The sequence below is a fragment of the Harpia harpyja genome, chromosome 3, assembly GCF_026419915.1.
Source record: "Harpia harpyja isolate bHarHar1 chromosome 3, bHarHar1 primary haplotype, whole genome shotgun sequence".
NCBI classification, from domain to species: Eukaryota; Metazoa; Chordata; class Aves; order Accipitriformes; family Accipitridae; genus Harpia; species Harpia harpyja.
The window spans coordinates 70942214-71077727 of NC_068942.1; the positions used below are offsets into that span (position 1 = coordinate 70942214).

The window sequence follows — 135514 nt, forward strand, 5'->3', positions numbered from 1 at the left end:
GCGAACCCGCCTCTCCCCGGCTCCGCTCCGGCGCAGCCCTCGGAGGAGAGGTATCGCTGGGCGGAGAGATCGCGGAGCCCTCACACGTACGGCCCGGCGATACGCCTCCACCTAACCCAGCAAACGGAAGCGCCGGGCCGCCACGATGGACGGGAAGCGCCGTCCAATGGGCAGGCGGGCTAGCCTCCCAAAATGTAGGTTTAGCCAATGGAAAGGAGCAGGAGCGGGGAGAGGCGGGGCCGGTCGCAGGCAGCAGCGCAGGTTGAACGGAGTCCCAGCGCAGGGCTGGGATGAGCCTCAAAGTTCGGGGCGATCGTGGTGGGGGATGTAGCAGTGCCGCTGCCGCCGCGCACCGGCCCGGCCCGCCCCGGCTCCCGCCTCCCCCGGCCCCCCCCCCGCAGTTTTTAAACTCTGATTCTCCCCCTCCCCTTCTTCTCCACTCCCCCCTCCCCCCCCCCCTTCCCCCCCTTTCCTCCCCTAAATGCCAGCCATGATCGAGAAGGGCCCGGAGGTCTCGGGGAAACGGCGGGGCAGGAACCACAACGCCGCCGGCGCGAATAATAACAACAACGGCGGTAGCAAAAGTTTATCCGCCGCCCCCAACGGCAACAGCAGCGGCAACTCCTGGGAGGAGGGTAGCTCGGGGTCCTCCAGCGATGAGGAGCACGGTGAGAAGCGGGGGGGTGGCGGTGTGTGGTGACTGGAGGGAGGGGGGTGTCAGGGGCCGGGCGGGCCCACGCGGGTAACGCTTCTCCCTCTGCCTTCCTCAGCTGGCGGCGGTATGAGGGTCGGGCCGCAGTACCAGGCGGTGGTCCCTGATTTCGACCCCGGTAAGTCTTTATTATTTTTTAGGGGGGGCGACTACCTCCCCCCCCCCCCATCCGTTGCTTTGGCCCCCCGATGAGCGGAGCCTGCGGGGGTACTCCCTCAGCGGGGGGGGGGTTCCAAAAATAATCCCCCCTAATTCCAGTCCCAAACATCCAGAGCAGGAACAAGGACCCCCCCCTTCCCCCCCCCACCCCCCCCCCGTTTGATAAAAGAAGTCTCGATGCTTTCCAGAGGGCGCTTTGCAGGCAGGGAGGAACAGGGAAGCTGGCAGGGCTAGAGGAGGCAGGAGATGGCAGTTGGGTGTTTTTTTTTTTTTTTCTTTCTTTCTTTCTTTCTTTTTTTTTAATCCCCACCTGGACGCATGTGTCTGTGGGCTCGGTGGTAGGGATGGAACTAAAAGACATCAAGTTGTAAATATAATTTTTTTGAAGGTATTTAGAAGCGACTTGGGTCTGTATTTTAATTTTCTCTCTTCCTAAGAAGCTGCTCGCCTCCCCCCCTCCAAAAAAAAAAATGTTTCACATTCCAGCTATTCTGCTGCGGTTCTTTGTAAGCTAATTTAAAGTGGCATGGAAGCAAATTTTGAGCAAACAAAGGAATTGGGGCTGTGCTGAAAGGCAGGTGCTGGAAGCACGTTAGTACTGATGTATCTCCGTGTATAGAAAGACAGGCTGTTGACCTCCTTAGTTTGAAATCTAAGCAATTTTTTTTTTTTTTGTATTGTTCCTTTGTAACTGGAGGCTGAAGCTAGCGAAAACCCCTCCTCCTGTCTGGAGATACTAGCGTTTGGAGTTGTCCCTTTGCCCAGCCCAAACTTAATTGAATCCTCCGCACCTCTTGCCTTAAAACAAAAAGAATGGTGTGGAAAGCCACCGTGTCTCCTTATCAAATAATCTTGAGAGTTACTATTGTGAGGATTCAGGAAAAAGGTTTCTCGTGGATCGTCCTCAGACTGTGCACTAATGTGTTGGATACCTGTTTTATTATTAAATATATATGTTTGTTCTTAACTGTTAAGGTCTTGGCATGGGGGAAGGGAGGGCAAAGAGGATTTTTTTCTTGAGTTCAATATTACTTGTCTTTATTTACAGAATCATTTTTTGCTACTCCTTCCCCCTTCATTTTCTTGACAAAATAAGATACAAGGTCTTGGCACATGGGAACCCCATTTCTTGGTTGACCAGGAGGAGGAAGGGGTGGGGGGGGGGAGGAGGAGAAAAAGGGGGGGGGAGAAGGGGGGAGCTGTTAGTTAGGCAGCAGTTGACACTGTTTTTCAATCTGTAGGTCAAATACAACATTTCTGTAACACACAACGTGCATCACGCTGGCTGTTAGCCAGGTATCACAACAATACTTGGGCTTTTTGGTCACCCCTGTGAATTACACTCTTTTGTGCAATTCATTTCTCTAATATAATAGACGGAGGGGAAAAAAATACTATGTGCCCCTTACTCACTATTATGTGCTTAGTTATACATTGTTCTGGTTTTAACTTATAGATGTACAGTGACCTATACAAAGGTTATTGCTTTCTGTGCTGTGTGGAGTGGAAGGGAGGGGGAAGTGTGTGATGTGGAGAAACAAATTTTTTTTCTGAGTAATATATACACTAACACAGCATCAGCAGGCGCTCTTTTTGAGTACACAGTATAATATAGCAAGCTCTTAGTAGATTCACCTGAAGCAAATGATCAGTCTTCTCATGACCTGAATGGGCATCGGATCCTCCTTTACTGGTCTTTCTATTTTTTCTTTTTTTTTTTTTTTTTCTTAAAAGGATACTTTTTAGTTAAGTTTGAGGTGAACTTTTGTCTGCTTGTCTGTTGAAGAGTTGGTTTCCTGGCCTGTGGAATTACCCAGGAATAATTTTGCAATGCAACATTGTTCCCTGATTTTGTGATCCCTTCTTGGTCCTAAAGGCTAAATAGCCACATTGTGTTTATTTGTTATGCCTCTTTTGTTTCCCTGTTTAAGAAAGAAAACTGTAAATAAGCCTAACAAACTGCACTAAGACCTTTTGACTGAAACTGTTAAATTGTCCTGTTTCACTGGTAATTTCAAAGTTAAATCAATGGAATAGTGTTATCAGAGCGCACAGCTGCTGTGTCTGTTTCTCACTAGAAATTTTAGGGACTGGTTGACCAAAGGATCCTAAGGCTTGAAGGTGGTTTGGTGTTGAGTTGCACTGGCTTTCACCTTCAGATTAGCTGGCTGGTAAAATGCGGAGGTCTCATGCTGCTCTAGCTGTGTCTGAGGGGAAAATGGCACAGATGAGGCCTTCTGTGTGTGTGTTTTGTTTTTTTGTTTTTTTTTTTTTTTAACTTGATATTCAATTATACCTCGGGTTTGGCTGAGGTATATCTGTAACTGCTGATTCTTACATCAGCATTCTGACGTGGGTGTTCCTCTGTCCCCATGCATAGGGGCAGAAAAAGTGTTTAATTTTGTTTCACTTCTCAGCCTCATGCAAGCTGTAGTGAAGAGCAATAAAATCAGGAAAGCTTTTCTGAAATTTTTTTCTGTGAGACTACGGGAGAAAAGAGAGGTAGAGCAAGGCAGTGGTGGGATGTTGGTCTGGGTTTCATGAATCAAATAGCCAGAGAAGAGCACAAATAGTACCATATGGTATGGCCTGAAAGTGAAGAGGGTGTCTCCTCAATGATTGCCTAGGTTTAGGGAGGGAAGGGACCTCAGCACCTTTCAGGTAGCATGGAGGAGGATGGAGAGTGCTTGTCTCCCTTCTTTGAGCAGAGTGTGAGGAAAATGGTTAACGGTTGTGCTTCTCTGTTTTTGCTTCATCCTTAGAACCAGAAAATAACAAGTTCTCATTCTGGATTAAAATATCTTGGTGCAAGTTTTTAATACTCCTTGTGGCTAAAACTTGCTGTGGCAGTGGCCAAGGAAGGGCCTGATGCAATTCTTTGATTGTAAAAATGCTTGTGGCTAGAATCCTCTGTAGGAGGTGGTCCTTACTCGCAGCTCCTTTAGTAAATCTCTTTACAGTGGCAAGGCCTATTCCATGTGCTGGCAGAGCCTACAGGTTCTTTGCCAAAGTTAATGTTGCTATCTTTCTTTTCTTTTCTTTCTTACCTATCCCAATCTCCCCTTGCTTTGAGAAAGTAAGCTCTCACTGCGTTGATCCCACTTCTTGTATTGTCTCAAAAACTTACACCTCTATTATTATTCGTATAGTACTTACACCTCTATTATTATTTGTGTAATAAGAATAATTGCACAGTAAAGGCAAGGCTTTTGCAGAGGCAACGTGTTTATTGAACAAGCTGATTCAACTAGGGAGAAGAACAGGCAAAACTTTTTGGGCTGAAAATCACATGCCAGAGCTCACTAGAATCAGTAAAACTTGCAGTTCAGCTGTGTTTTGCTGTTTGGCTTTGATTTCACAGATGTGATGTGAAAAATTGCTATTGTCTCTCCTATTTCTTCTCTTACTAGAGCTCAGAGCCAGCTGAAAGTTCTGTGCGTTAAACAAAGGCTGGTATCGGTAGGTCAGCACTTCTTGCGAGTTCTCAGCCTGAGACATTGAAGGTTTTGAAGAGGGAAAACTATTATGGTTCTTTTAATCCGTACAAATGAAACCCACATGTCCTGTTAATGGAAAAATTCGGTGGAAGGAAACATTGCCTATCCTAAAGCTAAATAAAAATGTTTTGTGTGGGGAAGCACTGATATTGTATTTGACCATTTGACTTGTTGCTTATTAATTTCTGCTATTGGAACATTGAAAATAGGTGGAAGAAAACATTAGTGAGCACTTTAACACAGCCAGTGAATTTAAAGATTAAAGCTTCCATAATTTTGAGGAGTGTTAACTTCCTGAAGAGAATGGTCTCTGCTGTATTTTGACATGTATCGAAGGCAGATGAACTTTTCTTTCTCCTTTGTAGCACTACAACTTTAGATTCCCTCATTTGTTGCGATGGCAGTAAAAAACCAAGCCACATCTTATACCTTTGGACATCAGCTGTGTTGGTCACCTTTGGAAAGCAGCTTCTGGAGCCATATCCAGTGGAAACAGATGAGCAAAAGCTGGTTTGACTCAATAGTGTCTTGTTGTAGAGATCCAAAGTTGAAATGCATGTCAGTTGGGAGACTTCAGTCCCTTGTTTGCAACACTGCTCTCTTCCCAGTTTTCTCTTGTTGTACTGCAACAGGTAAAAGTAAAAATGGTGGAAGGAAATACTCTGTAGTGCTTTCACCTCTAGATGCAGAAGAGCCTACTGGAAGGTGCTCACTGCTGGAACGTCACTAATCCTTGAGAAGCTAATTCTCTGGTCCACACTGTTAGCTGTGCTCTGCGTGCTCCTGCACAAACACTTGATATTCTGTGGCTTTCCTTCATGGCCCAGACTGTGTTGTTTCAGTGTTACCAAAAGATGAACGGGGAGGGTGGGGGGGGAGGGAAACCTCAAAAAGAAACCAACAACCCTTTTCAATGTAGTCAGAAACTCTTGTCAGTGTAGTTGTGTCCAAGAAGGGTAAAAAAACCTGAACAATATAGTCTCTGCTGTCTCTGATCTGGAATGCCTGATAGGGAAGCGGTGGCCTGGCAGTGTCGTAGGGGAGGAAGGTGGTGCATCCATCCATCCAATTCTGGCTTTTAAAATGCGCCCACCCTCTGTCTATTTAGGATCAAAGGTGAAAGTATAATAATGGGACAGCCCCTGGGTGGCTGATTCCCCTAGAATAGCTGTATTTCTCTGATGGTTGTAAAGGCCAGATTTCATTAGGTTGTATCTTCAGCTACTTCACGGGATTCTTGGCAGAAGCATCTATTGGCCTATGCAATAGGGACTGTAACCCTTTAACAAGAGGTTGTTAAAAGCCCCCTTATGATGTGCACTTGGCAAGTCCAACTCCCAGCCAGCTTGTTCTGTTTCTTTGTTTGCAAATAGTTCCGCTCCCAACAGTCCTAATAGTTTGCAAATAGTCTGAGTACCCAATGACTGTAAGAGAAAATGGTGTTTAGGTGAATGGACTCATCGGAAAGGGGGTGGGGAAAAAAGTGTGCTCTTCAAGTGAGACTTTGGGATCTCCATCTAAGCAAGTGGAAAAGTCAAAACCAAGCTCCTGAAACTGGAAATACTGGTATCCTGGAAAGCTATCTCATCTCCTCAAATAACTTTGCCTTAAATGCAACAGGCAGGAGCTCCTGTAGTGCAACAGTCTCTTTGGAAAAGAAGGGAGAGTTATGAGGATGTTTGATCTAATTGGAAATACCAAACCATAACATACTAATGCCCAATGTGTTTGGGCAGACAGAGGCTCCCTAGTATCCAGATAAAGCAGGCATGCCTCGATCCTTTCACTGTTGGCTGAGGAGACTGTGCATCATCCCCAACAAGAGCGTGTCTTCCCAATTAGGTAGTCGAAAATTTAGATACTGTGGGTTTTCTCCTAAACTTTCTGGTGGGAGAAGAGGAGCTTTTCCACCTAGTTGTAGTCTGCTCAGCCCCTTACTCCCTCCTGGGCTGTATTTGTCTTGCCTTCCATCTTCCACAAGTCACAGCCTCTCTGTATGTGCTGTGCTGCGGAGCAGATGAGAAGGTCCTCAACAGGCGCTCCACAAAAAGCTGCTGCTGAAACCTTGTTTTTTCGGCTGTCTCAACCACATGGGCATTTAGGTACAGTCAAAGGGAGTTCTCAAGGCCAGACTGGTCCCTGGCAGCCCTGGGGAAGGGGGAGATGACTCCTGCCGCCTCCTTACTGTGCTGGCAACTCTGCTGGTGCATGGGTGAGTCTCAGTCTCATCTTGTTCCATCACCGGTACGTACTCCTGGTCCACTCACCGTGGCAGGAGAGGTTGCAGTCCCACTACTCCTACATTAGGAGAATGAAGCAGACTTTTAGATGCTGACACTTTAGCTTATACTCTGTTTTTTAAGTCCACCCTGGAGAAAAAGAGGAAGAGTAGTGCTCAAGTTGGAGACTTTATTATCCATATCTGGCACCTCAGCAGGAGTACAGCTGTTGATTTGGTGCATACCTTTCTTACCTCTGGGCTGCTCGCCCGAGGGAGACCATTTTTAAACTTGTGTGGCTCAGTAGTTAGCTTTCACCCAGTCTCTTCACTCATCCTGTGAAGGGGTGCATAGGCTACTGGTGGTGAGCAGACCTCCTGCTCCGCCTTATTCCAAGGCATGGCTTTGGAGCTTTCTTGTTATTCAAATAGTACTGAGAACATCCTTCTCAAACCTTAATGCTGTAGTAAACAAACAAGTCTCAGTGCAGCCAAAGCCTGTGGCTTCCTTCCCTGCCTGGCACATGCAGTGTTTGTATGTGGAGGTAATAGCTGTCTCATGTACTGACAAATGTATTAATGGCTGGACTGGAATTAATACTAGGTAGAGTGACTGCTTTGTTCTTCATAGCTGGTTCCTGCTGCTTAATGAGTTGCTCTTAAAACTCTTGTTTTCAGCCCTAGTTAGGTCTGTGACTTGGCCAAGTGAAGGCTTAGAGCTCCCTGTGATTAGTCATTATAATTAGCTCGGAAATCTTTGCCTCTGTGATCAAGGCGCACTGTATAATGCGGCTTATAGTGGGCTCTAGTCCTGTTGCATACCTTCAGAGTAGTATAAACGACAGTGCTTTGTTGCACATATGTATGTATTTTTTTAACTGTGTTGTAACTTTAATATACAATTTTTTAATATGTGCCAGGCAGGTAAATCTGAAGTAACTGGCTCCTCAGAAACTTGTGGTTAGTGCTAGTCCCTGCTTCCCTCAGATACAACAATTTCTGGTTGTGGCCAAGGCTTGCCTTACCCGTTCCAAGTGTAAGGTAAGATTGAGACATAGTGACTAGTGGCTGATTGAGTTTAGAGACCAAATCAAAAAGAAAGAACATGCTCCCTTCCTAGGAAGTCTGTACCTCTTTCTGCACTGGGTGACCTTGTCTTTTGAGGCTTTGACTTGATGGTATAACAAGATGAGCAATCCCATGTTCTTAAGTGTTTAAACTTGAAAGAACAGTTCAAAATTCAGTTCTTGAAAACACAAAGTTGATTTGTAAACTAAACTAGGCCTTAAAAAATGCTTTTGTAGGGAATGTTAGATTAGGTATCTCTTTCTTTGAATGTGACAAGATTTTAATTTATAGTTCCATATGAAAGTTTTGACTTTGTGCTTTTCGAAAGTGCAAGAGGATGTGCTCAGCCTTAGTGAAGGCAGTGAAAGTTTCTCCAGCATATTCTAGAATTGGGCTGCTTTTATGCTCCTCTCTGTTTGTTTTGAAATGCAACAGATTGTGATGGGACTGCCTTTAAGTTTTGTAGGTCAAACTTGATAAATGTGCTTCACTTCTCATGTAAGGTTTTGAGAAGAAACAACTGAGTTTAATCTACCTTTCCAAGTACCTTCAAAAATTGAGCTCTATGCAGCAGCTTGCTCTTTGAACTTCATAAAGGAAGTATTGGTAAATGTTGCCTCTCTGGGGGGAGGAGGCTGCAGCAGTGTGATAAAATTGCAAAAATCCCCTCTTGGGAGGAAATTCTAGTCTATGCTTCCCCCTTCAGCCCTGTCCTTCTATTGTGCAGGTACCTCTAGGGGACATCAGCAGGGTCTCGTATGTACTCTGTGTGTGTGTAACTAGGTGTATCTCTAGAAAAATATTCCCCTGCCCCATTAGGGGCAGGAGAATAAGGTTGTGAGTTTTTGTCCTTAAAGTTATTTCATCTTCCTTGCCCACCTCCCTTATCTCTGTGCTCTTCACCTGGATGGATTTCACAAATAATAATCTGAAAGAGCCAATGGCTTGTTTTTGTAGTGTAGTTGTCTAATTAGAGGAGTTTAACCACGTGGCTGTCTATTGCAGCTTTTCAGTTCTGCTGTCTGTAGGTATCTGTGATAACCTGTCATGATAGCATGTGGATGTACTTTTAGATGACCAGATGTCTTATCAGGTTGGGGTTTACTTCATATAGAGACTTTGATTTGAGAGTTGGGTATTGAAAGTAATTCTTAGTGTACGTGACCTTGAATTGGTGTCCTTCTAGACTTTATAACCATAGTATGAAAGCACAGTGTAACAAATGTGTAATCATAGCTGTGGCTTCTGGGTTCAGAAACCCCGAGGAATAGGTATAAACAAAGCTTGCGTGCAGGGGCATGATGCCTGCCCTCCCCTCTTAACTGGTCCCTGGAGAGGGTACAGAGAGATTCTAGTTCCACAGAGGGATTGGGGATGGATAAAGGCTAAGAAAAACCTCTCCTGAGTAGGAAATGGCCTCCCCTCTTGAACTGGAGCGGCAGGACTGGGAAAGTCTGGTTTACATAACAGCATTGCTTTTGAAGCAACTCTTTACTTGCAGCTTGCATTGAAATGTAGATTTTTTTTTTTTTCTCTTCCCTCTGACTTCCTACCTTCTTTGGGGGGAATGCTCATACCTCTGTTCTCACATCAACATCAGTTTGAATTTTGGCCACGTGTGAATTGGGATAGGGGGAGGATTTTTCACCGCCTCCCCCACCCTGTGTTGAGAGCTAGCTGCCCCACATAGCAGGCACTGTTGGCTGGAGTTGTATGTAGTTCTGTGTTTAGGTTGCTAACAGCTGTGTGAGAAGCTATAAGTGCTGCATCTGTAATTCAAGCTTTTTTTGTGCTAAACAGTGCAAATGATCTGTAGATACCAGTATGCATGTCTATTCCCCTGGCTGACATCTCTCCATCCCCAGGAGGGGGCTGCTCTGGGTGCTTTCAGGGGGAGTAAAGGGCTGTAAAGGCAGGCAGGTGTACCAGGTGTAGCGTTTGTACTTTCTCCGTATTGTTTTCTGTCTGGGAATCTTAAAGATGTCCCTCCTGGGACCCTTGTGCTGATTTGTGCAGCTGCCACTGCACTGTTCATGACAGTAGCCATGGGAACACAAGTAGGATGATACAAGTTTAAAACTCCAACTTGTTGCTAGGCAGACCCAGCTCAATGTGTGGATTAAGTAGTCTTAACACATCACCCCCCCACCCCCCCACCCCCCTTTTCTGATATTCTACCTCTTTTGTGGGGGAGGACAACTCAGCTTGCCCCAAATTCTGGGTCTTTGTGTTTAGGCTGGCAGAATGAAACCAGCCCCGAAAGGGTCCCCTGACACCAGCCAACTGTGGGGGAAACCCCTCTTGTACATCTGAATAATGAGTATGTGGTGGCTGGGTGAGTGGGATTTTCAGCAGGTAGGTTTTGACACAACCTTTTCTTAAAGTGCTGCGAAGCAAAGTGATGTGCCATCCAATGCAAAACTGTTGTGCTGCTCATATAGTCTAAAAGTTGTAGCCTGCGTTAAAATAGATACTGCTAAAAGTGACATACTCTAAACAAAGGTCACGGGCTTAAAATATCACAAGATCACTTCTAAACTCTGGCTGTAAAAACTTAAAATTATGACTAAGGCAAGGTAAACACCTTCAAAACTTACACTGCTTTTGCACACTGTTAGCGTAGATGCTGGTATGTGCTGGATGAGCTGGCGTAGACCTTTTAGCTTGGGCAATCTCTTGTTGCTAAGTTGCTTTGTCGCAAGCTTGTGTTTTGGCACTTCTTGTTCAAGAAATAAGGGCAGCCCATTCCCTCATGTTATTTTTGTCGTCAGTGCCTGACAAAGGATGTATGGCAAATTACAGGGGCCTGAAGGGAACTGGCGACCCAAACTCTAAGGGAGCGATGGGGCCCGTGTGCTTCTTGAGGGCTGAGCTCCAGCATGCCTTTGTCTCTGCAGCTGTTGGCTTCCTGTATCACAGCAGTAATTGGTTATACTCTGGCCACTGGTTTAAATGGATCTTTTTTTATTTTATAAACATTTGCTGTGCAGTAACTGTCATTCCTGTTGGAGTAAGGCCATTTATAGAGATGCTCCCAATTACCACCTGCTCTTTTTCTTTCTTAGGAAAGTATGCTCTTACCTAATTTAACCTCCCAGAGCAACTGCTTTGAAGTTATTTTCTCTTTGCACCTTGGCTCACTGCTATCCCTTTCCCCTCTGACCACCTTAACAAACTGCAGTTGTCCCTGCTTGTCCTTCCAGAAATTACCTAGTTCTGTGGGGAAAAACTTCTTGCTTGGTTTGCCCCAAATGTTTTTGTAGTCAACTCTTGTAAGAAAAGATTGCTTTCCTTTAATATGCCTCAGCCCTTTTTTTCATTTCCTAAGTTGCTCTTTGCGGTTCTCCTGCTTTCATTATAATTTGTGTACAGCTTCTAGATCCTATCTGTCCACCCTCTTACTAACCCATCCCTGCTCAGATTTCTGTGCTTTTCTTTATGCTCCTGAGCCCTTTTTCCCTGTACTTCGTCCCTCCAGGAGAGACACCTTCTCTGTGCCTGAACTACATTGTAGTTGTTCTTGCCAGTTACCCCTCAGGCTGGAAGAAAGTGGTTGTGATTTTTACTTTGTTACAATTTTGCTCTGAAAGAGGGGAAGATCTAGCAGAACTCTGCCCCTTAACCTATTTTACAACTTGCACACCTCTGGATATGGCGTCTGCCTGCTTTTCAAGCATTTAAATAGCAGTGATGTTTTTGCCTTTTCAGGCTCTTTTCTCAAGGCTTTCTTGCATCGCTGAAGAATTTCTTCCTCAGCTTCTCCTGTGGAAGCCTCAAGGCGCTGCTTGCTTTTGTAGGAGCTTCCCCCCACTTCAGCCTGGTAGAGCATCTGTCTCTTTGGCCAGTAGTGTCACTCTTCTCCTGAACTGCTGCTGCTGTAAGCAAACAGGTGTGTGAGAAAGGTGAGAGAGTTGATCTCTCCTGTAGCCAGGGCTGCCCTGGGGACAGGCTGAGCGCTTGGCTGGAGCTTCCAGCTGGCCCCTGCCTGCTGGGCACTGAGGCTGAGTTGCCGTGAGTAGCTCTGAAGCCTATCCTACAAATTTGGAGAGGAGGGAGGGGAGGTCTCCTTGCCTGTTTTGTGAATAAAGCAAACCTTGGGGTTGCTGGCTGACTCAAATCTGCACGCAGTGAGTTGTGATGCAATGAGGATGGGCAAGTGCTCCAAAGAGCTTTTCCTCTTTTTGCTGTAGGCTCAGCCTTGGGCTCATCATTGGGTGTGCTGAGTTCGGTGGTGCTGAGGGGAGCTGCGAAGAGAGTACAGATGGATCTCATCTGAAGTTCTCATTGCCTCTCTTCTGTTAGGCTTTGTACAAGTATTGAAGAACTTGGGGGAGAGGCTTGCTGGTGGGAACTTGGTGGCAGAGGGAAGACTTTTCAGAGCTGTCCTCTGGCTTTCAGCCCAAGATCTGAGTTGCTTTGCAAATTGTTTCCTCCTGTGCATACTGGCTCTGAGAAGTGAGTCTGCTCTCTGGGAAACTGCTGCATTGTGCTCTAGCTCCTTCTGTATTTTGGGTGGGTTTTTAGTCCCCTTGATTTGGTTCTTAAGATGGTTCTCCCCCCACCTAGATTTGCTTGGGAGTGTGAGTGCATGGGATCAGTTTCTTTTGTTTATTTTCTTTGGCAATTTCAGGTGAAACAACAAGCTGTCCTCCACATGCAGGTCAGATGCTGTCCTTGTGGTACAAACAGGGCAGGTACAAATCCAGCCATCCCACCAACAGTCTGAAAATTGGCAAGGGTCTAGGTATATTTGTGGATTTGGGTGAAAAATGACTTTTTCTATTGGAGCAGAACCAAAGGTGGTGGACCTGGGAGGCGTTGCTCTGGTGCAGCTAGTGACTGAGTGACAACCATGTGCTGGTCCAGGAGCAGAGATGGGCAGCACTTGTTTTGCCTGACAATCCAAGACCAGCTGCTGCTGGTTTGAAAGGATGGATGTATATGGACAGGACCTTTATAAATGTTTAAGCTGTTCAAAGTGTGTGTGAGAGTAGTTACGTTAGGCAAATTATGTCTTTTATTGTACCCATCTTGCTGAAGTTATTTTGGAGGATGGGGAAGAAATAAAGACAGAACTTCTTAAACCCCTAATAAGAATATTTTTAGAGGTCATAAAAACAAATAAATGAGGTGTTGGGGGAATTAGGCTTGGAAGTAGTCCTTATGGCTCTGAAACTTGCTGGGAAGGGGACTGTTTTCATGTCCTCTTACCTGAGCCCTTGCAAAGAGGCTCTGGGAGCAGACACTCGTCTCCTCTTGAAATCAACTGTCTCCAGCTCAGTTCGGTGGAATGCTGCCCTGTCTGGTTATCACTCACTCAGCGGTGGCTGCTACGTTGCCCAGAGCATTACCTCCCCAGCAGCAGTGTGTCCTTTTGCTTCAGCTCAAGAGAAGGAAACAACTGGATGCAGTAGTATTGCTTGCAAAATGATGTCAATGTCTGCTGAGGGAGGGGGTGGAAGGAGATGTGATGGGGTCTCTAAAAGACATGGGTAGGAGAAACCTTTCCAGTGACTACATAGTGCCTATATGAATAAAGGCAGTTGATTTAATTCATGGTGCCAGAGCTGGGACAAAGCTTGGAGCAGGTGCACACCCAGAGCTTGCCTAAGTTGGATAAATGCTTGCTGAAATGTTTATCAAACGTAAGAATAAAAGGAAAAGGGTTGTATTTAACCTTTTTTTTTTTTTTTTGATGATGATGCATTTTAAAAATAACTTACACTTCTAAAGTGAGCAGCAGTTACAACCAGGGTTTGAAAAATTGACTTGGTACTTGCAAGCCACAGTGGGAAACACCTGTGCTGCAATATGCCCTGCAGCAGGAAGGGATAAAATGGTTGGGTGCTGCTCACTTACTGTGGTGTTTGTTGGCTGTTGCAGCGGGATTCTCCTTGTGTGCTAGGGTTGCCTTTGCACTCTTATTGCTACTTGGTTCTTGCTCTTTCATCAGTAGACATAATTTGGCTTGGTATCTGTATTTCACTGCTGTTCAAGTGATTCTGAGCCTCTGGAGTAGGAAAGAATGAATCTAGTTAGTCTTAGCTGTGGCATGCCGTTGAGGCACTGAAGCTGTCTTCAGACTAAGGAAGACACTACTGCACTAATGTGCTAATTTTATACTCTCACTTGGCAGGTTGCCTTTGTAATCAAAGGGCTGGAAATTTTTCAGTGTGAACAAAATGTTCTAAGTAGCTGTTCTCTAGGTGGAAATGGATTTGATACATGGGATGCTGCCTTCAAAAGAAATCCATCTTTCCATATCTTTCTGGGCATAATCATTCTAACTAAAATTCTCTTTTCTGACTAAGTGAAGCTATAGTCAAGACCTGGGTAAGGCTTACCTGTGAAGTTTCCTTAGTAGTGGTGTTATCTCATCAATCTCTATGCATCTGATGAGAATGGAGAGGGGGGATGTTTTCAGAAAGTACCTGGGAGTTTTAGGAATGACAGTTGTAATGAATTTTAACAGAACCATTCTATTATGTGTCATTTTCTCTTGGTTTGGTTAATAACTATTGTACAGGCTTGGTAGAGAGCATGGTCAGAATACAAAAGCTTGTTTTAAGCAAGTTTGGAAGAGAATATCCTGGTGAGTTGTACGGTACCTGGCACATGGGGATTATGCAGGAGGGAGTAAGTATCTGCTTCTCATCAGTAGTGTAAAAGTAATTAGAAACATCTTTTAATGCCCTTGGGTTTTTTGCCCATTGTTTTAGGGAATCAGTGAGCACTGACTAGAGAACATACATATGCTGACTTTACTTTTTCCAATGAAAATGTCCATGGGAGCAGAACAATCACAGAGCAATCATATATTTTTAAAGTGGTTTGAAATGAAATGTTAACTCAAAGGCCATGCTATGTTACTAGAAAGCTTAAAACAAATGGCAGAATTGCTGTGAAACTCATGTCTTTGTTGCCTTTGATTTTTATTTTTTTAAAGTAACTTCCAGTGTTCTTGAATCTATATAGAATTTTAAATACACTATTTTTTAATAAGCCTAAAATTTCAACTTCTGTAATACTGTAATGAGAGCTGCCTGCTTAACTTTGTTGCTTTGAGTTTAAGATGAAACAAAACTCTGTGTGCCATATGTTAAAAGGACAAGCTGACCAGACAACAAGAATGTGTTTTATCTTCTGCATTTTGGCAAGACTCTGTAGTCTTGGAGGGCAACTGTAAGGAGAGAGAAATCAGTGAAGATGCAAGAATGATGTGAGAAGGACTTGCGAGGTCAGCAGAGCTGGAAGCTAACTGTCTTAGATGGGAGGGGGGAATAGGAAGAGAACCAACCAAGAAGGGCTGAAAAGTGGCAGTGGGGAAAATATTAATTAAAAAAAAAATAAAATCTCATGCTCTTAGTGTCCTCTTCTAAAGATATTTGGCCATTCTTTCTGTTGTTTTATCATTTGATAGATTAAACAGTTGCCAGTTCAAGTGAGTGCAAATCTACCCTTCCTACACTTTGGAGAATATGATCTTGAATTGAATTCCTGAGATCAGGAGATAACCAGGCTGGTGGGGTGGTGGTAGAAGGGAAGCTACAGTATCTTACTAGCCAAAGGCTGCTGCATCTGAAGGCCTGACACATCCACATTGAGCTGAGCTACTGCTTCTGCTTACAGCAGCTGTTCTTGTCAGTGTTAGGGGCTTATGTACATGGCTGAGTACTGCTCTGGCAACCTGGGCAAATATGCAGCTTGCCTGGTGATGGGAGAGCCAGAGCAGGCCTGTCCTTCCTTTCTCTCCTCCCAGGGAAGGAGAACTGTGGCTTTCTCTGTTCATGTGCCCTCTGCCAGCCCCACAGCTGCTCAGGCCATTCAGCTGAAACTCTTTGCTGTGACTTTGTTCTGCCTTACCCAAAAGCAGTTTGCTCAGAAGTTGAGGACTTACATAGTGGGGATGCAAGTTGGTTTTGGCACCTGCTCTTGTTGCTCTGTCACTTGTGATTTCCTGTGACCATCAGCAAAGTGTGATGTCCCCACAGCATACTGTTTACTTGGCCCTGCTGCGCTGGGCTTGGTGAAGCATGGTCACCATGGAGCTAATGGCTTGCCATAAGCTGCAATAAAGGTGTAGGGGGGATTGCAAGTAAGCATTTCAGCCAACCTGTCAGTATATTTTACTTTCCTCTCCTCCTCGTTGTCCTGCCTGTCCCCTGAAGCCAGGCATCATCCCTTTGTACTGCCGTTGGAGCATGGGGACCTCATGTGTGATTACCTTCTGCTGGACTGTAGGAGGCCACTGGAAGTGCAAGTGAGCCAATTGAACTGCTGGCTCTAGGGAGTGTGCCCGAGCCAGATGCAGGAAGAGCCGAACACTGTAAGTCACCATGCAGGCTGGCTCTTGGCACAATATTCAGCTGAATAAAATTGCAAGATGTGCTTTGCAGGGTCTAGAGTCTGAATTCACCTCTGAGTGGATCTTCTCAAGTCTTGTTACTTCTGTTTAGGCTCGAATTTTACAGCACCGGGTCTCATTCCTCCATCTGTGTTTTACTCCTTGTAAGTTCTTAGCCAAATATTTGTTTGGGTTAAGGGGCCCTTATGGCTTTCTCTCTGCCTCTAACCTCCCTTCTTTCCAGACTCCTTGTTTCATCCCTGAGCTGCACAAAGCACCATATCTCTTTCAGAGTTGGAAATACTGTTCCTGTCTGCATTCCTTAGACCTCTCTGAGGCTGGGACAGGCCTTGCCTAACTCAGAACTCCTGGGTCATGCCGATTCCTGTTCCTTGTGTCATGCAACAGCTCAACCTCCCCCCTCTGAAAAAAAAGCAATATTGCGGTCACTTGTGTGCTGTTCCTGTGCTGGGCATTCAGAGCAGGACCCTCCTCTGCCATTGCGGTGTCCTTGCTGCAGCAGGTGGTTACTCTGGTGCTGAATTTGGCCAGGCGTGCCCAGGACCCTGTTCAGTAAGAGCAGGCACTTTGTGCTGGTGCTGTTCTTAGGCAGGTGTGAGATCCCTGTCATACTTAGATCACAGTACAGTTACACCCTGTTGTTTCACAGATGTGTCTGTCACACAACTATAGGGCAACAAAGATGTTCTTGTCAAAGCAGATGTTTAAGTGGCTATTTAACTTGCATCGTAGTGAACTATCTCAGTGCAACTACAGTTGAATGGAGTAGGAGTATGGGCTAGCATTGAGGGAGGTGGTAGGAACACTGCCTCCAAATAGCCATAAACAAATAGTCTTTGGTTGCGGCCAAGCACAGCTAGAGTGTTAGTGAAGTGAGCAAGGGGATGAAGTAATGATTGTGGACAGACCCTGGAATGAATTGGGTGGGGGGGAAGCTGGCAGCACACCAAAAATGGCCCTTCTGTGTAGATGTCTGCCTAATTGGCAGCGATGGGGGAAAGAGCACATAGGACGCTGGGATTTGACACTAGCCTCTGAAGGGCTCTCTGGGGCATATCTGACCACTGGAAGTGGCTTGTGAAGGTGGCTGATAGGTTCCTTCCAGGTTTAGATGTGTAGTAACAAGCGAAGGTGGGCAGTGGCAGAGGAAGAAAAATAACTTTTTCCCCTCCTTCAGTCATTTGCACTGTAAGAGTATAAGCTTGTTCTGGGATTGGGGAAAATGAATGCTATCAGCTGCAGCGTTCATGGCTCTTGGTACTTACTTCCCTCCACATAGAGGAGCTTGGGACATTTGTGTGCCACAGGCGAAGTAGCCACTGTTCCTGTTTAGGGCAAAACTGCACTGTTAATCCAGGTACTAAGATGAGTAGTTGGCACCTCTGCTCTGCATATGTGTTCTCCATAGCTAAGCCTTCATCAAGTTCTTGTGTTTAACTCTGTTAGCCTCCAGCTGGGTCACCTCTCTTTGCACAATGGAGGCTGGACTTCAATGAATGAGAAACTGAGGTGAGCCAGCTTGGTATGCAGACAATGTGGTGATATTTCTTCCCCTTCCTCCCCCTTTTGGCCCAGTGGCTTAAAACCTTGTTCTGAAGAGCATCCTCCAGTTGATTTTTGAAGTGGGGAAACAGGCAAGGCTTATTCTAATAAGGGAAGGTAAGCTTGATTTAGGTTACTGTGCCCTGCAGCAAAGAACACTGACATTTGAAAGTAAGAGGTGGTGGTGGGGAGAAGACTCTAAAAAGAGCTTGGTTTCATTAAGCAAAGTCACCTAAAATCTTGACATGTGAGAATCATTTCCACTTGGCAGAGACTGTGACAGGTGTTTCACCATAGGATGCTCATTGCTTGACTTCCAGTGTGACCTTCGGCAGAAAGCTGAACCTTTTAGCTTTCTCTATTTTACATTAAAGCTACCTGTGTTGTTCAGTATGGGGATGAGAATGGAGTGGACAAGCACATGTGTAGCAACATGAGAGAAGAAACCAGCAGCCTGAGCAGAGCTAGTGCTTTATGAGGCAGGGCTGGAATCCCCCCCATCTAATTGGGTGACAAGTAAGATGGGGAGAGGAGGTGTCAGTGTTTGTGGTCTGTCTTACTAACAGAATTGATGCATCTGAAGTCTGGTCTGACCACAGCAAACTAATTCATGTTCTGAAGGTAAAACAGGAAGAAATTTTCCTTTGTAATCTCTCTTCCAAAAGTCAAAAGTGTTTCTGGCTGCAGGCTAACTAGGATGCATTAACTATTCCACTGTGAATTCCTCATGGAGACAGTGTGCTTGCTCTAGCTTTACTGCAAAGTAAAGCAGGTGCAGCCAGTGCTTGGCTTGCCTGGCCATCTCAGGGAGGAGTCTGCATTTGTGCATTGGTGCGGGGAGGGAGATGTTTCTAGCAGGGAAGGCAGAAGCTAAATTTACACATTTCCCTTTCAGGCTGCTGGGAAGGAAGAGAAATATATAGCAAATAACTGTGTGTTGGGGTTAGACTCCGATGTGCCAGACCTGTGCTGTGCCTTATGAGCAGTGTTGATGTGTCTCAAAGTTTAATTCCTTCCCTCTGTGTATAATGGAGTGATGAGGGACTGGAAGGTTTCCTGGACTGTCCAGTGCTGCTCATGTAAGGGCATACTTCTCTGGGTTACCTTAACTTCTAGTTCATGATGCTGCCTCTCTTGCTTGCTCATGCAAGAAAAACTGCTCCCAAGGACCACTGGAGTTGGGGAGTCCTCCGCTCTGATTGCTTTGGCGTTGTCCCTGTTTCTGGAACGTCACTTCTGTGGGTGATGCCTGGCATGGTGGAGCAGCCACAGCCCTGGAGCAGGGGAATTTCACTGGCTCAGGAGAAACCCACTTCCACCTTAAACAAAGGGTTTGGAGGGTGTTTCTTGGCAGTTTCTTCCATGCTTTTTTCTGTGACTATTTCACCAGAGAGCTTCTGAGAATCTGGAGACCTGTCCCCTGAATATCTGGGAGGGGAATACAAGATACTGGAGAAGGTAGGGAAACTCTTGAGGCAGTGTGTTCTGGCATGCTGGATTCAGGCAAGTGCCTGAAGCCCAGAATTTCCCACACTCAAAGGCCTCATCTACTGCAAAAGCTGGAGAAGTGAATGCCAAGGGATGCTAATAGAAGCATGTTCAGTTCTCCCGGACTCCTCTCTAGCTGCCTGCCTAAATAAACACCCTCTGCATCAGTCACACTGTTGTCTCATGCCTCTGAGCTAAGCTAATTTTCCTCATGATGGTGTAAAAGAGGAAATGAATTCCAAATCTTTATTAAATGACAACTCCAGCGCTATGCCTTGCTAAGTGATGAGAGGACAGCTGGTCTATGGAGACACCACAGCATTTGTCACTCGGCCACGTGCAAGGTAGCCAGAGGGTGCTGAGTGCCTGCTGCATCCATCAGAAGTCCTTGGTAGTGGAACTCAGGTTTGTTTGAGTCCACCCTGTGCAAGGTGCGTCTGTACAATATGTGAGTCCTGGTTGTTTGGAAGTCTTAACAGAACTTGTGTTCAGTTGGCTCTTGGAAGGGAGAGATTAAAAGCGGGTCCTAAATGTGTCTTCTGTGCTCCATGAAAACCATGGTCTATTGGATGGTGAAATTATCTTCCTAGGCTCCATTATAATGGAGCCTTAGGGGCACCCTGAGGGGAATAGAATCTTGTTACTCTGATGTGGAGACATAATTTAAGGAGGCCCCTTGCAGGGTTCAAGGCCTCCTAGTGACCTGCTTTCCTGTGAAGAGATGCTAGGCTATGACCAAGTATGCCTGGCTGTAGTTTGACGTGTGTGTTATGACAGATAAGTATGCAGGTGAGCTGAGAAGAGAGTAGGAGGTCAGAGTAGCTAGAAGAGCTTCCCCTGGATCTAGGAGCCAAACAGCCATTGTCTTAATCAGTATGTTGTGGGAATGGCTTGCAGAGAGAAGAATGAAACAAACACTGGCTCAGCAACCTGCTTGCTAGCGTGCATCCAAGTGTCTTGAAAATGTATTTCTTTAAAGTGTATTACCAGCTATGCAGAGCCTTTCGTGTCTCAGACAAATTGATCTGTAGCTGTACCTTGGTTATCATAAGACTTTTTGCAGGGTATGTCTATCATGCTAAACAAATCATCTATCCATCTAGTGACAAAAATCCCTGCTACTTATTCCTGGAAACCTGTGTTTGAATTGCCGGTGTGAACACTCTGGTGGGCTAAGCAGTAAGTCTGAAGTGCGTCATGCTGTCTTGATCCCTGCTTGGTGCAATATGTGCAAGGGAGCCCAAACAGAGCTCCCGGGTTCAGGAGCAGTTGCTGGAAGCCATGCTGCCTGCTGCTTGTGTCTTCTCAGTTCTGTGAAGTTTTATGCTTTTAAGTGAATGATCTTTCTCAGTAATTGGTCCAGGGGCTTGGAGAAAAGAGGTGTGCAGCACCATGTTCTGCTGTAGAGCTGCTTGTAGGGGAGCAGAGTGTGATGTTGCTGGAATTTTGAGAGCGGTCCTTGAGGCCCATCATTAAGTACCCTGTGACTGGCTCTGATCGAAGGCTTGCAGGGTGGCTCTGTTGCTAGTTTGGTCCTTGAGGCCCATCATTAAGTACCCTGTGACTGGCTCTGATCGAAGGCTTGCAGGGTGGCTCTGTTGCTAGTTTGCGAAGCTCTTTCCTTGTGGCTTTATCAATTACAGCTTTAAAAGTAAACTTGGAATTATTGGCTGTGTGCAGGCTTGTGATGGTGGGATACACTGTTAGTTCATCTTTGAGAGGTGTGGGTCAGCTGCTGGCAGGCAGAAATCTGTAATATAAGTGCTGTGTGGCCAGCAAGCCCCACCTTTCTACCAGCAGAACTTGCTGGGAGGCAGTTGGGTATAGCTCCACAAAGCACAGCTCTGCCAGTATAGCAGGATACATACTGGGAACACTCGGGGGATGGTTTTGTACTTAACTGCTATGGAGTGAATCCATGAACTTACGAGCATAAATGCCATGAACCAGAGCCTAGATAGGTCAGCGGAACAAGTCCCTTTGGGTCGGAGGGCTGTACGCTGGGCCTTGTATTGCCATTTTTCCTCTCTTTCCCAATTTATGATGTGAAAGAATTGTGGTTTTTTTTCCCTCTCCTCTCCCTTTTATATTTATGTAGCTGGTTTCAGTCCACAGTATTGTCTTATCCTATCATCCGTGATTCTCCAAAATTGTAAATTGGCAAGAGACTAGGTTAAAGCTTAGCAATATGTTAAAATCTTTTTTAGTTTTCTAGGAGCTTTTATGATAAGAACAACCAGATTCCTAGAACCTAAATGTCTTGTCCTTGTTTGTTTAGCTTTTCTTTTTAATAGCTGTCTCCAGTGATATTTTTCAGGCATTTCACCTGGTGTGGAGGTAAGACTTGCTGTTCTGAACTTTTCAGAATCACTTCTGCTCACCTGCCTTCTAAAGGCTCTTGCACTCAGTACCTGCAGAGTTGCAGCACCTGGTTAGAATAAACTGATGTGCCACATGAGGAAGAATGGACTGGGGAAGCAGGGGAGAAGACTTGTATCTGAAACTGCAAAGGCATACATAGCCTCCTTTCTTATGGCTAGTAGCATGCTTTTCTTTCTAGTTCACTGATTTATTCCTTCATTTTCCTGTGCATTAGTCTTTGAAATACTGCTAGAAAAGGATAGGCATAGATGCAGTTTCCTCTGTTTCGAAGTCTAGCAGAGATAGATTATTAGCTTCTCTGTAACTAACTTATCCTCCTTAACTACTGCTTTTTGTTCCTGGGTTTTCCAGAAGGTCTTGCTGACTTGCATCAAAACAGGAAGTCTGCAGTGCTGTAAATAACTGGGTGGTTCAGTCTGATTTTTTTCCATCCAACATTTTACCAACCAGAGTTAAAATTCCTTTTTATTGGCATCAGTTGTCCTAAGCTAGGGCTAGACTTTCTCTTGGCACATAATAACCTATCAAGTTTCATTATGGAGAAACATGTGGGATTTGAGGATGAATGGTGTTGGTCCTGCCTTGCCCTTCTTTTGTATTTTGGCACTATTCCCTACAAAGGTACTGTATGTGAAGACACTGCAGAATGTCAGAGCATCCTTGGACTCAGCCTGAAGGTTGCTGTCTGTCTTAACCTGACTGTAGGAAAAGAAGCCTTAGTTCAACAGCCTCTGAGGAGGAGCACACCAGATGGACACAGAGGATTTCAGTTTCCTGGTGAAGTTCTGCTGCTGAATTGACTCAATTATACCAGTATAACCATGGAGCAGCCTCCTTCCACTGCAAGAGTGGACATAGTGTGGTGTGACTACTTTTTCACTGGTAACTGCTCAGTTTAACTTGCTCTCATGTTCTATATCTGTGAAGAGATTTGGGTTATGTCATAACTGTCCCTGCTTGGGATAGCAGCTATAGATAGGTTAACTGTACTCTACAGTGAGATTCCTGGGTATAAGAACTTCAGGAACTCCTTTCGATAGCTCAGGTATATGGGTATCATCCTCTTGCTATGTTCTTTTTAGTATGTTTTAAGTAAAGCTTAAGCTGTGTAGCACAACTCTGGCTACAGATCTGCAGAGACGTACGGTTCTGACTTACTCTTTGTCTATACTGAAAAGCTCTTCATGTATGAGCTGAGCTAGGGTGTGAATTTAATCTGCTGTAGTTAAGGCTGTATAACCCTTACAGAGGAACTCCAGTCGGTTGTGAATAGCTTGCTTTCCCCTCCCTTTCTTCTCCTTCCCAATGGGGTCTCCTATTTAGAAAGGGGTTTTGTGAAACCTTAGATGATGTTTAGGAAGGTGCAGGCTTTCCTAGGTAGGCAAGGCATCTCATATCATACTAGACACCACTCTGAGGCTGCGAGCCCAAGGACACCTTCCTGTTGTTCTGCTGGAGTGAATGGTTTCTGCTTTTGCTTTGCCCTCAGGCCAGGAACCGTTTATGCTGGTTTTGGCTGGGATAGAGTTAACTTTCTTCATAGCAGGTAGTACTGGGCTATGTTTTGGATTTGTGCTGGAAACAGTGTTGAGAATTCAGGGATGTTTTAGTTATTGCTGAGCAGTGCTTACACAGAGTCAAGGCCTTTTCTGCTTCTCACCCCACCCCACCAGCGAGTAGGCTGGGGGTGCACAAGGAGTTGGGAGAGGACACAGCTGGGACAGCTGACCCCAACTGACCAAAGGGATATTCCAGACCATATGATGTCATGCTCCTCATATAAAGCTGGGGGAAGAAGGAGGAAGGGGGGAATGTTGGGAGTGATGGTGTTTTTCTTCCCAAGTAACCGTTATGTGTGATGGAGCCCTGGTTTCCTGGAGATGGCTGAACACTTGCCTGCCGATGGGAAGTGGTGAATGAATTCCTTGTTTTGCTTTGCTTGCATGCGCAGCTTTTGTTTTACCTGTTAAACTGTCTTTATGTTGACCCACGAGTTTTCTTGCTTTTGCTCTTCTGACTCTCTCCCCCATCCCAACCCGGGGGTGGGGGTGGTGGAGTGAGCGAGTGGCTGTCTGGTGCTTAGTTGCTGGCTGGGATTAAACCATGACACATTTTATGGAGATCTCTGATATCTAGGTCCCTGGAAAGGCCTGTGTCTCAAGCAAAAGGGCTACATCTACGACGAGACTTGCCCAGGTAACTGGCCTGACACTGGTGTCTGCTCCCATTAGCACTGGAACTGGATGTGCAAGTGCTGTTGGTGTCTACACTGGAAAAGTTACAGAATAGAGTGTGTGACTGGAAAGCACAGTAGCTCTCCTGCAGAACTCCACTTTCCCTTTCCCCACCCCCAAGGGGGCATTTTTGTAGTTGTGGAAGTTGTGGATGTGATGGATGGAAGCCTCCTATGGCCAGCATTAACTCCAGGAGGTAACTTGAATTGACTTTCTGTGGTCTTCCCACTTTGAAGTGCGCTGTGGTAAAAATTCCCCCAAGGTCTGTCTTTGCCTGGCTCGCACATGTGCAGCAATTCTTTCTGCCATGGAGCCCAGAACACTGTCCTGATAACGGCCTTTAGACTTTCTAGCCCTTTGCGTGTATGTCTGCAAAGTGCTGAGTATCACCGTGAGTTGAAGGCAGGAGGAAATCGAGGCACTGAGGTAAAATGACTTGCTTCTGCTCCAGGGAACAAAATGTGGTTTCCCAATAGCATCCCTGTTCCACGTTCAGTCACTTGCTGTGGTAGTCAGAAATAAATCTATTTTCATACAGCTTTTCTTCAGAACTGCAGTGCATAAGCATTCTAGCAGACGATCTAAGCTTTTCTTGTAACAGTGCTTGAGAGGAGAAAACATAGGTCTTCTGGCTGCAAAGCAACTTAGCAGGGTGAGGTCTTCATGAATCAGTAATGAAATGCAGGGAGTCCCATTCCAAGGATCAGATCTTTTAGGACTATGAGAAGAAAATAATTCCCTTGGGTTTTTTGTTTGTTTTAATAAATGAATAAAGTGCTTTTATAGGTGTCTGGGCTCAAAGTCAGAAGGTCAGACTAACACAGATCCTCACAACCAGAAGAAAATGATACCTGGGACTGGTTCATGGATGATGGCATTGTGTTTCATGAAGGCCGGATAGTTCTCTAGGGCGAGATTCAGTACATGAAGCAACACTTAATCTCTGTGGAAAGGTCATGGATGTGATGTACTAGATGTGAGGACTCGATAGGGAAAAAGAGTAAGTCATTAGCTCTAAGAATCCACTTTCCCCTCCCTAAGTCCAATGTGGAAGAAACAGAAGGGATATTCTTGAGATATATTTAGGATTAAAAGTGAAAAGCTTTAAATGGAGATGACTGCTGCACTTAAGTTATTCAGAATGTTTTCTGTCACTAATGAATTCAAATATGTTTGCTTCATTTAAAAAAAGAAAATTGGTATATATGAATTTAATTAGTGTTAAAATGGGATCAGATTTACTTTTTGTCTTTGCTGTTTCCGTGTCACAATGAAGGACACTTTTATGTAGACTGGGATGTTGTACTTGCTTCTTTACGTTTGCATTATGACACTAGGTCTTTATTTATGTACCATTTCAGAGCCCCCAGGATATATAAACACTCTGTTTAAGTTAACGGTATTGATACATTCTATTTCTGAAGGTTTTCCTCCCTTCTTTGTCTCACTTTAGAGATACACCAACTGGCAACAAATACACTTATTACCGTAGTGTGCTGTGACATTCTAGTCTCACTTCTGAATGGTGATAAATGTATCTTGTACTAAAGAGCTTTATTTGAAAGCGTATCTGATAGAAATTTATGGGCTAACTCAATTAAGCATGACGTGTTTCTCATTCCTAGATGAGCAAATGAAGTTCCAAGCTCCTAGAGTTGACTTCTTTGAAGATTTCTGGGAAAGCGCAGGTAGAAAGAAAAGAGAAATAGTTTTCACTCCCTGTGTTTCAAAACTTCAGGAAACATTACTCCTTTGGGTGATGCATGAGGTGAACAAGACTGATCATCTTTACATTAGGATGTAACAAGACAGGACAGTGTCTAACCTGTGAGAACGTGGGACATGGCACGGACCTTTCCCTCTGTCCTCTGTGTGTGTGCCTTGTTCTACCAGGATTTAGGCAGCTGGGGAAGTTCCCTTTCTAATTCGCAAGTGTTATTTTTAGCGGCAGTGCTGAGAATGATACTATTGTAGATGGTCTTGAAATCACCCAAACAAAGAAACTGCAGGAACAAGCGAAACTCACCATGTTTTTTGAACAATGGCAGAGGTGGTAGGGTTGTGTGATGGTTTCAAGTGAGTTTTCTGCAGAAGGGCCAAGGAAGCCAGGGAAGAGATTGTTAGTATAGCTAAAAGGCAAACCCAGGGTTGATAATTGCTGCTTCTATAAAAAAGAAAAAAAGAGATTTATTTTTTTTTTTTCCCCTTGTGGCAAGTTTTCCAGTGGCCAAAATTGATGGTTCTGTAGGAGCAGCAGAGGAAGAGCTTCTGAAAGCAGAAAAATCTGCTTTCCTAGCAGTGTTGGTAGCATGTCTTTGGCCTATACATTTGAATTGAAACCTCTGTTCAGTAAGGTGCCAGCATCACATGGTAAACTTTACAGTTGGACAGAGAAAGTGCAACCAACAGTTGGATATGACCAATCCTAAACTTGATGAGGGAGCAACAACTGACCATCTAGTATGTGTGCATACAGCTTATGGGGGATCTACTCTGCAGTATTCTTCTGTCAGGAGATGGCTGTAAGAGACAAATGCTTACATTTTGTTTCTACATACCACAGCCTGGTGTGTTCCCTGTTCCTCTTGTCTCTCCCCTGCTCCTACAGGGGAAATTCTTTCTTGGAGGTGGTACAGTAGAGCAAAGGCATGGAGCCCTTGCCTTACATGAAGTGTTATTGCAGGGCACTAGCTGAGCCTGCTGGCATGTGACCTTTGGTTTTAGGAATCGAGAAGCAACCTAGAAGCTCATTGTAACAGCTTTAGCTTTCCAGTAGCATCACCCTGGCAAAGTGGGGCTTAGAAGAAAACAGCGTGGTTATTCTGCTCCTGTAGACCACTGGGTGGGATCTTCAGAAGGGCTTTACTCTCAGTTAGGATGTGGGGGGGAGGTTGTATCACCAACCAGCGTCAGATGGAAACAAGTTTTCCAGTCTTAACAGCTCTACCCAAAAAGAACTGTCCAAGGGCAGTGAGCTGGAGATGTGGAAACTGGTTCTCTGGTGTCATCTTTCCTAGAAATTGCTGCAGAGTCCTCTACTGGAGATAGCATGGATATTTAAACGAACTGCGTAAGAGGGAGTGCTGTTTTCTTGGTGTACTGCTATAGTCAAGGGTGCAAGGATTCTCAAACAGATAGAGCCCAGGCATCTTATTAGGCATTGCTTAATTATTACTCCTTTTTCTTGTGCAGGAATAACTTAAAACCTGCTCTCCCAGCATCTGTGCTAGTCTCATGTGACTCCTCTACTTACTGACTGGGCAGTTGTATAAGGAGGTGCTGAGGTTGTGGGGGGACGTGCCAGGGCTCTGGGACTCATTGTTGAACTGCACTTTGACTGATAATGTCTTTTGATGAACCTGTTCATACTTGTGGCTGAACTGTTGGGTTCTGTGGGAGGGGGAAAATGGGGGCTTTTGGAGGGGACTCTTTTAGGAAGGTTAGACCGAACTCAGCAGCAACAGACATCTAAACTCTCCTGCATGTAAGTTGATGCCTCTGGTTCAGGACAGCACTAGATGTAATGGGATCATCTTGTTCTGCAAGTCTGGAACAGCTGGCAATGGATCTGGAACACTGCTATGAATGAGAAAGTGGTCTTTTAAGGAGTTTTGTAAGCAGGTTCCTTATTCCTTTCTCTGTGGGGGCACAGAAACAAGTAAGGCCATGCAGTCAGCAGCCTGGCAGTCTGAAGTACTGTGCAAAAGGTGGCTACAGGTCTAAGGCTGATGTTGTTAGGACTGTGTTGCTGGAGGCCGTGTGAGTTGGTCTAGCATGTGGCTTACCAGCCTGGACGCAATGCTGGTACCTGTGATAATCATGACCTTGAGGAAAAGAACATCCCAGATATCTTGGGGCTTATCAGGGATGTTTCTGTCTCCCTGCCTTGTGCCAAGGTCTTGCAAGCATTGCTGGTGTTCAGGCCTTGCTGGAACAGAAGAGCTGGTGTTTGTAGCTTATGCTGGATATACCAGAAAAAATACCTGGGTGCAAAGATCTAGCATCCAGCTTTTGAGAAAGCCTGACCATATTCCTACTGAATGACAGTTTTTGAAGATGGGGTTTGTCTGGGGCTTCAGGGTGTCCCATTTCCCTGCTGCTTCTGTGTCTTGTGCAGTGGCACATGTCATGACTGCTCCTGCAGGAAGCTCCCACAGCTGTTGCAGGATAGTGGAGAGCTGGCTGTGGACGTTTGGAATGGTGAGCATGTCACAGTACTGCAGCTGGATGCCCTCACACAGGGCTCTGCAAGTGGAGATGTAGGAAGTGTTGACAAGAGTAAGCTTGGAGTCTTGCTTGCATTTGGACCCAGTACAGACAGCCAGTGCCTTCTGTGGGCATTGCTCAGGTGGGATCTCAAGAACAAGTAGAATAAGATGTTCTTGTTGCTCAGCAGAGTAAATGCATGCTGGAGACATCTGCCGTAGGAAAAGAGCTTCAATCTTCTTGCTTAGTGATGCTGGTTTACTCTCAAGTTTGTGTTCTTTTTATTTTATTTTATTTAACTGGAGCTTGGTATCTTTTACAGGCTGTGAACTCTTCCTCCTTTGCTGTTGTACATTCAGACTAGGTATTAATGAACAGAATCACTGCCAGCGTCATGAATATCTGACTACAAATAGCTTTATCATTAGAAAGTTGGACCAATTGGAGCATGCCTTAAAGGCAGCTGAGGCTCCCAGCACTGTCCCTGGCCATGCTAACAAGTATTGGTTTAACGTGTGCAAAGCTTTTGCTGAGGGACTGTGTGCATGCAAGGAGGGGGAGGTGAGGTGAGGCGAGGCTGAGGGATTTTCTGGGGTAGGAGGAGGAGTAGAAGAGAGGTCTGTGGAGTCAATTTACCCGGCATTATTTTGACGCTCATTCTTTCCCTTCAACATAGATATAACTGGACTCATAGCAATTTGTATTTGAGTGCTGGCACAGAGCAGAAGACTCGAGACTTTCAAATGCGCAGGGTGAAATCAGTGTTATAGCAGTACCTACAGCTCCCAGTTGCAGATCAGAGCTCGGTTGTACTATGAATGGTGGTTGTTAGTCCCTGTTTCATGATACCTGTTTTGTAGTCTATCCTTTAAGGTAGCAAACTTTGATTGAAATAGCAGCCTATGAAAATCCAGACATCAGGGAAAATGGTTGTCTTGCAGTAAATGTAATAAATTGTGCTGGGAAAGTTACAGAGGAAGTGCAGGCCAGGATAGAAATGAAGAGGACAGGCAGCTTTTCTGCTGAGGAAGTTGCAAGTGTCTCAAAATACTTGGCAGAGCCCCTTGCTATGGGTAAATGGTGCGGATTCCCTGGCCTGCCTTGCCTTCTAGTTTTCTTTGACAGTCTGCTTTCCTCTCTGGTGCCAGTGTGTCTCAGCTTTTCTCTGTTCCAACCCACATATGCACCTGTAAGGCTGTTGTGTTCTCCAAGATGCTCTGCACAGACTTTTTTTTTTTTTTTCCCCTTTGAAGCCCCAGCAACCTTAGCATGGTTTAGCTTCTCAGTCTCTAATAACTGCTCTTATAAATACTGTCCCTCCCCTGAGGCTTTCTGTCCTCTTTATGTCCCTGTGTGTTTTGTTTCCCCTGCTGCCTTGTTCTTGTTGCTTTTTTTTTTTTTTTAAACTTCTGTATGGATGTGTGTAAGCCCCATTAAGTACTTTTCTAGAAGCTGGGGAGCTGAGGTTTGGATTTGAAGTGACCTGGTGGCAGAACAAGAGGCTGCATTGGGTCACTCACGCTCAGAAGGTGATGGTGTGGAGACAGTGCTTCAGAGCGGCCAGGGTGGTAGCACTGCATGTAGGGGGACAGGGACGATTGCTTAAGGCCTCCTTTGGTGGCTGGAGCTCAATATGGTGCCCCGTGGAGAGCCACTGGATGCTTTTATGGAGTTATCCAGTGGTCACTGGGTAAAGAAAATGAGCTTGGCAGATGCATTTTGAATTTGTCCAGTGCAGTGCAGAGCAGCATAATTGATGTGTGAGAAGGCACAGCTGTGTTCCTATCAAACAGCTGCTGGGGGCTGGCCACTGCGTTTTTTTCCATTATATAATTTGTGGGAAGGGAAAACGAGACCTCTGGGCTCTTAACACAGGCAGGGATGCTCTGGCTGCTTTCGCTAGGATGATGGTTTTTGGAAGGAAGGTAGAGAGGAGATGTTTTGCCCTGAGCATGAATTTTGTCTAAAAGGGATTTTTTTTTTCTTCTTCTTCTTTTTAAATTGGAGAAAACAGAAGAATTTTTAGCCTCAATAAAGAGGCATTTAAGTGCTGAAAACGATCTCGGTCTTCAGATTGGAAAGACTAATGGCCCTGAACACAGTAAAATTAAGTTAATTTTGTAGCTGTGTATCTGTGTGTGTGTGAGAAGGACCGTGCTGCAGCGTGCGCAGTACGAGGGACGTGCTACAGGGCAGGTAAGTGCTGAGCAAACCGCCTTCCTCTGCCTTGCCAGGAAGAGTCTCCTCCTTCCCCTCCTGGGGCAGCGCCAAGCCGGGTTCCTCCCTCAGCTCTCTACCAAACCACACTCTTCTCCTTCCAGCAGGGTCTGGGCTTCTCCGTTTATCTATGCTGCCAGGCTGGCATTCGGCTGGCTTCTCCTTATCTGCTTAGCCTCACCGTCTTTGTGCTTGCTTCCTTGTGGCGATGGTTGGAGAATAACGCTCCGTCTCCCCTTCCCCCATCTCCTGCCTGCCTAGGCTTTCCCAGCCCTCTCCCCTGTCTCCTGCTGCTTCTCGGCTCTTTGTGTGAGCTCTGCTCCTGACGCTCGCCACGTGGTGGTTGCGTTTTAGAGAGCTTGTAAGGCCTTGCGCCTGCAAACTTCTGTCCTCTTTGTTAAACGGGGTGGGGAAGGGGATCGTGCTTTAGACATGGATAGGTCGTAACTGGTTTGCTTTTCCCTAAAGCATCTAAGCAGAGCAGAAAGCCCCGTGCTTTTCTGCGGGGTGCCCCAAGCACTACGGGCCTCTTCTCCGTGTTCACCTTTGTGCTTGGGTCCTGGCTGATTTCTTTGTAAATATGTTGTGGTATGCAAATGCTGGCACTGCAGAAGGAGTGTTCGTAATCTCAAAGTGGAGGCAGCTCAGGAAAATCCAACATCTTTGCAGGGCTGTGCCCCTGTTTTGTTCCTCTGGGCTGTAAGTGTACTTGCTGCTGCTTATTGCTGAGACCCTGTCTCTCCAGGGTTTGGTTTGCTGTTACTTGGCACTTTTTAGGATCAGTTACGTTCAGCGTAAAGTGGGAGTATGGGCAGCACAGCAGTGCAGAATGGGTGCAAGGCAGTGCTTGGTGTGGAGCAATGATGAATTGTTTAGCCTCTCTTGTAGTTATCATACTGCTTGCTTGCTCTGAAATTTTTAATGTAGATGCAAGACAAACTAGTTCTCAGACTCTTCGGAAAGTGGGGGAAGGAGAGGAACCAGGTAACTTGTTTGGGATAGTCTTACTAAAAGTTGAATGTTAAAAACAAAATTTTAAGATTTGCCACAATTGTTAGCTACATTTTAAATATAGTTCTTACTGTGCCTCTGAGTTTGGCAAAAATGGGGAAAAACAGGCTGACTTGTGAAATCTGTCAGGAAAATGTGATCCAGGAGCTGCCTGCATTTCAAGGGCGTGTTAAATCTGACTTTGTGTTTTTGGGTATGAGTATTATCGTTACAGCACCCTGTTGATCCAGGCCCCGTGCAGACTGAAGGAGAGGGACTGTCTGTCCCTGGGGGAGCTTATGAGCTAATGAATACATCAGTCATCTCCAAGAAGAGCTGGAAGCAGACTTGAGTTTTCAAGATCTGATTTGAAATATTACAAGTGTGTTATTTATGGGCTCCTATTTGATTTTAGCATTTCTGAGAGTGGGATGATGAGGAAGGATGACCCACAGTTGGGGCTCTAACACAGGGCCCAGGAAACCTGGCTTAACTCCTGTGAGCCTGGCACTCGGTGCTTTGCTTGTGTGTGTGTTGATAAAAGCTCTCATCTGCTGGTAGGGGTACTGTGAGGATAAGGACCTAGAAGACTGTCATGGATGGGGGTGAGAGGAGGATATGCAACCGTCACAGACATTTAAAAGTCGGATTTGTGTGGGTTAAACTGGGCATGCTCGCAGCCTGTTGATTGCAGTTGCACACCACATCGGTGCATGACTCAGTGCTGGGTGGGATTTGATATATAAGCTTCTCTTACGCTCACGTTAGCCTGAGGACAGGTGGCTGCTTCTGGAGATGGCTGCGTCGGGAAAGGAAGCTGTGCCCCTTTTTCAGAGGTTGCTATCTCTGCTGCTCTGCCAGCCAGGCCACGCGCATAACCTCTATAAAACCAGCTTTGGGTAGAAGTGGCTGGGTTAGCTTAGGTGACTTCAGCACAGAGGTGAGGCTTCTCCTGGGTGTGCTGGCAGGGCCTGATTCTGCTGCTATTGGAGGGCACTACCTCCAGCAGGAAGGTGCTGTGGTGGTACCTTCCTAGATGCCTCTCCACAGCACCCAGCTGGGTTTGGAAGATGTGTGCCTGCCACTGTATGTGACGGGCTTGTCTGCTTATGGCCTTGAAAAATGGTGGTGTTTGACCCAGGTTTTAAAGAATAATAATAATGTGAGAAATCTTTACTGTCTTTGAGAGCTGACTGTGCTTAGCTGTTGCTGATTGATTTATTTGACTGTGTAAAATGATTTCGTACTGCAAGAGTACAGTAACATGGAATTTCTCTCTCATTTGACCTTATGAGTGGACTCTTGTCTGGATGGAGACACCAGTGTGTCCTATCTGCATGCCCTTCACAGTACTGTCTTGCCAAGCAGGAATATGTTTGGCCAGCAGCCTTAGTTCATAAGCCATTGAGCATAGCTAGTTGTGATTTCCGCCCCCCCCCCCCCCCCGAACTCCTGAGATGTAGGGTGAGGAGGAGGAGAAGTGCCCACATCCCATACTCTTTGGAGACCCGGTTCTAGTTAGTCAGATCTGTTCCTGACTGTCTCTTGGCAAGAGAAGCGTGGTGGAAAAAATAAACCAGTTACTTTATGTTAACCAAGAATCTATGTTTTATATCACTGGTGCTTTCTAGGCACTAGTTACTTCCACTAATCAGTGCAAGCTATCTCAAAAGGATGCTGTCATGTGAACTTTGGATGGGTGGGAAGGGAAGAGGTGTTGCTAAAAATACCAAAAAGTAATCTCTCTGCTTTGCAAATACTTGAGACTGACTTTTTTTCTTTTCTTTTTTTTTTTTCTTTCTTGCATTGGGCAATAGAAACAGGCCAGCTGGCCCTTAATCTGTGGGAAAGATGAGTAAAATGCTGCTTGTTTGGGTTGCCAGTGCTTGTGCAGGCCTATGAAGGCCAGGTTTGAAGCTTTGCAGGGGAAACCAGGTCTGCTCTATGAGTAAGGAAGTTCAGCACTTTCTAAAGCTGGGGTGGTGGGAGTGTCTCTTCTGAGCAGAGGCAAAAGCACTGGTCCCTCTCCCGTGTTTTCTGTTCCTCTCCTCATTCCCCAAAGGGTGCTGGGGAATGGGAGAGGGTGGCTGGAGCCGGGGAGTGGGGACTACTTGGGTCTGTGGTCTAAACAGCATTGCTGTTTAACGGGAAAGGGAATGGGGGAATCCGCAAGGTCTGAGAAACACTCTGTTGGCTTCCTGTTCCTTGTGTCATGTCTCCTGGGGGAAGAAGCCTTGGGAAGCTAGAGGTGTCCTGGAGCTGGGGCTTGGAGAGGAGCCACTGTGCACTTCTCACTCTGAATAAAGCAACAGTTGTGTATTCTCCATTCCAAATTACATATCTTGTTATTTTTGTTTCTTCCTTCTTATTCTTACTACTAACAGCTGTATTGTCCTTTTGTCAGTGTGTAAAAGACAGTATGTGAATGGGAGGAGGGGGCGGCAGGGGGAGCGTGGGTATCTGCTGAATGGGGGGAATGGGCAACCTGTTCAGTCTTGTGACAGCATGGCTGTAAAAATGACAGGTGACACTTGTTATGTGCTAAGTAATATTTGGAGAGGGGGATAGGATAGGGTGGAACAGCCCTTAACTGTATGTGTATGGTAGTGGTCTCTAAATTAGCTGTTGCCTTTCCAGATAAAGATCTTGGGAGTCATAGTGGTTTTTTCATCAACTCAATGGTAATAGTGAAAAGGCAAGTGTATTGTTAAAAGCTGTTATGAAAGCATCAGAGAACAAAACAGAACCTCATTATGGCATGTTTTATAAATCCTGCGGTGTACCCTCTTCTCGAACAGTGCGTACAGTTCTGGTTGTGCCCCGTTTCCATCCCTCCCCCATGCATACATGCTTCTCAGAGCTGTAAGATAACCAGATAAAGTACAGGAATTGTTCTTGTTTCCCATCTCTGTACGAGGGAGAAGCAGAAAAGCCCAGACTGTTTAGCTTGGAAAACAGATGACCGAGAGGAGCATGGTAGAGGGTCTGTAAAACAGCAAGAGTCACGGAGGAGGTGAACAGGGCGCAGTTATTCTCTGCTTCTCCTAAGGCAGGAAGTGGGGCCACCAAATGAAATGACTGGGTAGCAGCTCCAGAGCCGAGAAGGCAGTGTGTGCATGGGCTTTCTTTGTTCTCCTTCAGACAACAAACATATAATTAAATTGAAGCACTCTGCCACAGGATGTTGTAGATGCCAAAATTACAAATGGGTTCAAAAAGGATTAGACGATTTGATGGGCTAACCCCCCCCCCACCTCCTGCGCCTGCCGCCCCCCCCCCCCCCCCCCCCCCCCCGCCATGAAGGGCCATTAAATCCAATGATGCAGATGCAGTGCCAGGCTCAGGAAGTCTCTCTGCTGGTCCTGGTCTCATTATTCCTAAGTGCTGCCTGTGAATAATGGGCAGGACAGAGCCCAAACAGCTCTTCTTGCTGGGGGTAAGGGAACATAACAGAGGACCCTGTTCAATGGGTGGGAAGAGCTGAGGGCTGGCTTAGTAAAGAAATGGGAGACAATATGAATGTGGAGCTGTGCGTGTAGGAGTTGCTGACTGTCAAGGATGAGGGGAGGCAGCAGAATCAAGAACTGTGATGGAAAGAGAGGAAGATCTGTTTGCCTTATCTTTGCTTCCTCATCAGTAGATTGTTTGGCTTCAGATAGATTTGGCAGTGCCTAGATATTTGTCGGCAGCACGAGACCTGGCGCTTGAGGGAACTGTGCTATGTTATTGCTGTTCCTTTTCTGTATATTAAATTCTATACGTGGATCTTACTTGCATACATGTAGACGTGCCTGTATGACTTCTTGGTCACCTAAATGAAAGTGGAAGGGAAATAGTGTGGAGTGAAGGAAGGAAATCTCCTCTTGTTGGGGCAGCGTTCAGGGAGATTGAAGAGAAACCAACAGTAGTTGGCTCATTGTAGCTTGGCTCAGCTTGTAGTTTGGCTCTCAGAACTAATTGTGTGCATGCATTTACCTATTTTTAACAAACTTTAAAACGGTTCACTGCGTGGCTCTGTGGAGGTCCTGCATTGATGTTTTTTTGTAGGGTTGTGAGTGTGCAGGGATTCCCACGGTTGGTGGCAGGGTGTGGGGCCCAGTGTGGCAGCCGTGGGTTGTGGGGTGGTAGCCATAGGGTGCGTGGGGCCCGTGAGGTCTCACCTGTGGTGCTTGCTTTTGTTGCTACTGACTGGCGGGACGGCTCGGGTCCAGTCCCCTCCCAGTCCTCCTGATGGAGCTTTGGAGCTGCTGCGGCTCTGAACCGCAGCCTGGGGAGGCCGGGGGTGCTCTCTGTGATGTTGAGGGGGGAGAAGTGTGCTTGGGAGGGCAGGTGAGCCTCACAGCTCCAACCCGACATGTCCGCTGCAGGCTTTTGCTTTGTTCTGGTTGCCTGCTTTTTGGCTGTGCATTCGGGATTGCTGTAGTATAATTACTAGCCCTCCTCCTTTAAAAAAAAAAAAGTGGACAGTGCAAATTTTTACCTTCTTAAAAAGGCTTGTGAGAGATCTATGGTAAAATCTTAATAAAACGTGCATTTTCTCCTCTTAATTTTATACTTAACTCTCTCTTTAAACAAACTCCAGCCCTTTCACGTTTCAGTACAAAACCCCGGCCATGTCTAGACAAAAGCCTGTTATGATTAGCAGAGGTGTGCTTCTCGATGCTGAGTGTGTGTGTGTGTATATTCATGCTTCTGATATGTTAATGTATTTCCTGCCTCTGTATGGATTGCAGGGCTTGTATATGCAGAACTCGCTGCAGAACTTGGATTGGAATTGCATGCATGTAGAAAAAATAATTTTACACACTTAGAGTGTATATTGAAAAGCTGTTTGCTTGTATAGTTATTCAGACCTCATCTATGGCTGCACATTGGTGCCACCTGCTTGCAGGAAAGAATGAGTGGACTCCTATTATTCAGGGAAAAAAAAAAAAATCAAGGCGAGGCCTCAACATCTGTTCTGGCTTTATTGTTCAGTCTGGCCTGGGCTGTGGGCAAAATGTAGGCCACAGCTTTTACTTTACTGCTAGCTCTTAAACTGGAAAGGCATCTTGGTCAGATATGTTCTTAAAAAGTTTAAAATAAAAATACAAAGATGTGAAGTTCAAACCTAGTATGGGTTGAACTTGATTACTTTAAAGAACAGGAAACTATTACTATCCTTGCTTTTTCTCATTTTCTCTTCCAGTTCTTCTAGTGGTAATATTTTTTATCACTGCAGAGTGACCTTTGTAATCATTGCTGGATGATTAATCTTTAACTGGGTGATTTTTAAAGCAATATTTTTCACACTGTTGTAATGTGTGATACCGTGGGTTTTTGTAGCACAGCACCTACAGTTATTCTGAGGCAATAAAGCCCTTCAGCCTGTGTTTCCAGTGCTGCTGCTCTGTATAGAAACCCAAATAGCCTTTGTTTCCCTAGGCAGATACAAAAATGCCCTCAGAACTTTATTTGCATATAGATTATAATGCCAGCCGGGTGTAGTCATGTATAGGAAGAGCTAACTGCTGCTTAATTTATAACTTTTTAATTAAAATACGTTCCTCAACTTGCAGGATTCCAGTCTAAAATGTTCTGCTGCATTTAATGCTGCTACAGTGTATACAAAGATGGTATTTCTGTGAGGTACCAGCTACTATATCTAGGCAGTCCTTGGAAAACACAAATGAAAGGGGATCACAAGCATCATTTGCTGACTCAGGGAGAAGTCACATGCAGAAGGAAGTGGAGATGTACAGCAAAGTTCTTGAAATGTCTTTGAGTTGCTGCTTGGGACACCAGTGCCAGCAGTGGGGAAGGAAGGTGGAAAAAGCTTTTCTGACTCTCAATTTTGTTTGAATCCTCTTGTGCTACATAGGTATTTTGTTGTTGTATCACAGCTGTGCATTTACAATTACACTGTGAGCCTAAGTAATATCAATGAACCAGTGAGAGTTTTTTAAACTATGGGAGCCAGTGCATCCCTTGTCTTATTTTGTTTAACAGTCATCATGGGTGCTGTAAGCAGGGGATTTTACCCTACGCAATAAATACAAGGTCTACATTGATAAAGAAAATGCAGGGTTGGGAATGGAAGCACTTGTTTAATCTCACTTCATTAGAAGTAAATATATTTAGACTTGATCCAAAACTGCTTTAAGTAGCATTCAAACAGCTTAGTTGTTATATGTCAGCTCCAGCTCTTCCCCAAATAATAAAAACATCAATTCACCTTTGGGTATTGTACAATGCATGTTTTGTATATAATGCTGAGGGTTACATATTAAAAGGAAGAGGTGTTTCTTAGTCTTTCTTTTTAAAGCTGCAATATGTGATTTAAAAATGAGTTAGTACCAGTTATGGGGGGATCAGTAAGTGCTGTTAGTAATGCAATAGCCTTTGTAGGTGGGAATCTTACCATCCTGTACCTTGGGGTTTTCAGTTGTTGTGTAAACTTTAATAACTTCATGAAATATGTTGTTTAGATCTGGAAACCTGAAGAATTCCCTGTACTTCTATGGGAAGTGCTTTTTAAACTTTGATTTGCCCATGTTTGCCTTCCAGAGAGGGTACAGCAGTATGTATCTGTATCAAGCACCTGACAGTGGACGTGCTTTTCTGAGTTACCTTTGCTGTCTCTAAATAACAGAGGAACTGACTAGCAACAGGTTCCCACTCTTCATGGTGTGTGGTGCAGTGCTTTCACATAGTCATGTGTTAGTGTGTTTTACTTTGAAATTCAGAGGGCTTCAATAGCTCTGAAATGCCTTGTGCAAACAGCAATAGCAAAAGCTCACATCAGAGACTACGGAAAGGGTTATGGAGAAGGAAGAATGCTGAAGGCCTCCTGGCAGAGCTTCGCCCTGACTCGGGCAGGATGGAGCTGGGAGGAAAGTGTGTCTTGGCATCTGGAGGAGGTGAGAATCGTCCCTCTGAGGGGTCAATATAGGTGCCAGAAGCAAAGCGTAAAGTGATCTTGAGCAGCTCACAGCTGCGGCTGGAACATACAGCATCCTTGGGGGAGAGCTGAGAGACGGAGCAGCTCCCTCAAGTACAGGAGCTCAAGTGGGAGCTGGCACCGCTGCCTTGCACAGAAGCAAAATAATAGGCGACAGAGTGATTGGTGGCTCTTTGAGAGGCCTCAGCTCCCACTGAGTTTATTCTGGCACGTTTCTTCTCTAACTTGGAGAAGAAAAAGAAAATGGGATGCGTCAGGCTGGAGCTGTGTGGTGCTGGGCTCCCACTCGCTGGCGGGCTCCGTTGGCTTCCTGCTTGCTCTTCATGTATGCTGTCATTCCACCAGTGGTCCTTAAGACAGCCTAAACTGGTGCTGTGATTGAGGGAGGCACCCTGCCTGTCCCTGCTTCCTCATTCCCCTTCCTTGTCTCTTAGGATATGCAGTAGGAAACTAGGAATGGGTATGAGTTAAAGCTAACAGCTTTTTTGTTGGATTACTTTTTTTTTTTTTTTTAAGCTCAGGTATATCCCCTGCTTTGGTTTGTCACGTAGGTGTTGGTGCCAGTGGAAGGGGAAACAGCCTCCCTCCCTCTCTCTTGCAGTAGTGCTGCTGAACCATCGTGTTGGGGTGAAGCTCTGCGGGGTAAAGGCAGAGAGGCCCCTGTCCACATGGGCCTGCTGCTCCCTGTGTGCCTGCTTGGCTGTTTGTCTCACCGTGCAGCCAGCTGATTTGATTTAATAACTGGGGAAAATGCTGTTTGCTTTCTATTTTGCCAGGTTACTTTTAGCGAATGTGCTTGGCTTGGAGGGATAAGTGCCAGAGTCAACACAGGATGGGGGGGAGAAGCAGGGAGCATGTGTCAGGAGAGCAGAGAAATGCTGGCTGAGCAGGACCTCCTCTCCCTTCAGAAGTGGTGAGGTGTTGGATGGAGTCAAGCTGTGAAGTGCAAGCTTCACCGTTTGGCCTTTTGACACAGCTCTTCAGAGGCTCTTAGTTCATCTCACCAAAAGGAGATTCAGGTGGGATGAAGGGAGTGGTATTACTGCCAGGCACAGCTTTCCTTCTGTACTGATGCTAGCTGTTCCATGGCTAACTTGAAATTGGGGAGGGGTCAAAAGGATGGGGAAGGTAGTGTCTGACCTGTAGGGGAGACTTCATGTGTGTGGTACAGTGGCCTTTAGAAGTTTCTGTTTGGAGATGTGCCCATTTCCCTTTCCCTGTCAGGTGTCCTGACTTCACAGCACCCTGGTAGAGGTGGGAGAGAAGCACACTTGTTGCTTTCAGCCCTGCTTTGTTGTCCATTTGCAGCAGCTCTGCTGAGTGTGGTGGCTGACGAGCCTGAAGGGCACGTGCGCATGTCTTGGCGCTCTCGCAATGCTCTGGAGAGAGCCTGAACCAAGATCTGTGGTTTCATGTCAACACAAATGTATTCGTGATGTCAAACTCTGCAGCACATTCAACACTGAGCTTATTCATATGGTCCTGATTCTAGCACTGGTACAACTTTGGTTTGCCTAAGAGAAAATATGAAGTTACAAGATCTGCAGAAGAACCCCTCAGATGTGGGGAGATACATGCATTTTTCTTGGTGTAGGGAGGGGGTCCAGACTCAGGGTTTAAGGTAATAGACACATCAGAGGACTTGCAAGGTTATTTAGGGCTTGGTGTCCTTTAAGAAGTTCCTTGCAAGGAACTTACAAGTTCCACCTTTCTCCTCTGTTTCTGCAGGGGGTCCTGGCAGAGTTGACCCTCTGCTCTCTGACTTGGAGTAAATGCAGCAGAGGAATGTGGCTCTGGGAGGAAGGGAGTGGGTTTTAAGAGTTTTTGAGTCGGGTGGTGGTCTTTTTGTTCGTTTGTGTGGTATTTTTTTTTGTTGTGTTTGGGGTTTTTTTTGTTTTGTTTTGTTTTTATGGACAAAAGAAAAATCTCTTTGCTCTCACTTTACTCTTTGTTTTCCTTCTTCGTGAGCTGGGATCACTCAGGTGTGGGGTCTAAGGTGGATTTACCCCTGAGGCTTTAAACTTTGTGGGTGGTAGTAGGAGAGCAGGACCGACGTCTTGCTGTATGCAAGTGAAAATTGGACAGACAGATGCTCAGGAGTGAGGCTGTCCCATGTAGTAACCTTCACAGCAGGGAAAAGACATGCTGTAAAGACTCAGTCAAGATACTTTTTTTTAAAAATCAGCCTGATGCCTCTTGGAGTCTGAACTGACTGCTGCTGGTTGAAACCTCTCTCTTGTTTTTCTGTGGGGCGGTCTTGCAACAGCTTTCCAGAAGTTGGGGAAGAGCCATAGCTGCTGTGGGTTGGGGTTTCATGTCTTGTAAGGTGCTGTTCTTCCATGTGCCAGGCCTGTGCCTTAGCACGGGCAGCCCAGGGAGCTCCCAGGGTAGGAGAGCCTCAGCCTGTGGGCAGAAGTGATAGGAACTCCAACAGCGGTGTTGTCTCTCTGCTGTGCAAATCGATATATTCCTACACACAGTGTGGTCAACTGCATGCTGGTGTTGAGATGTGTCCTCACAGGTCCGGGGGAAAAAAACCAAAAAGCCTCCACAACTTCTTTCTAATGTTGATTATATGGGTATTCTGCCCTGCCACATCTCCTCCCTTGCACAGTTGAACTGTTTGGGCTTGTGCAGTAAACCACATCTGTAAATGAGACCAACTTTAAAAATAACATTTTCTTCACAAAGTGAGTTTTAAACTGGATTGGTTCCTTCTTGTGTTTCAGCATATAGTCCATGGGGTAGGGGTATGTTCTGGGGACAAGGAAAGAGAGAGGGATGGGAACTGCTATGGAAAAAGCAATGTGATACTGTGCCTGGTTGGGGCTGTATATCTCTGCTTCGATAAAGGCAATGGGAGCTTGCATCCCTTGTGAATACTGGCAGGGGAACAAAATTTAGGGGGTGCTGCTTGTAGTAGAAGTTCTTTCTCTTGGGGATGGAGGGAGCATCCATGATTCCTCCCAAACTTGGGACAAATGGGAAAGCCAGCAGTGGGAAGTGATTACAGAATGTTTGCTCCCACAACAGCTGTGATAGGGAGCTAATGGCTGTGGCAGAGACTTTATAAATACCTGGTGGGTAGCCTAGATGAAAGTGCAGGATTAACTGAAATGTCAGATGATCTTGTCTGCCAATATACAGCTCTTCTAAACACAGGTTGCACTGGGTTAACTGTAGTTGCTTAAACAAACTAACTCAATTGATCCTAAATTGATCTGTTCCCCTAAAAAAGAGTAAACCTTGCCATCCTTATGTGGCTATTTTTATATGAAATATATAATGGACTAAACTGAATTAGCTTTTTAGCTTTGTCACTGAAGTGTAGAGTGTTTGAATTCACCCTTGGATCCTTTGTCCAGAAGCAGGGGACAGGGGAAGGAATTCCCCCATGTTGGTGAACCTTGAAGCTGTGCTTGGAAAGATGCAGAAAACGGATGTAATAACCGCTCTGCTCTAAGCCCCTTCTTCTCTTGTGACTGTTGCTCTGAAATAACCATTTCAACGTGCTTTCAAATTCTGAGCAAGCTCTTAAGCGCTTCCTTGCTATGTCATTTCGTGAGAGTACTTGTGCTCTGTGTATTTATGATGGGGTCAACACTGGACTTGGAAGAATGCCTGTCATGCCTGCCTTGTGTGTGGGATACGGTAAACATGGGGGCTGTGGGCTTGAGAAGGGGTGATGGGGAGAATGTGGTGCTGGAAGGTGAAGGAGCTGGGTGGCAGGCTAAGTCACCTCTGATATTACAGAGGGAGTCTCGGCCTCTATGGGTGTTTGAGGAACACACCCGCCCATACCTCCCTGCCTTTCTATGTGTGTTGGCCTTTAGGCGCTTCTGTCCTTTGGAGAGAAGCACGAGTTTTAAGTCAACCCTACTGTGTGCCTTGCTGTCGTGGTTTAACCCCAGCCAGCAACTAAGCACCACGCAGCTGCTCACTCACTTCCCCCCCTACCCAGTGGGATGAGGGAGAGAATCAGGGAAAAAAAGTAAAACTCGTGGGTTGAAATAAGAACAGTTTAATAGAACAGAAAGGAAGAAAGTAATAATGATAATAACAACAATAAAGGGACAATAATAAAAGAATTAGAATGTACAAAAGAAGTGATGCACAATGCAAATGCTCACCACTCACCGACTGATGCCCAGTTAGTTCCCGAGCAGTGATCCCCCCAGGCCCACTCCCCCCAGTTTACATACTGGGTGTAATGTTACATGGTGTGGAATACCCGTTTGGCCAGTTTGGGTCAGCTGTCCTGGCTGTGTCCCCTCCCAACTTCTTGTGCCCCTCCAGCCTTCTTGCTGGGTGGGCATTGAGAAGCTGAAAAATCCTTGACTTGGTATTAACACTACTTAGCAACAACTGAAAACATCAGTGTGTTATCAACATTGTTCTCATACTGAATCCAAAACATAACATTATCCCAGCTACTAGGAAGAAAATTAACTCTATCCCAGCTGAAACCAGGACACGTGCACTGGTCTCTACCTGTGAGAAATGAGGGCTGAGGGTGGGTAAGTGTGGGCTTGGGTGGAAAGGCAGAGCAGGAGAGATGTGGGAATACCGAAGGTGCTGCTTCACACCCGTTTACAAGTGCAGCATAACTTGGTTGGTTGTTGTTACCAAGAGGCTGGAGGGAGGCAGAGGGGAAGAAGTTGGGTTGTGGGAGCTGGACAGAAGGGGGTCCTGAGGACTGCATGAAGGGGGTTCTTGTTCTGGGTGTGAGGCCCAGGGAGTGGTTTACCCTGGCTCATAAGGAGGGGATGTGGGGCTGGAAGGAGGTAGCTCCTAACCCAGGCACTCCCTTTGCAAAGGGAGGTACTGGGTGCCTGAGAGCAGAGCTGTGGTGGAGGACGAGGAACACATTTCACCAACCTCGCTTGGGTGCCATGAGGTCCCACAGTACTTCCCTGCGCTGGTTGTCACCTCCCAGGGCTCGCTGCACTTCACAGCCAGGAAGGCAGTGGCACTCCCTCTGCAATGCCCCAAAGTGTAGCTTGGGGTTTTAACCCTGGGAGGTGAAACTTCACCCACCTTACTGTGGGTGAGCTGAGCTAGCGGCGCTCTGCTCCTGAAAGGGACAGCTGGGCTGGGATGTGCTCCTGACATGTCAGGGAGGAGGTTCAGCCTGTTAAACTAGGAGAAAACTTTTCCCTTTTCCCCAAGTTATGTAGGTTTTGCCAGTTCAGCAAGTGAGACTGTGGTAAAGCCAGGCTGACAATTTGCCTAGTGTTATACCTCACTGGCAGAATTTGGGCATCAGGCTCCTGAACTGCGGTGGGTTACTGGGAGTGTGTTGGGATTTGGGTGGAAAGTGTTTAACTTCCTAGACACCTGACTGATGATTGAGTATTTTTATGGGATGAGAACGTGCTTTTCAGTGTAATGCAAAGTGAGGAGAAAGACTTCTTTTCTTTCCACATTTTGAACCCTCTGCTAGACGTTAGTAGGAAAGACCATCCTGGATAGGAAGAGCGAGGAGCAAAATTTGATGAAGGGGAGGCTTGAGGTTGCCTTGTTTTTTTGCATTCCGGACCTTGACTTGAAATGAAGGAGTAAGTAAAATTTAATCCCCAATGTTTCAAGACTCTTTTTTTCTTTCTTTTTTTTTTTTTTTTGGGGGGGGTGGGGGGTGGTGTGTGAACTTGTAATTTAAAATTCAGTATTGTAATTTTAAATTCAGACACCCTTCACGTTCTGTTTATAGACCTGGTCTCCACCCCCCCATCTCTCCCCTCCAGAGGCTGTTGTCTCTTCTCACTCCTGTTTTTCTGCCTAGTGTAGAAAGTAATGAATGTGTGCAGTGCACAAAATACCTTGTATGTGCAGTTGCTAACCTTATTTAAAAAAAAAAAACAACCAAGAAACTGTGGAAGATAATCATGGTGTTTGCTATGAAAAAAATTGTTAGCTCAATGTAAATATGTTGCTGGCAACTGGTTATTTTTAATACATGCTATTTGTGCTTTAAATTTAATGTTAGAATATTTTTGTCATCTAAACCCTGACTGTTCTTAGCTGAGCAGATTTCAGGTTAAAAACACTAGTCAAACCATGACCGTTCATAGCATTGTAATGTAATTTTGTGTTACTAGCTCTTTTCTGACCTGTTTGTTTAATGCATCATGAAGTGGTGGTTGTACGTCTAATTGCACAGTGCAGAGAAAATAGCATTGTGTTGAAATATTGCATAAAACTTCAGTGTTGTGTGATGTTTTGTAGTGGAAGTAGTACTGTAGGCACTCGTTCATAACAAGACCTGCAAGTTTCTGTCGGCCAGGGTGGGTAGTTGAGCTGGCTGTGTGTGTGCTGACTCAACAGAGCAAGTTTCTTTCTCTTCTCGTCCTCTTTTGACTGCTTGTGACTGAACAACAGCAGATTCACAAGAACTTGCTGTTGAAATGTACCTTTGCTTGAGGTTGCTCTTTCAAATTATGCAGCTGTGGTTCTTCACTTGAGACTTTCAGAGCTCTTATGGTAGCCAGGTGTTAAGTTGGTTAAAAACGGACTTGCTTTCTGTGTGTGGGTGTGCGTACGCAGCGTGGGTGTGAATGCACAAGAATTTCTCTGGAGCAGTTGAGAAGAGGACCTGATTCTGACCTGGGGGACCCAGTGTCACCTGGGTGGGTGTTCCTGTCTGTATGGCAGATGGAGGCCTAGAAAGGCTGCTGGGGCAGGGGAGGAGGCGGTCAGAAGTGAAATCTGGGAGGTTCATGCATGTGCGTACCCTGAAGTGGTAATCTAGCTGCACAGTACAGGCTTATGATGTCAAGGGCTTGGAGCCTGCTGCCTAAGCCTAGCTCCTCCCTTTTTCATTAACGATGGCTGGAAGAAAAATAATCAAGTATGCTGGAAGAGAAACATTAATTAACTTTTAATTTAGATCTAACATATGCTTCTTAGTGTACTTGCATGAAAGAGTGAGTGTGCGGTATCTGTCATGTTATATAGGGGGTGATGCATCGAAGAAACAAGGAAAAGCCTCAGGTCTGAATGGGAAGATGGGGTTTTAACTCTGCGGATGGGTTTTGTATCTTGATTAAAAGCTGCAGATGTGTGATAAGTCACTTTTGTATCCATTTTGCATCTGAAATTACTTTCTCTGTAACTTGGTTTGTATCTGTTTTTTTCTCTTAAGCCAAACTCGCAAGGCGAAGTCAGGAGAGAGAGAATCTTGGCATGCTGGTCTGGTCACCTAACCAGAATCTGTCTGAAGCAAAATGTAAGTCTCTTCAAATAGTTTTATTCTCCCTTTCCCTTACATGTATCACTTCAAGAATGCAAAGTTGCCACTTTCAGTGGAGAGGTTATGTCTGTGACCTTTCCATTATGATTTGAAATTAATTTGAAAAAAGAAAAGCCTACAAAGCAATCCCCCTGAAGATCTTCGTTTCCCGCTGGGCAGCTGCTCAGAGCGTTAGATCCACGGAGGCAGGGAAAGCAGGAGAAACGTGACACACTTTCTTCCTTGGTATGAATTCTTTAAGATATTTATCCACGGGCTTACATGATCTGCTTTTTAGCTGCTGGTGCTGTAGAAGATGACAGAAATAACTGGGGAGAGCAAAATGAAAAGTATTTGGCAGGGGGGGAATATATGGTAATTAGCAGTACCTTTTTCCCACAAAGGCACAAATAAAATCCACATCTGGAGCCCATGGAGGTTTAAATGCCAGAACAATTGCAGTGCCTTGGAATTCCACGTGAGGGCAATTACTAGCACTCTGTGTCTGGGAACAAGTCTCAGTACTGCTGCCAGATGGCAGAACTAGTGTTTGAAAGGTTTGTCTAGCTACAGTTCTCCTCATGAATAAGTAGGACTCCTTGATTAAAGGGCTGCTGTTTGAATGCAGTAACTAAACCTAAGTGCTTTTGGGGGAGCGAGCTGAAAGGAGCTATTTTTGACTTTGTGCTCATACCTTTTTTTTTTTTTTCTCTCCTTTCTGATTCTGTGACCAAGAATAAGAATCTTGCATTCCTGTTCCTCTGCAGTTGTTTGTGGTGGCACTATTAAGTTGATACCTGGTTCTCCCTTAGACCCAAGGGCTAAGATGCATCACAAGACACTTGTGAGGATGTAGTGGCATTTGCAAATTAAGGCAGTAGAGACTGTGCACAAACTGGCTCTGTCATGAAAGGGCTGGGCTCTGCCCTGGGGCATTTGTTCCACTGAGCAAGTTGCCCCTTAAATTACAGAAGGGTGATGGTACTGTGATCAACAGATAAAAAGGGCTTTGCAAGGATCATGTCTGCCTTCTCTCCTACCAGTGGTTTCTTGTCTGCTCCCTACTGGCTATTGGATGCTGAACTAAATAAGACTGATGAGGAGAGGGATATATTTGACAGTTATCTACAGCTAGAAACCTCTAAAAAGGTGTAAAAGCAAGAAACTGTAGCCTTCACCAAAAGGAACGACTGTTGATGGGTTGTCTGTGGCAGGATTCCTGTAGCTGCCTCTGAAGTCTGAGTGTCTTTTGAATCTCAGCTCAGCTTTGGAACATTTAACTCCTGCCTGATAGGAAACAGGTTTCTTGGAGAGGGAAGAAAGAATGAAGGAGGAAAAGGAGTGAAGATATGTGGAATTGAGTAAAATAATCTGTGACTCAATATTCTGTGGTAATTGGCACAAAAATATGCAAGGATATTATAGAGCATAAAAAGGATATAATAATATCTGCTAAGATGATGTCATGAACCTAAGAGGTAATTAAAAATGTGGTGTGACACTGATGAATAAAAACTAGGTGGCAGTTGACTGTTGCTGGTACAATAAAAAAGTTGGGGAAAACAATATGAGTATAAGAGGGCAAGAAGAAATTTCTCAGAAGACTCAAAATTTTAGTAAGAGTGTAGGCTCATCAGTGATTTCACCTTCCAAAAAAGATAAGAGAAAAAAATTAATAGATATTTCATATGGTGTTCCAGGGAGAGAAGTATGATGCTCTTGCGCCATACATGACACACAAAATATCTCCCAGGTGCCTAATTGATATAGAGGGATGGAGTTGTGAAATTCAGCATCTAATAGTAGTACAAAAAACCAAAGGAGCATTGGGAGAGATGGTTGAGGGGACGTTGGGGTGGCAGGAAACACTGCAGCAGATGGGGAGAGGGCAGCTATGCGGGCAATGCGAGAACAGGGTGAGAGTGGGCTGGTTGGTCATTGCTTTGTCTTGAGGCAATTGGAGCTGACACTACCAAAAGGTTATCAGCTATTCCTGTCTCTACCTGGCATTACTAAAAATGAACTGTGAAAAACAAATCCTGCTGAAGGTAGCTGCTTTTGTTCTTTTTGAGGCTAGAAATTGATTGATTGGTAGAAATAACTTTACAGCTCTAATGTATTCAGCCAGCTGTTAGGCATTGATTGCATGAGAGTCTGATTCAATCCCCGTTCCTTTCAAAAGATGGGAACCTCCTCCAAAATACCAGTGCTCTGCAATGGCTGTAGAGCATTTACTAAATGTATTACCAGCAGAGTTCCCTAATGTGTTTTATGGTTTGTGACGAAAGAACATCAGGGGACAGGAGGTCTCTTCAGCTACTCTCAAGTTCACTGACAAGTCTTGGCATTGTTGATAGTGAATCCTAATTAAATGGGCTCCGTGGGGATGTGTAAGAGGACTGATGATGATCACCATTTCCATCAGTAGTATGGGAATTGATAGGGAATTGCTGTGGAGAGAAATTGAGGATGAGCCATAGACTGACAGGATGCTAAATAAAATGAATGCTACTGATAGTCTTGTAGAGTGCTTTGGGTCTTTTCCTAACTTGGACTGATGCCAATGCAATGGGCTCTTAATGGTAGGGTTATGAATCTCAGTGCTGAAAGCTCTGGCCTTCTGCATCAAGGCTGATGTTTGGAAAGAAGTGGCTTGGAGAGCAATTTCGGGGCCACAGTGGGCAGGTAGTTTGACAAAGCTTCCCGGTGTCCTGCTTGACCCAATGGATGATGTGGGTGTAAACAGAGTGAGGCAGTCACTGGAACAGTTTGCTGCCTCTGCACTCAGCAGTGTTCAGGAAAATGAACCTCAGAATAGTGGCTTTAGTGTTCAAAAACTGAGAAAAGGATGGAGACGGGAGCTACTGAAACATTTTGGAAACTGAAGACGAAGCAAACTCCATCTGTTTAGCTTACTGAAGAGACTGAAAGGGGACTATTGTCAATTATTTTCTCAAAGGGAAATTTTGACACAGTAAGAGACATGCATAATACAAATAGATGGCTGCAAAATAAGTCCACATGGACTGAAATGAAATGCCTGAGTGTGTGGGGGTTGGAAGTTATCCAGATAAGTGATGGATTCTCTATCTCTTGATGCCTTTTAAACCATGGATTTTCGTGACGTGTGTGTTTATCCTTGGTGGAGGGAATCATTGGCACTGTGAAATTGTAAGTGGAAGGAGCTGTGGTCTCCAGGAGGTTGGTCTAGCCCCATGGGCTGTAACTACTGTGAATCCTAGCTAGCACATCCATTCTTAATATTGCTGTTCAGGTTGAAGTGTGGGTGAACAAATCCTTCCAATCAGCAGCATGTTGGTACCTGTGTCTTGTTACTTTCATTTGTGCTTCAAAGCCTTGAATCCATCCTGTGCCTGTTCTTGTGGTGAACTCTTTAAGTCACAGGACTCTTTTCTGTTCCTGTGGCTGAGGCTCAACGTGAAGATGGAAGTTAGTGCAGCACATGTTAGCTGTCAGCTTGGAGTGAACTGGTAGGTCTTGTGAGCAGGACAGTTCTTTGCAATCAGTGAAACTTTTGGAAGCCACCTCTGTTAAAGGTGAATCTGTGCCACAAAACACTGTGAGCAGATCTGTGACAATGCTCAAAGCAATGCACGCTGATGGGTTTGGCAGAGGGCTGGCCAAACTGGTGGAGGCTGTGGGAGGGTCCTCCCTAAGCTGCTGAAACAAATCCTGGAAAGACCAGTGTGTCAGCCAAGACCTGGTACATATCTGCATACCTGATGCTCCAGGCTCATACGATTAGTTAAAGCTTGTTTGGGTCCCATGCACACTATATGCTGGAACAGTGTTTTAATCACATTGGAGAAACCTTTTGCCTGGATGCCATGAAATGATGGATATTGTAGAGAAGATTAAAACAAACAAAAGTATGTGTTGGCACATTGATCCCTTTTTTTATCCTGTGCCTTGTTAACCGTTAATCCTCGGTACAAACGACTTACTGCCTTGCCCATATTAATACCAAAGTTGAATGCTGCCAGCATGTTCCATATCTACTGCCAGACTTCTGCCTTTGAGGGGTCACTTGCATAGCAGTTGCCACCATTAGTGAGTAGTTCACAAAGTTAGCCCAAAGCTAGAAGTTTGTCCTGTTTCTTTTGAAGAAGAAAGAAAGAATTGTCATTGTGCAGTAGCTGAACATTTGGACTTAAAATAACTGTGCTCCTCTTCCAGCTCTGCTCCAAATACCCTGTGTGCTGTGGCTGGTGTTGCACCTCTTACAAAGAACTTGCTCTCAAAACGAGACTCCTGAGGGGGCTCTCTGAGGGCTTGGTGCCACAGAGGGCAACTGTTCTGGCTGTGCTGGGACTCTGTCATGGAGGGTGGGGAGGGAGACAGGGAAAGAGGAGGAAGGGTGAGGTCTTGAGCAAGGTGACATTGAGGAGCAGGAACAGCTAGGTGGAAGACAGGCATCTGTTCTCTTTGAGTGGCATGTGGGGAAGGAGGGGGGAAGTAGTGAAAAATGCATTGTAACAATGCTGTGGAAACCCTGCACAGGATAGAGCTGGGCCAGCACAAAGCTATTAATAAAACAGCAGTGTCTCTCTCTCTCTGCCAAGTACGCCAATGGGTGGAACCATAAAAATGACATTGGGTTGGTTTAGAAATGAGCAAGTGCTGGTGTGCTGCAGCTGCCCAGGAGTGAGGGATGGAAACCAGGCAAGAGGATAGGATGTGATGATTGCTTTTATGCATCTGCAGTTCAAAGGTGAACTACAAGAGGAGAAAGATGTATTGTTTTGCTAGTGATAAGCTCTGTTTTGAAAGTAATTTTTCTGCTGTCTTCCTGACAGAATATGTGTGCTGCTAGATGGGAGTTTTGGTTTCTCACTGATGTCTTGGTGGGTGTCTCCAGTGGATTTGCAGTTTATGGGGTGTCACTGAAGAGGCAGGCACTGTCGCTGATACCCATAGGACAGCAGGTTGTGGATGGCAGCTGGGTCCCCTGGTCTTGCAGTGCTGCTTCTGTTTGACCCGATGGTTGATCGGCATGCCAGCTTTGGATGCTCACTAGTCCCTTGCTCCGTTTCTCTGTGGCACCTCTTCCTGTGAGGCTGCAGCTGGCTCCCTGCTTTACATTATGCCTGCCTTGGTGCACTTGGAGAGAATTTAGATAGCCTCCTTCTCCCTACAGAGGGGAGGTGGAAGTGCCCAGGGGACATGGGGACAGAGGAATGCCAGAATTAGCTGAAGCAGCGAGTGCTCCAACATCTTGTGATGTGCTTGGCCAAAGCCTGTGGCTGGGGGGAAAGGGAGGGGTCCCTAAATGTGCTGCAAAACCTGATGCTGGGAAGGCAGCAATGTGCAAGCTGAGGCTCTGATGGAGGAAGAAGTGCTGGTTGCTATGGTTACTAGGGATATTAACCCTGTGGTGTCTGGATGGGGCAAGGTTTAGTTAACTGTGCCACAGGCTGGGTAACGGTTGGGAGCATGGAGCAGCAGTGCTCCACCCTAAGAAGCTATGAGTTGGCATTCAGGATCTCAAAAGCCTATGTCCCAACCAAGTCTGTAAGTGTGTACTGGTCATTAGGGTGTCAACAGCCTTCTTTGGGTGAGAGTGAATTTTGGTAGCTGTCCTCTGTTGTGAAGGTGAGGTGAATCCCAAAATTTCTGAGGGCAGGTTGCAGATGTAAGTGGCCAGAGTCTGTCTCCAGCTGTAGTTCAGGGGGCAATCTTTCCATAGAACAGGCTATGATTATTCTTCAGTTTCTCTTTTAAAGGGGATGTTAAACAAACTTGGAAATGACCTTTGTCTGAATTTTCTAACTTAAAATGACTACCAGAGTAGAGGACAGGAAAATGTCTTCTCAGGTTGCTGAGTGTGTCTGATCATGCTTTGTGTGGCAAGTCTCTGTTTTCAGTGTGTAGCTGAGCCATACCTGTTTTAAGAAGGGCTTCTGCTTGGACATATCCTTTCGCCCTCTGCTCACCTATTTTGACCTGTGAATTCTGTCGGCATACGACACCATCAAGTACTGTCATCAGTTCTCATTTTTCTTGGGGTGTAGGGTGCCCTAGCAATAAATAAATGTGAGTGGAAAACCACAAATGGGAGAGAGTAGACTGGGGAAAGTGTTGATCTTAAAATCTCCTTTTTAGAAAGTGAAGCCCCTGTTTAACAGGATGCATTTAAAATGGAAGGCATTAATGCTTTAGAGGTACCTGAGCCACCCCCTCCCTGGCATACAGGCACCCATCCCCAGACAGCAGCAGTGAGGGAGAGGATATAGTCAGGTGTGTATTCAGCATCAGCAAAGCTGCTTTTTAAGTCCCTCCTCTTCACCATGCTGTAAACAGGATCCTTGAAACAGTTGGAATTGTGGTTTTATTTTTAGTCCCTTCTCCTCTCCAACCCCTATCGTTTCTGTGACCTGATTTATAACACAACCCCATGAAAGATTGCATTGTTGCCCAGCGAGAGTGCAGCCACCTTGGTCAGGGACGGGAGAGTGGGAGCTGCTTAGGCTTTGCCACCAGAGAGAAAAAAGTATTGTTGAACTCTTAGCTGAGCTTCTACTCTTTTTTTTTTTTTTTTTTTTTTTTTTTTTTTTTGTGGCTGGCTAAGTGCTGTGGGAGGTTTTGAAAGAAGGAGTGTATGTATTGTGCTTTTCTTGTTTGGGGTTTTTCTGCTTGTGTCTGAGGATTTTTTTGTTGAGTTTTTTTTATTATTATTTTTGGTAGTAGGAAAAGTGTTAGCCTAACATATAGCTGCCAGGTAGAGCCAAGACTTCCAGGTCTCTGAGGGGTGGACTTCAGAGGTTATAATTGTTGCCTGAAGCTAGGTGCTTACCTTTTGTCACTCAAGTGAAGACAGCAAAAAAACCAAACTTATGATTTTGCTGTTTGTTTGCGTGCCTTCCCTAGAAATATCAGTTTGTTGACTGTCCCAGTGACAGCAAAAAGGATTAATGGAAAAGCAGAATTGGGTTTACGTTTATCCCTAATCCAAATTTCATATTATGCAGTGAACCTGGCAGCTGTGAAGCTTGGATGCAAATACAGTAGCTGAAGAATATAACTCCATGAATTCAGAAATGAGAGAACTGGTGTTTAATTTAAGATTCTGCTTGAGTTTAGCTGTAGAAATAAGTCATGGCCACTTCTCCCAGCAGCTGCAGTTGCTGCACTTCAGAAAATGCTCAGAAGGTGAAGGTGAAGGGATGCAGTTTTTCATTTTAGCTCAGGCAACTTCTGATGCTTATAGTAGCAATATTGTGAACAGCAAAAAGAAGATACCAGGCTTCAAAGGCTATGGGTGTATCCCAGAAATGGCTGAGTTGCCTCAAACTTAGCTGCAGTTTCCCCTTTGTCATCTGCTGTGCTGTTGCAATGCTGTGTGGAAATCTCAGAGCAGCTCTTTCATCATTATTGCTGCAGGTTGATATTTATGGATCCTGAATGCATATTTAAATTAAGATGAGATTTTAACCCTTTCACAGCAGTGATTTATATTGGAGGCAGGAAAGAAATTTAGTTTGAAAGGACTAAGGTGTGTGTTTGGGATGGATTTCACCCAAGGTACAGTGGATTGTGGTTATTTATTTATTTATCCAGGGGGAAAAAAAAAACCCAAACAACAAAAAAAACCCCCAAACCCCAACAACTCACAAACAAAAAACCTGGAGGAGAGAATGTGTTGGAGAGTATCCAGAAAAAGGATGTCTTATCTAAGGTAGCTGTGTTATCCTGGAGGAATTTTTGCTGTTGTGCTAGAGGGTGGCCAGTTACCAGTTTCTTCATGTGCCTTGTTCTCTCCTGCCACCTGTTTGTTCCTCCTTTTTATTGCAGTGTGAAACAGGCCTTCTCTGAACGTGTCGAGATGACCCAGTTTGAAAATGCTGGCTGCCACTACTGTTGCTGCTGTGGGGATTGAACTAGTGCTGGAGCTAGGAAGAAGCTTTTTTCCTAAGAGAAGTTTAGAGACAAGATGATGTGGATGTAATGGAGTGATGATAGCTGTGTTAAGAGTTACCCTGGCAGCAAGCCTTGATCTGAAACACGTTTGGGAGCAGTCTTAGCCAGCCTGATAGGTGCTGTGTGAGTTGTAGGACCAGTATGACGAGAACTTAGCAGGCTGCAGCTATTTTGTGCTGCTTGGACCCAGCCCTGGGACAGGCTGAGTGCGCTCCAGTCTTGCTGGTCTTGGTGGGAATGGTGGGAATGGCAGGCTCAGAGCGTTTCAGAGGACAAGGTCTTTTTTCCTGACCTCTTGTCTGTTACTGTAGCTGTGAGGGAAAAATAAGAAGGATCAGGAAACTGGAGGGTAACGTTTTTTTTAATTTGTCCTTAGAGCAAGGTTAGTCAGCAAAGGCACCAACAAGTGCATGTTTATAGGGATGTGATGGGAGCTGTGTGCAGGCAGGGAGGAGCTTTTGTGGGGTATGTCCTCCACTGAGGAATGCTTGAGGAGGTCATGGCCATAACAGCTTGCTGTGATGAGTTCATACACTGCTGAGTGTGACCTTTACAGAGGTGCTAGTGCAGGAGGCAGGGCAGCAAGGCTTTCTCAAGGACATGTGCCAGAGCTTCCCTCACCATAATGTGTTTACTGTGGCATTATTTGCTCTAATTAGGAACCACTCCCAGAAGTTATTTTTCCTGTACTCTTAGTTTTGCTCTCCATGTTAAGTTACTTTCCTGATCATGTGCTTCTCATGTAGATTCATATTCTGGTAGGGTAGTAGTGACTTTTCTAGCACTGCAAGGATTAGTAGCAATATGTAATTACTTCTCTGTAAGGACTGGGTTTCTAAATCCTGGCTAAGAGCTGTGACCACCTACCACTGATATTCCAGGATCTAGTTAGTGGCATTGGTTTATCATAGGCTTTTCTGCTCAGTCTCTTAGGATCAGCCTTGATGGCCCAGGGCCTATATGTAATCCATGTTTCAGCATATGCTGTGTGAATCTATAAGTTGATTTTATTCTAAATTGACTTAACTTTATGTATTTTTGAATACCTTAATATTGGTCAACATAACACTAATACTTTGGTTTAGACGCTACTATAAAGATTATGTTGCCCAAGATATGGCTATGTAAGCTTGCTGTCTTTCTGCATGGACTTCTTGGGGGGGTCAAAAACATTTCTTTGCGCCTCTTTGGTTTCGGACATGTAGGAAGTAAACAGGTGCAAGAATGGATGTATTGAGTGTTAGTGTCTCCTGAAGGCTGGCCTGCCTATAGTAGGGCAATCCACATGAGTTTGTCCATAGGTAGCTTCTGATCTCTGGTGGAGAAAGGGCTCTTCACCTAAACCTCTGTTTATTGCCCAGGTTCTCACGTTGTGTGGGGTAAGGTACCAGGAATTCCATAAACCACTGCACCTTAACCTGTAATAGGCACCTGTTTATGTTGCCTTAGTTCATTGCCTGCCTTACTAAGTGATTAAGCAGCTGCTTATCAAGCAGCTGAACTGTTCTTGCAGGAAGCAAGAATAGAAACTTTCAGGAGAGGGATGGGGCAGACAGCTGGGGGGCAGAGCCACAACCGCTCTCAAGATAAGCTGTTCTCTTTAGGTTCTGCAGCACTGTGTGCATTGGAAGTGTTTGTCTTGTCTCCGTTGTTCAGCTTCCCGCTAACTTGCTTACGCCCTGCTGATGTGAAAGTGAGGAAAATGGAGTCTTTCAAAGCAAGTTTGAGGCCTAATTTTTTTTCATTCTTAGCACCCAGGTACAGTAGTGCAATGAGTGGAGTTGTGGGAGGCCTTTGCCTTCTCAGAAGGGGCCAGCCCCAAACATCTGAAAACAGGTTTTTAACTGTGGATGTAGAAGGAACAAAAGCATCTCAGTAATACTTCAGAAAATAAACCTGAAGGATTAGTTCCCCTCCACATCAAGCTGCCTTCACTTAGTCCCTATCATTCTTCATCTGATTTTGCTGGAAGCAAGTTTCATGCAACTTGTTCACAAGTGTAGAGGCCATCTGGATTGCTGAGACTATTATGTTACTCATATAGCCGGGTTTGGAAGTGAGGGGGCAGGCTGCAAAAGGTAACTGAAATAGTAAGTGGTGCTTTTGTGACCTGACCATTTGCCATTCAGGATCATGGGGTTCTCCTGTTCCAGCTGCTGAGGAGCTGAATGCAGGCAATTACAGCTGGAGGCTCTTTCCCCTCCGCGAGCAGCTCCTGGCTCTCAGCACATCTGCGGAGGGCAGCTCCTCTGTGTGACTCCGTCTCGTTTCCTTCCTTTCGCTGCCTGCTGGCTTGCCTGATGCTTCCTTTCTGCCCAAGTGACATCCTTCAAGGAGGTAGCTAGGGGACAAATTGATAATTTCTTTTGCTTTTGTATCCATTATAAAGGGGGTCAGCATGGCTTCAACTCTCTTGACACCGGTTTTATTATCGGTAACAATAATAATGAGCTGTAATTTAACCTGATGGCTATTCTGCTCCCACACACCCCTTGTGTGTGTGCCCTCATGATGCACAAAGACCCTGTGTCGTGGGGAAGTGGAGTTACCCAGGCTGTTTAGGAGGCCTGGCTCTGATACAGTACTTTTATTAGCTTGCATTCCTACTGCAATGGGGAATATAACAGTTCCTGTTTTAGACAGGAGCTTTCAGAATTTTTTGGAGGGTGGAAAATGGACCTTGTGGAAGGTTTCATCCTCTTTAGAGGGCTTTGAGTCTGGGTAGTCCTTGGTGGCATCTGAAGCTGGTTGACAGCAGGTTGCTTGACCAAGCTTTATGGTAGTCTGCGCTGACTATTTTGCAGAAGAATTTTAGCATATATCACATGATGTGGATGAAGAACTGAGAATGTTCCTATGTAGAGTACTGAAGCCTTGTATCAAGACTGCTAGTAGTCTGAGTCTGTGGTCTCCTACTGACTCTGTCATCAGTGTGTGTCAAACTGTTTTTTTCAAATTGGTGAAACTAGCTTTTGGGAAGGATGCACTGGATCAGGCATTCTCAAGGAGTGCAAAAAATAATAATTCCATAAGAAAATTTGCATGAGGGAGGTTTCTTCTAATCCAAGTTACCATCTCCTGCATTGAACCATCTGATAAAACAATTTTTTTAATATTCTACCCCTTGTCACAACTGTATTGATAATGGTGCTGCTTGCATTGCTTGGGCATGTTGCTACCTGTAGTTGAAGTATATAATCCAAGGCTATAACCTCTCAGTAGAGTTAACTTAAGCCATGGTTTGACAGCAGAATAAATCTGGCTTTAGGGCTTCTCGGACTGAATTGAGAGCATTGTGCTGAATAATGCAAAGAGCTGTTCTGCTATAAACTCACTTTGTTGTTTGGGCACGTGCTCTGTGCATTTATCCTGTCTGTAACTTCTCATCTATGTCTTGGAAGGTCATATGTGGGAATGAGTATTCCCTCCCTGCCAGAAGCTAATGTGTGCTGGTTTTATGTTCTTACATGGGCTCCAAACCCAATATCAAGTGCTCTGGCTAATCACATTTAATACAGTCCAGTGCCTGTGTCTGATTTAGGATCAGGTTTGCACTGCTGAATGGTAGCCATGCTCAGATCCCGTATGGTCACAGATTAGGTCCCCGGGTGATCTGATGTGGCTCTGCCTATTCTGTGCTAGGTCCCAGAGGTAGTGTTTCCTCTTTGCTACTGCCCCATCAGATCTCCCTCATCCTTTTCTCTTCTGTGGTACATATGCAGATGTCTGGGCTTGTGGTACCCAGGGCTCTGTAGATACTGAAACCTGTGTGTCATGGTTTAACCCCAACCAGCAACTAAGCACCACACAGCTGCTCACTCGCTCCCCCCCAGCCAGTGGGATGGGTGAGAGAATTTGGGGGGGGGGGGGGGGGGAGTAAAACTTGTGGGTTGAAATAAGAACAGTTTAATAGAACAGAAAGGAAGAAAGTAATAATGATAATAATAAAAGAATTAGAATAAACAAAACAAGTGATACACAATGCAATTGCTCACCACTTGCTGACTGATGCCCAGTTAGTTCCTGAGCAGTAATCCCCCCAGGCCCACTCCCCCCAATTTATATACTGGGCATGACATCACATGGTATGGAATACCCCTTTGGCCAGTTTGGGTCAGCTGTCCTGGCTGTGTCCCCTCCCAACTTCTTGTGCCCCTCCAGCCTTCTTGCTGGCTGGGCATGAGAAGCTGAAAAATCCTTGACTTGGTATTGACACTACTTAGCAACAATTGAAAACATCAGTGTGTTATCAACATTGTTCTCAGACTGAATCCAAGACACAACACTATACCAGCTACTAGGAAGAAAATTAACTCTATCCCAGCTGAAACCAGGACACTGTGCCATTCCTCCAGTAAAGTGGTGTTCAGTGCTATGGTGCAGAAAATTTCTGACTGAAGGTTAAATGTGATGGATGTATATACAAGAAGCAGTCTTTCTTCCCAGAGGGTCCTCCATGGATGCCCTTACAATGGGCATCCACATGGCCTTTCTGAAGGAGAACAGCAGCAGCATCAGAGAGCAAGAGAGGCGAGAGAGCATCAGCTGGCTGGCTTTCTTTATGGTAATCCTCGTTAATACACTGTCCCACAGATACACATGGTGTGTTGAGCCTTTTCTTGATGTGATAGTGTCAGCTGAGGATGCGACTTTAGGAATGAGTGTATGTGAGTATATGTCGGTAAAAGCTTTAAAAGTAATGCATGTTTACTAGCAAAACTTTCCAGGTAAACAGTTTAAAATTAGTTTTGGCAAGCTATAAAAACTATGCTAGATTTGTCATTACACCTGTGTCTGCAGTACAGCTTTCCTACTGGTATAGCAAAATCTAAAGGCAGATGAGTCAGGTCTTTAACCATCACTGGAGTTTCAACTTTGGACTTGCCCTTAGATGCAGGCCATGCAAAGAGCAGTATTAAAAATAATAATAATAATTAAAAAAAAAAGGGGGGGACTAATATGGTGTTTCTTTTCTAACTTATTAGTTTGCACTGCTTGGGTGGGGACGGGTTGCCTTTGTGTGAGAAAGGAAGCTTTTGGTAGGTATCAGGGCTTTTAAAGGGATAAATCTCCCAGCAATGGGGCACTCCATTTTATTCTTTGTTTTATGCTCTCTGAGGCTGCAGTTTCCAGGCTCCAGGTGTAGTTCCGTTAGCCACTCTTTCCTCATCAATGCTAGTTTACATAGCCATGCCTGTTCCTGCCCACTGTGCTGTGCCAGGGCAAGGAATGAGTCGTGCTTGTGGGTGAGCCAGTCTCATCGCTTGCTGGAACTACAAGGGCTTGTCTCTTCTAAGGCTTGTGTAACCTCCCAGCAAAGTGATTTTTATGTAGTATAGAACCATATAAAGAATGTAAAACTCCTTGTTTTATGAATAGCATGCTGCTTTGGTGGTGGGCAGCTGTTCGGTGCCTTGAGTGACTCCAGAGCCTAGGGCAAGAGAAGGAAGGGGCAGCCTGCGTAGCTAGGGCTGGTGATAGGAGGGTCTGGGACTGCCCCTCCTGGTAGGTAGGAACGTGTCTCTGTACTTTCAACCACCACCACTCAATGCTTGTATGGCTTCACTGCCACTTGGGTGAGGGAGCTAATGCAGCAGGAGAGGGTTGGCTGTTTTTTCAGGTGGAACAGTTTCTCAGTCCAGTTCCCTGGGGGTCCAGGCAAATGTTTGGGCTCCCTGGTGGGAAGAGGTGGCTGGAGGCTAGGGGTGCTTAACCTGGCCCGCTGCCAAGGGAGAATCCTAATGCAATGGCACCGTCTGGTCCTTAGCACCTGCTGCAGATGCAACGGAGTTGAGGCCTACATTCTCTCATGCCATCAGTTGCATGAAGTGATTTTTAAGTAGCCTTTGTGTCTGTGTAACTACTACTCTCTGTTCCTAGAAACAGTGTTAAAGGAGGCTGTATGCCTGCCCAGGTGGGTGCAGCATGGGGCAGAAAACATGGCTGTGCTCTGACTCCCTGTTCCTCGCCTGCCTCTGACACACATCACATCTTCCCAAGAAGAAAAAATAGCTTTTCCAAGGCAGAATACCCTTTTAAATAGGCGGGGTTTATTTTCTTTTAAGTGATTCTGCCCAGAAAATTGGTCAAGCCACCTTGCTTTGATCTCTGCCTGCTCCCCGCCTCACCCCCCCCCCCCCCGCGTTGCAGCTGGCTTTAGTGAGACATTTGTCCAAACTCTTGTGCTTTTTGCAGCTTCCTCTCCTGTGCTGGGACCACGAGGTGGCAGGATTGTTCCACCAATGGTGCAAGGGTGGTGAGACGGCAATGCAGCTGCTCATTTTTATAGCCAAGGCAAAAACTGTGCTTAGTTGTTTGTGTACCATCATAATTGTGTTTTGAAATTTGGAAGAATTTCACATGTATGTGTCTAATCCATGATCCTTATTTTCTTTCTATAACATAGATTTGTTCTGGGTCTTGCCTTTTTTTTAATCTGTTCTCAAGGGAGATGGAGGGGAGGGGGGACATGTACAGCAACATCCAGAATTCCTCACAGGTTCCAGCATTGATCAAACCCTGTGAAGCACGTTACTGAGGCAGCGAAGGCTGCTGCTTTTGTCCTCATTTCACCCCATTCTGTCAGGGTATTGCATCACGTAATATGCAAAGTGTTCAGAGCTCCTGCAGTACCCCAGTAATAGGGGTGAACTGAGGTTGCAGCAACAGCTCTATCTCTGCATTCCTGTTGCTTTCTATAGGCTTTAGCACACTCGCTTCTGCTGCAAACCCTCCTTGGGGTCACTGAGTCCACTAAACATGATGCAATGCTTGTGGGGTCATTAAGAAGCAATTTGGGTAGGGGGGAGAAATTCTCCCAAAAGACCCACTGGAGAGATCATTTAATCTGATCAAATGGTGATGAGGGGAGTCATTGCTTTCATGCATTTCTCTTTTCAGAGTTCTCCCACCCCCCTGAAATTAATGCTCCTGTTTTACATCTCTCAATTCACTGTTCTAGGATGCGGGACTGAAAATCAGCAATGCAGTTGTTTGCTCTTGTCTCTCCTTCCCTCTGTCAGCCAAGAGGGTCTCCTTTCTTTTGCTTCTAGTGAGGAACTCTTGCAGGAAGATGGTTAGCAGAAGAAAAGGGTGTATGAGAAAGATGGCTGGAAACAAGACCACAAAATTCAAGGGGTTGACAGCACCGTTTTGGTCAGAAACTCTCCTCACTAGATGGCGAGGGGGAAGCATCTTTCCCTGCTTCCTTTCCTACTCCCTTCCATTTCCCTTGTCTCTTTGGCTGTGTTAGTGCTACACCTGGGGTCCTTTGGTCATCTAATTGTAGACCTCACTTCTTGTATTAGGGAGAGGTGTTTTTTAGCATCTGAACACTCTGTGCTCCTCTTTGCTGGTGACAATGTGTATGTGGGGCTCTGTTCCCTTTGTGTCCCTACCTTTTGTGCAACTTCTGCCTTCCTGAGCATGACTGGCTGTAGAAAGGGACTCTTTGGGCCAGTGCTCACTCCATTTCGGGTGTGGGGCAGATGGGGGGCGTCCTGCTTACCCCTGCACAGCTAAAATGCATGCAAGAGAAGAAATGTAGCCAAATAGGTAAAGAAATACCAGTTTATGATTCTCTCTTCCATCCATCCCCCATCTGGTTTCTAGTAGCAACAGGAGCCTTTACAGGAGCGATGCATCTCCTGTGTCACACAACTGTCTCTATTCAAGTATTGTTGTCTTTTTGGGCCTGGTCTGTGCTGAAATATCTTTCCAGCATAGAGAAATGGGTTGGATGGGAGGGGAGGATGCTCTTGTCTGCCCTCTTCGGGGAAAAGTTATGCTGGTAGAAAGGGTGTGTGATGGTGTCGCTTATGCTGGGGGAGATGGAATGGGTTTGTTTTGCTGCTCTTGCTTATTCTCTTCTTGAAAGTGGCTAAGAGCCGTGCTGGCAAACTGTCTCTTCTGGTGTAAGCAGGGCTCTGCCCCAGGCTCCTCTGGCTCTGAACTCTGATGTCTAAACAGATTGATGGGTTACATGCTGAGCATGACTGAATGCCACTGAAACGCAGTGGAGCAGAATTCACGTGCCTGCTGCCCTGGGCTTGCTAGAGGTCTGTGGGGAAGGCAGAGATGGAAGAGGGCACTTATTTATCTGGTGTGGCATGTGAAGCATTACGCTTGTGGCAATTCCAGGCTCTACTAGTATGGGAGACTAAAGGGATCCTGTGACTCAGCTGGTGCCATGCTCTTTCTTACTCATTTCATATGGAGGGGGATGGTAAATAAAGAGCAATCAGAAGGATTGCTCAAGGGACTGTTGTACCTCTCAGATGGTGCAAGCATCAAAGCGAGTGAGCCTGCAATTAGCCAAGAAATGACAAGCAGAATGGGGTAGATTGTCAGTAAGCAGGCAGGGAACAAGCCAAGAGTAGAGTACAATGTTGTACTCCTTGTCCTTCCTTCATCCACAAACACTCTTTTAGTGTATAGAAGGAGCTTACTGTGTGTTCATGGTTGGTTTACTGCCTTATTGCCTTTTTCTTGTTTTTCTTTTCTCTTCCTCCATTGTAACAATGAGGTGTAACACTGAGGTGTTACAGACCCCACTGTGACAAGAAAAGCATCCTGCCTCCTTTCATGGTGTCCTATCACTCATAGTCTACTGTTTGGCTCTGTGGTGTATTGACTTGATTCAAGAGAAATCCTATTGATATGTGGGGACCTTGCTAATGTTCTCGCTCATTTAGGAGAGAAAATGCTGTAATGATTTTTTTTAGTGGGGGGGAGTGGGGAGCAAGGGGGAGGAAGTATGTTTTCATTGCTTATAGCATCTGGTATAAGAAAGGTAATATGCTGGAAAGGAGAACGACCTCATCTTTTCTCTGTATATATTAAAGGATAAGATGCTGAAGTCAAATCAGGAACCGTAGGTCCTTCCACAGTGAGAGAGAGCTAGTTAATGCAGCAGTACTTAGCATTCAAGAGCTTAATTCAGCCTTGGACTTCAGAGAATTCAACTCCTTTCCCTCCTCCTTCCTTGCACCTCCCCCTTAGACAAAATATATAACACTGCAATACTGTGCAATACTATTGCAACGCTGTGCAATACCTGTCCTAAGGAAGCTGAGAGCATTTAGCTGAAGTACAGGGGAAATGCTGCACTTACGCATTCATGGCAGCCTTTGTTTTTGGTGTAGTTATAAAGTCTGGAAGCATCTGAAGTCACTCTTCTGCCCACATCATAGTGATGTTCCCTGCCCTGTTTGGTGTGTGGAGGGAAGGGATGGTGTGTAGGGAGGAAGCAGTTCCCTTCTCTGTCTCCATTGCCCAGTGTGGTCCTCCTGGATCATGTTCTCCCCTCGGGTTGTGGTTTTGCAAGTTGTTTTTTGTTTGTTTTTTTTCTATTGTTGTTGTGTTCCCCCACCCCTGCAAAGCTGATTTCTGAGGCTCCTACCCTTTGGTAACCCTCAGGATGTTCTATTACGCAATGCAGCGATTTCAGCCTAAGAAGTTTCTATCACTGTCCCTGTCACCTCCACTGTCTGTGCAACTATTTTTTTATGTTTGCCTTGTGCAAGAAAAGGTTGTTTGCAAGAAGGGATGGTTTTCATCCCAGTTCAGCATGGTGCTTAGAAACAATTTGTTGACTTGGAGAGGCAGATACATTTGTGCTGCAGGGGTGCAAATGAGTGGTTGTGGCTACACCTTTCTCCAAAGGGCTAATAAAACTTTTACTGAATGTATCCAGAACATGGTCCAGCTAATGGGTTCATCAGCCCCGTGGGAGTCCCCATTGTGTGCAGGTGGGAGCTTGAAAGAGGAAGAACTTCATGGTGCATCCTTGCTAACGTGGAACTGTGCCTGTATTTACTGCATGCTCTTCTCCTGCCATAACATGTGGCTCTATTAATATTCTCTTGGACTTTTCCATGGCACTTAAAGCCCTTTTTTGCAACACCTTTTTGTGAAAAACAGCTAATGCATCTCCTTTCCAAATGAAGGGCCAGCATTGATATCACATGTTATATTGTCTAGTAAGGTGGGATGTCTACTTTCTTTGTATTGATGACAAGCTGACAATAAGAGGCTGGTGCTCTACTGCTGTGTGTTTTCTGATCTATCCTCTCTGTTTTCCCAATACCTTTTGAGTTCATTGCTTAGTTTGCTCAGCTGAAGGAAGAATTGAGGAGTGTCCCAGCTTGAAGTGAAGGCTTTGAGAAATGCCATGCTATTGGACACTAGAGACTCCATGCAACTGTTCTCAAAGGCAGAAAACATGGGAGAAGCACATTTGAGGGCTGAAGTTAATCATGAGGCCCAAACTGTGGGAAATGTGGGTTCCTTAGCTGCAGTGTGCACAGAACCATTGCCTTCTGGAGGTGCTGCACATGCTCTCCATGAGTTGGGTGCTCAGCACAGGAATTTGCTTGCATCTCTCCCTGGGTATCTGCAGAGAAGGAAGCAGGAATGATTTTTGAGTTCATTGCTAAGTAACTTGTCTTGAAGTCCAAAATTTGTAGAAGAAACAGAATTCTGGCTGTGTGTACCAGTTCTAAGTCTTTTAGGGTATTTGCATGTTGGGGATGCTACAACCGACCAATGCTTCCAGCATCTTCCACTCCATTAAGTGCAAGTTTCACCTTTTAGCTAGTATTTTTTTCAAGGGTGGTGTTATCATTACAGTGCGTTTAATAATGACCAAGCACAAGGGTGTAGACTTCAGAACGCCACCTCTGCTACTGACTTTGATCCAGCCCTCTCAAGTGGGTGCTGTTGCATATAATGTAAGCTCAGTCATTCATACTGAAAGAGACTTTTGGGTTTTAGTCCCATCTATACAAAATATAACTCCTCAGGGCATCTTCACATTGTAAAGGTTAAAAGCTCGTGGGGACCTAATAATACATAGAGGTGGGGTTTGGTCCAAGATAAAAATTGCTGAGGCATAAGGGCTGAAAAATTTGCCAAGATTATCTGCAGTGGTTGTGCAACACTAGGAGTCTGGCAGTATTGGAAGGTATGGATTGTGTCAGGATTTTTGTTCTTACGAAAACAACTGCTTTGGGGGATTAAAAAAAAAACCCACCACCAGGTAGCTGAGACAGTCATGTCTATAGTTTTGGTGAAAAAGTTCTGAAATATTATATGCCATGTTTCAGAAGTACTTTAACTGGATTGGATGTCATGCGTCATTTAGGCTTGTTGAGGAAAATATGTAGTAGTTTGTGTGTGACTGTTGTTGTTCTTTTATTTTCTTCCTTTCCTGAATTGTTGGAAACAGCAGCTATTCATGAGAGTTCTCTGTGGAGGATGCAATGACCATGACTTAAGTCAGAGCTGCAGGACTGGGTTTTAGACTGGAAAGGGGAAGGGAAAAGGAGATGAGATTGTTGTATGAAATGCCCTTATGCCTTCTCTTTGTTTTTCAGTGGATGAATATATTGCCATTGCTAAAGAGAAGCATGGATACAATATGGAGCAGGTAACAACCCTTTGAATACTTACTTTATTTTAAAATCTTTTCCAGCAGGTATTAAAACGTGACCTAAAGTGACTGCCTAAAACTGGTTCTTCCCTTCTGTACTGTCTGTGTTTTCTTCTCTCCTACTTCTCCCCAAACTGACCACTCCTAATAGTAACCTGTGCTCTGGGGGTATGGAGTTCTTCCCTAGTTTTACATCAAGAGTCAAAAGAAGACAAACAACCATTGTAATTTCTATTGGAGTTTGGCCATGAGTATTGTGCTGCTTCCTATGGTGACTACCTCTTGAACACTTTCAGAACCCCTAAACAATGTTAAAAAGATTGGCTTGTCTTTGGACAGCTGCCTGATTGCATTGCAGTTTCCAGTTGACTGCTCCACCTCTGCTTCATGGATGTATTGGCAGTTATTAATGAGCTATTGAACCATCATATGCTTTTCGGAGGCAAACCAATATCTGCAGTTATTTACCTTAAAACTGTGCTGCAAATCATTTTGCATTTCATAAATGAGCACCTCAGATGTCGGTGCAGTAGCACTGGACAACTTCACCAGCTGTCCCTGAGGTTAGCTGGTGCCTTTAGCCTAGGCATGGAAATCCTGGTCTGAGGAGCAGACCTCTGCTTTGTTCCATGCGGTCTAGGATTGTGTTATCTTCCCTGTGTTAACTAACATTGATTTCAACACTCATCTGGGGAGATGAGTAGACCTGTGCCTGGGAAGCTTTTCTGAATTCTGTGGAGTTTCCTTATGCACTAATACTCACCCGGAAAGAGAAGGCGGGGAATCTCACGACTTACTGTATTGGCAAATTATGTACCGTCTCTACAAAGGGATTCTATGAAAACTTGAAAGTTTATGAAATTGTTCAGGCAAAGGCCACGAGTATAGAAACCAATGATTTGGACGGGCAAGGGTTTCTATTTAAATGACTCTGCTGTCCTTTTTGAGTCAGACTTTCAGTGGTTGGTAGTCATGCTCAAAAAGACTTCTTATAGAACAAGAGCATTGAAGTTGAGATAGCCAGCAAAACCAGGAATAATCAGACTTGATAATTATAGTTTCTAAGAGCAGAAAACAGCAATAAAAGGAAGATGAAGGCACCAAAAGGCTGTGAACATAAATGAAAATAAGGATGGTAGCTCACTTCAGTTGAGATGGGGATATCCTAGTTTTAGATGTTGTGGGTCTTGCCAAAAGAGATGGTCTCAGGGTAATAAAAATGGGTTTCATTATTTTAGTGGAGAAGTGTTGTTTGGAGAGTATAGACTGATCCAGAAGACTAATCAAAACGAAGCTTGTGATTTTTAAAAAACCCACTGAATTCTTGTGTTTTGAAAAACTTTGATTTGGCTAACAGGGATTTGCATTCATTTTAATGTTGGAAATACAGACCCTCCCACTCATTCCTTGAAGTCTTTCTCCCTGTTTTTCTCCCCTCTGTGTACAGAAGTAGAAGTTATGGGACTTGCCACACCAGGATATAAAGTGGCTAAGCAACTTGTAAAAATGTCTCTCCTAAAAATTTTCTCATTCTTTCCCTAGCACTCGCATAATACTCTGGAGTTAAACATGTTTCCCAGGTCCTTTGGAATTTCCTAGACAGCTAAGCTAGGTACTTCCAGGAAATAACTGGAGAGGATCTATCTTCTGTCACTCTGGAAGGCATGTACTCATTTTGTATTATAGGGACAAGTGTCAAGGCTTTCAAATCAGGATGATTTGTTGTGTCACCAAGGGACACTGTCTCTTCAGCAGGTATTATCAGAGTTTCTATTGGCTGCGTAACTGTAGACAAGCTGATACGGACTCCCTGGAAGCCAGTCAGAGCTCACTTTAGCATTTGGCCACTGTCTCTGGGCTTTGCTGGCCAAGGCAGCCCTTTCCCATGCATGCATCCCCCGACAGCCGGTCTCTTTGGACCCCTGTGCAGGTTGCTTGGCTGACAGTCATCGCGCAGAGATTCTCATTCTTCCATCTGTGCCCCCTGCCCAAAACCTACCTTTGCAGTTTAAGATGTGCTAGTTTGTTGAAGGGAGTGGTGAGCTACCTGGCAGGGTGGCTGTGGCGCATGCTGGGGCTCTTCTGCCCAGTGGCTTTCCCGTCCAGCTGGCTGCATTTGCACTGTGCATGGCTCCTATATCTGTCCTTTCTCTCCTTTTGCCCGTGGCCAAGTGCCCCCTTGTTGGCTCTGCTGCTGTCGGATGATGGCTGGAGGCTCAGGGCTGTGTTGGTGGGAGTCCCTGCAGCCTCGCCAGCTTGAGGGCAGACTCCAGCAGGCGAGTGAGCTCTGGCAGGGCAAGCCCACTTCAGCTGGTGTTGCAAACAGCTGTAGGTGGTTGTGCTGAGCTGTAGCAGTCACGGACTTTTGGGAGCACTACATCAAGTCTGGCCGTGAGCTGTGCTCTCCTGCTAGCCTGTGTCAGACACCCTGGGACAAAGGAGGCTGGAAAAGCTGTGTACTCACCTGTGTATGAGTGCAGAGCTCTCCTAGGACAGCATGGGGTGGAGGAGGTATACTGCTCTCCTGTTTAAACAAGCCTATAAGGAAAACCTTTTTGTTTACCTTTTGCTTTGTGTAAGCAACTGTCCCCTCAGCCCTTGCTAGCACCTTAGTAATATTTAACACTACCCTGCCCTGCCAAAATGTCTCCCTCCTTGTTTTTCTCTTGCTTTCTCACAGGCATATTTGGTACACCTTGTATCTGAAGCTGAAAGGGATGGCAGGGGAGAGAGAACTCAGTCCTTTGTGACTGCAAAATAGTTCCTTTGCCCCCATGTTTGCCAGAGTGGATGGAGATAAGTGGCTGAGTGGCTCCTGTGACATCTTGAGTGGCTGTGCTGCAACCAAGACTACTTGTTTTGCATGGTGGCAAAAGGGAGGAGAGGCTGCCTGGGCAGCACTGAGAGGCCGGTAGGGTCAGGACAAGATCTTGGATAACACTAATATTTATATGCATACTCTCTGCAGAATCTCAGGGGAGCAAGATCCCATAAAGGAACTGCTTTTTGCATAGCGAAGCATAATGGGGAAACCCCGAATTTGGAGGGATTTTGTAGCTCTGAGTAGCCAGGGCGAAACTACTAGATGAGGGTAACTGTGGCTGTGAAACCCGAGCTGAGTTTGCATATGATGAGCAGGTTATTCTGATGTTTTACTCAGCATGTTAGGGATTGTTTTCACTTTACAGCCATTGTGAAAGGCTGGTTTCTTGGTCTGCAGAGTCAGGCCTTCCCAAAATGACTTGCGGTGGTCGCTGGCATGCCAGATGTAGTGATGTGTCATAACACGCAGGGGCTGTGCACCCCTGTGAGAGGGGTGGCTGCGAGCGAGTGTCTCGGAGATGGTGGGAGGAGGACGGTTTGCAGATGGTGAAGCACAGCGCATGTACTTTGTCTTTAGAACTGAGAACCAGAGACTGCAACAGTGAAACGAGGTGTCTCTCAAGGGAACAAATGAGCAGCCTCCAAAATGAGTGAGATTTGTTCCTCCTTTGGGCCAGGGACATCTTAGCAGCAAGTCAAGCTTGTGCATGCTCTCTGCCTTTCCTTCTTCCAGTTCTTCCTGCATCTCCCCCCCGAAAGACCCCCCTAAACAACCATAAAAGCCCCCAGTCAACTAAACTGTCCTCCTAATTGCACAGGAAATGAAGGGAGTTTAGCACTGGCAAGAAGCTTCCTTTTGTCCGGCCTGTTTTTTAGGTAGTCTTCCCAAGTCTTTTCTTAGCTTTCCTGTGCATACCATGATCAGTAAAGTTGGGGTCATTTCTTCAATTTTCTTCTCCCCCCTTTCTGTTGCTACTCTCTTATTACATTACTACCAGTGTGGTTTGGATAAACTTCAAGTTGGTCTTCACAACCTAGCAGGGTGGGGATCAGATTCCAGGTTTCTTGCACACAGAAAAAGTGTCTGATGTAGCTGAGAATTAAAATTATGTCTAACGTTGCCTGAGAAAAATGCTGTAGCTCTCCCTTTGCATGCATATAATAATGTTTCTTGTGATTACAGTTGTCCGCTTGGTGTCCTTATTATTTCTAGGCCCTCGGGATGCTGTTTTGGCACAAGCACAACATAGAGAAGTCTTTGGCAGATCTGCCAAACTTTACTCCATTCCCAGATGAGTGGACAGTGGAAGACAAGGTCTTGTTTGAACAGGCCTTCAGTTTCCATGGGAAAACCTTTCACAGGATCCAGCAGATGGTAAGTAGTGTCACAGGAATGGAAAAGCAGAACAGGTGGTTGGACTGTCATCTTCAGTGCTGATTGTGCTGAACTCCTGTCTAATGCTCTTGGGAGAGAACAGGCCAAAGGGGATGTTAGAGGAAAAATCTGACCATGGATAGAAAGAAACAACATTGTTTCCAGAGTCTTTGTAGAAGTGTTTTCCTGAAGTGCTTTGTTCGTTCAGGATAAACTGTGACTGTGCAATTTTTTTGGTTGGAAATTACAGTGTTCAGTCCCCGCCGTGCTATGGTAGTGTTTATGTCTTAGCTGGAGTTCAGGCATGGTTTGTACACATGTGCCCACCCACACACAGAGTAAAGATCATCTCTGTGCAAAGTTGATTTCCTTTCTTACAGCCTGCTTTTTAGGAATTAATTTTATATCACTATGAAGTCTGTGCTTAATGTGATTTGGGACTGTCAGTGGATGCTGTGGTGGAGGTTTATACATCATTGCAAGCATTCAGTCCTTTGCTTTTGGTTGGTAGTGATATTTTTTTAAACTGTGATTGAAAACTTCAAGGGTAGGTTTCTGCCTGAAAGGGAACTGCTGGGGTGTGTGCAGTTTTCTTTCGAAAGAGGGAGAGGATGGGATGTAAAATTTTTTTATTGATTGTATCTTAAGTGTTTCTTCAAGTGGTTCATCACCTGGGTGGGAACCAGACTTTGTTCTTTGCTCTCCTTCAGTAAAGTGCCTCTTGAGTCCAGCAGGACCCGGTTATGTTGATTGTGACCCTTTGAAGTGAGCCTAGGCTGTTGCAGCCTGTTCACCCTCTTTCAAAGCACATGTGAAGGTCTGTGTTGCTGATCCTGCTGAAAAGCAAAAGACAACTTGCCTCCCAAGTATGAAGAAAAACTGCCAGGACCCTTTTCAAAAGGGCAGCAGGGAGAGGCTTGTTCTCCTCCTGTCCTCCTTGAATGTTTCTTCACTGGGGTTCATTTACAAATGTTCTTGGAGTCCTAGGGCCTCCCACTCCCTTGGGTCAGATGACGGGGCTTGCACATACTATGAACAGCTGATATAGACAGTCTGGGGAGTTGTGGACTCCTGAAGGGTGAAGCTGTTTTCTTCTTTATTCCTCTGTTCTTACACAGGGGGGGAAAAAACAGGAGGGGAATCTCATGGGGGGGAAGAAGATAACATAAAGCCCGTCCTGTTGCTTGGTTAAATGCCAAAGCAAGAAATTCTCTATTTGGTTTATGTGCAGAAGCATGACTCCGTCCCTGAGTGAAGCGCATTCCAATACAGGGATGCCAAGCTCATGCACTGTTCCCTAGGTAATGATATTTTTTTACTGTTGCTCCCAGAAAAGCCATCCTGCATGAAAGGAATTAAATGGCATGAAGCTTTGTGTTTAGCAGGGGACAGGAATCAATGGCTCGGGAGCATGTTAGTTAGTTTATATATGCTGCCCCATTAGCACCCGCGCAGCTTGGAACTGAGGGGAAAAATCATCAAAGCTAGAGAATGAAAAGTGAGTTACGTTATTTACCGGAGCTGGTTCTGATATTTTGGCACTCTTAGCATGCGTTTATAGCCAAGTGGATGTTTGTCACGAACAGCCTTGTCCCTGAGTTTGTTCTGCGGAACTCTTTAATTTCAGCATACCAGCCTGCAGCATTGCTCTTGGCAACACAACATCGACATAGCACCTGTGCTTTGCCAGTGCAGATGGATTTATGTCTGTGTGCAGCTGTGGGCCAGGGTGGTAGTTCTGGTGTGATCCATTATTAGGACTTAAAGTCAACCTGCAGTCTGAGAACCAGACTTATCTCAAGTGAAGACTTAAACTGCAGTATCTGAATAAGAGAGATCTGGCTCTTGCTCACAGTTTTGTTTTTCTCCCTACCTGTCCTGCCCTCCAAGCTGAATCAGACACTTACCTAAAACATGTTTTATTCAGCAAGAGAGGCTGGACTTTTACCTTGTAGAAGTCCTGTGTAAGAACATCCATGCGGAGTACCTCAGAAATAGAGAATTAGTCTTAATGTAGTTGTATGCTTTTTGGGGGCAGACTTTTCATTCATAGCTACAGGGCAAAGACATTAGTGTAAGAGGAGGAAAAAAAGAAATAATTCTGAGACTTGTTTTTTCTTATATCCTCAGTTCACCATACAGTAACATTTCACCTTTTGAAAACATCTTTTGTTGAGACCTTTGAATAGACTTCATCATGTGAATGGTGTGAATAAGCCTTTTTAACCAAACATCAAAGATATGCTTGGGATGTAGCCTGCAATTCAGCAGTTCCTGTGGTTGCTTACACATGCCTATGTTGGCTTTTAAAACTGTTATCTCAGTTGCAAGGCCCCGTTTTGGATTTGCTCTTGCTATGTTCTTCTATTCTGAAGGGAACCAGCTACCTGGCTGGTGAGTGGAGGCTTGCTGAGATGCTCTTCAGAGATTTTGATGGCCTAAATAGTAGGCACTAACCTGAAACACTCCCCCATAGATCATTTTTGGAAAGGCTGCAGAACTGCCTTGCTTGAGCCTTTGAGAGAATCCAGCATAGAGAGATCAGATGTTCCTTGATAAAAACAGACCGATTGTATGTGAACTCCTGGGGATACTTTACATATAAACATATAAAAGGATACATGTTTAATTTACAGCTTCCTGACAAATCAATAGCCAGCCTGGTGAAATTTTACTACTCCTGGAAGAAGACAAGGACTAAAACTAGCGTGATGGACCGTCATGCTCGTAAACAAAAAAGGGAACGTGAGGAAAGGTAGGTTTGCAAGCAGAAAGGCTGTGTATTGACGCACACTGATTTCTTTAGACTATCTCAGAGATTCCTGTTAGCTTGTAAGAAACTAGATGTAGGATTTTCCCTAAAATGTTTCCTGGTACCACACCTTCTTTTCCCACCCCTCTTCCCTGCTGTGCATGTTTCGCTTTGCTTAAAGCCAAAGGAATCTGTTAGCAATTAGGTGTGCTTCCTTTTTCAACAGTAACTGCTCTCTAGTGCAGTGGTCACCGTTCCATTACTCTAGAAGCTTTTTCTCTGATACTGCTTGAGGGTAGCGAAAATGAAATTAAAACTGTTTACAAGCTGATTGGCGCTGTTGTCAGCAGAGCCAGAAAAGCTTATAAGCAGAGCAGTAAAAGGAAGTCATGAAAGAGCTAGAAATCTGCATTTATTTCCTCCATGTGATGATCAGTAGAGTGAGAACGTGCACCTGATGGGGAACAGGCTCCAGTGCAGCACCCCTCAGCATGCACGCACAGACCCTTCCTGTGCCTTTTACTTAGAAAACTGTTACCAGTATAAGGCTGTCAGGCCAAGCTCTGTTCCCTGAGAAAGATGAAATTAAGGCTCTGGTTTTGAGTGCCTGAGAAGAGGGTACCACAGGGGAACTTAGGATGAGTTCTCTGGCAGAGGTGTCCCAAGGAGTGCTGGGTGCATTAGGATTTGGGTGAGGGCGGTGGTGTTTGGGAGGTCACTAGCCACTGAGCTTCAGCAGATGAGCTTGACTCCTGCTTGTGCAGCTTTGCCTGCAAGTTCACCGCCCTGGATGCCTGTGCAAGCCTTTGAAGGTAGGTCAGCCAGTGGCCTTGTGTGTATTGCTAGAAGTATCTATACAGTTAGAACTGCCACTCGATGACTTTCCCTAGTTCTGGAGCTGACAGAGCCTCAGAAATGCGGTGGCCTCAGGTGTGTGTGGGGAAAAAACCCCCAACCCTCTGAACAGCAGCAATTCTGTCCGCTTGATGCAGGTGCCTTCTCAACCTGCTTTAAAATGCAGTTAATGTCTTTGCAGACCAAACTTGAGGTGCGCCTGGCTTTGGAAGACTCCTAATGTAATTAGGCAAAATTCTGCAAAAGCTTTTCCCTCAAAGGAGTTGCTTCTCTAGCACTTCCCAGGGAACTGTTTGCTGTCTCCAGTGCGTATGAGCAAGCCCCGTTTGGGAAGCGGGAAGAAATGTGTTTCCAGGCTTGAGCTGTACTACACCAATGACTCACTCAACCTCTCCCATCTCTCCATTAGGTCAGCAATACTTGCTTAACAGGCAGGGCCAGGGAAAATACTACCAGCCAAATTGTACAGTATTTGGTTGGCTTTCTCTGACCTGAGTCTCTTTTTCCATTCTGTTGTTTTCCCTTCTGTGCAAAGCCTGTCTTGATTTCTTGATTTTTTTTTTTTTTTCTCCTCCCCATCCTGCTTTTTTTTTTTCCTACTAATTTCTGAGGAGGGGGGGAAATCTCTTATAAGGAGTATGTGTTTGTCTCATACTATGTGGTTTAGGATCTTTTAATACTACCTCTCTATTTTTGTTCTGTACTCATAAATGAAATTACTACAATTTGGAAGTACACCTCTCTGGTACCTATGCCTGTTTGCTGGGAAAAGCACCACCTCAGACCATCTGGTGATTGGGAAAGAACTGTAGGGGCTGCCATGTGCTGTAATTTTGTAACCTTTGAGGAAGGCAGCTGGATTGGAAATGGGTGATTTGGTTTACACTTGCAGCAAGCTAAGCACCAGGCCATCAGCTTGATGTTTGATTTCCCTTCTTCCCCTCCATTATGTAAAATAGTCAAACCCCTACATCCCTGAAGGATTTGTCAGTGCAGCCATGCAGGGCGTGGAAGCAAAGCTGAGTGAGTTTGGGGTTGCCCGGATTTTGAGGTTAACTGTGCCATTGGGTGTTGGCAAAACTTCAAAAATCTTCTTCAGTTAATAGTGATCAATGTCTAAAACTGCAGAGATGAGTGGGTGGGTTTTGATCTAGCTCATGTCTAGGGAACTTGCTGGAATAGAAGAGCAGACTACAAGCACAGCGAAGCCTGTGGAGGTTTGGCCTTTGCAGAAGGGCTGAAATCTGAACCTAGGTGAGAACACAAGGAAGCACTTCTGGAGAAGAGGTTAAGAGAAGAGGCAGTCTGAGGTATCTCACTCGAATACTGCTATATCTCTTCTGTGGCTAGGCAGGGAAATTCCCCAACCTCTCAGATTGTCACTAAAATAGCTCCTGGTGCATTTGGGACCAGGTTTTCAGTAGCTGTTCTTAGTTGTATGCAAGGGGCTTTGTCTATGCAGCTCTGGGAGGGGGTGCTTGTGAGTTTATTCCCTGGAATCGTGATTACACAAACTAAATATCTTGTGAATTGGCTTGTGAGCCAGGCGGCTCGGGAGAGCAGCAATGGCTTGTACAAGTGACTGCTGTTGTGGAGATGGATGCCAGCTCAAGCCACCCGGCTGTATGTTCCTCCTTAGACTGTCTGCACAGGACGTCGCTGCAGCAGGGAGACAGCCGTGAGCGAGCGCCAGTACCGCAGCCATGCTCGCTAGCACCTGCCGTGCCTGCTGTCCCCTGCTCCTGCGTGAACACACCCTGGCTAGCTCCAGCACCCCAGCAGCATAGCACAGCTTCTGCTGGGGTTTCCCTGCACAGCCCTGCTGTGCGCTGGTGCTGTGACATACCTGCACCGGCCAAAGTTCCTCGTCCCAGGCTATAAAGTTTGATATGACAAAATAGATTTATTTTTCTTATTAAAAAAAAAAAAGCAGCTTTGATTAGGTCAGCTTATTTCTTCCGTTTCTGGGCATCATCCCAAATAGTGCAATTAACTTTAGTTGTGTACAGTACAAAAATTCTAAATGGTGAAAATATATTCGATTTAATGTCTGATTAAAATTCCAATGAAGCCAAACTGGCCAGGTGTGCCAAGGTCACTCTCAATATGGCCCCAATTTCATGCCTATTATTATTCTGTAACTGATAACCTCTTTTTCTTTTCCAGGGGAGAATGAAATGTGAGGCTGTCACTGGAAAAAAAAAAACAAAACACCAAACATTTTTTTATGCTTGTTCTTGAGGGAGTTTTATCTTGTGCATGTCTATTTTGCTAAATGTTAAGAAGCTGTATGAAATCTGTGTTCTAGCTACTTGCTGTAATTCTAAGTCTTTGATTCTGTCTTGGTCTGCCTAAAGTTAAAATGCTCAGTATCCCATGTTCTTTAAAAGATACCTTTTGTAATTAATTTCATGTATCTTGCCTTCACCTGAGCAGACTTATTTTGCCTAAGTACACTACTGAGAAGTCTTCCTTTACAAGAGATGGTCCCTAGTATCTTTACAATTAAGAATTTCTTGACTTAAAACAAAAACAAATAAACAAAAAACCCCACCCCAACACTGTAAAAAAACACCCTGGGAATAAAACTAAGGAAAGCTGTTGGACTTGCTGTTGCATCCATGCATTTCTTTTAGCATGCTATTTATAGAAAGAGAGCCTCACAAACTAATACAGTACTGCTTGCTTTTGTCTTCCAGTGAGGATGAAATGGAGGAAGCAAATGGAAATAACCCTATTGATATTGAAGTTGAACAAAACAAGGAGAGCAAAAAGGAGGTATAATTCTTTTCTTACTACTGTACAAATGAAAGTGTTTACTTACTAGCTACTTCATGTAGAAGCTGACAGTATCTAATTTTCTTTATTTGTGCTTTGTATAGTTGCCATACAAGAAAAGAAGAATTGTCTTCAGAATTATTCTTAGATCAAGACAAGTATAGACAAATAAGTTGTTATGCATGTAGCTGGGAAAATTTAAGACTTTACCATCCCATGAGAATGTACTATGTGAATGTTTTAGTCTTTTTGATTCTCTCGTTGGCTGTGTTAGCTTGAACCACCTTCAGTGATGGTTTAAGTCAACCTAACTGCATGGAGATGGAGTAGAAGCACTTATGTCCCCACTGAGATGGCTTGGTGGAGGGGAAATATGTCCTTTAGTCTGTTCTGGGTAGATTAGCAAGAGTGCGTGTGTTTACACCTTAGACTCTAAGGTAAATTCCTGTTGTACTGAAATCCTCAGCAATAGTTCTGAGAATTTCAGTGACACCAGGATTGCAACTATAGTGGTGAACAGTAAAGGAGAAAGCTTCTGTGTGGCCAGTTCATTTTGTCTGGCAGAGGGCCCTTAACCTGTTGTTATGTGCGGAATATTTTATCTACTTAAAACATAGTACTTGCACCTCACTTCAAATACTTCATTTTGAGTGGGCATAGAGTTCTGGATTAAAATAGCCACACAAATATAATGGACAGTTTTGAAAACCTAGTCTGTGATGCTTAACAGGAAAGTGTATACTTTATTTTCATGTGTATAGCCTGCTGGTTATCTGTTACTAAAGAAAAAAGCCTTGCCATTCAGCAGCAGTGTGGGTTGTATGTGTGAGTGGGTGCTACAGGAAGACGTTTACCCTAAGGCCTTCTCACCTTGAAGTAGCTCCCTTTCCTGATTTCTTGTAGCCTGATTTCTCTCCCACAGTCCCTCTCTTTCAATTTTTTTTGAATTATTTTTTTAAAAGGGTATAGGTAGGAAAAAAACACTAGAAATATTTAAAAACATTATTGCACACAGGCAAAAACAAAGTCCTAGAGCAGCTGTTCTGTCAGTTGCTGTCAGTGAGATTAATTCCTCTAGTAAATTATTTTGAATGGAAATAACTGAAAAATCACAGCATTTTAGTCTGTTCTTCACCCATGCCAAGGTGCTCTCTAGACTTCCCAGCAAAGCCTAGCTGTTGCTTCCGCTGAAGGAACCAGCATCCCTGATGACTTCCTAGGAGCAGAGTGGATGTGAAGCCACTCATTCACCCTTACAAGAAACTGAGTTCTCAAAAGCCTCAGCAACATCCAAACTGGAAGGGTTCTCACTTGGCTAAGTTGCAGCTGCATACTGCAGTTCTCCAGTGTGTCTTGTAAATAATTCATACTACCATCTCATTTCCCATTATTTTAATAAATTTTCAAGTTTAGATTTCTCCATAAGCTCTTTGAAAGCTTGCATCTGTAAGAGAGCTCCCTTCAATCCCCTTCATTATTGCTTCCTTCCCTACCAATGCTGGCATGCTCTGAACTTGCTGCAGAAGAGGGAAGGGTAGTTCTTCGCCAACTTGGCTGCCTCTGTTGTAAGGCCAAACCAGAGCAGATGGCTGACAGCTACCATCAAGACTTTTTTGTAGAAAATCTTGTATGGGAAGAGGCTGTCTGCTCTCCCTGTCACACTAATGCAGTCCATGGCACTCTAACCAATCTGAAAGAGATCACCAGAACTCATGGAGCATGTGCAGTCTGGCTGTGTATGCAATAGTGGGAAACCTTGTGGGGGCTTTTCTGGACAGGAATTGTACTGGTGGGAAAAATGAAGCTGACAACCTGCATAGCCTGTTCAGACTTAATTTGATTTGATTTTGCAGTACCTGAGCCTGGGGCTGACTGAAAATGCCTTGAGAGAGAGCAGGTATCCAGGAGCGGGATATGTTCTTTCTTGATCGTTATGTTTCTTTTAATGATGTGGTCAGACGTGCAGAGGTGGTGATGTACCACTAGCCCAGGACTCTTACCGTAAAGAACCTTCCTGTCGCAACCCTGCAGAGATGGTTTTTCCAGCTCTGAGAGATGTCAGTTACCGTATGACTTGCCAAGTAATACTGGGATTTCTCAGAGTATCTGAAATCTCTTTATGTTTCCTCTTTTGGGGATCATTTGAGGGGGAATCTTCCTTCTTTTTTTTCGTTGTTTTTTTTTTTTTTTCTCTCTACTTTCAGTGTTAGTGCAACTGTTCAGGTTTCTTCAGATAGTGACTCCATAATACTGAGGTCCTGAAGTAGAGCTGCTTTCTCCACATCTTCCCTGTTCTCGGAGATGTCTCCCATTTCATCCTCTGCTTTTACATGGCTTGAGATAGCTTGGTCTTTTCTTTTTACACAGTGAAATCTGAGGAAGGGAAACTTGTTTGTATTAAGAGGTTTGTAAGAGTGAAGTGCACTGGATAGCAGTGGCAATACCTAAATAAAGAGAGGAGCACTGCTAAATCCCTGCATCTTAATTCTCTCTGGTTTTCATGAATTGATTTAATTCTACAGAGATGGGTGTGGCCAGGAAAGCAAGAGTTTCCAAGATAGGGTAGATGTTCAAATTTTCAGAGCCAGCACAATATCACCGGGGCCTAGAGGCATTTGGAGCTGTCAAAAACTGTTTTGCTGGAGCTCTGGCTTCTTGTCCGCAACACAAGAGCTTCACATTCTTTGAACTGTATAAAACAATCATTTGAAACTACTTTCATTTTTCCTTAATGTTGAGGCTTCTGGGATATTTGCACTGCAGGCATTGCGTGTTGGTCAACCTACAGCCTGAACCTGTTGTGAGGCATTACTGCATGATCCTGTGAAATTTTCTATGTAGATGAAATATGAATAAATCTGAAATATCTATCCATGTTGAATAATTTACCCAGCTCAGTTATCAAAGCGCTTGTTTCTGAAGTGGAGTGCAGAGCTTACCTCACTTGTTCATAGCTAAACCAGTCTGGTTTCTCCTGCTCACCACTCCCTTCTGCAAAAAGAAATAGGGTATCCATCCTGCAACAGCAATAGTTATCTCTTGCTCCTGGGCTTGCCTTAGGCATTGCCTCTCATGGAGTCATTGAAAACAGGCAATTGTCCATATTATTGCTCCTATGTGGCTCTGGCCATTGAGCCCATGAAGAGGGTGCAAGCTTTTATCTGCTGGCAAGCTGTGCTGGGGTCTTCCAGTCTTTGGAAGGCAGAGCCTCATGCTTATGTGGGGCTTTGTGCTCAGCCTTGTGTGGGTTTGAATGTGAGCATTTTAATGCTTATTAATGAGCAAATGCTGCAAACTGCATAGAAACTACATGTAGCTGCAAATTAGGAGGGAAACAATAGAGCTAAGTGAAGCCAATGTGTTTAAAGCTGGCAGTGATCGAGTAGAGGATTTCAGATGTGTGGCTTCCTCTCTCTGCTTTTTCTCTCCTTGCCACCCTTCTTCTGTTCTGTGTTCTTGGCCAGGCTCCAGCCACTGGGTAATAAATCTTGGGTATGAGTTGCTTGTTGAAAATAAGTTCTGGAAGAAATGGTTTTGGTATTAGAGTATCAGATGTGCTCTTGAAGGATCTGTAGTGTAGTGTCCTAGCTAATCTACCTGTTAGAAGTGTGTGCCTAATTCTTTGCTTTAGGCAGAAGGTGTAAAAATAACCAGTGGTGTGTGAAATACTCCCTTTTCCAAAAGAGACTTAAATTTTACTGCATCAGTTTAATGGAACAGTTGATATATCAGTGCTATGCAAGAAAACTTGGCTTCCAAGAAACTGCGTAACGATTAAGAATGACTTTGTAGTCACCTTGCTCCTTTATCCTTAGCCTTTAAATAAATTTGGTTTATTCCTTCTCCTGTCTCATATGTAGAAAAACAAGTGTCTGTAAACTCTTCTAGTTGCGTTCTTTCCCTGTCTCCAAACTCCACTTTGTTTCCTTCTGGTGTTCAGTTAAACTGGTGTGTTCAGACCTGGGGATGAAAGCAAGGACAGAGGTTTCAGAGTGTTTGAAAATAACCAGAATATTTAACTGCTGGAAGATTGGGCATCTGTCTCCCAAAATGAGGATGGGCAGAGAAGACAACCAGTATCTCTATAAACATTGAAAGCTGCCTAGAAGAAAGATTTGTGTAAGACTGTTTGTATGATGTGCCACTTAAAGCAAAAAATGTCTTCCTGTCTTCAGGCCAGCTTTTTCATTCTCTAACCTTTGACAATGGCTGAAAGTCATAGAATCACAGAATGGTTTGAGTTGGAAGGGTCTGTTAAAAATCATCTAGTTTTGTAAAAATGACTGCTGTTTGCCAGATGCCGCCTGCTGAAACCGTTCCTCAGGTGAAGAAGGAGAAGCACAGTACGCAGGCCAAGAACAGAGCAAAGAGGAAACCTCCCAAAGGAATGTTCCTTTCCCAAGAAGATGTGGAGGCTGTTTCCGCCAACGCGACAGCTGCTACCACTGTACTCAGACAACTGGACATGGAATTAGTCTCAATCAAACGACAGGTATGGGTGGGATAGTTCAAGAATAACTAGTATTTTTGGTGGTAGTGCCTGTCACAGTCTGCAAAGTTCACAGAAATTTGTAGCTTGGCAGTGATGATGCACATCGTTATGTGGCTTAATTGACAAGCCTTGTGCTATAAACTAAGGCAGCCTATGTTTTACGTCTCTTTAGTTCTATGGGCAAGACTACTTTATACCTAAAGCGAAGCAAGGAAAAGTCCATAGCACTGACTTGAAGGAACATTTGTTGGCACTTTAGTGTTTCTTGCAGTTTGGAGTTCCTTATGTTTTAACTCTGAACTTCCCTCAGATGGCATTGGTTTCAGCAGTATCTGATCTCCATCTGCAGCAGTCAGTTTCCTTTGCCTTTTCATATGGTACTTTTGGAACAGGCAGATACATTTGTTTTATTCACTCTTAGAGAGAATACCTCATACAAACTTTCCTATGTACCTTTTGCTTCCCTGAGGGATCTGCCTCTTAAACAAGTGTTTTTCAAGTATCTGTTAGTAAAGACAGGTTTGCTACATGAGTCTGTTTCCTAGATCTAAATATTTTAGAATCATAGAATCATAGAATCATAGAATCATTTCGGTTGGAAAAGACCTTCAAGATCATCAAGTCCAACCATTAACCATGCCCCCTAAACCATGCCCTGGAGTACCCTGTCCACTCGCTTTTTGAATACCTCCAGGGATGGTGAATCAACCACTTCCCTGGGCAGCCCATTCCAATGTTTGACAACCCTCTCAGTAAAAAAATTTTTCCTAATATCTAACCTAAATCTCCCTTGCCTCAACTTGAGGCCATTTCCTCTTGTCCTATCTCCAGCCACCTGACAGAAGAGACCAACACCCACCTCACTACAACCCCCTTTCAGGTAGTTGTAGAGAGCGATAAGGTCTCCCCTCAGCCTCCTCTTTTCTAGACTGAACAACCCCAGATCCCTCAGCCGCTCCTCATAAGACTTGTGCTCCAGGCCCCTCACCAACTTGGTTGCCCTTCTCTGGACACGCTCCAGCACCTCAATGTCTTTCCTGTAGTGAGGGGCCCAAAACTGAACACGGTACTCGAGGTGCAGCCTCACCAGTGCCAAGTACAGGGGAACAACCACCTCCCTGTTCCTGCTGGCCACACTGTTCCTGATACAGGCCAGGATGCGATTGGCCTTCTTGGCCACCTGGGCACACTGCTGGCTCATATTCAGCCGGCTGTCAACCAGCACGCCCAGGTCTTTCTTTGCCAGGCAGCTTTCCAGCCACTCTTCCCCAAGCCTGTAGCACTGCATGGGGTTGCCGTGACCGAAGTGCAGGACCCGGCACTTGGCCATGTTAAACTTCATACAATTGGCCTCAGCCCATCGATCCAGCCTGTCCAGATCTCTTTGTAGAGCCTCCCTACCCTCAAGCAGATCGACCCTGCCTCCCAACTTGGTGTCGTCTGCAAACTTGCTGAGGGTGCACTCAATCCCCTCATCCAAATCATCAATAAAGATATTAAACGGAACAGGGCCCAACACCAAGCCCTGGGGAACACCACTTGTGACCCGCTGCCAACTGGATTTCACCCCATTCACCACGACCCTCTGGGCTCGGCCATCCAGCCAGTTTTTCACCCAGTGAATAGTGCACTTATCCAGGCCACAAGACGCCAGCTTCTCAAGGAGTATGCCATGAGAGACAGTGTCAAAGGCCTTGCTGAAGTCTAGGAAAATAACATCGACAGCCTTTCCCTCATCCACTAGGCGGGTCACCTGGTCATAGAAGGAGATCAGGTTGGTCAAGCAGGACCTGTCTTTCGTAAACCCATGCTGACTGGGCCTGATCCCCCTCTTATCCTGGAGCTGCCGTGTGAGTGCTCTCAAGACAAACCGTTCCATAATCTTTCCCGGTACCGAGGTCAGGCTGACAGGCCTGTAGTTCCCCGGATCCTCCCTCTGACCCTTCTTATAAATGGGAGTCACATTGCCAAGCCTCCAGTCCTCTGGGACCTCCCCTGTTGACCAGGAACGCTGATAGATGATAGAGAGTGGCTTGGCAAGGACCTCTGCCAGTTCCCTCAGTACTCTTGGATGGATCCCATCAGGTCCCATAGATTTGTGAGTTACCAGATGGCGTAACAGGTCCCTAACTAATTCCTCCTGGATTAAGGGGGGTATGTTATGCTCTTCATCCTTACCTTCCAGCTCATGAGGTGGAGTACCCTGAGGATGATTGGACTCGCTATTAAAGACTGAGGCAAAGAAGGCATTAAGTACCTCGGCCTTTTCCTCATCACTGGTTGCTACGTTCCCTTCTGTATCCATTAAAGGATAGATATTCTCCTTGGGATTCTTTTTACTGTTAACATACTTGTAAAAACATTTTTTGTTGTCCCTTACGATAGTGGCCAGATTTAGTTCTAGCTGAGCTTTCGCCTTTCTAATTTTCTCTCTGTATGATCTAACAAGATCCCTGTACTCCTCCCAAGATGCCCGCCCTTTCCTCCAGAGATTATAAACTCTCCTTTTTTTCTTAAGTCCTAGCAAAAGCTCCCCATTCAGCCAGGCTGGTCGTTTTCCTCGGCGGTTTGACTTGCGGCACATGGGAATAGCCTGGTCCTGAGCCATTAAGATTTCCTTTTTAAAGAATGTCCATCCCTCCTGGACCCCTTTGCCCTTTCAGAACCGTCTCCCAAGGGAGTCTGTCAACCAGTGCCTTGAAGAGGCCAAAGTTAGCCCTCCGGAAGTCCATAGTGGTGGTTTTGCTGACCACCTTCTTTGCCTCACCAAGAATTGAAAATTCTACCATTTTCACTGTTTTTAAAGCAGAGATCTGACTCAAGGTCTTTATTAAACTTAATAGAATTGGTATTTTGGTCTGAAGCCTTTTTCTTGGCATTCTGGGAGAAGTGGAGCTCTCTAGCAGTCTTTGATTCATTACTTGTTGTGAACAGGGCATTTCTTCTTATGCTGCGCTTTATACAGACCTGGAAGTTGGGGCAGTTCTTGCTCCAAATAACTTGCAGGCAGGATAGAATAAATTAAATGGGATCTCCTGATGTGCCAGCTGCTCCTGCATTCCTTTATTCCAATATAACAAACTTTCTTTTTGGAAAAGGGAGGTTGTGAGGAAAAACTGGAATGCTGAGCTCGTGGGGTTCCTGCTGGGGCTGCTGGAAGAAGGCTTGTCCAAAGTGGTTTTGTTTTTTGTTTGTTTGGTGGGGTTTTTTTGTTTGGTTTTTTTTTTTAATCCTTGTTAAAGGGATGAAACTTTCTTTTCAGATTCAGAACATCAAACAGACAAACAGCGCGCTCAAAGAAAAACTTGAAGGTGGTATAGAACAATACAGACTTCCAGAGGTAGGATCATTTTCCGACCTGTGTTTATTGTGGAGATAAATGTTAATTTGTGTTTATGTACCAGCGCTATTTGCGTTGCCAGTAAACTAGGACCAATGTCCTATTAGTTGTCAGTGTGAGTCAAGACCTTTACCATATTCACTGTTGTTGTGTAATGGAAAGAAATGGGAGATGAGAAGAAAGTAAGAGCAGTGTTTAACATGTGAAAGTGATTTCTAACAGCAGCACAGTTATCCCAGATATACCACGTTTTGTCAGTGTTGTATCCATATGCCCTTGTGAGAGATAGTTACTTTGCTCTAAATACTGAGAAACGTAGGAGAGGATGTTAATGGCCTATCTTTCTCTTGGCACTTGGTGCTTTTGCTGTTTTCCTTCCAACTCTGGTACCTCACGCTGGAAGTAATTTGACCAAGATTACAGAGGGTGTCTGTGATAAAAACAAGTAGGTGCTTTGGAAGAGTATGGCTCTTGGTTATCTGCTTAGACCATTCCCTATCTTTTTGTATTACCATGACTTACAGGCGCAGGGTATGTCACAGTTAACTGAATGGATGCCATACGCAGTTCTTTGTTGAAAACATTGTTGCTACTAAAAGCAATGATACAGTTTGAATAGCAGTTAATTCCTTGTTGTATTTTTGTGAGGTTTTTATGAGCTCAGATACAAGTGAAAGTTGTTGCTTATGTAAATGAAGTTACCTGATTTTTTTTGATGTCTAGGTCGTTCAGAAATTTAATGCACGTTGGACCACGGATGAGCAGCTTCTTGCTGTGCAAGGTATGGCACTACAAAGTCTATTTGTACTTCAGTTGGTAATAATCAAAACTCTGCTGCATTTCAGAGCTGTGTTTCCCTTCAGTGGCTGATGGAGGATTTTGACATCGCTGTCTACTAATGCCCAAAGAACGGAATTGAACAGGGAAACAATATCCTCCATTCCCCTCCCTAGGCAGTATAAATTGCACCATATGAATGCTTGCAAATAATCTCTGCTCGTCCAAGCTTTCAAAAAGTGAAACTCTACTGGAGTCACTGCTATGCTCTTTGTCTGCATAACTTCTCAAGTAGTACAGGCAGATTTACACAGGTTTTCTAGATTTGGCTCTGCCCATCTTTACTACACCTCTATTTTCTTCTCTTCTCCCGGGCTAGTCTTAACTGTGCATCTTGCCCAATGTAGACTTTTTTTTTTTTTCTGGATTAATCTGAAAAAGGCTTGAAACCTTGACAGAAGTTCAGTTTTTGATCCTTATACTATGACTTGAGCCTCATTTGTGGTCTTTGTGGAAATAACACATTGCTTTTGTTTTTCTTTTTGTTGCTTTTAGCAATCAGGAAATACGGCCGAGACTTTCAGGCAATCTCTGATGTGATTGGAAACAAATCTGTGGTGCAAGTGAAAAACTTTTTTGTAAATTATCGGCGTCGCTTCAACATAGATGAAGTTCTACAGGAGTGGGAGGCAGAGCACGGCAAAGAGGAGACAAATGGAACCAATAGCCAGAAGCCTGTAAAATCCCCTGATAATTCCACTAAAATGTCCGAAGAGGAAGATGAGGTAAATCCAATTTAAAAGTCACATAAAATTCCCAATCTGAGCTCAGTTCATATAGATGTGTGTGTGTATATGTGTGTATATATATATGTACTCTTTGAAAAAGCCATTTTTGACAATCTTCAATCTGAGTATATTTCACTTCCTCTGGATATACAGGTTCCAGTACTGATTTTGGGAATTGGGAATTCCAGACATATATGAAAGTGGAAAGAGAACAGTTAATTTGCAGCCCTCTGACAGGATCTATATCTCATCAGCACATGGACATTTTAATGCCTCTTGCTGCCGAAACCCCATACATCTTTTTCTCACTTGGATGTTTTCCACTCAGTTCTCCAAGCTGTTCTAGATTTGGCTTTGTGGGACCGTACAGTCTTCTGAGGCAGAGCTTGCTCTTTCATTTTTGACGATGGAGTGGTTTCACTCTGAGGAAGGAAAGAAAGCTATAAACAAGGAGAGTGTGTGAAACTGTTCACTCTGGAGTTACCTAGAGGCAAAGTTTCCTCAATTTTACAGCAGTTTCTGTGAAGACAGAAATTCTAGAAACAGCCTCTCCTTGGTGGAGCTTCACGGAATTAACACTTCTCCAATGACAATCTGTGTTTAAAGTTAACTAAGAGACTGTAGAGTGTTTGTAACAACCTTTCATATTTAAAAATGTAATATTAACACAGTCTTGCAAAAGAAGACCCAACTAGAGGTTTGCATGTTAAAAATGTCTGATCTAGGACTCCCTTTGGCCTAATTTTATAAGACAGCTTGGCACAAAAGCTGTGTCTTCTAAATGCAAGCACAGTCAACAGTGTAAGGTGAATTTTGGTCTCACATGGACTAAAGACTTTTCAGTGTACTGTATATTCTTGTTGCCCTGATTATGGTTGGCTCACTTGTACGTTGCCATTCAGACATTCAGAGAGCAGAACTTCATTGCTGCACAAATCCTAACAATGTGTTATGCAAAGATGCTTATATCTGGGGACTAGGTCCAAAGGCATGACAGATGAACAAAACCAAACAAAAAACTTGCCTTCTGAGAAGGGTGTGAGTGAAGTTGCCCCATTCTTCCAGAATTGAGAGGTGGAGCAAAGAAGCAATGGTACTAGTACGTAGCTGCCCATTTGGAAGACAGGTGGCTTGTGTCACTGCCTTTTCCTGTGACCGGTAGAGTTGTATCTGTTGGCAGTGCAGAGTTTTTCTTCTCTGAGCCCTCTGAGATTGCTCCTGGCTTCAAATACACCCTTGCTCCTGAAAGTTACAGTCAAAAAAGGGGAGTCTCACTTGAGATAGGAAGAAAATTGTTGCATCAGGAACCGGAGTGTGCAGATGTGGCCAAGTGTGTGGATACTGGAGCAATGAAGATCCCAGACAAGTTAGCAGAGGAGGAAGAGGGAGAGTGGAGGCATGACAGCAAGGTCTGGTGAAATGACTGGTGGAGCAGCAGTCGTGATCCCCAAAATAGTGATATAAAGTGCCCAGGCTGGAGCCGAGCAAGTGCTGAGTTGTGGAAAGGGGACGAAAACAATAGACTGGTGGGAATAGTTGCAAAGGCTAGAGAAAAGGCAGCTATTGTGAGAGTCGGGCAGTTCAGTGTGCCCTGCAGTACAGTAAGGGATGAGGGCAGAGCCTGCCTGCACCAGTCTGACACAGGCAGGAGCCAGGCAGGGTGGCAGTGAGCTGCCAGCTGTGACATACCATGTATGCCTTACACTAGCACCATGTGGCTTGTGGTTCTCGATGCAGCCTACTCTGGACAGTAGGAACTGATGTGTCACAGCTGGGAGGAGGAAGGTGCTGGCAGCATGGAGGGGGTTTTAACTACCAAGCCTGCAGCTTTTTATAAAAATGCTCAAGGAAGGGACACAGGGCTGTTGCACACTGGATGTCTAATGGCCACCATGTTCTCTGAGCACATCAGACATTGCCTCTCAGGCTGGCTGTAAATGTGGTGCTCCTGCCTTTGGAGGTAGCATAAGCACAGTGCTGACTGGGTGCCTGTCTGAGCAGTTCTGGGGGCAAAGTGAAATGTCATTGGGATTATCACATAAGTGATCTATATGGGCTAGGAGGGGGGTTCCTGGTCCCTCCTGAGTGGTGCAGTACTGTGTGGCTGGTGCCTGCTCTTGAGAGCACTTGCACAGGCGGCTGGTCAAGTCAGGTGGACTCAGTCAGCAGTAGCCAGGAGAAGACTTTGTTGACCTAACACTGAAGTCCCTCGGGTGCTTTCTCCCCTGGCATGCCTTGTCTGCCTGGCTGCCAGCCTAGTAAAAGCTTTGTCAGCCCTCTGCTCTGGGCTTTCCCCTTCAGTGTGTTTTCACAGCAAGTGGCCACAGTTGGTGTCTTTTGTGTTGTTGGGTTTTTTTGGTTTGTTTTTTTTTTTTTAAGAGGAGAGGTGAGACTGTTGATTATAAAGCAGCCTCAACTCCAGTCTTAATTCTTGTATGTTTACACTCCAAACAAATCGTAGTGCGGCTCAGAGTAGGGGAAGCTGCTGCAATTCCTCTCATGTGCCAGGGTTGTCCGTTTTGTTGCTTTCAGTACCGTGGATCTGGGGTGAAGTTTGGAGATGCAAGAAAGCCTATGTGTATTTATTTTTAAACTAAACGTCTCCTTTTTCTCCCCCCTCCCCCTTCCCTCCAGGCTACTTCTGTTCTTGATGTCAGATATGCATCTGCTTCGTGAGAAGGTGCTGTAGCCTAGAACAATTTGTGTTGACTACTGTGTTATCCAGGATATCAGGTATTAGCAAACCTCAGACAGCCATCTGCATCATATCTGTGGACAAGCAGCTATTACCAAAAAAAGGCAAACGCTTCCAGTCCTGTGCTACATCTGCCTTAATCTCCCCTCATTCCTCCATACTGCCTCCACTTTCTTTCAAAAGCACCCAGGTAGCTCAGCTCTCCATTTCATCAGTGTCCTGCTTAAGCATGGGGATTTCTAGAACCAGTAACACCTGTCTGTAAATTTTGACCAACCTGCAAAACAAGGAGCTCCTTAGCAGCCCCACAGTAACTCTACACATTAGGAGTTCTTATAATACTTGGTCCGTAGGGTATAAGTACATATTGCTGCATGGCCTTGTGGTCTCCGCTTCCTGTGTATTCTTATGATGACACTATTATTAGCGAGCTTTCTATAAAGGAGAGGCCTGTGCACATGCCAGTGGTGTCAGATTTGTTCTGAAATGACAGGGCATGCTAACAAGCAATCTTGAATAATGCAAAGTGATAGGAAATGTTATTTCTAAGGTTTGGTCAGTCCAAGGTTGTAAACGTAACTCATTACACTTCTGGTTTGTGCAATTCTTTCCACTGTATTTGTGTGTTTTTGCTTCATAGAAAGCTCCCTAATTGAGCATTTTATTCCTGTCTATTTTAATGGCTTTTATTTAGTGCAAAAGGGAATACGTAACCTGAAACAGTTTGATACGCTATTTAACCCCTGGCATTCAGCATTTGCATTGTAACTTGTTAAATGAGTGCTACACAACTTTCTTTTTCCTGATCCTCTGTGGGATTAAGTCAAAACAACTTCTCTGGTGCCTCTCCTTTTGGAATATGTGCCTTTTTACATTTGGCTACCATAGGTCACTTTCTGTCCCAGTGTCTAATTCCTCCTTAGAGCGCTGTTTGCCAAAGACATCAAACTACTTCTCCCACTGAAAGTCTGGATGAGGGTTGGAGCACCAAATTCAACCTTCAGGTAGTTTTTGGTCTCTCAGAGTTTTAATGGAGAAGATCTGGGTTAATTTCATTGGCCATTTTAACCCTTCTGAAGCACACATTGCTTTCATGTTCTGAACCAAAATATGCAATTTAAAAATCTAAGAGGTGCTTTTCCAAATATTTGGTGCATGCAGCTTTCAAATCCCCAGCCCTCTGCTTGGACGACCTGTGCTGTGGCCTATCTAGCTGGCTTGAACTGGAGCTGTTCTTGAAAGTCCTGTATGAGGACTTTGCACCTTGAACAAGTTGCTGACTGCCGAGCAGACAGTGTTCAGAGAAGCTAGAAGCAGTAGTATTACTTCTTGTCCATTGGAAAGCTGCAAAATAACACTAGTCACAAAGCATTTAAAAATGGTTAATTTAATGATGTTGGAAGAAACCACCAGGTGTCTTTGCATGTGGAAAAAAGGACCTTCCCTCTCTTCCTCTACAGAGGGTTCAAGCCAAGATGGCACACAGCAATGTATGGCACCAGCCTCTCTTAATACAACCTGAAATGAGCTAGTCCATACCCTGGCCTGCAGCTGAGGTGCTGCAGCTTGGAGTCTAGCCCTGAACTTGGTGCTGATGTTTGAGCTGCTGAGCTGTGCCATGTTGTGTGCTGTGATGGCTCTGTTCTCTGTACCTAAACGAGGTAGGCTAATGGCAGCTGGCTAACAGCCAGCTGTGACTGCACCTCCTGCAGTGTAGATACAACCCAAGGAAAGGCAGGGGAGGCAGCCTCGTGTACTGCTGAGGTGGTCGTCTCCTTGGGCCTTGTTGAGGAAAGTAATTCAACATCAGAAATCGAGCAACAACACAGGCAAAGGAGCAGATAGGTATATCTTAGGACAAGCTAGGGTGTGGAGCCCAAAAAGAGTCTGTTTCAGCCACTTTGCAGCTGTTTCTGAGCAGTTTCATTCTGGTAGCTCCAGAGAGATCCTTTGAGGTGATAGGAGGATGGAAGGGATCTATTCCCTGTCCTCTGCACTGGAAACCTGTAATCCCAAGTTTGTGGCAGCGTCTCTACAGCTGTTGATGTGAACTGGCAGCTCTGATGGTGGCCCTGCAGGCGTTCCTTCTGTCCTGTGCCAGTTGGAGTTGGGAGTCTCTTGTGGGAAAGGACACTAGTTGTTAGCCAGTGTGAATTAGGATTAAAGATGGGCAAATAGCACTGTGAATTCAGCTGACAGTTCTGCTGTAAAGCAATGCCGCTCATTAGAAATACTCTAGTATTAAACCTCCACCTGGTACCAATGCACGGAGACAGGTCCTTGCCAGTGTGAGCGTGCTGTGTGAGCTTGCATCCCAGCTGGTGAAACTCATCAGGAGAGGCTTCTGCTGGCGAGTTAAGTTACCTGTGAAGACTTTTCATCAGTTTTTGCCCTCAAATCTGTCCATCTTATGATCAGAAAAGTTGTGTTTTGGCTTCATCCCCAAGGGGTAGGGGGAAACATGTATAATTCATGATACTAGGAAGAAAAAAGTTGTTTAATTACTTTTCAGTTGACTGCTATCTTATTGTAGTTGATACATACAATATAATAGCACTGTATTTTAAACGTTTAGTTTTTTACATTCTCTTTAACTATGTTTTTAAATGCGATAAAATAATTTTAGCTTTTGGAAGTTTAAATGGTTTGGTCTTGTTTAGGTGAAGACCCTCATTTTCTTTTGTAAATGGGTCAAGCATTAGATACATCAACTGGTTGCATTCTGATTAGAAGGGTCCACAAAGATATCTGCATAAGATAGAATATTCACTTAAATTTTGTTTCTTAAACTATCAATGTGAATGTCATAATTATATATATTTTGTGGAAAATGGGAAATTATTTCTCCTAAGTATAAGTTATTGTGCAAAATATGGTATCGTTAAAGAAAATGATAGTTTAAGTTTTAGTTTTAGAAATCTTAAAGATATAAAAGTGTATTGCATATGCATAAACAAATTTCATTTGTTCTATTTAATTTTTATGTAGTTGTGTAAAGTGCTAGGTAACTTCTTTTTTCGCTTATCCATTAAAACAACCTTGTTACTTGAATATTCGTGTTTAACTGGTTTGAAACAGTGATCAATTTTTGTAATATAATCTTACAACCAAGGGAAAAAAAAATACATGCCTCAGTTGTGCTTAACAATATAGCAACAATGTACAATCAGATGCTTAAGACCATAGTAGCCATAACTGGTAGTGCAACCACAATGGTTGTGTCTTGATATATTTAATACCAATGGGGATAATGAATTCTTAATATATTTTTACAAGTTTGCAACCAGGAAGACCCCATAAATATCCACTAGAACACTTTTTTAATAGTTAATATAAGAGTGAAACTCTTGTTCTCTTAAAGCAATGTCCTGACAAACATTTTTCTTTCCTGTACAAGTACATCTGAAACGTTATGTATTAAAATATGCTCATTGTCACTTTAAATTTCAGTTTTTATTCTCTAAATCGCTAACATGCTGTTGGTATTCTTGCACACCAAATACGAGCCAAACAGTGCATTACACTAACTTGATCACTGGATTTGTGACCATAAATCTCCAAGTCAATGAAGTGCAAAAATATCGTAGGAGACTTTTCTGATAATACATTTTTTGAAATCTGTGTAAAATTATGCATAGCCCATTCAGCGATGAGTGGCCTGGTATTTACTCTTTACAAAAAAAAAAAAAAAAAAAAAAAAGATTTTTATTAGCTCCAGCTTGTCTTCAGAAAGTCAAAATCTAGTGATCTTGTGCAATGCCCCTAAAGCAAATACTTTCTGCCACTCCCTGGATAAATGCAGCTTTTCCTGTTGATAGTAAAGCACAATTGCAGTGAAAGTTACAGTTCAGAAGATGGAAGGTCAGTATAGTCTATGCATGTTGTATAATAATGAGTGTTTACATTCATATTCTCCTAAAATAAAATTTATACTGGAGTGTATAGTATTCCATTATGTAGATTTTATCAATTTTGTTAACTGCTTATAGATTGCTTAAAAGAAGTTTTTTCAAGATTTTAAAAGATGTATAAGGTTAAGTTTGCAAATATAATGGAAATGCTGTATAGCTTTTGAAGTGATAAAATACTCGTTGGGATTTTAAAGAAAGTATGTTGTAATAATGCTGTTGTAAGTAATATTTTAAATGTCTTTTTTGCCTGTTTTCTATAATTCAGCACACTTCCTGTGATGAATGTTCATAGCATTATAAAATTGCTTAGCCACTGAAAAGTAACATTTGGTTTTGAATTATTTTACTGTATGAGGAATTATAGTGGGGTAAATTCCTTCGTGAAATTCTACATAATTCATTTTTCTATGATTTCCAATGTTTGCTGACATCAAATAAAATTTTTTCAAGCCATTGATGTAATAAAATACGTAGTAAAATGTTATTGATGTAAAATGTGGTTCTCCTATGTAATTGATCCCCTACCTTTCAGATTTTGGTCAGGAGAACCGACCGGGGTTTGCCCCTTCCTGTACTGCGTCGTCTGTGTGTAGGTGTCGTTGGAGCGCAGGTTAACTGCTGCTGGAGTCAGCGGGCAGAGTCCCGGTCTCGAGCAGCCTTTGGTATGGTGCTGCCAGCTGGAGCTGCCTGGTGCAGTTCATGACAGTGGTCCTGGAGAGACCGCTGCTCCTTTTTTGATGGTTCGGCATATTCCTTCCCCTGGCCATGCAGCTGCACGCTCTGCAGTCCCGCTGGCACGGGCATCGCCTTCAGCCAACGGGCAGCGCTGTCGCGAGGCAGCTCTCCTGTTTGGGAAGCGGTGGGACTGGGATGCTGGCTGGTCTCGAGGGGCTGGAGCCGGAGTCTAGCTTGTAGGGTATGGATGGAGACTAGCTGACAGTGTCATTGCTATTATAATGAGGACCTGAAGAGTAAACTGTCTGCTGCATGCAAAGCGCTAGCACTTGGCTGTACAAGTTAACAAGATCATCATCTTTGTCCTGCAATGAAAGAAATGCATTTAAAATGTGTAGGAAAAGGCAACTCTTACCCTTGAAGCTTAGCAATGTGTAGATGTTGCTATCATAGATGCTCAAAATGGCAAGAAATTTTGCGCTGGGGTTGAACCTTGGTATTTTCAAGAAGGTAATATTTTCTGTCTTCACATGCTGGGTGCAACTGAGCACTAAATGCAGAAGCGCGGACAAGACATTATAGGGCAGTTCAGGGGCAACTGCTTTGTGTTGTCGTATTACACTCAACAGGCAGGGTACCAGCAGTGCTTTGTGAGTCTGGGTGTCAGCACAGGACAAATGACAAGGAGTTTTCTGCTTTGCTGGCATGTGTTAAATGCAGCAGAACTAATACAGCAAGATACTGTGGTGGTTTCTAATGCTGTAGTAGGAGGGCAGGAATTAGTCATGCCTTTTTTAGCAGAGTCGTCTGACTTGAAGATCTTTCAGCCCTTAACCTTCAATACAAACCAGCCCTTCCTGCCCATGTGCCCCCCCAACCCCAAAGTAAAACAAAGAGAAACAAAGAAGGAACTTCCCCTCCTTTCAATCAGGGAGCATAAGCAGGTGAGGAAACTGGGACTTCCTCTGCCCAAACACGGACCTGAGGAATCTCCTGAGGAGTCCAGAAGCAAAGATGAAGTAGTGGTGGTAATGCTACTGTTTTAAAAACACAGGTGCTATATTTCTACCTAGTAATGGTATGTATTTGTAAATGGGAATGCAGTGTTGAATTAGTGCAGAATGGAGTTAAAATGCTGTATTTAGTATTCCTTACAGCCTGTTTCCTACATAAACAGATTGGTAACTTCCAGTGTTGAAGTCTTAAGGCACCAGCACTCTAGCAACTACTGTGGTTCAGACTTTTAAGGTCTGACCTTAATTAAGCTTTGGACCTTAACTAAGGATGGGAATATGTGTATGTGCGGAAACCTTCATTTCCAGAATGCATACATGTGTCTTCCAGGCCTTTCCCATCTCTGCAAGCTGTGGAGTATGAACAACACGACAGCACTGAGCACTTCTCCCTTAGGGTAGGAGCTGCCTTGCAGGATGCAGTATGAGCTGGAGTTCAGGCTGAAAGGGAAGAGTTCAGTGTTGGTGCTGTTTGTGTGCTGATATCTTAATCTAATCCCCAAGTATCAGCTTTATGAAATAACAGTATAAGCGTGGATTTTAATTCATAAACCAACTTCCAGTCTGAAAGATAGTGTGATGTTTGAGAGAGAACTGGGTATCAAACCTGTTATCTCATTCCCCTCTAAACCATGCTCTGGCTTATCCACCCAAATCGTCTTTGAACTAATATAAAGCAAATGTAATTTCTGGTCTTGCTGTTAGTGAACAAAATGTGCATGTGTATGTAAAAACAAACAAGAAAAAAAAAAACCAACCAAACAAAAACAACCCCTCCCCCCTCCCAAAACTCAGCAAAGGGCCTGCTGACAGTGGTAGAGGAAGTGTTCGCTTCTGCTGTGGAAGGGCTAGGGAGAGAATTACTGTAAAATACTAAGGCAGCTAGTTTCTGAAGTCATCAAGAAGGGAAATCTTGAGGACAGTAGCATACAGGAGGTCTGAACTTTTAGCAAAGATGGAGAAATCACCTGGAAGTCTCCCCTACTGAATGGGAAAAGTTTGCATGGAAGAAGGCCGCAGGCCTAGCCTAACAAGGGCAGCAAAGGGCAGAGACTTGTACGGTGGGGAAAAACATTGATCAGCCAAGGAATTTACACTGGGGAGATCAGGAAATGGGAGTAAGAGAAGAACTGCCAGATGTCATGCTGACTTCTGTTTGTTTCCAGCCAGAGATGATGGTGAGGGAGAGGGTGAGATGTTTGTTCTGACTCTGGACAGACACTTTGTTTTCACTAAGGTCTGACTCTGGACAGACACTTAGTTTTCACTAAGGTCGTTTGGAACAGGAGAAGTTGTAGGGGGTGATGGAAATAACACATGCACATGCGAACTGGGAGGAGGTTTTCCCCATCTGCACATTTTGGGGGAGCAGATATAATTTGTCTGACGCCTAGCATATGAAACTGTATGGCTTAGCAAGACCTGAATAAGCTTTTAAAATGGAAGATCATACTATGTGACTGACAAAGCTGTGAACTGCTTTCTAAAAGAAAAAGATGAATAGGAGATCTAGGCAGCTGCAGACTTCTTGATACTGCCTTGTGTATTCAAGGTTTAGAATAAGTCATGATGGAAAGGAGAATTAGGTGAATTAATAAAATAGAAGAATGGGTGCAACGGGCTTGCCAGAGAAAGACTTGTGCCTGACTAGTCAATCACAAGGTGCAAGATTCATCAGTGGATACAGATACCGCTGCCTGAGCTCGCTGTCCAGAATCCCTTAGAGAGAAATAAGCTTTTCTAGGGTATAATTAATTTAATCCTAAATTAGATGTTGAAAACTGATCTAATGTATTACATCCTGAAAGTGCTTATTGCTCCCCTTATTATAGATTATAGGCAGAGCCTAGGGCTCTGTCTCAGATGTGCAAGCTGGGCATTAGCCACGCTAGTGCCATGGCTGCCTGGGCTTAACCCCAGGAGGGGGCAAGGACTTAGAAGCCCTCACTGCAGCACCGGGCATTGTACTTCCAGCTAGACAAAGAAACGTTGATGCCATCATACCAGTGCTTTGAAAACCTCCTCTGGGGCATTGTGTACAATCCTGGTTCATCCTCTGGAAGGCAGATCTGCCTGAGCAGATGGAAAGGGAAGGATGGCACCCAGTGAGCTTGGCTTGCTCAGGCAGGTGGAAGAAGGGCTGGGGGTTGTTGCCTGTTCTCTGTAAATGGCACCCCGGGGGTCACAGGTTAAGTAAGATAAAGGCAGTGTGGATGGGCAAAAAATTAGGCTGGATTTTAGTCTGTCCATAACCTTAGTGAGGTGATTCTTCCAGTTTTGGGGACAAATCTCTCCAATAACCCTAAGCTCTGAAAGTTGCAAAGGAGATGCCGTGGTTACTGAGCTGAACTCCACACAGCAGATTCTTTCCAGCTCCCTGCTTCTTGGTACAGAAGGGTATTGGGCAAACTCTGGTTTGCCAGTTGGGTCCACCCTTACTGCCAGCTGGTTTTCTTCCTCCAGGAGAGTAGTGGTGTTGAATCACAGGGATTTGTACTGTTGGCAGGGTCACAGCTTCTGGTGGAAGGGTGCTCCAGGACACATGCCTACCTCTGATTGTATCTGTAGTCTTCCCCTGTTGCGGGCGCCTGGCTGCCTGCAGCTGGCCAGCACGTTGCAGAGGCGAAGCAACTCTCTGCTATGAAAGGTGAAGAGAGGTGCTGTGAGCATGTAAGAGTGTGCTGGCTGTGGGTTTTTGAGTCCGAGCTTGCACCAGGATGAAGCTGCTGGCTGACAGCTGTGTGGGTAAGAGCTGGGAATAGAGGTGTGACCCTGGAGGTGTCAGGTCTGTGGCTATGCTCTGCATGCTGCCTGTGGGGTGGGGTAAATGGCTTTGGGATAGGGGAGACTAAGAGAGATGCCCTTGGCCAAGTAAAAGTTGTGTTGTGGCACTTTGGTCTGGGTTTTGCATGTGCTATTCTTGGTATAGAAGCTGATCTGAAGAAGCCTTGACTCGCTCCGGTCGCCTTGCCAGCCTTGGACCGCAGCCCGCAGCAGCCAGGCCACTTGCCACTGGGATGCTGTAACAACTTGTTCTCCCAGTGCCAGCCCCAGGACCTCGCTGCTGGTGTGGGGAGGCTCGGGAAGGCCATTCACAGGAGCACCGGCAGATTCCCAGAGATTCCCGCTCAGTTGGTTTGGGGGTTTTGTGTTAGTTTATGTTTTCTTTTTCCTCGTGTAAGATGAATCGGGTTCCCTATAGGAAAGATTGGCTTGAAGGATTCTGTTTCTTTTAGTTTTGGTAGCTACTGGATGTTGAGTTTCCCCAAACTGCAGCATGGCATGTCCTGTAGGCTTGTCTCCATCGTTGACAACTGAATTCCTTGTCCTGCTTTCCTGTAGGGAGGGTCCCTACTCCTGTCCTGCGCTCTTTCCACATGAAGGAGGATTAAATCTGCTTCCTGCCATGAGATATAGTGGGAAATCTGGGACAGAGTTGGAAAATTCTGGAGCTTCTAAACAAGTATGTCCTCCCGAAGGTCCCAAATCTTCGTTGCTTGTTGAAATATGCCTCTGATAACAGAACCAGCTCCCCTGTGGCTTGGTACCTTTTAAGTACTCTAGAAATGTACCTGTATTGGGGGGGGAACCTCACTGGACCCAATTTCCATTCTTTTGGGCCCTCTCTTGAAGAGTCAGCTCAGGTAAGAAGTGTCATCATTCGCTGCCAAATGTTATGCCGAAAATGTTATTCTTATATATTTCCTATCATTTTTAGCCTTTCCAGTACAACTTCAGGGACAGCTTTTCTGATACCAAAAGTAGTTTTGCATCCCTGATCAATATGTTGTCTGTTAATATTCTCCCTTAAAAAAATAAATTAAAACCAGCTATTAAAAAACCAAAAACAAACCCAAAAGCAGTTAATTGGATGTTCTCCTTTAAGCTAATTCCCTTTTGCTGCATGGTCGGTTCTCTCCTCTTTGCATGATCAAGTCTCACTGGTACAAATATTCTGAGAAGATAACTTCTAAGTTTAATCAAATTCTCCTTTAAAAGTATTTGTATACAGATTCCAGTTTCTGCAATTAATCACGGGAGGTCCTGGGTTCAGTGCCATGCCGTACTCGGGAAGCAACAATACTCCATGCCTGTGCTTTATCACAAGCAGCCTCTTGCTTTGACTTTCAATGAGTGACCCAGAACCACAGTGGGATTTAGCAGCAGAAAAATAATTTAAGAGAATTGTGCTATGCACACAAGGAAGATAAACTAGTCAAGCAATTTGTTATGAACAATGCCTTTAGCCCAAGGCATGGATGGATAACTTTTCTTCCTCCTGGTTTTATTTTTGTGCATTGTTAGCAGCAAGTACTGCAATCTGCCTAGGGCTCCAGATTTGCGGTTCAGAATACAGCATCAAAAAAAAAGACCCATAATAAATAACTATGAATTGACTTGCATCTTCACTGCCCTCAAATGTGCGCTGCCTAGGGCCTCCGTAATGTGAAATACACTAAGTCCTCTTCTGCCAACCTGTCTCTCAAGGTGCAGAGAAAATCTCTTACAACAAGAGGAGAAAACTTAATTTTTATATACTTACATGTATATAAATAAAAATTACTCATGACTCCCTAACTTCTGCTGGATGTCCCAAGATATTTTTATATTAATGCTTTAAACTGCAAGTCCCCCACACGAGGAAGCCTCTGCCTTGTTAGGTGCTTTTACATAGTCTGCAGTAGGACTTGGACCAGGTGGATAGTACATAACTTTATAACGTTAGGGCAAATGCAGTTTCAAATGATTACCCGTCAGCCTCTCATTAGTGTCTGTGGCCAAGCAGAAACTTGACAAGGAAAGATGTGCCTTGCTAATGAAGGAACGCATCAGCATGCTGTGAGAAGCAGCAAGATTTCAGCAATGCTTTATCGACTCGAGAGAGCATCTAGCACCTCTGAATTGCTTCCTTGTTGGTCGGTGAACCTGTTTTGAGGACTTGGAGGAGGGAATTACGTTGGATTCAGGAAACTTTTTGCATTTTACTTTGTCCACTGGAGATGGTCATTTCCTGGATCAGACTGGTTATTCTCAAGGATTTCACTAGTAATATGTGTTAACAAGAGGGCAGTCTTCTGTCCTTCTGCAATGGTTTGCTTTTGTTCTGGTATGAAAAGAAAAAGTAATCTGTAAAATGAAGTGAAGAAGGTTTATATCATTTTTGTTGCTGTTCTTGCATTTGAAGGTTGCCAAAAGGCAGTGGAGTCATCTCTGTTTTTCTTGTAAAGGTGCGTTTTTTCATTTAGTAACTCAGTGTTGTTCCTACAGCCTCCTGGGACGGAGAGGTCACAATGCTGTATAAATGAAAGCTGAGTAATTGAGATAATTTTCAATGTTTTTACATTTTACTAAAAAGTTTAATGTTTACTTAATGCCCTGTAAACACTCAGGAGAATACATCTTTGTTTAAAAATTCAGAACCTACTAAAGGCTTCAAACAACTGCTGGTCACTTGCAGGGACTCACAGCACTGCTGAGAGTCATTATTGTGCTCATGGTGGAGGAGAAAACTATAATTTTTGCTAATTTCTGCCAAGACTAAGTCAACATTAACTCGCCTGTGAGCTCAGGGTAGAGAGTAGTAATGTCAGTGTGAAAGCGTTGATGTCTGCAGATGGGAAGTGTTAGGATGTGTCCTCCCTGTGGATAAGTAAATCCTACAATAATGCCCAGTTAGGGCTTGGATTGCCAATCTGTGGGCGTTTGGGAGGTAAAACCCTTAGTTAATATTGCACAGGAGGAATTATGTATCTAAGGAAGAAGGCATTTCCTAATCCTTGTGATACATGGCTACCAAAGGTCCCAGAATGTCATTTTAGGCAGTGCACTCAAGGTGTTGTGCAAGAGATTTGTGGAAGAAGCTGTCTGGCAGCAAAGGGTTATTTTTGACTTGTATAAAACAAGCCCTGCGAAAAGTTGATGACGGTGGGAAGGGGGCTGACTTGAGGAACTGCGTGTGGTTGTGAGTGTGGCCCTGTTGGAAGAACATTGCAGAGGCTGAGGTCGCATGTTGGAGTAGCAGACTGGAGGGATGGGTCCTTGGTTGGATGCAAGAAGCTTCCGGAGAGAGGTGTCGGTGTAGACTTGCTTTCTGAAGGCTGAAGTTCTCTGATGCTAGAAGGGTATTGCCCTTGGCATTGGCTTGCTCCTTGGCAATGATGGTATTTATAGCAGGTTTTTCTGGAAACTCCTAACCAGGGATAATCAAAGCACAGAAGAAAGTTGGAGAGCACAAGAAGAATGTCTTGATATTATACACATCAGCAAGATTGCTGGGCTGTGCTCCAGCTACAGACTAGTGTGGGCATCTAGAAATCAACAAAAGGTACCTTAAACCTACGTTGGGAGTAGTGGAAGCACCGTCGCAGTGTGTGGGGCAGCTGGGGCTTGGGACCTCTGCCATGGTCCCACCTCTAAGACCATTCCTGAGTAATGGATGAACAGTTTGGTCTGTTTTCCATGCTGGGTCTGGCTGCACATCACAAGATCCATGTTTCACAACAGCCTTTTATAGCCCGTTGTTTTCCTAGAATAGCTGGAGCTTTGGAGAACACTGTCCAAATTTCTTCAGCGTGTGACTATTTTGATTCTAAATGAGTTGTTTTGTAGGCAAAACCCAACGGCCACTTGCCTGGGTGGCTCTAGCTCGGCTTGGTTTATTTTTCGTATACTAATTATTCCTATGAGATTCAGTTTGTGATTTCTGTTCAGCTGTTTAGGTGTCTCGGCTGTGATGACAAAATAACGTGTCATCTAAGTAAATTAGTATGTGAAAACTGTATGTCCTGAAGTGTTTGGGTAATGGTTGCAGAAGCCTTTGGAAGCCACGTGTTTGTGGCTGGAAGCTGGGCAGCGCATGCGTGCTGCTCTCTTAAATATTGCCTACAGCAGAAGCTGGGGAAGAAACTGTAGACCCTACAGAAGGAAGGGGCATGGATGTGTCCTCGCATTTCCTCTTTGCTCCTTCTTACCCCCCTTACAAGGTCTTTCGTGTGGGAAGCTCGGTGTAAGTCCGGATTACTCTGGCCATTCAAAGATACTGAAATCTACTGTTAAAAAATCCACGTCTCGTCCAGTGGTGAAGCTGAGGCTACAGAAGGGTGATAGCAAGAACAGCGAAGGGCTGGAGGGAAGCGGTGCAAGTCCTTGGGGGATGGAGAGGAGGCACTGAGCGTAGGCTATGCCGTGGGTGCAGGGAGCAGCTCGGAGCCCTGAGGTGACTGGATTTACTTCTGCAGGAGATGGTTTCTGAGCAGGGAGGGTGGACAGGTGGGTGCTTCAGCCCAGGCTGTGAGGTAGGGCTAGAAATTAGCTCTTGATGAAGTCCTGGAAATGAGGCGGCAAAGGGAATTAATCATTAGCAGAGCCGAGTGACAGATGTGTCACATTCTTTATTGCTGTGAAACTTTGAGTTTGGTTGTCTTTCTACACAAACTGTTTCTCGACAGCCTGTGTTCAATGCAGGAGTGCCAGGTGGCACCTCCAGCCTGTACTTTGCCAGTGTCGGTAAAGCTCTGAGGAGGAGAGGATGGGGAAGGTGTTCCCAGTGGCTCCAAAAAGTGATTAATCTTGTCAGATGACAACCCAAGCAATACCTAGTGCAAAGGATTGGGAGCTGCTTGAATAAATTATGAATCACAAATGATTTATTTGGGGGGTTTCTCTGAAGAGAAGTCTAGATGAGCATAATTTGAGGGGGAGGCACAAGCTGTGCTAGGATGCATGAAGGACCCACGCGTCTAGTGATAAATGATCAAGTGGGATGAAATCTTGTAGGTTTTGAAGGCCAGAAAGGCCCACAGCCATGTTTTGTGTGGATTATCCCACCACACAGAGTTTAATAGCCCTAAAACGTCTCAGAACCTTCCTGATGATCTCTGCACTGAGACCCCGTTCAGACCCCCAGGCTGGCCATACTTGCGGCTCTTCTGCATCTCCTCAGGGTCTTCGCTAGGTCTTCTAGTGCCTCTGTGCCACATTCCTGTCTCTCCAGGGGTGGGTTTTAAACCCACAGCTGCCTTCTGATGTACCGTGGTAGTTTCCATGCATTGGATGTCAGCTTGACCTCCCCAGCTCTGCCAGGGGCCGTGGTGGCGCAGAGGCTCCCACAAAGCAAGTCCACACTTGCTCAGGTTAGCAGGACAGCAGTGGGAGGAGATGGTGCGTGGGAGCACATGTTCGGCATTTGGTACCGGAGTGAAGACTGTTCCTCCAAGTCCAGCACTGTTGATATTTAGCTCAAGGGCTTCATTCAGCCTCCTGAGCCAAGCGGTGCTCTTTGGGAGGTGATGTCTCAAGAGGACAAACCATCTATGCAGGCAATTGTGGGAGCTTGCCCTAATTATCCCTTTGTCCCCTTTCCTCTCCCACACACTTCAGCAGTTCCCATCGGGTAAGGAATACCAATTTATTCATAACGACTTTTGCTTGATGTGACTGTTTCCACGGCCCTTATCATATCTCTGTGCTTCCAGAACATCAGCTCTGTCACACCTGTAATTTATTCTTGAGCTGTAATGTAGCTCTTGGAAAGATGCCCAGGTTTGACTTCAAGCAACGATGAATTCACAAGGTCCCTGAGCAAGTTGCTTCAATTGTAAGTTACCTTTGCTGCCTTAATTTGCCCAGCATCTTTTTTTTTTTTTTTTTTCTACGTGGTATATCTCATTGCATCTCCTTCTGCTAGGTTAAAGACTATTATCAGACACTTCTCAACCTGGTACTTGTAGATGAGGAGGCAGCTACATCTTGGTCTGAGTTTGGATAAACTGAGTAGTACGAGGTTTCTGCTGTTCTCACGAAAGGCAGACTTTACGGAACTGAAATGCCCTCCACTCAAACCCATGGTAGTTGGCACTGGTGGTGAATCTCCCTTCCCCTGTGTTTCCTGGCATAAATTGTTTGATAGGTAGGTTCCTGTTTCATAGTTGCATTGAAGATGCTCTGAAGTCAGGGAACCTGTTTAACCTGATCCTATTTCCAAGCTTTCTCTTTTACAAAAGGCAATTCCCTCTCTTTGTGTGTGTCCTTGTGTCAGCCACAACGTGCATGGGAAATAAACATACGCGTGTGGCTGCTTTGCCTGTTTGAGGAACCTGGCAAGAGCCCATCTCCCAGCATGGCAGAGGATGCTGAGTGCAGAAAGTGATTAAATGTTTGTCTAGCAAGCAGAGCAGTGTGTTTAGCTGCCTGGAGGAAAAGCAGACTTGTGGGACTCGAGCTGAGCTCATTCATTTTCTGATCCCTGAACTAATCTAACTGAAAAAATGAAATACAAAATGAGAGAAATTCTGCAGTCTCTGCAATTCTGTCTCTAATTGGCGAAGTTCAGGCAAGAGGCTCCAGGTGTGAAAAGAAGTCCCTGAGAAAAAAATGTGGTTTCCTATGGAGGCCCGGGGGGCACCAACATCTTGAGGCAAAACCGATCCGTGGGGCAGGTAGCTGGGTTTAGGCTCCTCTGGGAAGGGCATGGGGGAGGCTCCAGTCCCTGAACCCCTTCCCGAGGATACCGAAGGGGACTGCGGGCCAGGTGTGCTGCCTCCCTCCTGCAGCAAGGACCTTTCTAGATGTTGCCTTTAACTAAGAGGCACCACTAACAGGTTTGCATTCCCTGCAGTGCTCTTCTGTGCCACCTCTCCACTGCTGTAGGGGGAGATGGGGAAATGGTTTGCCGCTGGCGAGCATGGCAGTGCACCGAGCAGCCTCATTAGTCACCATTTAACTTCTCGTCTTCCTCCTCCTCCCCTGTTTATCTCTGGTACACACCTGTTGCAAGTTCGATCAAAAAAAAAAAAAAAAAAATGGGGAGATGAGGTTCTCCATGCCCAGGAAAAGGGAGCGCGGACCCCCGGTCGGTGTGCTGTCAGCAAATATTGAGCATGGTTGGGGATTAATTAGTAAGAACCCCTGGGTAGACTTGTTGGGCAGGAAATGCCAGCCCCAGAAGAGAGCCTAGTGTCATGTTAAGGACACTTGTCAGTGTGTAGTAACTGTAGTAACCGACTGCACAAAAATAAACACGTTGCTAAATTGCTCATAAATCTTACCCTGACCATGGGATCTGTTGGGTTCCAGCTCAAGCCAAGTGCCATCAGTTGAAGTGGGAAAAAGGCAGTGGGATGCTCACTTCCCCTCGGGAGCTGCTGGTGGTTCTGGGTTGAGCCTTCCTAAAGGTGACTTTAAACCCAGAGGTGATGGCATTCAAATCTCCTCTCCTCCTGGAAAGGATTGCTTTGCACCTAAGTTGAGGAAAGCATCTCCAGCATCTGAAATAATGGGAAAGCTCTGGGATCTGTGGAAGAGGCTAAAGGAAGGATAAATGCAACTACTGAAATTGCCTCCCACTAATGCAGTGCCGGCAGTGTTTCAGCCAGTCGGTTAGGAGGAATGGTTATGGAGATACTTGATTCTGCCCAGGTGGGATTTATCAGAGTCAGCCTGCTGCTGTCCATCGGCAACGGAGAAAAATTATGTTCTGCGCTGGGAGAGGAATTTGCAAACCCTGGTACAAAATGAGTAACAAGGGTAAATCAATTGGAGATGCACTGTGCTTATTCTGGGAACGGCAGAGCGAGCAGTGCAGTGTTTAGTTCAATTGGTAGTATTAGATAAAATGCTGTATTTCATATGTAGGCATTTACTGGTATTTCCTTTATTTTTAGAAATACTCTTGGCTTTTGTAATCATGCTTCATTTTGGTGTTGCAACAGTATTATTGGGAAGAGAAACAGCGGTGCAGATGCCGGGTTTTTTCTAGAGCACTGTCCCCATATTTCTCTCAGGTCTTGGGGGTAATTAGGGCCAAAGACCTGCCCAATTTGCTGCAGCCTGGTTGGGTTACTTGAGGGCGAGGTATCTGCCCGCAGTGTTCCTCGCCACCGCTGCTGCTGCCACGTTGGGACCCTTCTGCATGTGCTTTTGCTCTGTCCCTTTAGGGACATGCCCCTCTTACCATGCGAGCCCCCAGGCCTCTGATTTCTGCAGGGAAAGCTTGGCTTAGCCTTTCCCCCAAGCCTGTCTCTTCACCTTCAGGGCATCGTTCCTCCCTGTGGCTCCTGAAACAAACCCAGAAGCGTTGGAGCCCTCTTACAGCCGCACCGACCTCGGAGCTGTGCAACCAGCCGGTGCTTGTGGGAACACGGGGAGCTTCCTCAAAGCAGGACAACTTCTCCATATGCTGTATTATAAGTGCCTTTATACTGGGTTGGAAAAGTTGAGCCTTCCACTTTGCTTCTCCAGGAGCCGCTGTCAGCCCGTGGGCTGGTGTCCCTCCCACCGCCCCTTGGCTTCGGTCACCAGCGGTACAGAAAGGAGGCTTAAATGGCATGGGGAAGATGCTCTTCCTTTTCCACACTTGCGGGAGATGGATTAAAATGATCGTCGCTTTTTTTGCCTCTAACAGAGAATTGTAATTAAATGTCCCTTTCCTTAATGTTTCCTATGGTAATTTGAGACAACTTATTAAAGGCTCAATGACTGTCGCTGCTGCATAGCACTGCCTCCTCCTGCCCAGTACCCCGAGCAAGGTCAGGGGTCTGTTGTGTGACATGCTGCACTAATGCACAGCAAGATGTGACTCTTGCTTTAATGACCTCCTTCTCAGTAGGTAGCTGGGATCTGTGAACCCCCAAAGGAGGCCTTTTTTTTTTTTTTTAGAGATGTTCCCTGAAAAATAGGAGTGAGAAGAATACCATATTTCTCTGTGATTGCTTTTAAAGAGGAAGGGTTAGCTATTGAAAATATTACACATGCCTTTGCCGATCCATGCTCAGGCATGTCGATGTGATGGACCAAAAGAGAAGCAGCTTTGTTCAGTGAAACAGTGTTGCTCAGTAGGAAATTTCCTACACGAAATTCTCCCCAAGTAAGGGCAGCAGCACAGAGATGAAGTGTCAACATGAAGCTTCAGCTGTGGAAAGGAAAATATATTACAGCTCTGAGGAGAAAATGAAAAGAAATCCAGCATGCTTTAACATGCATACTTTGCTAGGACTTCCACCACTCAGTCAGACGACTTCTCCTTTGAAAAAATAAAAAATTGTAGTCAATTAAAAATCAAACCGTCCCATGTGTATGAGTTCAAGTGACTGGGCTGGGTTTTTTTAATGTTTACTTCATGCACTTACACTAATTGAAATGCTAGTTATATTGAATGAGTCTTTAAAAATGCCCTGGTCTCACTATATCCCAGCAAATGTCACGGGAAAAGGACATTTAATTATAGGCTGCTTCAGGAAAAAAAAAATCAAGGTTAAATTAATACTAATGTCTGTTTGAAAAATATAATAAATGTTAGACTAGGTGAGGAAGCATGAACAATTGTCTGCAGCTTTGCAGGATACTGCTTTCGCAAATTCATGGAAAATTAAAACCCATTAGCATCTTGAGTACTTCGCAGAGGAGTTTTAGCAGAAGTTGTAGCTATTCCCCTGCCCTGCTGGAAGTGCCCTGGGTGGCTCGCCCCATGCTGCGAGCTCCGGGCGATACCTGCCCTGGGCTTGATTCACTGGAGTCTTCTTCCCGCGGAGCCCCCGGTCGGGTAAAATGTAGGTCGGCTGCTGCGGCATTGGCCTCTGCGGGGAAGCAGGGGCTTGGTGGAGCTGCTGTGAAGGCGGGTGCTGGGCTGGGAGTTGGCAGCCTGGGGCAGCATCAGCGGGTCGGGGTCGGAAGGGGGGTGCAGGGGGTTTTAAACCCCGGTGTGAGGTGAGGCTGCGGGTTACGTGTGGCTCTTAGCCATCGGGGACGCAAATTTGTTCCCTTTGCAAGCGCTGAAGCAATAAAACATACTGAAAGAGCCAACCCAGAATGCCTGTCAGCCTTTGGATGAGTTTATACAGGAGCTGATATGTAGCCAAAGTGGGAGGACTTTTACTGCCATTAGCAGATGTTGGTGGCTGCCACTCTAAAAATGAGCTCGGCTGTAAATCAGCTTTTCTACCTCTGCAGGATTATTTTTTCTTTCTCTAGTTTTCACGTTGCTCAGAACAGCATCAAATTCTTCTCCATCCCCCTCTCCCTCCTCCATCCTCTCCTGTGCCTCTGCCAAGGGCTAAAAATTCCCAGTTTCCGAACGTGAACGTCAAGCTTGCAGCAAACCCTGGAGGTTGCAGTGCTCCGGATACAGAGGACCCGCCGAGACCCAGAGGGGGCTGCAGCTCTGGCAGCAACTGCTCGACACCTCGGCAGCGCTGGCCCCCGCGGGACCAGCCCCCTCCCACTGGGTAGCTCGGTCACGGAGGTACGGCCACAGCGTTGGGTGGAGATGTCCAGATGTTGGTAACAGCTTCACACAGGCAGTACGTGTAGGTGGTGGTGGTGGTTGTAGGGGGGGCAGTTGCCTGGCTGGGGTAATGACTTGGATGCATCTTAGTGTAAGAGATGAATTAAAAAATATCCCTGCCAGCTGAAGAAAGGCATCGTCTGCTTGTGTCTGACTGCAAACTCTTACTGTTCCCAAAACTGCTCTGACGGGGCTGCTGTGGGACAGTGCGGTTCAGCCCCACTGTCTTAAAGGAAGGAAGGACTTGCATAGCACTGAAAAAGCAATCCAGCGGGACTTGGTTGTGCTCAGCGCTGCCCTTCTCGCTCTTGTGCACCCCAAGTGTCCCTATGCTGACATCCTTAGTCCCCTCCCTGGTGCAATGAGCCCAGACGGCCTCGCTCTGCAGCTTGGAGAACAGAGGTGCCATCTCCCCTTTTTCTGGATGTACCTGATGAAGGGTTTCATGTTTCTCTTATAGGTCTGGTCCCCTCTAGCAATCCCTTCGGAGGCACAAGGAGGGTGGAATTGCCCCCCAGCACCCAGAATAACACCTCGTTATACATTTGTATGCTGTGCTGGGACTGTAGGCGTCGCTTCCCACGAAGTAGATAAGCTGGAGATCCCAGACCGAGCCAAATTGCTTTTGGCTCAGAGGAGTTTCTTCACAATAATTTCCCCCCCCCGAAACACTTAAACTCGTAACACTCAAGCTGTGGTTTGTTATCTGTTGTTTCCATAGTTGTTATGCTATGACTGGCAGATAGACTTTTAGACAGGAGACCACATGGTTACTGGTTTGTAATCTTTAATAATGCTATTTTTGGATTCGAAGGACAATGATCCAAAATCAATATATATTTTCCCAGCATAAGCAGGCCTGTGACAGCCTTGGCCTCTGAATCTGGCTTCATTCAGTATGTTCAGAAACATTAGCTTAGGGGTTTTTTTATTCTGTCTCTTTGTACTTTGGAGGTATCACTTTCTGCATTGCCTTCACCTACTACTAGGAACTGGGCTTTTATTTGGTTTTTTTTTTTCCCTTCTTTAGTTTTGCTTCTCTTTTTTTCTCCACAAGCTCCTGCCCCATGATATGAATTTTCATTCAGTAAGGTAAGATGAATCCCACCCTGGTTTCAGATGACGGTGACCTACCAGCTCATGTGTAGATAGGTACCTGTGTTGTAAAGCCTCCCTTTTTATCCGATGGAGAAAAATCCCCACTTCTAGGATACGACTCCTCTCCTCTTAAGCTAGATCTCTAAACTAGCTGAGATGACCTGTGTCCCAGAGGTGCCTGTTCTCCTCCCTTAACCCACGAGGGACCCCAGACAGGCAGTGCAGATGCAAGCTTCCATGCTGGACATCCTGAAAGTTGGGGGAGATGAACCCAAACACTGAAGCTTAAGATGTTTTCAGACCTGGAATAGGAACTCGTTACTTGAAACAAACTCTTCAACATTTTGTTTTCCTCTGACATCCAGCTTGCTTCTATCGATGATAGAAATTATTTTCCTACTGTGATAGCCGAGTTCAGCAATGAGCACGGTTACATTTTCTTTTCAACCCTTTTGTTGAAACTCTATCTACCCACTCACAGAAGTGTTCAATTTATAAGACACCTTCATGCTCACACTGACATTTCACTCTCTGGGTGCCTTGGCTTCTTGAGAAATCCCCGCGAGCAGTTCCCCTCCTCATCTGTGTACCGAGGCCATCTGCTCCCTGCAGGGATGGACCTTTGGGGTTTCTTTCAAGGTACATTTCTGTGGGTCCTCACCACGTTCTTGTAAACGCAGCAGAGTTGCAGAAGCCCACGCGTATTTCCACACTGGACGGAAAACCCTTTGTGCAAATATGCCGGGCTTTGCAAATCTTTTCTTGGGTCTTGCAATTCTGGCTCTGCATCCCCGGTCTCTGGGGCTGGGATTTGCTTGCTCGGTCCACTGTGGTTTTTTGGCCAGGATTTGCAGTTGTGATCTACAGCAATGGTGAATCCTTGCTGGGCTCTTTTAGCAGGCTCTTTTCCAGCTTTGGGTCTCTGACAGCCCTTACAATCTAGCCTTAAACTAGGCATTTCACTAGGCTATGGGTTTGATTTAAATCTCCCATCTCAGATCTCAGAAGCTTCTGTCTTTATATGAAAGCGGTATCCCTCCAATTTTTTTTTGTAAGACTGCAGTGTTGTTCTATTTCTTTTCTACTGTCACCTGATAACTAGCTCTTCCCACTTAGCTGTAGACTATTGAGCAAGACTAATCCTATTGACTGTGAAAAATGATATTTGTTTTAAAGCCATGCTTTGCTTGTCTTCCTTTTGAGCATGTCTTCATAAAAATAAAAGCTTGCATGAGCCTTTTTTGATGGTATTTCTGGTGCTAGGCACCTTCCTGTCTCTTCCAAATTCTCTCAGGCAAGAGACAAGTGTTATATTTAATTTCATATCTCATTTCTCCTTTACCCCTGTCAGTTTTATCCACTTGATGCCCTGTGCTCTCAAAGCTCCATGTGTCAGTGGGTAACTTTCCTGCGATAAAGGCAAGAGATTACTTTTTTGGAGGAAAAGCAGTGATTTTAGTAAGTCCTATTGCCTTGGTCTTGCCTAGAGCATTGAGCTTTGCAGCTGTAGTACATCAGTGATGCAAATCCTGCCTGCAAATCCAGCATGGCTTTCCTGTGTCTGGTCCCAAACTGCAGCACGGGACTAAGGCAACCCTGCCTCTGGGCAAGGAGATGAGTCTGTGGCATCCTCAGATATTCAGGTGCTTGAGAAGACCAGAAGATTGCTCTTGACTCAAGAACTTCAGACCTGATTCTGCGTTTCCAGAAATATGGATACACTGTTGTTTTGAAATGTCCCGTTTCTGGCAAACCCATTCTCACCTGGCCTACTGAAAACAATATACCTTGCAATGCTGGTATACGGTTTACCTCCTTGACGATTTCTGTGAGCTGCCCTGATGGGAATACAAGAATTCAAGCCTGCAGCTGGATCCTCTGCGATATAAAATCCTGAAATGACAAATTAAGCTTTCAGAAACAGGCACAGTATAATTCCAGAGCCACTATGGAGCATTTTGTGTACATGCTGTTCCCCTGCCTGATCGCCCATTGTGGGTTATGATGCTTTTTCTTCCCCTCCCTTATTATGTGCAGTGAAAAAATGGATTATTCTGAGCATTTGAACAGATAGTTGCAGCCCTCCTAATCCATGGGTAAGAGATGCTGTAATATTTATTAGTCTGTCAATAAGGATGCCTGGAGAGGAGAAAAAGGAGGTCTGAAATACAAACATGGAAAACAAACAAACATATATATGTGATATATATTCCTTACAAACTAGCAAAGAGAAAGCAAACCAGTGTGTCCATGGTCTAGAAACGGGCTGCTGCAGTGAAAGCAAGAGGAGCATTATCACCTAAACCCTCACAAAAACTGCAAATCAACATTTTCTGAGCTGAACCACTATAAAAAAGGCACCTCTGCATTCCATTTCTAAATTAATTCTTATAAAAGCAGAAAACCCCAACCAACCCCAACCCACACATGCCAAAACCCTGACAAATATCCAGCCAGCTCCAGTTCCTGTTGCAGTGCAGATCATTGCTAATTTTTCTGTAGAATGAGTTGGTGCCAGACTGTTACCCTGATGCTTTTTACTCAGGCTAGAAATGTCCTGCAGCTCCTTTCTTCCCCTCTCCAGGAGCGGGAAGGAGCGATTTCCCCCCCTTCCATGATTAATTGTTTCACATCCTGGAAAATGGAAGAGAGAAGGCATCAGGTAAGGGGAAAACAGTAATTCCTTGTGACGCAGGAGACAAGGTCATGGATGCATCAGCGGCCAAGCATTTCCTCATGTTTGTTAGCAGCAAATGTGAATTTGTTGGTGGCTGTGTGTTGGGTTAATGCTGAGTCTTGCGCTGTGTTAGCAGTGTGGATAACGTGAGGGATTTCTGGTGAGGTTTTAATGAAAGAAATTCTTGTGATAAACTGAATCTGAAGAGTATCTGCTCACTGTTGCATGGTGAAACACTAGGAATGAAGGATACAGGTACCTCTAACCAGATCACTGTGAATGCCATTTGATTTTGAGCGAGAGCTGGAGGCAGGACACGTGGTGATGATGTAAGTAGAGATGCCACCTTGGGAGGGAAGAGCTGCGGGTCCAGACACAGCTGGGCAGAGGGACGCACTGTGCCCATGTGTACCCACAGGAGACTCGTAGATTTGGCATTGAAGCTCAGGCATCCACAGTGCTCTGCTCCAGCGACCCAGCCAAAGGTTGTCCTCTGCCACCGTGGGCATCTGCTTGCAGTTTCAATACCTAACCTCACCCAAACAGCTCATGACCTCTGGGACTGGTTGGGAAAAAACTGTGGAAGGAAATGGAGGTGCAGAGATTAGGGACCAGTCTTGGTGGGGGAGCTGATGCTCCTTCCCCAAGAAAAAGCACAGCTTAGTTCAGTGCTTGGGGCTGCAAATGTCAGAGGCTGGACCCACCTGGCTTTGGTGGGAACCAAGGGAGGGTTCATGACCAAGGAGAGAGGAGGAAGAAAACAGCAGAAAAAGGTAAAGCAAGGAATGAAAGTAATAAAAGGAGAAAAGACGGAACAGAGAGCAAAAGCAGAAGGAAGATCCTCTCTTCCACCTCTCCTGCGGTCCCTCTGGTGCCACTCTTACCCCCGGCTGCATGGCCACGCTCTCCAGCTGGGCTCGTGCCACGGGTGCCAGGGTGGACGCGGCTGCCGAGCTGCCTTTGCTTAGCTTGAGCAGACACATCATTTCAGAGTGGTAAAACAGAAAATGAGAACATTGCATGGGTTTGGGGGTTTTTTTTTGGAGTCAAGTTGCAGCCCCAACCTGGAGACCTTGGGGCTGGCAGGCGGCCAGCTCCTGGTGACAGCGTGGTGCTCGCAAGAGCATCTCAGGCCCCAGCAAGCACAGAGCTCCGGGTCTAGCTCAGTAAATTGACCTATTACTTGGAATTTGAACATCCCAACTTGAGATCCCCTAAGGCAGATAACCCTCCACTGCTATCTGGAACAATAGCCAGGAGCCAGCCAGCTGACCGGCAGCATTAGCCTCCACCCTGCCCGGTTGCCCTTTGCAAAGGGAGCCCACGGGGGACTGTACCAAACAACCCCAGCCAAGAGGCTTTCAGCTGTGACTTGAGATGCAGCCAGATGCATCGGTCAGTGTTGCCAATGCGAGTGACTTCATGACCTGGATCGAGTGATGCTTGCTTCACAGGGGACAGTGGTGCACAGCGGTCCACAGGTCCCGAGTAGGTCAGGGTTAGCCGGAGGCAGCGAGGTCTCTTGTTACTAGCTTCTGGACAGCTTGGCAGTCTGCGGGTAAGTCTCCTGCCAAAAGATGATCTACAGCTTGTAGCAATGCATGCGGTACACAGTGCTATTGGCTGGATCTCGCCTTCACAGGGAATGCAAAATGGGTATTTTAAAGGAACTTCTCCCGTTGTTCATCCAGCACATCTTTTGGGTATGGAGAACAGGCAGAGTTCTATACTCTATACTATAGAGTTCCCTACTCTAGTGAAGGAGTGTGGGATGGAGGGAGTGTGCTCTTATAAGAGCAAAATGTCAGTTTTACACAGTAAAGACAATTCTGTGCGAATAACAAGTGCCACCACTACACATTATCAGGTAGTCTTTGCTCGTTTGGGTTCTTCAAATATTGCCTGCGGTGGAAGAGAATGCAGATAGTAGGTAGGAAAGGAAAATCAGATTCTTATTATCTGAGCCTGAAATGCATAACAGAGATACTGCTCTCCCAACCCCCCATGTCTATACACAATTTTAGCTAAGCGACTGGGGGGTTTTCTGTGTTTGTAGGGTATCTGTAACTTCTGGAGTGCTTTTTCCCTCTGCATGCGTAACAGAAGTTTTAGGTGAATTTAAGTGAGACGGCCCGTTAGTGAAATGCTAAAGCAGTGCTCGAGCCGACTACATTTCATTTGCGTGTCTTTCACTTCTCAGTTCTGGACCACCAGCCAACTGTGAACTGGGTTCCAGCTAAGCAGCTAGAGACAACAAGCTATTGCAGGCAGCTTCCCCTGCCCTTGCGCTGCAGGTCTCGGAGCAGAAGGTCCCAATAAATGCATTTAATAACTTTACACGTTAGGGTGCAGCGATCCAAGGCACTCACTCTTCGGGCCAGGCAGGAATCCCTTGTCTGCCATCACTGTCTGCAACCCTGGAAGTAATTGTGCACGTTTTTAAACTGAATGGCTGTGTTGCTGCGCTGTGTGTGATGTCGTATAACTCACAAATAGGAATCAACCCGAGCAGCCTCATTCATAGGCATGATTAGCTGGGGTCATTAAAGTTTCCTTGGTTTTGAAGCTACTATGCTGTGAGCTTTTAGAGGGAAGTTTCAATTCTGCTTTACCTAACCAGGCAATGCTCAGTTTTGTTCATCCTGAGGTTGAGGGATGATTTTGTTTTCTTTCACAGAAGCTTTATCTCCTCATTTTTAGAGATAGTAATGGGAAATAAAAAATGAGCATGGCAAAAGGTGGCAGACCTGTTTTCCGCTGAGATTTAGGTAGTGCGGGGAATTGGTCAGGGACAGAGATGTCAAGAAAGGCAGGTGTAGAGGGCTCTTGCAATGGCAGAGGTGAGGTCGAGGAGGCCACGGAGTGGTGGGACAGAGCTGGGAAGTGGCCTGGGTGGGAGGAGGTGGCAAAGGAGGGCTGTGACATTTCCTAGGGGTCACCATGTGGTATTTAGAAAGCAAAGGATGTATTGAAGCGGCTCCCAGGCCAAAAAGGAGGCAGGTAAAGCTGCCTGAGGACAGAAAAACAGCTATCCTACTCCCCTATTTTTGATGAAGGGGAACAATGTGTGTGCTGAAGCCCTGCAGGCTGGAACACAGCATGTTGTGTTTAAGACCAGAGGTAACTTCATTAGAGCTGTTATATTTAGCCTGTCCTATAAAGACTCTTATTTCTATGGAATATTACATAGAAACTGTTACTATGTACAACACACTAGAAAAATGTGGTTTCTGTCCCACAGAGCTCACAATCTGCCTCTGCAAGTTAACTTTGCTGACAAAGGTTAAATGGCAAAAGGTAGAATATTTGAATCTGTGAATTATCAAATACATGGACGGTGAACTCAGAGGGAGGAATAGGTCCAGCGGGGAGATCGAGTCTCCTGTGCTGATGTGATCATACCTCTGAGGTGGTGCAGGCTCCCGTGGGCATCAAGGAGCAGAGCTGGACCAGGGGCCCTGCAGAGGGTACCAGTTTTATACAGAAAAGGAGGAGACCTGGGGTAAGGGTGAAGGTGACCAGCTCCGCCCAAGCTTTGATGACATTTTCAGATGTTGAGTGAGATTAAATCCCAGCCTGCCTGGATGTTACCAGTGGTCAAACATGGGAACAGGTCACCCAGAGAGGATGTAGCATCTCCACCCACGGAGATACACAAAGCCCGACCGAGCAACCTGCTCTGGCTGACTCTGCCCTGGGCAGGGGGTGGACACACAGTCTCCAGAGGTCCCTGCCAGCCTCAGCCATCCTGATACTGCAAAACATCCAGTCCCATCGCTCCTATTGCTCCCTCCTCCTGCTTGGAGACACAGCTAGTGCACTGTAGCCCTGTTGTAAAGCTCGAGGAGGATGCCCTGAGCCCCCTAAATGCCAAGGAAAGTGGCACCAGGCTGGCCCAGGGTGTGCTGGGAGGCCAGAGGGTTAATTCTGAGAAGCGTGTGCCTTTGAAACTGGCACTGAAACTCATCTCTCAGCTCCCCAGGGAAGGCGTGCAGCTGCTGCTTCCCCTCGCGCCCTGGCCCTGCACCCCGGGGACGCCCCAGAGCCCCCTCCCACCCACCCAGCCTCCACCCAAACCTCAGGCCCTCTGTCCCCAAAGATGGTCTGAAAGTGCTGGGGGGACCCACGGGATGAACTCCGGGCTCGGGCTGGGGCAGAGCAGGCCCCCAGTGACCTGCCCGGCAGGAGCTGTGCGTCCGTGAGGAGGTGGAGGCACTGAAGCATCCATCTATCCATCCATCTATCCACCTAAACGAGTGCAAAACCTGTGCTCTGGGGCAGAGGGAAGAGCCTGATGGAGGGAGCTGCTCTCTGGGCTCTTCCCACCCCAGGGAAAGGAGTTTCCTGGGAGAAGCCACAAGCCATTTGGAGGCCTCTTGCAGGGGCGATGCTCTGGGGAGGGTCCATGTGCAGGGCTCAGGTAGCTGCTTTCTGCTCTGCCCACCGGTGCTTTTGGACCACGAGGTGCCTCCAGGTTTCGCGCAGAAAGCCAGGGCTGGGAGACCACCTTCGGCAGGGGCTCAGCAGATGCTGCCACATGTCACACCTCGCCAGGGAGAGGGCTGTGGGTGGCTTGCTTTTAAGAAGCAAGCAAGTATCGCCTGGACAGCTGTGAGCTGAAGCAGTGCCCTGGTCTGCTCACTGGAGGAAGGCTGAACAGGTCGGCAGTCTTCCTCGTCCCGTGGGAGCTACGCCGGGATCCCACCAGCCTCTGTGCAGAGGGGATGCAGGCTGCCCTGGTGTCTCTGAGACAGGGGCTTTTGGGAAGCCTTCAGCATTGATGGCGTTGGGGAGAGAGAGGTACGACTCCGAGACTGATTTCTGGAAACAGGGGGCCATGCTTTAGCTAAGTAAAAGTTGCTCCCATCGCTCAGCCGAGACAGGAGCAGGCCGAAGGAGGCATCGCTGCCGTTTTGGCAGCATGTTGCTGCTCTGTCCAGGCAGTGGGTGGGGAGGAGCCATTCAAGGTGTCAAATGATAGCAAGGAGCTAAGAAAAACTGCAGGGAAATTATTAACCTCAGCTATAAATACTCTGTTAAATTGCCATAAACTGCATGCAGTGGTTAGCATAAGACACTGCAAACAAATGGTCATTCATTCAACTACTAAGCAGGGCTCCTAAACCACAATTAACATAAAAATGCTCTACCTCAAGAAGCCAGAGTTTTATTCTATCATTTTTCTATTCAGAGCAATATTACAATGCTGGAATGTGCCTCAGCAGCTTTTTAGGCCTTTCCCATAATATAGAGCAGGCTCTTGCAGGCTATGTTAGAAAGAGCGTCTGCCTGGTTGTGTGTCCCCAGCAGAATCTGAATACTGGGGAGGGAAACTCCTCCACTAGCAGCATACCTATAAACGAGGTGGTTTCAGATTTTACTTGCTGAAAGGAAGAGGTTTGGCAAATTGGTTGCACTTTGTTTTCTGTCTGGGCCATCATGGTACTGGGACCCCTAATGAAAGGTGAGCCGACGGAGGAAAGCCTGGCTAGGAGAGACTCAGGGCTTTATTCCTTGTGGAAGTGGAGCTGTACACCCAGCAGCAGAGCAGCAGCACATTAAGCTGTCACTAGTGATATGCGTATCCAGCAGTGGGAGAAGCCAGGGATTTCTTAGCTGGTAACCTCAAGTCTGTATGACTGATTTTGTTAACCCTCTCAAAAATCTGTCTTTTTTCAAGTATCCCCTAAAATCAATCAGGTTTTGGTCATTGGTACCTGGAACATGCTACAGACTAGTACAATTCTCTGCTTGCTTTAGCTTAACACTTTGAGTTTTCTATTTCCCTGCTGTAGACTGTGGTCACCCACCTAGTAATTAGAAGGCAGATCTTCAAAGCATGGACATCAAACAGAAGCCTCCTCAGATTCAGTTTCTTACTGTATATTTATCCAGTCTACAACTAGATTTGCACGAGTGGGATGTCCGCTTGGCATATTTTATATCGAGAAGCACCTTTTCTGAGAGGAACCTTCTTCAATTGATTTCCAGCGAGTATCCGAATGCACCCAGATTTGAGGAGTCTTGATTTATGTGTGTCGACACTTGGTTAGCTGGCAGCTCCAGGCTTTGCGTGGAGAAGCGCCTCATCCTGAAAATGATTGTTTTAATTTCATTCTCACGCTAAAGGTAGAGGATATTAGAAACCGAAGTCTTAATGGCTCACGATAAAATATGGAATACCAACTACCCATTACATTTGTTATTGTCTCTTTCTTCTGTAAATCAATATAATTGAATTTCTCCTAACTTCTCCAGTATTGCATGCAGCCACGTGCAATCACAGGGGATGCTGCACAAAGATGAATAAGCACAACGCCGTTTTAAATGAGCAAAGCACCAAGTAGCCTCTCTGTGAGATTTTTGCAGCACACTCACGTCCTCCTAAGCTGGCCTGGCTCTGTCCTAAGGGGAAGACTCCTTTCCCTGCAGCAGCTGAGACTTTCTGCAATATTTAGAAGTAGCACGTGGACTTCTCACTGCCAGGATCGTCCCGCTCTCAGGAGTGGACGAGACCCTCCGCTGAAGAGGCTTTTCAGTGTTAGTGAATTGATTCCCAACTGAAGCTTGTCTCTGCCTCAGTTTCCACAGCTGTCTGACTTTGCCAGCTACCTGGCTTCTCACCTGACTTTATTAATTTCTTCTCCTTTGCCCAAGATTCCTCTTTTTTAAACTGAGAAAAACCAGGTGCTAAGGCCCCTTCTGCTGTTCCTGCTACGCAGCTGGCACATCTACCTGCCCCCTTCTGCCTGCCCTCTCCCCAGGGCAGTGCCCGTGTGATGGCGTTCGCAGTGCTTCCCCTCCCTACCCGTCAGAGAGCTTACCAGAAGGGAGGTGGCTAGCCCATTTTACAGAGAGGGAAACTGAGGCAGAGAGCCAGGTGTCTTGTACGGGATCATCGGGAGGCAAAGGTCGTGCTGGAAGTAGAGACCGTGTTTCCTGACCTGTAGGTCTGTGCTCTCACCTCTGTCGCTTCTTTACTGGGTGCCTTTTACCCATGTTAGTGCCGGGCTGGAGGCAGGGGCGGTGCAGAGGCTCCCGGTGAGCACAGCTCCTGCAGCCTCCTGAAAGGCCTGGGTGCAGGACCAGGCTGCCTCGCCTATCCCGGGGAGAAACCAGGTTTTGTGCTTCACTGCATGCATTTGTGATTCCCCAAAAGCTCCTGAGGGACCCCGGGAGAAAGCAAACAGCATCTTGCATGCTGGGAATTCCCCAAATGGGGTCCAAAGCTATGAGCTAAAATGCTAGTGTTTCACTTTCCTCGCTGTCTTCACAGCAACGCTGGGGGTCCTCGCCTGCCCCTGCGGCTCCTGCCCGCACAGGCTGCCAGCAGCCAGCCCATCTCTTCCTATCGGGACGGTGCGCATCTCCCTTAAATAACAGCAGTTAGAGACTGAACCAGCTTTCGATCTTGAGCTAGTCTTCTCCGAGGTGCAGGGCAAATCCGTTCGGATTTGGAGCACTGGTCCGCGCTTGAGCACTGTAAACCATTCAGACCACCTCTGAAGCGGAAGCCTGTTAGCTGACCCTCATCTTTAATCACAGCAGTGACAGAGGTGGGATCTTTGCACTTGGCAAACACGGCTGGGGCGCGCGGGAACCTACCCCGGGCAGGGGCAGAACTACTCCTGCGAGGTCCAGCTCCCCTCCGCCGGCGGCTGCGGGGTCAGCCTTGCGGGGCAGTCAGGGGTGCCATGCCGCAGGAGAGGCAGCGGGTCCAGCGGCGACAGGGCAGTTAAAGCTCAGGTTTGCAGAGCATCGGCGGAGAATCCGGCCCCGCATTTTGCTGGGCTGCAGTCACACTAGCTTTTTGGGGGGATTAACCACACTCCTGGGGCTTGCGCCCAAGCAAACCTCCTGCATGTGTGGCCAGTGACGCCATTGCCTCCAGATATCGCTGCGTATTGAAATGGGCACATCGTCCGGCTGGAATGGATTAGAGCCAGCACCCGTGGAGAGGGCTTTCCGATCCCCACCCGCTGCAGAAGGGCTTTACTTGCTCAGCACACCCAGGGTGAGGGCACAGACTCTTCTGGCTCGCTGCAAAGCAGGCTAGTAAGCTTATCAGTCATTAACCTCCTCCCCCACCACCAAGAAACCCCCTAAAAATCCCAAACCACCATAAAAATGTGTTGGCAGAATAGGAGCGAGTCATGCAGTGATATTTGGAAAACACGATCTTGTTTTCAAAATAGATTAATGATGGGTTTGGTGCCGGGGAGTCTGCCCTCCCCACCCCCCCTTAGAAAAGCATTACAGGCAGGTCTGCAGTCCAGCAGTACAACTTCCTAAAAAATAAATAAAAGACTAGCTAATAATAACAGCGCCACTACTATTACTACTAATAGCGTGCTTCAGGCTGGCAATGTCTGCGCTTTTACGAGCCTGCTCTGAATGAGAGGAGCTGGGGAACGGGGAGGTCACAAGCCAATTAACTGGGCTCCACCCTGGCAGGGGCAGTGGCATTGCCTGATGGAAACTTAATGGCGAGGTTAAATGGGTGCCCCACCGGATCCTAATGCAGTCCACGCCATTCCGAGCGGGAGCTAATTTGACAAATCTGAGGCTTTTCCCTCACATCTTGCTGGAAGCCAGGCTCTTCTCTCACCCCGCAGAGCTGTGCGGGCTGGAGGTGTGATGAGATGTAGCAGGAGCTTTAGAGAATCGTGTCGAAAAAAAGCCCCTTGAATATGCCCTGAGCAGCTTTTTCCCTACTAGAGCTTGTTTGGGGTAAGGGGAGCAGAGGAGAGGTTGGGTATATTTATCTGGCAGAAATTCACTTTTGCAGATGACTGTCGCCTGCACCCAGACCACTTTGCCTGGGTATAGCCTGATCTAGTTATGCTGGTAAAACCCCGCCAGCGCAGCGCCAGCCCCTATCCAAAATGTTCCTGGCAGCCCCCAGCAATGTTTTATTCTGCGGCACAATCTGGTCCGAGCACAAGCGCTGCTTGGAGGGATTGATGCCGTGTCCTGCCGTGAAGGATTTTAGCAGCGGTTCCTGGGGACGCAGGGCAGAGCGGGGCTGTCGGCAGCAGCCTGGGGGCCAGGGGATTGCAGTCACATGCTGCTACTGCAGGGCTGGAGGAGAATTAGTAAAATTTGCTGCAGGATTCCCACACCCTTGCAGCAGAGACTGGCACTGCATCCTGGGGGCCTCTGATTCAGCTCTTTCTCCCCTTGGTCTCTATTGCCAGCACTACGTTTTTATCAGATACTATGGACTATAAAGTGATTTTCCTAAAAGCCACTATTCAGAGCAATCCCCCCCACCCCCAATGCTATTATTTAATTAAATCAATACACAGTGTTGTTACATGTTACGTTGGTTGTAAGCTATAAGCTTTCAAGCTAGGAATTGGATCAACATTACTCAAAGCCTTTTCAATTTGCCATGCCTGCCAACTTATATGTTGATTGTGGTATTTTGCCCAAATAGCATCAACTTGCTAAACCATGGGAAGAAATTTAGGTACGTTAACAACAAGGATTAGAGTCTGTCATCAGGATTTACCTGCATGTCAGCAGAGATGTGGCTGTGTATACTTTATTTTTCCTATCTGTTGCTCAGTTTGCTTGCATGCATGTGTACCTACAGCACAGCCTCCTTCCAGGCACCGCCAGACTGCACCACGCGCTGTTTGCTAAAATGAAAGCCAAGGTGCGAGCCTGCAGAGGCGCTGGAAGTTGCATTCGGGCTGTGCCAAGTCTCCCTGTGCTCTCTGTTGTGCCAAAGCTTCACGATCGAAGCTGTAACGCCGTCAGCGTTCCCTCGCCCAGGGACACCCACCTGGGTCACTGCAGCAAGGCTGGACTACGGCTGCTGCTAAAACAGCCCCCCCCCGCCTTCCCCTTCTTGAGCAGTTTTTTGAAGTGTAATTTTGCAGTTGCATTAGCGCAGAGTTTGGTATTGAACTTCTCTCCTTTTTTCATAGGCAGAAGGTGGGAGGGCAAATGAGCTTTGCTTAATAACGCTATTGATGAAACGGTCCCAACTCCTCCATGAAGTTCACTGCTCATTAAAGAGAACAGGCTGCAGCTACACTTTTGGCTGTTCGCTTCTTTCAGCAGTGCCCCACAGACCAAACAGCAGCACTGCAGCTCTCATCGCTGACAGGGTATCTTCTTTTGCACAAAGATCATTCAAACCATTTTCCTTTGAAACAAAAGCTTTGTAGTTAGCAAGTTGATCTGAGGAGATGCTGTCGGGTTAGGGGCTCAATGAGGTGATGAGTGACTGAGTGAATGAATTGACTTGCAGCATACATCGCAGCTCCCACAGGTCCGTTGGACTTATTTACATGAGACGTTTTGGCTTTATCCGCCTGAGGAGACACCAGTACATCCCTTCCCTTCCCTTCCTGGGCAGACCCGAAACTGTGTGTGTAAGTGGTGGTGGGAGAAAGTCGGGCTGGAGAAAGGGGACAGAGGAGACAGATGCTATCAGAGATGCAATGGCCCGTGCTTCTGTTTTGCCAGCTTCGCTATGTTGGTTGGAGCAACGGCTTTTTACCCTTCTCTTGCCAAAAAAATAGCTGTGCTGGCAAACGTCCCAGTGCTGATGCAGTCGTATCACTTGAAAAGGACTTTGCTGGCATTATTTGCTCTCTCTCAAGAGCCAGTCTGAGATATTCCAGCCGAAGGACATTGCGATAAGCTGCATTTCCGTAAGGGTGTTTGCTGGGAGATGTGACCTGTAGCTGGGGAAGGTAGGGATGGTCAGGAAGGAAAAGATATCCTTTTAAAAACATGAATCAACCACTTGCAAATTTATATGCATTTCTGCTACCAAAAAAAAAAAAAAAAAGAAGAAACAAACCCCAGGTTTTTGGGGTGCTCCCCTGCATGCTTTTTGAGCCTCTGCAGTTACTGTGAGAGCCAGACAAGTGCAAGCAGGAGAGAGGGAGTAGTTTTATCTTCATGAGAATGGCTAAACCACAGAGACCAAGGGCTTTGTCAGGGGAGCTCCAGGAAGTCCTGTGGTGGCAGTCTGAAGCCTGATTGTCTCTATCTGACCACCCCAGGCTTTGCTGGACGTTACTGCCTGTGTAGCAGTGAATGCGAGTCCCTATCTTGGTTGTGACCAGTCCCCCCAGCATTAGTGGGCCAGCAGGAAAAAATAGCAATGGTTCCTCACCTACTTAGAGGTGTCCCATTTGAGGTGTGTGACACACATTTTGTTGTGCTGTGCTCTTGTTCCACATGCAGGGGTTGAGAACTTCCCACAGTAAGAAGGTCTAGGCAGCACACAGCCTGCTGCCTTGCCCTCAGTTCCTGCAGAGAGCCAGGGAGCTGCAGGAAAGTCGGGGGGGGACACGGACTTGGGCTAAATGGTTGCTATGAAAGTGAGATCATGTGCTTGTATTATCACTCTGTCCTCCTCTGATTCTGAACTCATTTGACAAAATTAGACAAAATTTCAGAGACCTCAGAATTTTCTATCATCTTCTTCAGTTCCATGAATACGTAGACCTGTTACCACTCCTAGGACAGGGATGGGGCAGCAACTCATCTTTCCCTGGGTATCTGGGAAGAATCCAGCCTCACCTTTAAGATCTTGTTTGTAGGAAACAAACTTAATTTATTTTGCTGTGCACAGTATTACCTGCTTCTTTGATTGCTTGCACTTGTCTGTTTTACTGTATGACGATCCCAAGTAGGGCTCCATGACACTGAGACTCAGGGTTTGTTTAAAGCCTGAGGGCAGGACAGCCTCGTTGATGTCTGTGCTGGACCTCATCATGGCATGCCACATTGGGAGGTGAGGGGTGAACAGCGGAGCAGCAGCTCTTCAGATGTCCCCTATGGACAAGTCTTTCAAGAGAGCCCCTGGCGTAGCCTGAAGATGCTGACCAGTGCTGATGGCCTGCAGCATGAATGATCAGGTGATAAAGACCAAGATGTCCCTGGCACTCATCAGGGTCGGTTTGGCTGCCTATGCCAAAATCCAATGTGAGTTTCAGAGAAACCCCTGCCTGGACCTGGACCTGGACCTGGACCTGGACCTGCCAGTTTGCTTGGTGGGTAAGTCCATTGAGTGGAAAGGTAACAACAACCTGGATATGCCTTGGGGAGGACCCCAATGAAGTCAAAATTAGATGATGGCAGGTTGGTAGAGATGGGGGTGATGACAGACTGTACTTTCCTTCTTGCATCTCAGAAGGAGGATGGGTGCAAGAGCTTGAGACAGTTCATGCCAACGTGCTGAGATACCTCAGGATTGTGCTCAAAGCCTGAGTTTATGTGCTGCCGCTGCAAACCAGCATCAGCACTGACGCAGTTTCACTGGTGCTGATGGTGCTCAGCAGGTATTTCAGGGCTGTGATATGGGAGTGAGGCAGGGCAGCATGAACCGAGTCTCACGCAGACACATGTACTTCTGGCACAGAGCGGACATGCCTCTGAGGCTTACAGGGCTGGCACGGGTGCTGCAGGATCAGCTGGTTACTGAATCACGGGGACCAGAGCTGGGAAGGGATTTTGGAAATCCATCTGCCTGCCATCAGTGATACCAACGGTGCTATCGCTAGCAGCAGTGGTGTAGGATAGTCCTTTCTTTGTCACCAGATGGTCACAGGATGTTCCAAGCCCCTCTGTTATTGGTATCATGAAAAAATGTATGCCAAACTCTCTGGACTCTGAGCTCTCCATGGGCTTTAGATCCTATTTCTGTTCTGGTTCAGCCATCAATGTGTAGCACCTGTTAAGTGCTTCTGCTTGGAGCAAAGTCTGATCTCCATGAGGTGAAACAGTCCAGAGCATGCATGGGCTACGTGGGTGGAGTGTAACCATATTTACCTGAGCGCACTTCTGCAGGCTCTGAAAGTGTAACTCATTTCTCTCCTTGCTTCAGGATATAGACAAAGGAGAGAGGGGCCAAGTCCATGTTGTCTGGATCCTGGAGGAATCACTTGGCAGACAAGCAATGGATGAGATACTCACATGGGAGCACCACCTCTGAGCTCCTGGCAGCAGAGAGAAGGTGAGGGAGAAGTGGGGAGCTCTTTCCCCATGGTTTCAGGGAACCAAAGGGAAGGGCTCACCCTGAGGATGCTGGTATGGGCAGTCCCCTAGGCATGGGATCTTACGTGCCATCCAGGCAAAAGGGATGGATTCCTTTTTAGATGCTGAAATTAAGAGAATAAACCCCAGAAACTAAAGGTGTTTTTTACACAGGAACTTTAAAGTAAGAAAAAAAAATCCATTCAAAAAACAAATCCAGACACAAGCCCCAAGGTGGGAGTTACAACAGAAGCTGTTTCCCCTCAGTAACATTCATGGCAGAATTTACTTTACTGCAGTATAATGTCACAGCACACAGTACATTGGCACGAATGATGTTTTAGGCAGAAATAAAACTTGTAGTTTGAATGTCTTTTAAATTAATCCTTTGTTTTCGTGCCATCCGTTTTCTAATTTTTTATGTAATCTCCTGCTTTCCTTAACAGAAGTAGAAAAAAACCAGCTCAATGGCAGAGGGAGGTGTATGTACCTTCATTAAATGAGAAAATCCCATTACATAGAGATAATGCTCTGATCCCCAGCGCAAACCTTCAGCCTTTGCTAATGCTGAAAGGATACTACCAACTTCACCATCACATGACTTTTACTACAAATAATCAAAATGTCTCTATTTTTCTAGTGTGTTCACTGGGTAAATTTCAGGATATGCTCTGTGTTATCAGTTTTGCTGCTACTTTCAAGTAAAATCAGCTTTTTTGTTTCCCTTGTGGTTCTGGATGGCTCTTTTCTTGAGTAAGAAGGAAGCTCAAAAGGAGACTTCAATTATATATCCAGAAAAGCATTCAGTGGAGAGAAAAGGGTCAGGTGTAGCACATGAAATTGTCTGTATTTTCTAACACTTCCCCAACATCAGGCTGAAAATGTCCCATGAAATTCACATGCATCTTAAAATAAAAGGGAAAAAACCCCACAACCGGAAGATTTTCTTGCCTTTGTTTAGACTCTGGTCAGATCAGAGAACTGCCTATTTGCACTATTCATGCTAATTATTTTCTCTGAAACAAAACCTGCACAAAACAATGTTGGGAATTTTTTTTTCTTTGGGTTGGCTTTTGTGGTAAGCATTGTGTTTGCCTCTACAGCACATTTTTCCATTTGTTTTCATGTACTTTCATAACTCCTACAAAAAAAAAAAAAAACAACTTTTGCAGGATAACTTAGAACAAAACCTACTTACTTTAACAGTATTTTTCACGGTGCAAGTAATATGCACAGCTCATCCACTGATGCAGTCCTGTGGCTTGAAAGGTGTTTGTTGTATTATCTCACTTAGATAATTTTGTAGGCACTGGTGAACATGGCTTTGAAATAGTCAATAAAGGTGAAAACCTGAATTATCTTTGTTTTCACACATTTTGGAATACTGATAGAAAACTCAAGTTGCAACGCGAAAAGAAGTATTGTACATGTGCATTTAGCCCTACAGAGTCATCTCAGTTCAGCTCCATGGAGCCCTTAGAAGTGGTTATGAGACCAAATGTTTTTCTCATTCATTAGACGGCACTGGCTGGCATGTATTTCTGTACAGAAGAATGTTGGGACTGATGTAGTTACGAGACCGCTTTGTGACGTGAGCTCTGATCTTACACCTGGTGTTGCTGTGCTTGTGGGCTGCAGAGCAGACCCATGGGGTGTGAGCTGTAAAGAAGCCACAAAGCCAAGAGGCATGACTGCACATACCCATTAGCCACCAGGAGAAGGGGTGAATTCCTGGTCCCACTGAAGTTGGTAGGAGTTTTCTCATCAACTCCAGTATGTTTTACTCTGACTGTCTGGTTCTTCGGCTCCAAAACACACATTTTTATCTCTTGAGCAAAAAAGAGAGTCCCTGCAGCTGTCGGTAGTAATAAGTCTCTTCAAGTCAGTCACCGGGGAGCAACTTCACTCATTTGTACACACAAAGCCGGTGTAATGCAGGGATGTCAAAAAGCGACCGTGGCCGGCACCTGCAGACAGGCTGAAAACGTCGATTCTCATTGACTTCGGAGCTGCAGTTCTGTACTGACTTCCAAAGAGCTTTCCCTGCATGAGAACGGTGGGGTTTAGCCTGGAAAATGCTAGAGCCAGCTAAAGGAAAGTGCTATTATAGCTGCTGATTATAGATGAGGAGTGTCTGTCGGGATCCCCCTTCCTTCCCTCTCCAGCCCAGAGGAGTTGCTTGAACTGGAAAGCAACCAGCATGTGGAGTATGACATGGGTTTAAACTTCAAGTGTCTTTTAAAGGTGGCCAGTTGTAACACTTCATAGAGACATGCCACAAGATTTGTTCTTTTATTTTTTTTTAAAAAAAGGTGAATTTTATTCTTGGAACAGTTGAGTATGGTGGCTTTTAAAGGAAATTAAGCCCAAATTTTTTTCTGCATTTTTGAATGATAACTAAACTAATGTTGCTGGCAGTGAGAGGGCTGCTACTGAGTCAAAGGACAGCAAAGGTTCCTGTGCTTGCCAGCAAAGCTCCCCCTGGACTGAGTCTGGTGTAGCAAAGAGTTCCATATGGTCCCATATATCTACGTGTGTGTGTGTGTATAGAGAGAGATATATATTCTCACGCGTGTGTATATACCTATATGTAGACAGGAGTTTTTAAAAACAAAAAACATAAAATCAAGGAAATAAACCACTTACCAGATCCTAAAGGGCTCCTGTCATTCAAAAATATTTTTATTTTGAAATATTTATGTTATTTAAAAAAATATTTCCTATGAGGTCAAGATTCAGAAGTATTGTCTCAATAGACTGTGTATTTTTTAGGAGTGTGGTGGGGATGGAGGGCAAGGTTAAGTTATCAGAAATATCAACAACAGGCCATGTGAGTATCATGGCAAGTACCTGAAGAGTGGATTGAATTTTATGCTGGGTTCATGGTTTGGTGAAGGGTTTTTGCCAGTGCTGTGCTGAAAACCTCTCCCTCTGCCCGTATTTTGAATGTGGGACAGAAAGAGCTCTTTGAGCATTTCTTGTCAATAGGGATGAATTCTGGTCGGAGAACAGGGAATATTTTGTAGCACATGATGTAAGAGGGAAGGGGAGATTAGTTTACTAGCTTTGTGCACTTTGGCCCTTTTACACATACTAATTAAAGTGGTTTGATGGTAGTTTGAGGATAGTATTAGGATCATCTGTTAGTCAGACTTCAAGTTAATTAACCAGCCAACCCGCTCACACTGGAAGGGGCTCGTGTATGATTATGAGTCACCCACTTGGGTAACTGATATTTGTTTATTTTTAGGCAGACTACAAGGCACCCAGACACTATGGCAATGGGTTCCAGATCACTACTTTAAATATATGAAATATACTGGTGATTTGGACATTGCAGAGAGAAGTGCCTGCTTGCTCACAACCTCTCCCTTTGTAGATGATGAGGTCAGGCTCATCACATGAAGACAAATTCCTTATCCTAAGTATAGTTAAGGCTCATTCCTGAAATATACAGAAAGCATTATTTTGGGATGGATCTGTATGTGCTTTTGCAGCCCTTGATTGGCCCTATATTCCTAAGTGAAAAAGTTGGTCTTGTCCAACTTGTAAGAGTATAAATATGTATGGCACTACATTAATAGCTTCCAAATGTTTTGTGCCTTTGTTCTTTGTTCTTGAAGCATAGTGCTGGGTCCATGAAAGCATGAGAGGTTAGCAAAAGCGAGGTGCAGAAAGCACAGTGGAATTTGGGAACAGACATGGGGGTCTTTGGGACTGTTGAAACAGGCTGCCTGTCTTCACAGGTGATTGCACTATATAATCCCTTTAATGAATTCATCAAGCTCCGTTTCATACTGAATTAAGCTCCTGCCCTTTGCCGCCCCAGCGCCACACTTCTTGCTGCCACCATAAACGCATTCATGGCCAGCCCAGAGCCATTTGTTCTTGTGCCAATGCTGACTTTTCTTCAGTAGCTTTTTTTATAGGGCACATCCCAATTTGTTCCATCAGGAGCAGGAGGAAAATTTTTCTTGTCTACCTTTCTGTATGGGGAATTTGGAAACAGGAGGAGGGCTTTGTCTAACTGGGAGTCTTCCAGGGGCCAGTGCCTCCTCTTCAAGCGGAGTAAGTACTTTTCTTCCTTTCCCCTTCCTGTCCTCAATTTTCACCTCCTCCATCCTTTCCTCTATTACACGTTTCTCCCACCAGCCTCCTGTTTTGTTTCCTGTGGCACCTGGCGCATGCACTCCCTGTCACTTCTGTCCCCATTTTGCTCCCTTTCCTCTCCGCCATCACTTTGATGCCCAGGCCTCCTGCAGACCGGCTCCTTCACCCATGGTGGTTCGGGTTCCCTTTCCAGCTCAGGTCGGGCTCCCTCACCTCCCAGCCAGGCACTGCTCCGTCAAGGGCCAGGCACAGCTTTACAGCGGTGGCTGAGGACTTCTAGTGCTGGTAGCTCAGGCTAGTGCTCAACCCTCAACAGGGGCAAGATGTCACCCATCATGGCTCTTCAACTCTGTTGCAGTGAAACCATGGTGCTTGGGGTCCTTGGCTCACCCCTTCTTACTTGTTTCTCTCTTCAGGGTGTCCCCTGGCGCTGTCATGGTGCATCTCCCATGGGTGGCCTCAAGCCTCGCGGAGGGACCAGTGTCCACGTGGCTTTCCAGCTCAGCCATGAACCTTTGCTGTGGGTGGTCAATGAGGAGCACCTGGGAGAGGGGGCTGAGAGACGAACCCCGCTGCCCCCCGGGGTAAGGCAGCTGCCTGTCTGCTCCATGTGGAAGGGCAGCAGTGGAGAGAAAAGTGACACTGTCTCCATTGCTTGTTATTTGCTTTTGGTTTGGGGGAAAGCATGGGGTCCGGGGGCATAAAATGTCACCAATTCCCCTGCAGAAGTGACTTGGGACCGTGGAGGGTGACGGGAAGAGAGAAAGCCGTAGTGAAATGCAGTCCTGGTAGCTTGTTCGTATTGCTGGATGCCTTGAGTCCCACACATTTATCTGTGAATGTGAGATATGGAGCGTTACTTAAATTGTGTAAATAATCATTTATTCATCCTTACTCTATGGCCTGGTACACAGAAAAAAAAATGCTGGAAATAAGGTATCTTTCTGGAAAAGTGTCATTTTTATAAGAATTGCATTAAGCGAAGAGTTCACTTAATTTAAAATTCCCCTTTTGTGGATTTATGTCTTAATATTGTAATTTTAACATTTTTTCTGTTTAGTGTATTTTGTGTAAGCAGTCACTTAATTTGCAATGACTTTATTTCATTATTACAAAGCTGATTTCTGTATTTTCTGGTATTTGTTTTAGCATTGTAACTACATAAACACAGTCTTCCCTTTGGTTTCCAGATGGAAACCTCTGCATTTTCATTTTCATGAAATGAGATCTTTTAAGATTTTTCCTTGAAATTGTTTTGCTGCATGCATTTCACGTTTGGTCACTTCTACAATGAAATTTAATGAGCTTTCTTTACAATAGTTTCCAGTGCAATAGTACTGCAGCACGAGTCCTATGATTTTGGTAAATGCAGCAAGAAGATTTTTACATGAACTCTTTCTATATTGTGGTTAGATAGGATTTGGAAAAGACTTTTTGACAATTATGGTGAAATTAAAGAGAGGTCCTTTGTGCATGAGTTCAGGCTGAGACAACTTCTCACAGCAGTTTCATCCCAGTTGTCGGTGGTGGGGGAATCACATTAAGGAGGTTTAGCACTGGGTGATTGGAAAGGGATTTTCTGCAAGCCATGGAGGCCTGGCAACAGCAGCGTGATGGGGGAAGTTTTTCTGCATGCCTTCTGGCTCTTGGCTCAAGCCAATGGCACAGATCTCATGCTATTGCAAACACTCAATTAAATCACCACTGTATTTAATAAACAATTTAAAAATATCAGACGTAGCAAAACAAACATGGAGATGACAGAATCAGTTTTGTTTTTAGAGGTGGTGGAGAACAGAACATCCTTTTCTTGGAAACACTACGCTTCCAGCAGGAAAGCTGCTCCTTTGCAGCATGTGTCTCAGCTTCTCCAGACATTGTTTGCAAAGTCTCAGGCAACGCTGGCCCATGGAAACCCATGTGCCAAAGTTTGTAGGAGCATGGGCTCCCCAGCTCTCCCGGGGATGTTCGTTCTATCTGTCACCTAAATAAAAATCACTCTTGCAATTCTTGCATATGAGGGCTAAAAAAATTTGTTAAGAACCTAGGAAATAAATAATTTGGATAGAGAAAAAGAAGTGCTTTTACTGACCTAGAAGCAGCTGTCCATTTTGAAAAGCAATGGTAAAAATCATGCCTGGGCTTTGTCTTGAAATCTGTTATTTTAAGCTGATGACCAAGAAGTAGGTAGCTGCCATGCTTTCCACCTAGGCAACTGCAGCTAAGGGCTGGGTTTGGCTCACTGATGTGTGAGAAAGGAAGACCAACCTCCTACTTCAGGTCTCAGGTTGTGTTGATGCTTGAGTAGTTTGAAAACATACTAATGACCCCTTATTTAATAAAGGAACAGACCAAACCTCACTTGAACATCCCAAATACAGCACAGTATTAAATAATTTCTCCAAAGTAACCTTCCAAAGTTAAGCTGCACATGAGTCCTCCTTTGTGTCAGTGTCCTAATGTACTTGAAGTTCTCAAAGAGTTACCTGATTTTTGTCTCTTTGGGCTGACAGATGCATTTCTGAGCAGGCTTGGAGGCTTTCATGCAGGTTGCCCGCATTTCATGCTCATCTATTGGGTCTTGAGAACCCACTGTGCTGCTCTCTGTCCCCATTTGTTGATGTGCTGGCAGAAATGCTGGTGCAAGGTGAGAAACTTACAACTGAGATCCTGAGGGTTCATTTAGCATGCAGCATGGATGCAGCAGCTTTGGAAAGCTGCCTTAACTTGTATGAGTGCTGTATCCCCAACGGGTGTTGCAACAGCAGAGAAATTACAGGATGCCTCACTGTCTTTGGTTTTGCTCCTTATTCTTTCTATATCTGGCTCTAGCAGCCCTCTTTGGGGTACAGATTTTCTCTGCTGGAGTCATCCTCCCAGAAGGCTTTACAGTCCTCTCACCCTGGCTTAACAGCTAAATGTCTTGCAGTCTGGGAGCTTCCTGAGGTTTTTACATCTGTAAGGCAGAGCTGATCCTCCTGAATGGACTAGATAACCAGCTGGATTAGATGACCTCTCAAGGGACCTTCAAACCCTTTCTTCTGTCATCACACCCCTCAAAGAGATCCTCCAAATGCCGGGAATGGGACTAAGGGCTGCCTGAGGGGTAGGAAGCAAAGAGACGTAAAATGGGTATTTCCACAGAAGGGCAAGAAATGACCCTGAGGACTAAAATAGACTGGTGTCCTTCTGTGCGTGTTTGCAGTTAAACTCCCAGTATCACACATGTCATCTCTGGGGGCTTGGGAAGAATCTAGAGAGACCAATACTCTTTAGCCTCTAGATAACACTCATTTAATTCTTGGGCTCTATACCTTAAAAAATTTGCATTGAAAATATCTATTAAGATTAGGTTCTATTTCAGTAATGATTTATTTTTGTCAAGGACTACTGGTTTCATTCTTGGGCTGGTGTGCTCAGCTTTAACAGTCCTTCAGCTCCCGAAGTTTCTCTTGAAGCAATGCCCAGGTTATTTAAAAATATGATGGTCCCAAAGCAAAAGCAAAGAGCAAACCAATTCAGCTTATGAAAGTTTACAGGGACTGGGGGCAAATATCTGTTTAGCTCTGTTTCAGTTTTGTTGGCATAAAGTTAAGATATATAAAATGTCCTGGAGTTTAAGATGTTAGTCCTTCAGGTGACTTCATGCAGGTGGGTCACTGCGTGATGTGGAAAGCCTGTCCGGCTTGCTTTGTTCCTATCCCTTCTCCCCCACCAGACCCAGCAGCACTCTCAGCTGTCAGCTCCCTTGCCTGGACCCTGGGCCCAGGTCTGAATGGGATCCTCCTGCCAAGCCAGGGAGGTGTTTTTATCCTCCTTCCTTCACAGGGAAGTAAAGGGAACTGCAGCAAGAGAAGAATAAAAATCAAATATCTTCACTGGGGCCTGGGCAAATAGTTGACGCTCTGGAGTCTCCAAGTTATTTTTGTTTAATAAAATGCAGCAGAGGAGGCTTTCTCAGGAGACTCTCTTTGCTTCACTGTGTACTTCAGGGTCAATATTTTAACAACTTGTTTTTCCTCGCATTTGTACTTTTACAGTAAGTATTTCTGCTGGCATGGCTCAGGTGGGACTGGCCCCATTCAAATGCAGGTAGAGAGGAATTAACAGCTGGGACCCTCAGCCTTTCACACTGCGATAGAACGAACAAAATGCCACAAACATACACACCAGTCATGGGCGGTGGGAGCTTTCTCGGGTGTTGCTACACCCAATGTGCAGAGAGCGCACATGGGCAGCAAGGGGCAGATCTGTACACGAGTAAGTGGAAAACCATGATCTTGAAAATCTCTCTGTAGCTAAAACCTAACTCAAAGAAGCACCTTGGCTTTTGAAATGAAAATTCACTGGAGAGCTGAAGTTTGTGTGCGTGTGTGGAGGCTCTCTAGTCCTAAAGCCAAAAGCGTGTTGCTAAGACCGTGCCCACGCATCTCCCCACAGGGACGCCAGACGACAGGATCTAACCCACCTCCAACGTATCTGTAGCTGAGTTCTCTTGCAAATCAAGGTGAGGGGACCCCCTCGCTCTGCAACGTCTCTCCCATCCCCCCTTGTGCTGGGCCAAGGCTCTGCTCCAGCACAGCCACCACAGCCTTGCGAGCTCCCTGTGGCTCAGACCCTCTCCAGGCGCTGGAAGGCACGGAGCTGCTTTCTCTCCTGCGTTAGTGCCTGGACCACTGTGCTGTGGGACCCAGGGGAGCTACGCCGCAGAAGGGCCGCTGCTGCCATGCTGGCAGAGGGAGGGTCTGCCTGCCCGCTTTCTGTCCGGGGCAGCTGCCAGTAGCAGCCTGCTTTTCTCCCTGGGGCCCTGCAATCCCTTCCCCGGCGTTTCAGGGGTAGACGTTTGCTCATGCATCGAGCACGGTGCTCATCCCTCCACTTATGGGGGAGAACAGGGGCTGGGGATGGCTGTGGTGCCAGCCAGAGCAATAACCCTGCGGGGTGGCTGCCTGAGACCCTGCGAAAGTGCGGAAGCAGGATGGGTGCAGTGCATACTCCCTCCCAGCACCGGCCATGGGGGCTCTGCCGCAGCCCGGCCCAGCACAAGGAGAGCTTGTCCCACAGGAGGTGACCACTCTCTGGGAGCTTGCACGCTGCAGCAGATTAGAGTGTGACGGCTGAATCAGCTTCCCAGCAGCGCTGTGCCCACCCTCCACAGCATCCCTACAATGGCGATGGTTGCTGAGGATGTGCAGGAGCTCCTGAACTGCTGCAGTTGTGACAGTCCACTACATTAAATTAAAGCAGGACTGATTTTTGCTTAATAAAGCAGGGTGAAAATGTGGAAATCAACACCTTTAAGGTATTTGGAGTTACACAGGGTTGAACTCAGTCCCTCACACAAGATTTTTTAAAAAATAAAGGTAATGAAAGTATTAAAAATACACAGAATTGATTGGAGCAAAAGGCCTATTGTCCCAGGCTCAGGGTTCTGCTAAATTCACAAGGCAAATTAGAAAGTCATTAATAAAGGATAAAATGATGAGTGAGTGAGGTTTCTGCCCATTTGGGGTCTGCAGTGGGCACTAGGTGAGGAGGACAGATTTCTGGGGAAGTTGTTAACTGTCAGGGCTGCCCTGCCCAGGCTCTTCTCTAACCCCAGAAACCACTAAGTTACTAAGATGGGTGTCTTCTACTCGATCTCAGAAAAAATTATGTAGTCAGGGAAACCAAAGGAAAGGATCTGGCTGAAATCTTCATTTCCACCTGGTTGGGCTTCTACTTCTTATTTTCTTTCTTCCCTCTGCCTGTTTCCTCTTCTTTCCTCTGTCTGCTTGTGGCCCTATTTCAAAGTCTGCATTAGGCAGCCAAGATGATTGCATTTTGTTAGAGTACTGTGAGGGTGCTCAGAAAGGCTGAGCAGTGCCCTGAACAGCTGAATGCTGGTACAAATCATCTCAGAGGAAATGATAAGAGCGTGCGCTGTGCCCTTTCTTTCACAATGATATGGAGAGGAAGAGTCAGCACCACAACAGCCGCCGTGTTTTCTGTCTCTTCCCTCTCGCTCTCCATTTGTGTGATCTTGTCTGTTTTTCCTCTGGAGGAACAAAAGAAAACAACATCTGCTCTGGCCCATTTAAAATAACCTTTTCCCTTTTTGCCAAAATGGACAGTTGTTGTCACCTCCAGTACCTTACAAGAGCCAGTCAAAGAGTGGCTTTGCCTAACAGTAGGTCATTCTGTAAGCAGGAAAAATAATGAAGCCTTTTTCTCTGCAGATCTATGTTCCTATCACGTAAAGGGCAGTATTGACTTTTAAGTTAATTATACCCAAATCTACTGTTATCTCTGCATAAAGCATAAATGATATCATACTCTGCGACTTCCATGTTCTTCAGCCACTCTGCCTCCCTCGCCTCCCCACAGCTGCTCCTTCTACTTTCCATCTTCCCTGCACATTACAGCTTCTGTGTTTTTCTGCTGTTCCAGGTTTCTCTTGAGATCACCTTGTCATTTCCTCCTCCTTTTTAACCCATCTCTTCCCCTGACGTGACCGTTCTTCTCTTTGCAGGGCTGTGCAAGCTGCTGTTGTAACTGTAAATAACAGGAGGGCTGTGGTCAAGCAGTAACAACTCCCAGGACATGGGGAGCACCAGGGGAAGTGGGGTGATACCTCACCCCACTCCCCCACCACCGGTGATCTCTCAAGGTCTCTCACATCCCCATTAACCACAACAGACCCTCCAGAACTGGCCGTGCTCCAGAGATGGGACCCATCAACAGTCCTTCTCCACTGTTGACCATTTACCCACTGGCCGTAATCCAGCTAGGGAATCTCTTTTTCCTGCTATCTGCCATTGCACTGCAGGGACTACAGCTCTTTCATGCACCTCTAGATAGCACAGGGTTCATCCCAGCTCTCAGTATGGGGGTGGGACAGTAGCTGTAACATTGGTACCAGGGCCCGTGCGGCACAGCAACTAAAGGAGGAAGAACTGAGCTACAGCTACTCCTCTCTGGTACTCAATCAGCCCTTTGCACTGTGCAGTGCACTTCCTCAGTGGCTGCTAACTCCTATTATACATTTTTAATTGATTAATTTTTCATCCTTATCCTAAGGTCACACGTCCATGGCAGTCATTGTCAGCACCCCGTGTTCATTTCATGTAAAGCTATATTTAGACATTTCCCAGATGACATATCCCTAATGTCCAATATCCTTTTATGGCTCGTGTTAAGTCAGACTTCAGACCCTTAGACTATGATGTGTTTAGTCCTTGTCTCGACCATAAGCCATGCTGCTCAGGAGAAGCTTGTCGGTGCCACTGGTGTGACTGCAGTTACGCAGCTACATGAATTTTCCATTTTTTTTCACACTTTTTTTTGTCATTGCATTAGCCTGCCCTCTTCCCTTTACTGCCTTCCCTTGGCATACTATCTGAGTGTGGCCAGGAGGGCTCCTGTGTCTGGCCTTTACCACAATGGCACTGCAGTGGCTGTTGCGTATAGCGTGAGTTGAGGCACCGCGTGTACTCACCAAAGCACTATGCTTCCACTTTCTTTTCCCTTACAACATTCCTCCCCTCCTAGGAGCCAAGTGGTATTCTAGAAATTGGGTGATACGGGCAAAATCATCCGAGGTCAACTTGGGAAGGTCCAAACCATGCTCTCTGCTTCCCAGCCACCGGGTTTTATAAATCACATAAGAATTTAATTAACTCTGAAGAACTTTACTTTCTGTATTAAATTCTGTTGAGATTGGCTAATGGGGGAAAGAAGATGCGGGGGGGGGAGAGATGTGCATTGCCCAGCTGATCTCATAAGCCTTATTTCTTTAGGAAATTGGGATAAAATGGGAAAGGGAATAAGGGTGTTAAAAATAACAGCCTTACTTGATCCTTTGCATATCCAATGCTTTTAATATTTTCTCTCTTTTTCAATATGTTAAGGAGGATATGCAGGGCTGAGATGCTCTGTCTGAAGCCTCGGACTTCATTTACCAAGTTGAAGTTGAGTTAGCACCTCCGAGCCTCTGGGGCTGTGTCTTGCATCAGAAACAGCACAGCTCATTATCATCCCTGAACTCTGCTCCTATCAGTCGCTGTGCTAGGTGATGCTAGGTGACACATGGAGGAAAACAGGTTCTCTTCCAGAATATGTGAAAAGGTAGGTTTGACATAAGATTAAATCAATAAGAGGAAGATTGATGAGCATTCATTACCTGTATTTATTGAGAAGACTGTTTTAAGAGAAGGGAAAGTTTACCTTAGGACATTTGTTCACCTCCCTTTTGTTGTACAGCTGCTTGTCAGTCAGCTCGTTGGCTGCCACAGTTGGGAGTGTGTGTTTCAAGGTGAAATGTTGCTTATTTCAGTTTGCTTTAAAATGTTGCTTGGCAAACCAAGGTAGTTCAGGAGATGATTGATGAGCAATGAGACAAGCACGCAGCAGGGACAGGCTGGACAGCTGGGATGACTTCAGCCACAGTCCAGAGCTGATCCTATCATTTAAATGGCAGG

At 45.5% G+C, this 135514-nt stretch overlaps 1 protein-coding gene across 2 annotated transcripts; it reads left to right on the forward strand.

Moving 5' to 3' along the window:
* The first annotated feature begins 261 nt into the window (after positions 1-261).
* On the forward strand, positions 262-91696 carry RCOR1 (REST corepressor 1). 2 transcript variants are annotated; one of them, XM_052783219.1, is made up of 12 exons: positions 262-668; positions 771-830; positions 45160-45243; positions 64560-64612; positions 68652-68813; positions 71450-71568; positions 75120-75198; positions 79496-79690; positions 82953-83030; positions 83754-83811; positions 84363-84592; positions 84749-87223. In XM_052783219.1, the coding sequence occupies exons 1-12, from the start codon at positions 482-484 to the stop codon at positions 84791-84793; spliced, it is 1350 nt and encodes a 449-aa protein (XP_052639179.1). In that variant the 5' UTR covers positions 262-481; the 3' UTR covers positions 84794-87223. The 2 variants fall into 2 exon arrangements, with proteins under 2 accessions (XP_052639179.1, XP_052639180.1); XM_052783220.1 differs by lacking the exon at positions 84749-87223 and adding an exon at positions 87230-91696 and having other exon boundaries at positions 265-668.
* The last annotated feature ends 43818 nt before the right edge of the window (positions 91697-135514 follow it).

Bases quoted from the DNA above. Each gene is read 5' to 3' on its own strand.
- RCOR1 (XM_052783219.1), top strand. From the start codon at position 482: ATGCCAGCCATGATCGAGAAGGGCCCGGAGGTCTCGGGGAAACGGCGG. The intron at 79,691-82,952 runs GTATGGGTGGGA...CTTTCTTTTCAG, and splicing joins TAGTCTCAATCAAACGACAG to ATTCAGAACATCAAACAGAC. The intron at 83,812-84,362 runs GTATGGCACTAC...TGTTGCTTTTAG, and splicing joins GCAGCTTCTTGCTGTGCAAG to CAATCAGGAAATACGGCCGA.